Here is a 144179-nt window from a genome sequence, read left to right as displayed (position 1 = left end):
AGTGACATATTCATAGGACATTCTTAAATTAACAAAAGAAAGTGTGTGGGAAAATAATATCCAATAAGGATATATAACTTGGCTGAAGATAAATATTAATCCCATCTTATCTCCATATAAAAACTTGTCTGGTCAGCAAGGTGAAATGTGGTAACTTGTATGGCCAATGACCATCTCCCATGTCCAAAGCACTGACTCCTTTTGGATAGTATGTCATCAGGTGACCAGAAGATCCCTTCTGGACTGGAGTCTTTGATCTTGGACCAATTAAATCTTAAGTACAGTTTCCTTTCTTTTATGGAAGGAGAAAAAAAAAACAGTCTGGTCTCATGATAGTGATCCAGATAGACATTGTTCCTATTATATCCTGTTCCTGTTCCTACTATATCATGCAAATGTCATTATTCCTGACTTCAATTCCAACACTCTAATCACTATGCCATATTGCCCTAAGAAGGAGCTTTTTTTAAAACAAAAGTATTTCCCATGCATAGACAAAACAAGTGTCATAAGTTTGTTGATACTCTGTTTATTAACATCAAAGAGGACATAAAAGAGAGGGACCCATTTGCCAAAGATGACTTCTATTGACATGGAGGATATTCAAAACAAAGTCTAACGCTTGGTGAGATCTAGATACCTATTTGCAGAGGACATGATGCTGACTGTATCACATCCTGAAACATTTCAAAGCCTCCTAAATAAGATACATAATTACTGAAGAGCTCAGCCTAACTATTCACCCTGGAAAAAAAACAGATCAGTGAATAAAACAAAAATCATTTCTTTAGCACCAATATTTTCCTAATGATGAATCTTTTATCAACAATATTTTTTCACCAATAAATCATAAAATTCCACAATCTCCATACAATTAAAATTTCAGGTTACCCAAAGGTAACAATACCAATTAAAAATGAAATAGTGCACTATGACAGATTGTTCAGTGGTACTCACAAATGTGTAAACATCTAGAGGAAGGCTCCCAATACATTAAATAAGCCCTGCAAAGGACTTACAGGAAGGTGGGAATCACACAAGATGACAAGGCATCGATAACGTTGATACCTGCACCACAGAATGGAGTAGTCACTTAATGGAAATCATAAATTAATTTTGACATATTAAATGGACATATTCACAACAACACAGCATAAAATATAATATTGATAGTTTGCTCTCTCTTGAAATTCAACTAAAGAGATTTAGATGCCAAAAGTAGACATTACATAGGATCGTGAAATACGGTGGATGATATGTTAAAGACTCCAGAATCTTAGATAAAAAGCTGGGAAGGAGGGACTTCAAAGGACATCAGGTCCAATCTCTTTATTTTATAGCTGAAAAAAAAACTGAAAAAAATAGGGACAATGAGTAGCTGATCCAAAGTTTCACAGGTGATGGACAGCCTCATCCATTTCACTGACTCTTTGCATAATCCTTTAGACTAAAATTAAAGAGAGGGTCTGATGTTTCTGTCTAAATAACATTTCAAATGGACAAAAATTATTTTTGCAAAAAGTATTTATAAAAATTTTAACTTAATAAATATATTTTTGTTCATTTTGTATGCAAAGAAAATTTCTCCAAAAAATGCCCTCATAAGCACACTCCACCCCAACCTTCCAACAAATATTTTTGGCAAACAGGATTGCATCACAAGCACGAAATTGAAAACAAAAACACAAGATGAAGAGAAAGAAAGGGAGAACTTGGTTCTCATGTGGATCTGTAGGCAAATATGATGCCTTTGCTTAGGCAGCAAAGGTAGTAAGATTCTAAGCCACATGTAAAACTATGAATGAAAACATCATTTGTTTTCCTAATTATAATAATCCAGAGTAATTTGACAGTCATATTTTAAGAGTCAGAAAATCTCTCTCATTAGGCATGAAATGTCTCTTAAAGGGAAATTCAAGCACTTATTCCAAGGTTAGATTCTTTTTTCAAGAAATGAACTTGGTACCCTCTCAAGAGCTGCTATGGACATCACCCTTCATTTTTGTTAAGGAGCTCAGAGCCAACCTAATGGTGCTCCTTACAGTGATTGTTTTTATTTGTATATGGATTTCTCAGAATGCCATGATCACAAAATAGAAACTCATAGAGACTTGTAATTGGAAAAGAAGAAAAAAACAGGATGGGAAAAAATTCCCAAAGATGACTCATCTTCATGAGTTCAAATCCAGTTTCAGACCCTTACTCCCTGTGTGACCCTAAGCAAGCCACTTAACCCTATTTGCCTTAGTTCCTTATCTGTAAAATAAACTGAAGAAGGAAATAGAGAATCACTCTATTGTCTCTGCCAAGAAAATCCCAAATGAGGCAGCAAGAGTCCAAAAGGAAAAAAGCATATGCTTGGATCATCTAAAAACAATTTACACTTACATATCACTTGACAGTTTGAAAAGAATTAACTTTAAGAGATAGCACAGTGCCATGGTTACAGAGCAAGATCCTAAAGTAAGAGAGATCTGAGTTCAAGTTTTTCCTTGAAATACTGGGTCAATGGGCAAATCATTTAACCTCAAGAAAATAACTATATCAATACATTAAGTAAATTTCTATTATAAATCATAGATTAGCTTTGATAATAAAAAGGCTTCCTTAGATTGAAGAAATCATCGATCAACCCCACCACAAATAATCCCCCCCAAAAAAGATATACACTCGGAATGATGTTCAGGCTAGTCAAAAGTTACAGTCATATATCCAGTTAATAATAAAGCTATTTAACACAATACCATTTGTGCCAGATAGATGAATCAGGTGGCAAAATATAAAGTTCTTCCAGAGGTTTATAAGACTTCTGAATTCCATGTATCTATGTATATCTGGTATTAATAGTATTATATTTCAACATGACTTTTCAACTTGGAATCATAGCTAGAAATCATTTAATTTAACCTTCTCGTTGAGTATGCGGCTAGTGACAATGTGTGCAGCATCCAAGAATCAGGTTAAGTGCAGAGAGAGTTCAAAAGATCAGCCTCTAGGTGATACATTTTTCAGCCACTGCAAGAAAAAAGTTGCAATCAGACTAAATGAAAGGTGTGCTCTCACTGTTAGAAACATGGATCTTTCAAAATTTTGGGTGATTTTAATATTTTATTGCAGGGAAATAAGAAGACACAAGTTAAAAATAAAAATATTTCCATTTAATTCAATTTTTAAATATGTGTTTTGATCAAGTTCTAAGCTTACTTTTATTGGAAAAGAATAATATTGTTTGGTATCAATAAGAAGTTGGTGACATAATTGGCAGAGGTTCAGAACATATATTATAAAAGAATAAAGATTTGGTATGCTCTAGAAGGTACTCTTGTATTTTTACATTTATTTATTTTATTTTGTTTTATTTATTTTATGTATATATTTTATATATATATATACATTTATTTTTATTTACATTTATTTAGTTTATATTGTACTTAACATTGTCAATTCCATCTCTGAAAAATTGCTTGGTTGATTTGTACTTGAGTTGTAGATATTGGGGGTATATGAGGGCAGAGAATGGGGCTATCTTTCTGGGTCACATTTCTAAAATGTCTGGGAAAATCTGCTGTTAAGGTTTAAGTCTTTCTTTAGTTACACCTTGAAGAGGTAAAGGCATTTTCCCATCAAAGTAAACGATACATTCCGTATCCAATTACAAGATTGACAGCAACATAGAACAAGAGAAGCCTTTTCAGCCAGAAGACCATATAGGTGACAAAAAAACAACAAGCAAAATGGAAATCAGTATTATCACAACCCTATTTCAAGCGATGTAATGTGAGAAGTTATTAGTGTGTTTTAAAAGATATAGGTTCTTTTCTTGGCTGTGTAGCAAGCTCTAAACCTATTATAGACCCTTTCTTTCTGGCAGACTATGAATCCCAAAGTAGTAGTCACTATCTGAATAATTGCTTTATCATTTATAATCTTATTTCCCTTGATTCCCAAAAGTAATTAATATTTTCTCCTTAATAGTAATAATTGTTTCTTTTTTCATTCATTCATTTATCTTTTGTACTTCCTACCATTTTTTGTTTTCATTCATTCATTCTTTCTTTCTTTCTTTCTTTTTGTCTTTCTCTTTCACTTTTTCTTTCTGGTTTTCTTCAGGTCTTTCTTCTCTTCTCTTTTCTTCTTCTTCTTCTTCTTCTTCTTCTCCTCCTCCTCCTCCTCTCTCTCTCTCTTTCTCTGTCTCTCTATCTCTCTCTCTCTCTCTCTCTCTCTTTGTCTCTCTCTCTCTCTCTTTCTCTCTCTCTCTCTCTCCTCTTAATTCCTTCCTTTCTTTTTTTGTGAGAGTAGAGGAAATTGTCTAGGTCTGAAATTTCATGAGCATCAGGGCGCTCCCAGTGCAGAAATTCCCTCCACTGATACTGATTGGCTGCCTGTAACCTAGAGTACCAGGAAGTTATCTGAGTCATTGAGAGATTGGATAATTTTCCTGTAGTCACATAACTATATGTCAGAGGCAGGACCTGGATCTATAATTTCCTGAATCCAAAACCAGGCCTCTATTCTCATCTTTGCTGCATCTTAATCACAATAAGAATATGCATCTCTTTCCTTTTTGTGTCTTTCAATTTTTAACATACTTTATTGAAGGAGTTCTAAGATCTCACTTTCCATGCTCTTTGTTGCTTCTATTTAATTAACCACAAAAGACAACATCCACTCTTCCCTATGGTCCACTGTGTAGCCCACAGTGGATTCTGGTGTAAGATTAGCATTCACAGTGAAATCCAATTCCATTTCTTGAGTACCATCCAACCAATTAATAAACATTTATTAAGCAACTATTTGTGCAGGTAATGTGTTAAGTGCTAGGAATACAAATAGAGGCAAAATTCAATCCCTGCATTCAATCTAATGGGGGAGAAAAAATATCTTGAAGTTTCATTGCTAAATTTCTTTCTTAAGGACCATGTCTTAAAATAAAATCAATCCAATTCTCACTGGTCACCAGTAGGTCCTAGATCAAGCCCCATTTGTCCTGATTGACTCAGATTGAATAGCAATCATTTCTGCTTTGGCCAGAAATAATTCAGAGTCTTCTCCCCCCAGATTTATTTATTTGCTTATTTAGATTTTTGAGTAGTGACAAGGTGAAAGAGGTGATTCTTTGCTTCAATTGCTACCTAGCCTTAATCACTGAATGTGTAGTCTCAGTCAAACTGAGACCTGTTGAAGGCTTTAGCTTAAAAAAGCTAAGATCTCCCATTGCATCCAAGGCCATCTCCAGACATCCACATCTTCCTCTGGTTACTGGATCCAGACGGCTGTAGAAGGGAAAGTGGGGCAAGTAACTTTATACCACCCTCCCTCACTTAAATCCAATTCACTTGCACACCATGACATCACCTCCCTGATGTCATGTTCCTCTTAGAGAACAAAGGACAAACAACAATCCATTTCTCTAATTCCACAGGTGCACAATGAGACTTAAAATTTAAGTAATATTCTTAATTTCACACCAGATTGTTAATTATCTTAATGGAACCACAACACGGATCTGCTTTCTCCAAATCTACCATCTCTGTCATTGAAAATATACTATTTAATTTCTTTTTTAAAATTGTACTTATTTTATTTTAACTTATGGACCAAAACAAGTATAATAAAAAAAAATTCCACAAGAAATTGTAAATCTAATATGTACAACTTGATATTCCTTTTAAATATATGATAAAGTTATCATGTAACTTTTTTCCCCTTTCCTCCCCTCCCTCTACCCTAGAGAAGGCTATTAGATGCAAATATGTATACATGTAAAAGCATTCTACATATACTTCTATTATTCAGTCCTTTCTTTGGATGCAGATATGGTCTTCCTTCCTCTGTCTTTTGTAGTTAATTTGGGTATTTATAATAGTCAAAATGGCTTATTTTCTCAAAGTTTTGTTTTTAAAAATTGCCTTTAGTGTATACGTTACATTGTTCTCTCGGTACTGCTCATTTTGTTCTTCATTATTTCACACAAGTCTATTTATACTATCCTAAAATCATCAAGCTCTGCATTTTGTTTTCTTTCTCAGTTTTTTTTTCCTTCTTGATCTGATTTTTGTTGTGCAGCAAGATAACTAGGAACACAAAACAAGCTTAATTCCTCTTCAACATAGCAGCCCTTTAAAAACTTGAAGATGGTTATTATGTACTACTTGAATCTTCTCTTCTGCAAGCTAAAGCTCCTTCTTCCAAATGGTCTTACTAAATTTGGATTCAATGCCCTTCATCTCTAAAATGTTTACTCTCAGGTTTCTCAATGTCCTTTCTATGATGTACAGAACTGAATACAATACCCCAGATATAAGACGTAGTGATAACCTTCTTACTCCTGGAATATCTCCTTCTCAGTATAACCCCAAATGATATTTGCCTTTTTGTTTGGCACGTTACAAATTTGTTTAACCATTTGTCATCTGGAATTATGCCTGAAGAATTATAAACCTACTTATATCCTTTGACCCAGCAATATTAGTACTAGATTTTGTGTTCCTAGAAAGCAAAACCAGGAGTCATGGGTAGGAGTTGAAAAGGGACAAATGAGTTGAGCCTAGGATTCACCAGGAGGAAGTCAGACTGGATTACTTTTAGGAAATTACAAAGTGCATTTAATAACACATGAATACTCCCTGAAGGAAAAGGCAATCTTCTGCTGTTATTATACAGCTATAATTTATGAAACATTATAGTCCCTCAAGAATTGAAAATTAATATCCCCCAAAGCCTAATGAAGAGACCCATGGTAGGTGTGAGTGGACTGTAAAATACATTATGAAAAATAAATTACAAAAGAGAAGAGGGATAGAGACTCTACTAATTTGGAATCTGTGAAATTATTCTTGAGTTGAAGTAAAAAAGACTCCAGACCAAACCTTGGGAGGCCTGAGCCTACTTTGTCTTTATTGTTAAAAATTTTTGTAACATTAATCAAATCATTTAACCTCTCTATACTTGGTTGATGAAAATGAGGAAATTGATGTAGATGAGATGAATTCTGAAGTCCCTAGTCATAAGGGAACTTGAGAAAAGGTAGAAAAGAAATAGAATTTGAATAAGAATTACAAACCTCTGAACTTTTTACTTCTATGAGTCTATTATCTACAAAAAACATAAATTTTCTCCTTAAGATTTAAGCAAAATTATGCAAAATCTACTTGCCTACTTAATTGAATGAACTGTTTTTATGCATTGTTAAAGCAAATTAAACAGGACCTACACATCCCTAGAAACAAAGTGCCAGTTACAAATGTACAAATGATTCCACTGGTTGCTTTATTAGCCTTGACATTACTGAATTCAGATACCAATATTATGTTTCTTTACCAATTTTTCAAAAATTCAGATTTTTATCACTTTTAAATGATTTTCCATAATTTTTCTAAACTGATGATTTGCACCATAAGGTCATGTTCAACAAAAGCAAGGAAAAAAGGCAATTTTAGAATTGTGACAGAATAAGCTTGGGGACAGATAGACAACTCAAAGCAGGAAAAAATATTTTCCATTTTGAACAGTTTAAAATATGCGTAGAATAATTCAAGGATGAGAAAAAATATGTGTTTTCAGTTCTCCTTTAAATGACAATCTTTTGAGCAGAATTGTTTTAACAATTACTTTACATTCCAAAGACCAGGCCATTTCTGATTTATTAATAGCAAATACTCCAATGCATGCAACTACAATATGTCTCCTTTCACTTTGGAATGCATACTCAGAAAAACAGGACGGGGTCAGCCTGGAGTTCTGTCTTCTGGCCTTGTTCTGGATTTAACAAGCGTTCATTCTACTTGGAAGGCTCCCTGTTCCTGTGGAAGAATGCCCACTTCCCAGAAGTGGTTGTGAATTTTGAGGTTTCTCTAGACAAGAGGAGGGAGAGGGCAAAGTTTCTGGATTAAGGTGAAATATTACTACTTATGAATTTAAAATTCCTAAGAATTGTAAAATATTATAAATGGAAGTCCACAAAAAGTTGACTCAGTAATATGAAGGTTGCTTTTAATAAATATTTGACTCTTTTAATGTGTATCTTTCCAAAGGGTTGAAGTAAACTAATCCAGATGAAGGGAAACTAGGAAGTGTTTTTTTTAAATATTCAAACCTGAAGAAACCAGAAAAAAAGAAAAGAGAGATAGACAGACAGAGACAGAGAGAGGCAGAGACAACGAGACAGAGAGACAGAGGCTGAGAAAAAAGAGAAACAGAGAGGAGGGAAGAAACAGAGAGACAGAGAGCAAATGAAACAGAGAAACTAAGAGAAAGAAACAGAAAGAGGCTGAGAGAAAGAAAAACACAGAAACAGAGACAGAGACAAAGACGGACAGAGAGAGACAAAGATTGAGAGACAGAGAGACAGAGACAGATAGAGACAGAGAGGCAGAGAGACACAGAAAGAAAGGAGACAGACAGACAAAGAGACAGAAAGAAAGGAGACAGACAGACAAAGAGACAGAGGAGAGAGAGAGAGAGAGAGAGAGAGAGAAATTGAGAGGCTGAGAGTGAAAGAGAAACAGAGACAGAGAGAGACAGAGAAGAGAGGAGAGACAGTGAGACTTTTTAATAAAGTGTCAGGGTCCTTAAAGTCTTCAAATCATCTAGTCTATTTATAATGGACTTAACAAAAATCTCCATTTGTAATGTCCCAACAAATATTCATTCAGCTATCCCTGAAGATCTCAGGGAATGGGGAATTTACTAACTCCCAAGATAGGCCATTCCATTTGGAGTGGCTCTAATTGTTAGGAAAAGGTTCCTTAAATTAAGCTGCAATCTGCTTCTCTGTAAATTACATTCTTTTCTCCTAGATTTGTTCTTTTAGGACAAGCAAAAAAATTAATTTCTGCCATCATCTTTCAAGATCCAATCAGCCTTGTACTCATCTGAAATACATTCTGCCCTCTGCTCTGTAATTAGAAGATAAAATCATGAACTCAACCTCCACTTAGGGAAAGCAAACAAGAGAACTCTCTCCTCCTTATTTCCCACTTGGCTGTACTCATTTGAATTTCTTTAGCTTCTCCACATTATTACCTTTCCCCTTTTAAGTTTTCTTCTGTATATATTGTCTTTCTTTATAAGATTGTAAGTTCCTTGAGGGCAACAATTGTCTTTTTTTTTTCATATTTGTATCCCTAGCACAGTGCCTGGCACATAGGAGGTGCTTACGAAGTATTTATTGATTATTATTTACAACCTTTCCTATATATGAAGACAGCTATCATGTTTACCATAAGTTTATATTAGCTACAGGTCCCCAATCTCTTCCACTGTTACTCATGGCTGTTCCTCTTAATGACATCCCATGCTTCAAGCCTTCATGTCATACTGGTATATGCCTCCAGTTCCCACCCTAATTACCCCTACCTCACAAAATCCCTAATTTTCTTCAAAGCACAGCTGAAATGCCACCTCCCAATGATGCCCTTTCTGATTTTCCTAGTTGTGAAAGTGCTCTCTTTCTGAAATTATTTTTTAAATTAAAGCCTTTTATTTTCAAAATATATACACGGATAATTTTGACATTCACCTCTCTAAAACCCTGTATTCTAATTTTTCCTCTCCCTTACTCCCATCTCTGCCCCCAGTTTGCTAGTGATCCAATATATGTTAAACGTATGCACTTCTATCCATAGTTCCACATTTATCATGCTACACAAGAAAAATCAGATCAAAAAGAAAAAAAATGCAAGCAAACAACAACAAAAAGAGTGAAAATGCTAGGATATGATCCACACTAAGTTCCCACTGTCCTCTCTCTGAGTGCAGATGGCTCTCTTCATCACAGACCATTGGAACTGGTCTGAATCACTCCACTATTGACAAGAGCCAGAATTGGTCATTACATAATCTTGTTGTTGCCTTGTAAAATGATCTCCTGGCTCTGCTCATTTCACTCAGCATCAGTTCATATAAGTCTCTCCAGGCCTTTCTGAAATCATCCTGCTGATCATTTCTTACAGAACAATAATATTCCAGAATATTCATATACCACAATTTATCTAGCCATTCTTCAATTGATGGGCATCCACTCAGTTTCCAGTTTCTTGCCACTACAAAAAGGGCTGCCACAAACATTTTTTGCACATGTGAGACCCTTTCCCTTCTTTAAGATCTCTTTGGGATTCAGACCCAGTAGAGACACTTCTGGATCAAAGAGTATGCACAGTTTGATAACCTTTTGGGCACAGTTCCAAATTGCTCTCTAGAATGGTTGTATGTGTTCACAATTCCACCAACAATGTATTGGTGTCCCTGTTTTCCCACATCCTCTCCAACATTCATCATTATCTTTTCCTGTCATTTTAGTCAATCTAGGAGGTATGTAGTGGTATCTCAGAGTTTTCTTAATTTGCATTTCACTCATCAATAATGATTTAGAACACCTTTTCATATGACTAGAAATGGTTTTAATTTCTTCATCTGAAAATTGCCTGTTCGTATCTTTGACCATTTATCAATTGGAGAATGGCTTAAACTAAAATTGTTTTGCATTACATTTGAATATATTTTCTACTTACGTGCCTGTCTATATGCTATATTCTGCTTCTCACCCACCCCCAATAGAAGGTAAGCCCCCCAAAAAAGAAATGTTGCATTTTTGTCTCTGTATCTCTTATATCCCTTTGCATGGTGCCTTGATAGATTGATCATTAAGTCTGGCAGGAATTTGTGCCTCTTCATTCTCCTCTAGCTGGGCTCCAAACCTGTGATGTCTTTCCTAAAATAGGATGACCAGAACTGAACACAATAATTCAAAAGTAGTCTGCCTGTGAGACTATACAGCAGGATTTAAGTTTTTCCTTCACGTTAAATACTTTGCACATATTCATGTAGCTGAAGATTGTGTTGGTCTTTTTTTGATTGCCATGTTATATCAATGTCTTGTTTGCAATACATTAAAACTCCCAGATAGTTTTCATCAGAACTATTCTTAGGCCAGAGTTCGTAAATTTTAGACTGCAAGGGATTTCAAAGGCCACTTGGTTCAATTCCCTCATTTTACAGGTAAAGAAACTGAGACCACAGGTTGTGACTTATTCAATGGTGACCATAACTCGAGACTGACTTGTCCAAAGGTCAAGCGTAGTAGAGTAGTATAAATGCAAGTGGTAGGTATTGAAACCAGATCCTTTGACTCCAGAGTCACTGTGCCTTTGACTTTGTCTAACCTTACTGATTCTTTAAAGGTAAGTCTTTATATTTGTCCATATATATGATCTGATCTTATTAAATCTGGTCATTTTCTAACTATCAAGAACTCTTTGGATCCTGATGTTATCTGCCATGTTAGTTAATCCTCCCAGCTTAGTATCATCTGGATGTTTAACATCTATGCCTTCCTCCAAGCCATTGCAAAAAATATTAAAGAAATCAGGACAAAGGATAAAACCCTACTTGACACTTCAGTGAATCATTTTCTTTTTAAGTTGACATTAATCCGTTAATCACTTCTTTTTGCATCTCATCGTTCAAACATTTCCCAAATCCATTCTACTATTATTCTTTCTTCATCTCTCAATCTTCTTCAGAGGGATACTGTGAAAAACTTTTAAAATACCTCAGGTGCCCCCTAGCTACAATATTCTTCTCATCTAGTAACCTAATAAAAAAGAATATGATTTTATTTTGGCATGAATCCATTTATCTTCTATTGTTCTCTCATTTGGAGATAACCCCTCCCTTTCACTATCATTTTTCAAGGATCACTGAGAGTTTTTTGGCAATCATATTTGCTGGGATATAGGTTCACATGAGCATAAGCATGAGAACTTGGGTTCATTGATGATCCTTCAGAGTTTTTTTTTCTTAGCTCATTTCTTAGTGATTCTCAGCCAAAACAGAGTCTTTAGATATAGTCCCTACTTTTCTTGTGCATCAGAAAAATGGGTGTTTTCTTAATTGGAATTTTAAGAATATCCTGCCACTCTTCTTGAGCCAATTTCCCCTTTTCTCTGAACTCTCTGAAATATATTTTCCCCAAACCAATGTGTATATCAAAACAGATTTCCTTCCTTATCCATCATGAACTCTGGGATAGTTAGGTCATTTCTTCCCAAGGTTCCTATCATTTCTGCCTTGGCAAACACTTCCTGCTTGTTCATTAGAATCCAGTCCAGAGTACCAGCTCCTCTCATCACTTCTGCCTTCAGCAAAAATGAAATTATCAACAAGACATGTCCCCAAAAATGTGTCTGCTGCTCTGCTTTTAGCAGACAGACATCCAGACAATGTCCTTCATTACCCTTCTGCCCTTTCTAAGTGCCACCTTTGTGTTTTCCACCAAGAACTCATCAATCCATTTCCTCCTTCTAGTTGAGTATTATGTAATGCACTCCCACCATACTATCTCTATTTCTCCCTCCTTTGAATCTTGTCCAAATACTTTGATGATTCCTTCATTTGTTTGGCTTTGTTCTTGAACTGACTCTGTAATGGCTTATAGGGTAGGAGAAAGGAGGTGCTTATAGAAGAAAAGGTGGATCTGGGGCTCAAAAAGAACTGGGTTTAAGAATGAGCTAGACTTGATAATATCTGGGCAAATAGCCAGCTAATAATCAATTGAAGATGAGAGAAGTGACCATAGAGGTAAGCTCTTAGAGGAAACAGGAGGGTGTAAAACCAAGGATAAAAGCAAAAAATCTTGAAAGGGAGAAGGACTGACTCTTCCTCTGAGACAGGAGTGAGTGAAAAACAATATAAAGAGAGTTTGATGTGGAAAAGTAGAGATAAGAGTTCTGAATTAATGATCTCTTTTTTCTGTTAAGGAGAAGATAAAGTTTTCTGCTAAGGGATAGGAGGGGAGAGGTAATAAAAATATATGGCTTAAGGAAAGACAACACAGTTTAAGGGAAAGTTCACTAAATGTGGATCAGATAATTGGGACTCAAATCCTTCATCTTCAAAATAAGGAGATGGGCTAGGTAATCTCCAAGGTCCCTTTCAACTCTTCATTCCATTCTACAGTAGATAAGTCAGGACTCCAGAAATGTCATTTGGGTAAATCATAGAAAAGACTGAACCTGAGATCTCCCAATCAGACATAGAACCCTTTTGGAATGTGATGTTGTGCCTCTAATTTCATCACATCTGTATCATCCGGGAATCTCCACGGAGATCATTAAACTACCATCACCAAGTTTTATTTTGCTTATCCTTCATCTATCAGCTTTATCCCTTGTTCAGAGCTGTCTCAGAAATAGATTCAGAGGTCTGCCCTAAGCGCTATGCAATTGAATTCAATTCAACATTCGTTAAGCACTTACAATGTACTTAGCACTATATTTTGCAAAGAGTTAGAAAGTTTAGGTCAAAGTAACCTGTCTCAGATTTCGTAGAATCTAGAACTAGAAAGATGCTTGGAGATCATCTCTTCCAATATCCTCATTTTCTAGATGAAGAAACTTGAGACACACAGAGGTTAAATGGCTTCTTCCTGAGATGGCAGAACTGAAACTCAATCCCAGATCTTCATTCTCCAAGTTTCAATTAATTTTTTCTTATGTACTCTGTATTAAAAATAAAGTGTATATTAAAAAACCAAAAATACATTTCTCTTTCAGCCAGCCTCCATCCCAATTATTGGTTTCAAAGGAAACATTCATCTACCACCCTCAGACAACTTTAGATTATGACCCATAATCATTGTGCTGAAAGCAAATTGACTTGTCAGAAGACATTAGCCAAACAACAATCTTAAATTTGCCCTCACAAAATCCTCAGGAAAATCTTAGAATAACTAAAGTTAGATTTATTCCTTTAAGCAAGATTTAAATTGTCAGCTTCCCAGCCGCATTTGTTGTTGACATTGTAGTCTTTTTCTCACAGCCTGATTTGACTTCAATGTTTGTCAGAAAGTAACAAGAGCTCAAAGGATTCCTCATTTGTGCTAATGATAGTTTGGGAGTCAGAAGGCATGAGTTTTGTTGATAGTTAGCTAGCTGGATGGATGGAAGATGAGATACCGACAGACAGACAGACAGACACAGAGGCAGAGAGAGACAGAGACAGACTTAGAAGGAGTGAGGGAAAGGGAGAGAAACAAAGAGAGAGGCAAGAAGAGAAGGGGGAGGAAAAGAGAGAGTGAGAGACAGAGAGAAACAGAGAAAGAACATAGATCTCTCTATAAATAGATAGACAGACAGACAGATGGCCAGAAAGGATAGATAGATAGGTAGATAGATGGACAGAGAGATAGACAGATAGGTGGACAGAAAGGATAGTTAGGTAAGTAGATAGATAAGATTGATAGATTTATTAAGTGATTATCATATGCCAGATACTGGGTTATCCATCATCTAAGGACAAGCTAGTGAGACAGTCCCTGAACTCAAGAAACCTACATTCTAATGGGAAGGAACATCATTAATGGGAGAGGAGGGAATAGCAAGGGAGAAGATGAATGTGCATCATTATATAGGGAGTAGAGGTCTGAACTCCTGACCAAAAAAAAAAAAGGCAGAAAGCTTAGAGCCAGGGCAGAAGACAAGATTACTCAGGGAGCAAGATGAAGTGATATCCAGAAAGCAGGCGTGACAAAGACCAGCTTTCTTAGGGTTATCACAGCATTTTAGAATGGGAAGCAACCTCAGAGTTCCAGGCTAGAGTTAAACAAAAATTCTCTCTAGAACACATTGGAAAGGTCAAGCAGTCTTCCTTGAAGACCTCCAGATTTGCCTCTTTGCCAGTTCCACACATTACTCCCCAGAGCCAAGAAGAATAAATCTACCCACTTTCCCCTCTAATAGCCTTTCAAATATCTCAAGCCATTTATCATATTCTCCTCCCCCCCAATCCCTGTGCTACCCATTCCTGTTTCCTTCACTTTGTCTTCATGTGGCATAAATCGAAGCTTTTCATCATCCTGGTTGTTCTTCTCTGAAATCTTCAGTTTATTAATGCTCTTGCTAAAAAAGAACCATATCCTTCAGATGTGTCCATTCCAATAAGATGTTCACTCCCTTTTTCCTGGAAACTGTGCCTCTGTTCAGGCAGCCTAGCATTGCCCTAGCTGCCAACTGTCACGTGTTTGGCTCGTATCAGCCTTGTAGTTCATTAAAATATTTTTTAGACAAATTGCTTGTGACCTTTGACAAATCATTCTACCCCTTTAAACATCAATTTCTTCATCTGTAGAATAGAGACGTTAGAGTAGCCAAGGGCCTGCAAACTACAGCCTGCAGACCAAATCAGGTCCAGTTGTCTATTTCTGTAAGGTCCTGCAGCTAAGAATGAGTTTTACACTTTTTATAGGAAAGTCTGAAGACCGTGGGTCAGATTTGTCTGTGGGCTGTAGTTTGCTGATGTCTAGACTAATGGATCTTTAAGGTCCTTCCCAGTTCTGACATCTTATAATGGCACTTTCCAAAGTTTTGCTGAGAAGTTGTAGTAAAATAATATTTCTCACAATTTCAACAAGAACTCTATGAAAGATTTACATGGACTGATGTTGCATGAAGAAAACAGAACCAGGAGAACATTGTCCATGGTAAGAGCAACATTGGGCAATGATCAACTTTGATAGAGTATTCTCATCAGCAATGCAATGATCTAAGACAATTCCAAAAGATTCATAATAGAAAATGCTACATCCACATCCACAGAAAGACCTATGGAGACTGAATGCTGAGCAAAGCATACTATTTTCACTTTGGGGTTGTTTTTTCTTCCTCGTGGTTTTGCCCATTTGTTCTGATTCTTCTTTCACAATATGATTAATGTGAAAATAGGTTTAATATTATTGTACGCCTATATCAGATTGACTGTCATTTTGGGGAGGGAGAAAAAATGGAAATCAAAATCCTATAAAAGTAAATGTCAAAAACTAATAAAAATTATTTTATATTATAAATATAATTATATAAATTATAGATACACAATATAATAGCATTTCCTAAATGAATTTTTTTTATTAAGCCTAGATCATTTAATTAATAGAGATAATGACTGGGACTTGTGATTTCATTGATGCAAGGAATTTCCAAGTTTAAAAAATCTCTTTTACCAATATAAATTAACACCTTTTTCTGCAACTTATAGCTTTAAAAACTGCCTACAGCCCTTGGGGGTTAAGTACATTGGTCATACACACCATATGTTCCAGAAGTCTAAGACTTCCCACCTTCGAGACTGGCTCTCTACCCACTACACCAATTTTTTTTTAATTTCCTTTTGCCTTTGAGTTTACTATTTCATGCATTCAATGGAAGGAGCATTGCTAGCAGTAAAAAAGACCACACTACTTCCCTTTTGATCTGGACTTGTATTTTCATTAATAGAGAAACTCCTGGGGAAGGGTTAGACAGTCAATATGTGTCAGAGGTCCGTGCTTTATCCACAATCCTATGGTGCTTTTCTGTTAGAAAGGAATTATAGCTTGTCCCATGACATGAACACACACATAAGCAGAATGAATAGAACCAGTTCATATCAAAGAATCTTCTTTTTCTTTCCCTCTGTTAAAGTCACAAATAGTTTCCTCACAAATTAGTCCCAACAAACTTTTATTGCTTCCTGACCCAGTGCACCCAGATGCTAAGAACATTCTCTAGGAGGAGAGTGATAAGAAAAAAATCCTGTATCACTCCAAAAGGACCACTGCCAAGAACATTGTATTGTATTTCTGTGTGAAGTAAATGTTCCTTCTAATTTGATAAAAACTTGAATAATAGTGACTTGCAGGACTTGTCTGTTCCTGAATATTTAAACACTTAAAATATAAAAATTGGAGCATATCCCAGGACCTTCTTGGCTTTGAAAAGTTTTGAGGTCCTACCCCCTCCTCCTCAGGGCCTGTTAAACCATTTTGCCCCTTCCAATGGTTCAATGCAGTGGAACTTTCATTTTATTTGATGATGAGTAATAAGCACAAGTTGAACTTTCAGGATTGACTTAGGATACAAAAACTCCCTAGATTGAAGGACCCTCCATTTCAACTTTTGGCTACAGGTGATAATGCCTTGGAAAGGTTCCTCCCTGAAAAGATACCAGCTTTCTCTGAAACAAGAAGCTAAAAACAAAAACTGGACATCATTGGATATTCCTCTGCAGTAAATGCCAAATAAAACTTTCATGCAAATTAAATAATGTCATACATCTTGATTATTCTGTCCTTCAACATTCTCTTATTTCAGTCAGACCATTTTCACTTACAGAAGTCTCTGAGTTTTAGAGAAGGCTAGCTAGTCTGTTGAAGGAAAGAGAGAATGAAACAAGCATTAATTAAGTATCCCCTATGTGCTAGACACATGATAAGTGCTTGACAACTGTACTCTGATCATCAAAATAAACTCCAAAGGTACAGGCTATTACTATTCCCATCCTACAGTTGAGGAAACTAAATCAGACAGAAGTTAAGTGATTTGCCTAGAGTTACTCAGCTGGTAAGCATCCAAGGCTATATTTGAACTCAGGTGTGGACTCCAGATCCTATTCTCCATCCCCTACACAACTTAGCTATCCTATTCTTACCTCAGAAGTATACACTATGAGGACTCTACTCCTTTATCCAGCCAGTGGGATGCAGTGCATGGATGGAAAGTCTCAAAATCTTTCTCCAATTAGAAATGTTTTTATTTCATTCCCTGCTCTGATATTTTTATTATAAATTAATTAAAATTAAAATATATAATAATAAATAAAAAGGGAGTTTTTAAAGTATTAGTCAATTAGAAGATAGTATGTTTTTTTACTACCCAATGCTGCAGTTTGTATTCAAACCATAAATACCTGTCACAAAGACATTTATAGGAGCTGAAACTCCTCTTCCCCCTACTCAGTTGCATATTTTTTTTATTTTTAAATTTTTATTATAGCTTTTTATTGACAGAACATATGCCTGGGTAATTTATCCTTTGCATTACTTCTGTTCTGATTTTTCCCCTCCCTTCCTCTACCCCCTCCCCTAAATGGCAAGTAGACTTATACATCTTAATTATGTTATAGTATATGCTAGATACAATATATGTTTGCAAGAACCGAACAGTTCTCTTGTTTCACAGGAAGAATTGGATTCACAAGGTAAAAATAACATAGGAAGAAAAACAAAAATGCAAACAGTTTACACTCATTTCCCAGTGTTCCTTCTCTGGGTGTAGCTGATTCTGTCCATCCTTGATCAATTGGAACTGAATAGATCTTCTCTTTGTCAAAGAAATCCACTTCCATCAGAATACATCCTCATACAGTATTGTTGTTGAAGTATATAATGATCTCCTGGTTCTGCTCATTTCACTCAGCATCAGTTCGTGTAAGTCTCGCCAGTCCTCTCTGTATTCATCCTGCTGGTCATTTCTTACAGAACAATAATATTACATAACTTTCATATACCACAATTTACCCAGCCATTCTCCAATTGTTGGGCAAACATTCATTTTCCAGTTTCTAGCCACTACAAACAGGGCTGCCACAAACATTCTGGCACATACAGGTCCCTTTCCCTTCTTTAGTATTTCTTTGGGATATAAGCCCAATAGAAACACTGCTGGATCAAAGGGTATACACAGTTTGATCACTTTTTGGGCATAATTCCAGATTGTTCTCCAGAATGGTTGGGTTCGTTCACAACTCCACCAACAATGCATCCAGTGTCCCAGTTTTTCCACATTCCCTCCAACATTCATCATTATTTTTTCCTGTCACCTTAGCCAATCTGACAGCTGTGTAGTGATATCTCAGAGTTGTCTTAATTTGCATTTCTCTGATCAATAGTGATTTGGAACACTCTTTCATATGAGTGGAAATAGTTTCAGTTTCTTCATCTGAAACTTGTCTGTTCATATCCTTTGACCATTTATCGATTGGAGAATGGCTTGATTTCTTATAAATTAGAGTCAATTCTCTATGTATTTTGGAAGTGAGGCCTTTATCAGAACCTTTATCAACTGCATATTTAACTTGACATGCCTCAGTTCCTAAGTTCATTTGCTTTTTAGACACTTCTCCTAAAAGTCCTGATTTGATTTACATTGGCAATGAATAAATATAGAAACGTGAAAAACAGTTAGGAATCCCATCTCCCCTACTTCATCAGATAAATTCATTTATCCATTTAGCATAGTGCATATGCAAGAACAAGGTATGAGTTGGTTAATAAGAAGGGTGAAATGTTATTTTTTATTAAAAAAAAAAAAAGAACTGTTTCATATCCCATCCGAACAAATGTCAGCTGATAACATGAGAATGGGGCTTTTATGGGAATACAAAGAACATTCTGTATCTGTCTTTTCCCACCCACATGAAGAAATTATCAGGTCAAAAAGCTGATGACATCAGAGTTGAGGAGCATTTTAATCCCAGCTGGAGGCAGCCTTCCTATCTGGTCTCAAACCCTTTGCCTTTGGGGTCTTCCTGTGACAAATTATGGAAAAGGTCACCTCTGTATGTGGCCAAAATAATAATATTTCTAATGTTAATGTTTTTATATGCTTCTTATCTTTGTATTTGAGATAGAAACAGTTCTAGGATGCACTGTTATTGTTCATTTATGTTTAATGTCGGACAAACTTTTGAGCAGATGAGCAAAGTAACTTTTTAAAATGGGAATGACAGTGTTAGAATGCAAGTTTATTTTCTGTAGTCTTCTTGAAAGCATCTTTGGGATGACTCCAATAGGCGATAGGACAAGAGGATCAGCACTTCTTCCTGTTCCCATATGATTTGATTTTTTCCCATTAGGTCTCTATATTTGGAAAACTTCATCCCGGAGAGCTTGGATATTATAAGTATTTTATATAGCAATATCTATTTAAGGTTCTGTTCAATCTTGGTGGCTCAATGTTACATCTAAATAATCATGGGTGATTGTTATGTCTATAATTATGCTCCAGTTCTACTATCATTTATTTTCAAGGATATTGGGGGAGATTCTATCTGTAATATAGGAATTTTCTGCCTGTTAATTTATGAAGAAGAATGAGTTTGGGATGCATAATTCTGGATGATTTTTGTCTTTCTAGGTATTCAGCAAATGCTAATTGTTGAGCTTCAAAGTGATGTTATAGTTTCTACCATTTATTTTTGTTGATCTATAAATGCAGAGATAGTTAAGTGGATAGAATCAGGACTTGAATTCAAATTCCCTTCAGACTCTTACTAGTTGTGTGACATAGGAATAATCACTTAAAACTAGCTGTAAATTGGAAATAACCCAGCACCTATCTTCTAGAGCTGTTGTGAGGATCCAATGAAATGATATTTCTAAAATGCTAAGCATAATCCCTGGCACATATTAAGAATAATATAGAGGCAGCTAGATGGCACAGTGGATAGAGCACCGGCCCTGAAGTCAGAAGACCTGTGTTCAAATCCAGCCACAGACTGTGTGACCCTGGGCAAGTCACTTAACCCCCCAATTGCCTCAGGAAAAAAAATAACATAAATGTTAGCTATTATTAAATCAGGGACATTTGAGGATGAATTTTCTGCAGTTTCTGGTTAACAATAAATGTTCGTGTGTTGTTATTAGGAATCTGTCTGTGTCTATAAACAAATCTGTTTGATTCAGCTACTTATTTGACACATTTTTCCTGACATATTGTTGGATGAGTTCCTGTGAATGTCCCAGAAAACACTTTGGTTTCCATTTCTAAAACTTAACTGTTTCATAGGCTCCATCTTGTGGTAAATCAATATGACTTACATTTTATAAGTAGACAGCTATTATCAGCCTTTATCATTGTTCTGTAAAGTGATACCTATCTATTTGGAAAGCATTTCTATAAAATTTTAAACTGACATATAACCTGAGGATATCTCTCAATGCTCTTCCTCATTTTTGATGAACAAATGTTTGTCTTTCTATAGCCATCTTAGGTAGTTAGGAGTTCTCTATTTTTATCTAAACTTTGTTTGAATACTTTCAGATTTTTCTTTTTTTTTTTTTCTCTCCCTCCACTCCTGGGGGTGAAGGGGAAAATTTGTAACAAGTATGTATCATCAAGAAAAACAAATTTTCATGTTGAATATCTTATTGGATGTTCTCTAAATCTGTTATTTTTAATGTTATTATTCCAGTGGACATTAAGACTCATATTAAAAACATGTTCTATTGGCTTCAAGATGCTAATGAGTCTCTTGATATAAACAGCCATAATCATGTGCTTAATAACTTTGTGATCAGTATGATCACATCTGGAGAAGATCAAGATATTTGTAAATATAACTTTTATCTATTGATTCTATTTGACCTCATGATTCAAGTTCAATGTCTTGAATTTCTATTCTTCCATAACTGACTACATAGGCTGAGTGTTTTACAATCATTTATTAAAATTACTATCTTGGTCTCATCTTTTTGTTATTGTTGTTGGGGTTCACATAGAATGGACCTGAAACAAGTTGCCATTTTGCTCTTTTTCTTTTGTGTTTAATATTTTACATACTATTGCACGATGGATTAAATTTAGTTGAATAAAAGTATCAGGAAAAATATCATTATTGGCTTATGATATTTTCTGAAATTAGCATAACAACAAATGTATCTTAGACTGTTCTCCCATGATTTTGCTCTCCTCTGATGGATCTCTATATTTTGAAAGCTATTTGTTCCATATAGTTGGAAACTGAATATTTGACTCTGTCATCCATCATCATCGTCATCATCAGCATCATCATCCTCATCAGCTTTCTCTAGTGCTCTATTCTTCCCATATTGACCCCTCTAGCAACACAGATCATCAAATGCTCTACAACTTAAAGTCTTAGAAAGTTGTTTCAGTAACAATTATTATTATAACTATGATTTTCTACTATCCAGTGACTCTGATCTCCTTACTGTTCCTTGCATAAGACACATCATTTCCACACTGTGGGTATTTTCATTGGCTGTTCTCCTATACTTGGAACACTCTGCCTCTTGGTTTCCTTGGTTTCTTCAAGTCCCAGCTAACATCTGTCCTTGTATAGAAACCTTTTCAAATCCCCCATAATTTTAGTGACTTCCCTCTGTTGATTATTTCCAATTTATGTTGATAGCATTGGTTTGTCATAGTTCTTTTCATGGTATTTCCCCCTTAAACTGTAAGATCCTTGAACTCAGAAACTATCTTTTGCCTTTTTTTTAAGCATTGTGTGTATGATCTTGGAAAAATTATTTAACCAATTCTGGGTCTTAATATTTTCTCCTGTAAAATGAGGGGATTAATTAGCTGGTATTTGAGGTCTCTTCTACGATACTATCCTCATTTTTTAAAAAACTGCCACTTGGGTATACGAGTGGAAAAAGATTGAAAATAAAAAGAGGAATAAAAGCAAAGAGAGTCCACAAAAGTAATGTCACTTTAAATTCTGGGACCCCAAAAGAAATTTTGACAAAAGTCTTCTTTTCTGAAAGAACATATCCTAGAGAAGGAAATTACGTTATTTATAACAGTATCTTTTCCATTCTGGCCTCTAAAAAGTTCCCATTTTAATATACCAGTTATTCCCTTTTTCAACCTTATCTAAATTAAGGGTTACAAAATCATAAATTTGAAATTTGAAAGAGATAATAGATGATCTAGACCAACCCCTTCATTTTAAAGATAAGAAAAGTGAAGCTTAGAGAAATTAAATTATTTCTTCATGGTCACATACATAGTATGTAGAAAAGTCTAGACCTAACTCTTATCCTTTATCTTCAGACTCAAAAAAAAAGGAAAAGAAAGGAGGAGACATTACTAAAAACCCTCTCCAGACTTCTTTTTTTCTTCTCTGTCCCAAAAAGTGGAAATAAGGGTAAGGAAGGGAATGAAGGGATGAACTAAGGCAATATCAGAATTCAGTCTGGGAGAGGGTGCTTTGTCAAAGAAAAAATCCACCTAAACTTTATGCAAGGATTTGTTGTCCCTGATTCTCACAGCAAAGTAGGACTTTTCACTAAATCAGATTTCGAAAGTACTTTTGAAGATCACCAAAAAGCATTTTTCTTCTTTTGGGTCAACCTGTTTTTATGTAGAGATGCCTGATTCTATCTTTCTTTTTTCTACAATAAAAATCTATTTGTTTATTTTTAATCTACAAATTATTTTTTCCTCAATTACATGTAAAAACAATGTTTAAGATTTATTTTTTAAAAAAGCTTAGAGTTCCTTTATGCTCAAAGGGCGATCAACCTGCACTTATACCTTTTGACCCAACAAAACCATTACTAGGTCTATATCCCAGAGATCATAAAAAGGGGAAAAGACCTGAACATGCAAAAATATTTTTATCAACCCTTTTCATGATAGCAAAATATTAGGAAAATGGCTAAACAAGCAGGTATATGAATATAATGGAATGCTATTCTGCAATAAGAAATGACATGCCGGCAGATTGTAAAAACTGAAAAGACTTGCACAAATTGATGGAAAGTGAAATAAATGAGCAGAACCAGGAAAACACTGTACTATCAGCAATGTTGTGTGATTATCAGCGATTACTGACTCAACTCTTCTCAGTGACTCTTCTCAAAGAACTCACTAAAAAAAAATTCTAGCCACATCAAAGAACTGATGGACTCTGAATACAAATTGAAGCATATTTTCCCACTTTATTCTTTCTTGTTTTTTATCTGTATCTTCTTTCACAATTCTGATTAATATGGAAATGTTTTACCTGATAGCAAATGTATAAAGTAGATTTAAATGTCTACTATCTTCAGAAAAGAAGAGGGAAGGGATGAGGAGGAGGAATTTTGAAACTCAAAATCTTGTAAAATGAATGTTAAAATTTTTCTTGATATGTTACGGGGAGAAAAAAATGCTAATAATAACTTACTTAGAAAAAAAGTGTAATCCTATGAGAGGTAGGAGTGAGTTGGGGAGGAAGAATGAACTTTTAATGGAGTAGAGGACTTCCAGGCAATCCTGATAGAAAGATCAGAATTGCAGACATCTTGAAGTGCAAATATAGTAGTCACACGAAGTGTAAAAAGGTAAAACATAGCAAACAATTATAAGGGATTAAATAAGGATAAACTGCTTACATTCTAATATAGAGAGATGATATATGTGTTCCCTCAGAACCATAACGTCACCAGGGATCATAGGGAATCTAATCAAAGGACTAACCAAACTAAATTGTTCATTTGTGTTTTGATGATCAAAAAAAAAAAAAATAGAATGGGAGAGAGAAAAAGAGGGAAAGAAGAAAAAGGAAGGATAAGGAAAATTATCTTACATAATAGGGGTAAAAAAGTAGAAATTTAATCAACAAGGAGGGTTAGAAAAATGGGTAACACTTGAATCTCACTCTCATCTGAACTAAAGAAAGAATGCATGCATACATACATATATAAACATATACACACAAAATTGCATAAAAAGATACATTTCACTCAGCAGGGAAATGAAAGGAAAGGAAGAGGAAAAAGTAGGGAGGTAAGGGATTCAATAGGGATTCAGTCCTAAGCCAAAATAAATTCAAAATAAAATGTACAAACATATTTTCAGCAGCTGTTTTTGTGGTATCAAAGAACTAGAAACTGAGAGGATGTCTATCATTTGGGGAATGGCTGAACAAATGGTATATAAATTTGATGGAATATTACTATGGTATCAGAAATTACTACAGGGACAGTTTCAGAATAATCTGGAAAGACTTTTATGATCTGATGCAGAATAAAGTGAGCAAAACTAAGAAAATAATTCACCCAATACCAACAATCTTATAAAGACAAACAACTTTAAAAGATTTAGGAATAACCAGTCATAATTTTGAAGACCCTTGATGAAGCCCATCTCCTGAGAGAGAAATGATGTTCTCAGTGCAGATTGAGACAATTTTCGAAGATGATCAGTGTGGGGATTTGTTTTGTTTGACATATGTACATGGTACACATGTTTGTAACAGGGGTTTTGTTTTTCTTTCTTTTTCAGTTGTGGGGCATGTAAAATGGAAGGAAGATGAATTTTTTTGTTGATTGAAAAAATAATATTCAATTTTAAGAAATATTCTAGTGAAGGAGATTTTACAGCCAACCCAGATGCTACATTGAGCGCTGAGAAGACAGATATGAATGGAATCCAAAGAGGAAGTAAGTTTAGGGAACTGTGTTTCCTTAAGGGATCTCCCCAGTTCTTTGTTGTAAATTTCCAAGTGGATTCTGGATATCTTAATGGAAAGGTTGTGGAAGGAATTCAGCTGTGGGTTGACCTCTCTGAGGTCTTTTTTAATGATAATATTCCACTCTAAATATTTGCCAACTTGTGTTCAAAATATCATTAAGTAGGGGGGTTGATTTTTGATGACAGTTTGCTTAATTTTTTTTTCTTTATAGAATGCAAAGATAACCTAACAGAAAATTCATAATTCTGAAATCCTCTCCGAATAGAAAGTAACTTCTCTCGTTTCCCACTCTGCTTCATTCATTTTGCTTTTTTTAAGCTTCTCTACCATACCCCCCAAAACCTTATTATTGGGAAAACCCATCATCCTGAAAGATCCAATCAGAATTAATACTCAAGTCTTCAGCAGTACCCTCTACTCATCAAATTGGACACAAGAGATGTGAACTCCTCAGCCTTCATTAAGTAAGAAAGCACATCTATTTCTCACCCAGATGCACTCATTTTGCATTTCTTTAATTTTTCTACCATGACCTTGTGCTGGGTATTTTCCCCACTTTTTTTTCAGCCTTTTTTTTTTTTTTGTATGTTGCTTTCACCCATAAAATCATCAGCATCTTGAGGGTTCAAATTATCTTTTTCATACTTTTTTCCCCTCATCACTATGCTAAAACAACAAAGCACTTAATAAATCTTTATTGACTAAAAGTAACCTGAGAAAAGAAGCCTAGCATTGAAGATTAGAAATAGAAAATCAAGAAAGATCCAGGTTGTTCCTCCAGAATCATTCTGATCTCTCACAATGAGTATTTATATTTTCAAGTGACTTATTTTTTAGGTGAAAAGGAAGAATAACAGTGATTTATAAAGTTAACAAAGTTCTTCAGTTTTCTGAATGAACTTCTCTGTTGCAGAACTTTTGACTGTTTGACAAATATTCTGCAGGAAGCTGCATAAAAATTCATGGCAGGAAAAAAAGTGTTTCTTGATATCCACTCAGGTCCTGAAAAGTGTGGAGCTGGCAAGCTTCCCCAGAACTCAAAAGGTTATTAATACAAACTTACACTAAGTCAATCATTTGCTTCCAAATATTATAAACCTACATTTTTTCACTTGAGCTTGAACTAAATTTGGAGACTCAGACTACAGAAATTCAAAAGAAGGCTCACATAGGAAACAAAAGACCTACTAAGGATATTTTATAAATAAATATTGGGAAATGCCCAAGGAAACTATTAGTTTAGGATAAAAAAAAAGATTATGTTAAGCATTTAGCTCATTTTATTATATCCGAAATGTCATTATGTCTTGAATTCTAATATTTACAAAGTATCTGTGCATTGAATTATAGAAAGGGGATATTTTGAGGAACAAATTTATTGAGGGAAGGAAACATTTCATTTTGATTTTTCTTTATCTTCAATACTTAGTCCAGTGCCTTGCACATAGGTGGCAGATAAAGCTTGATTACTGCTTATTAAAATGCATAGTAAAATTTTAAAGCTTCCCAGTCATAAATCTTTCACTGATATAGTGTGCCATCTCTAGCTGCAGAACACTTTGCAAGGGACCCTGTGGTATAAAAGAAAAGAACCTAACTGAATGGATGTCCATTCCTAGAGGGGGCTGGGATGCAATAGCCAAAGCATCCTAGTTGCATCCGGAGGTTACTCTCTGAGCTGCCAAGCCAAAAAATCTTCAGGCACTACTATTTAACTCAACCTGTCATAGCATATTTTTTTGCTATCACAAAGGAGTTCAGTGTGTTCATTCCCCCAAGATTGGATGTTAGAGTCACTGTACTACTTCCCCTGTCTTTCTCCTTCCCATCAGTCCTGAAGGTCAAGTGCTATATTTATGTCAAAAATCCAGGAGGGAAGCAAGAGGACACAGGAAACAGATATTGGTGATCCAGAAGCAAAAACAGGAAGAGTAAGAGGAGCCTCCAGGACTGAATGTGCAATAGACAAACTCAGCAGGTATAGAAAAGAAAGAAGGAAAGAAAACATACATCTAACCCCTCTGACAGAGCCACATTGTAATCCCTGGGAAGCAGCAATTGCTCAGTAATAGTTCTGTCACTATTCTCTTTCCAAAAAAAGAGCCAGCCATTCCACTAGGAGCTCCGGGTCGGGAACCCCTGAGCCATCAAATTATTTTTCTACACAGGTGTCACCGCATTTTTGCTTGCCTGGTGTGCTCCCAGATGTTCCCTTTTGGCTCGGGAACCAATTCCTTTCCCTCCACAGAGATTTCCATTTTGATTCAGGCTTTCAAGTTGTGCCTCCTATCTATCTCCCCCCTGCGTAGCCTCCTTGTTTGTTGTCTTCCATTTCAGTAGCAAGATCCTTGGCCAAGAGAAGCACCCAAGAGGTGCCAATGAAAACAGTATGGTTTGAGTAACCCAATTTTCTGCATCTCTCCCTCAGCTTGCAGCCAGCAAAAAAAGGATTGGCTAATTCCCACTGCTCCGCCCTTGACAATGATATCTGATATGTGGATCCTGATAGGGATGTCATGTCATGGATCGTGTGCTAAGGCAGAGGAAGACTTTTAAACTACATGTGCTTGTTGCTTCATCTTGTTTTCCTTTCCATTGCTTTTTCCAGCTTTTACCCCCTCAGTTCATCCATTCTAGAAAGTATTTCTGATTTGGGGGGAGGGAGGGATTTACAGGAGGAAAAGCATTGGGTTTAGAATCTGAGGAGGAAATGGGTTTGAATTTTAACTGTGGTTGCTAACAGTTGTGTGACTTTGGACAAGTCAACACATATCTCTAAGTTTCAGTTTCCTCATCTGTGCAATTAAGATCATTGGACCAAATGGCCTCTGAGGTCGCTTCTCTGGCTCTAAATCTGATGCTGTGATTTTATAGGATCCTCAAGTTCTGTGAAATAAATGTGATGTGGAGAATATAAAAAGTCTTAGGATTTGAGGTCAAATCCAAGCCCTCATACTTACAGAAGAATGACATTGAGTGAATCCCTTTGGTCTTCAATTTTTTCCTCTGAGGTCCCTTCCAGCTCTAAATCTATGATCTGTAATTGTAACTTTGGGGAAAAGTGAATCTTTCAATGACCTCAATAAACTGGGTCTCTAAAACTCATTTTCCGGATTTCAAACCCAACCTCAGACATTTCCTAGCTGTTTGACTCTGGGTAAGTCACTTCACCCTATTTACTGCAGCTTCTTCATCTGTAAAATGAGTGGGAGAAAGAAATGGCAAACAGCTCCAGTAGAGTTGCCAAAATCAAAAATAATCTAATGGGATCATGAGGAGTTGGACATAACTGAAATGAATGAACAAGAAGAAACTGCTGATGGAATCAATAAAACCTCAGCTAAATTGAATAAACACTAATCAGTGTACAAACACAATGTCCTAAACTAATAGGCCTTTACATGCATGGAATATAAGAAGGGCCATGGACATTACTCTGTAACACTCACCCCCTCTTAGATAAACCCATGGTAACAAAGTCACCCTCAGAGCCAAAGACTCCATCGCAGTAACTAATTCCACAACTGGGATCAGAAAAAGAACCCTTGTATCTGATGATTCATGGCATGCCCTGCCAGTAGAACAGAGAAGAACAGCCTTGCAAATATTGTCTAAAGTGTCAAGACATGTTCTACTGCCCTGGTGCAGGACAGCCTGGGTTTGAAGTGAATCCAGAAAAATTTTCGTTGGCTCCTCCACTTCACTGTAATTACACTGGTGGCATTTTTAGTATTTTGAATTACAGATGGCTTAAGAAAAAGTTCTCGCTATTTGTCCTTCAGCTACAGTGAGTTCCAGATGTGCCTTGTCAACAGAAAGATTTAGGGAAGGGGAAATCATAGGACTTGGACTCAAGGGCAGGATCTAAAAGCTTTATTTGGACTAATTTAAGGGTCACATAATACATGGCCTTGGAAAGAGTCTTTCTTTAATCCTGTGACCAAGAATTGATAGTCACACCATCTTGATAAATGCCAGGATACAGGTACTTTCTTCTAAGTGGTACCCATGTGACACATGTCTATGGGTAAGTAATGGGACAACTGGGAGAGGCCCTAAAATTCCACGTTTCTATTACGGATTCTATTAATACCAATCCTTACCTTCCCTAAGGCTCTCCTTTCCTTTAGGAGAAAGAAGCTAGATTTGTGGTGTCCCCTTTATAATATATTCTAGTTCCAAATAACAATATGGAATCATTCCACTTTGTTGTGATTTCCCCTCCTTGGGAAAGGGAAAGAAGCAAACATTTCTATAGTGTCTTGCCAGACATTGGTGCTACGTGCTTTACAAACATGATCTGGATTCGATTTTCCCAACCAACCTGGGAGGTAGGTGCTCTTGTTATTCCCATTTTATAATTGAAAAAATGGAAGCAGAAATTAAATGACCCTGGGCCCAGTGCTCTATTTATTTCCTACTGCCTTTACACCTTTACACCTATTGGCTTCTTTGTGAGGTTAAGGTCTGTGAACTACATAGAAAAGGTTGCCATCATCTCTCCACTACTAATTAAGCAGCAAATGAAAAACATTATCACCTGCTCCAGATCATCACATTTTCCCTTTCTTCCTTTGCACTAAAAGCAAATGTCTCTAGTGTCAAGTCATTAAGCATCTATTCCATACCAAGCTGCTCTGCTAAGGACTAGAGATGCAAAGAAAGGTAAAAAAAATAGCCCCTACTCTCAAAGAATTTACTATCTAATGGAGAAGACAATAGCCAAACAGCTATAAACAAACAAGATAAGAGATATACAAGATAAAATGGAAATTATCTCAGAGAGAAGGCTCTAGAATTAGGGAGAGCTGGGAAAGTTTTCTTATGTAGAGAAGCTAGGTGCTGGGGCCTCTGTAGAGAAGCTAGGTGCTGGGGCCTCTGCTCTGTATCTGTCTTTGAAGGTCTATGGCAGCCTGTGCTGCCCTCATTTCCCTGATGGTTGTATCTGACCTCCAGCGGAATCTTCCATCTTTATATAACTTGCCCTTGAATCCCAGCTGTACCAAACGGGAGAGCTTTGAGGGCTTCAACCAAGTGGAGTCATTGACCTTGTCTCTTTATTCTTTTACCTCATTATATTGGTTCGCCCAACTGAGCTTATCTGCTTTCCTTCATCCAGCTCTTGGCAAAACTGTTATTGTTCACTTTCTCTATTTTTCTACTCTTCAGACTGCTTTTATAAGGGAAACTCTACCTAGCTCTGTTTTTCACTGGTTCGTGGGGGACAGAGAAGAATGTTAGTCCTGGTGCTGGGCATCTCTTAACTTTGCCACTAGCTATGTAACTTTGGATAATTCATTTAATTTCTCTGAGTATAGATTTCTTCACATAGAGCATTGAAATATTACCAGCCCTGCCTCTCCCCCCTCCCATGGGATTGTTGGAAGGAAGGAAGGAAAAGAAGAAGAAGAAAGAAAGGAAAAGAAGAAGGAGGAGGAAGGAGGAGGAGGAGGAGGAGGGAGAAAGAGGAGGAGAAGAAAGAGGAGGGAGGAGGAAGAGAAGAAGAAAGAAGAAAGAGGAGGAGAATAAAGAAGGAGGAGGAGGAGGAGGAGGAGAAGAAGAAGAGGAAGAAGAAGGAGGAGGAGGAGGAGAACAAGATAAGAAGAACAAGAAGAAGAAGAACAAGAAGGAGAAGAAGAGGAAGAAGAAGAAGAGGAGGAGGAGAGATTAATATCTATAGATATCTGTACAACAGAGTTGCAAAAATCAAAAGAAGTTTAGATATCACTATCTTTAGATATCTACATTAATGATATATAATATAGATATATCTACATCATAATATATTATATAATAGTGTCTATAGATCTCATTATACAGATATAGTACATGTATATATCATAACACATATATCTATATAACGAGATCTAGGGATAGTATTATCAATCTATATCTACGCTGAAGTGTTTTGAAAGATATAAAGTTGTATATAAATGTAAGAGATTTTAATTTTTGCCAATATTATTATCCCAAGCTTCTTTTTCTTCCCCCAAACACCACTTTTCTTTCTATCACATGCCAGAATATCTCCCTTTCCTCAATAACATGATGGATGATGTGAAGACATCTATTGTTTCCTCAGTTCTCATTCCATTCCTGTCTCCTCATATCCCTAGCCTCTGTCTCAAAGATGCTTTTAGAAGCCAGCTTTTCTTGGGTATTTGGGACCCTGTTATGGTTCAATACTAGACATATAAGATGGTAAGACTGTCTAATGGAAAGAATGCTGGTTTGGGATCAGAGCAGCAAGGTTCAGGTACAAGCCCAGACACTTTTTAGCTGTATATTCTTGAGCAAGTTGCTACTGTTTCCTAACTGCAAAACGAAATTGGATTATAAAAGGGCTTCTTAACTTAAGATTTACTGACCTTCAAAGAATCTGTGGTTAAATTTCAGAAAGTCTATGAACTTGAATGACAGCCTTATTTTCATTCAAATTTAACTAAAATTTGTTATTTCTGTCAGTTATATGCTCTCAGTATAATTAACATATAACTGTGCATAAAAACACATCCCAGAAATTTGAGTGTTGTCCATCAATCATCTTCATCAGTGTTTTCTGTAATTTATTTTTTGACCCATCATCAGCTAAGATTTCATTTTTAAGTATTTGAATCTGGGTCTTTTCTTTGTGATCTCTGAAATAATTACTATTCCTATAGCCTTTGTATATAAAGTATGTGTTTACTATTTCTGACTCCTTTTTTTTCATTATCTCAATGCCTTATTGAAATAGTCATTTTTTATAAAAAGTTCCATATGGTGCTGAGAATTCTTCGATTATAAATGTAAGTAACAAGATACCACAGTATTAGCAATTTCTGTGACTTTTTGAGCAATAAAAATCACACTTTCATATCTCAGTACAATGTGTCAAAAAAAATCTCAAAAGAATCATTTACAGATATCACTACTTCAAAATTACTGTGACTACTAGAGGTCTACTTCCAGAATACAGTCTTTCTGTCTACAGACTATATTTCACTTTCACTGGTTTCCTTTGTAACCATGTGTATTTTATTTTATATACTTAAAAACAGTATTCCGAGTAAAGGTCCATAAGGTCTTTTCAGAAAGGCCTTTGAAACTAAAAGTCTAACAACCTCTGAGATAGATAATAAAGTCCCTTCCAACTCTAAATTTATAAAGCAGCTGCCACTCAGGAAAATAAATGCAATTGAAATGCAGATATTCATTCAGAACCAAATATATCATACCCTGTCCAGAAATCTGACTATAAAGTCCAATGTTCCAACTGAGCCTTATCTCACAGTCTGGAGAACATGCCTTTGGGCAGCAAAAGCTCATTTTTCCAAAGCATAGATACAGCTTTGTCTGTATTGTGTATTTTAGCTGCAATGCCTGCTCTATAATTTGTATCTGAGGATGAAACTAATTCCAAGACTTCTGATTGGGAAGCACCTAGATGAGTGTCTGAGAGAAAGAATTCCCAAAGGAACAATTCCACTTTAGATGGAAGAATCTCTTTTCCTTATCAATGAAAGGCTTACATAAAACAGATCCAGCCTCTGGAGTCAACTGCTATTCATGGTAAGCCTAGAAGAGAAGGGATATGAAGTTAATGAAAAACAAATGTCAGCTTTGGCCATAGATAAGGTTGACGTAAGGCATTTTTTGCCCCCTCTTCAGTGCTAATAAAAAAAAAGTTGTTAGAGCAAGATAGAGCTTAAAGAATATGAAATGTTTCTTAACCATTTGGGTTCCCTAGCTGAGCTTTTAATTGGGCATATGTAACATATGGCATTGACATTAACACAGTATTTAATATGTCACTTTCAAATTAATGGATATAGTTCATAAAAACCTATTGGCTCAAGAAGAAAACCCTTAGATTTTTTGAACAGTTAAGACTTTTTCCTAATTGCTTATACAATAAATGTTGTTCTTTTTTTCTTTTGTCTAGAGTTGTGAATTTATGGATCATATAAGATCATTTATATAAAGAATGTTGCAGAATTAAATATACTATATAGATTCAAATTATTATTATAATCCACTACAACACTGGGAACTCCTGACCTGAAAACTCTCTTCACCCATGCAGAACTGCAGCTTGCCTCCGGAGGGCCCTAAATTTTTAAATGACTTTACTTCTGGGAAAATTGCTAATGGCATCTATATCCAAGGTAATCCTTGAACCCAAGTATTCTTGACTTAAAAGCAGACCTTCTATTGACCATGCTATTTTCTCTTTTTGAAAATATGTTAGAAATCACTTCATCTAATATTTCCTCACTTGAAAGATGAAATTGAGATGCAGAATAATTTCAGAAAGCTAATTAGGGTATTATAATGGGTGGTTCCCCCAAAAAGCAAGAAAGAGAAATTGAGTCTTATATGCTTGTGAGGAGAAAGTTATATTGAAACATTACCATGAAATGGTGATAATCTGTGCACTAAAAGATGCAAATAGGCATGGCTGAGGAAGAAAAAAAAAAGAGATAGTTGATGGTTTTAAATTTTGAAAGCCATATTGAAATGTCATAAAGTTTAAATTATCTCAGCAACAACAATAACAAATTGGTTCCCAAAATAGTCTAGCTAGTGTCTGGCCATCTTTAAAAAAAAAAAACTCTTCCTGACTCCATAACTGAGTCTCTTGAAGTAAGCGGCACGTAACTTGAGGTTGAAGGGAAGTTTCACTGCTTTTGTGAAATAGAGATAGAAAGAAGCTTCCAATCAAGAGCTTGTGCAAAGATATGGAAACAGGAGATGGAAAATCATACAGGGGAAAAACAAATAGTTCACATCAGATAATTACTAATTTGCCCCTTGGAGACTTAGAAAAACTGAAGGTCAGAAAAGAGCAAAAATGGAAATATAAACACTGAGGCCAGATGCAAAGGAAACATTCCATACTTTAGACAGTATTGGGGCTTAAATAGCGCAATTGCATATAAAAAGGACAGAGAAGCAATGGATAAAGACTTCATTAATAACATTTATCCCTAGTTTCCCATCTGCATAAGACCCCAGTAGGATTTTTAGAAGTATAACCATGTATTGGTGGGAATATACTTTGGTTTTTTGTCACGCCTTTGCTAAAGAACAGCCTGTTAGCTGATTGTTAAGAAAAAACACACCAGTGGGGGCTTGAATGTTAGTATTAAAAGGATAACTATCCAAGGGCTTATTCTAGAAATAGAGATTCAATGACTCAAAACATTTGGATTCTTAATGTGCTAATATTCCTCCATGTAATCTTCAACAAATCACTCTCTCCAGGGACATCAGATTCCTCCTTTGTGAAATGAGGTTGAGTTAGAAGATAATAACAATAGCTGGCATTTACATAATATTTCAATATTTGCAAAGCACTATATGAGATCACTGAAACCCCATATAAAGGTAGATACTTATATCCTCATTTTAAGTGAAACTCAAAAGAGATGGGACTTGAATCTAAGGCTCATTTGATTCCAGTTCCCTCTTACCACTATATCACTGCCTCTCAAGGTCCAGTCTGACCATTTGCTTATTCTGTCGACTACCTCATATTCTAGTCTATGTTATTTCAGATAGCTCTCTCTGAACACTGCACGAAATGTGGCCAGATGAATGTTGCTCTGAAAATATCAGTTTTGACATCTTCTGACTTATACATCTTCCCTCAAAAAATACTTTTCCAACAGTCCCAGCCAGAGTAACCCATTGAGAAAAGGTATAGCACGACCTTGGTGGATGCATTACACAGCTTGTGTTTCATTTCAACTATCTCTTTGTTTCCTGTGAACATCATTTGATCGATTGCTGCTGTCAGAAGACCCCCTTGGTTTCCAGTAAAAAGTGGAGATTGCACGGCCGACATCCCAGATGTCCAATGGCTTGGCCTATGTGGCATCTGTGAAAACATTAGTGGTGTGTTTCTGTTTTCCAACTTCATGTGAGAAAAATCTAGACTGGAAGTTTTCCTTTCCAGCATGAAGTTTGTTCTCTGTCAACTTTCAAATATCTAGGTTAAAAAATAAAACCTTAAAAGATTTGGAGCAAATATCGCCAAATGTTACAATTATCATTTGAGTTACTGAAGCTTTGTCAGATAGGACTAATTATCTGAAGATCTTAAAATAGTTTTAAAATGTTACCTTGTCCATAAAGGGAGTCTTCCATGAGGGAACAACTGCTGGGCTTGAAATCAGCAAGATCTGGATTCACAAACTGCCTCTGACGTTACTAACAGCGTGATCCTGGGCAAGTCAACCATCTGAATGCCCTTGCAAAGATCTTGCTCTTGGTAGGATTTCTTAACCTGGAGTTTGCAAACTTATTTGTATTTCTATAATGACATCCCAGTATAATCACTTTTCTCTGTTAATCCCAAGTATTTTATTTTGTACACTTAAAAAAAGCACTATTCTGAGAAGGTTCACCCAAGTGTCCATTATAGTATAGCTTCTTAAACTGTGGGTTGTAACTCTATGTGGCTGTCACAAAATGATGATTTATTAGCAGTGAATGTTTTTATTTGTATACCTATTTTCTATACCTGTATCCTAGGGTAGCATATAAATTTCTCTGCAAAAAAAAGGGGGTCATGAATAGAAAAAGTTTAAAAAACTCTGCATTACAAAAATAAGGTTCAGAACCTCTGCTTGTTTACCAAGTAAGAGATAAGTTGCTATGGGCATATTGAAAAGTATTCCTATCATGTGACTCCCCAATATTTGTGAGAATTTGATTCAGTAAAATTGGCTGAAAGTCACCCAAACTTGCATATAATTGGCTTTTTAAAAAATAGAAACCTAAAGTCTACAGAACAGGTAAAGATCTGATGTTTGGTATTCAAAAATTACCTACTTAGAGAAAAGAAAAAATTACAGAAATCTTAAAATGTTGGATAATGTTAATAAGAGTCTTTGAGTAACCTTAAACTGAGTAGCTCAATAGCCATATAGTAGAATATTTAAAAAATATAGTAGGCACTCAAACATTTGCTTGAATGAGTGAATGAATGAAATCTCATACTGTGTCAAAGACCTATTAGATGCAGAGCACTTGGGGTTTAATTTCTACCCTTTGGAGTGGGTTTCTAGCTGTGTTTTGATGATTATTTCCCATTAATTTGGTTCTTCAATTCCACTTGATGCTATTTCTCCATTCCAAGATTTCTTCCTACAGCTAAAATAGACTGAGTGTCCAGATTCAGCCTCACATGTGCCTGGGTTGACACTGGGAACTCCTACTAGCTCAATGTGTCTCTCCCCAGGATTTGTCGCCTGGAAGGAGATCCAGCTTCTTCATGTCAGATAGTTAACTTGATATCTGGTTGACCCTGATCTAGGGACTGGCTAACTGGTGTCTCTCAGAGCAGCTCTGGAAATAGATGGGCCCAATGAGTATGAAAAGACCAGATGTGCTGGGGCTACCCCAGCTAAAATACAAGCTCTATTCACAGGAGAAAAACCCTTAGTTCCTAAGGTTCTAACACTTGGGTTCAAATTCTGCCTTTTAACTTTATTAGCCGTGTGATTTTGAGCAAATCGCTGGGTCTCAGTTTTCTCATCTGTAACAAGAAAGTGGACAAGATGGTCATTTAAGATTCCTTCCAGTGAGTAGAACCAAGAGATTGTTGTACCCAGAAACAAGAAGATGGATGGCCAGTTCTGAAAGACATGGCTCTTTCCAACATTGAGGTAATTCAGGCCAATTCCAATAGATTTGTGATGGAGAGAGCCATTTGCATCCAGAGAGAGGACTATGGGGACTGAATGTGGATCACAATATAGTATTTTCATCTTTTTGATGTTGTTTGCTTGCATTTGGTTTTCTTCCTTGCTTTTTTTCCTATTTGAATTAATTTTTCTTGTGCAGCATGGTAATTGTGGAAATATGTATTGAAGATTTGTACATGTTTAATGTATATTAAATTACTAAGGGAGGAGGTGGAGGAAAGGAGGGAGAAAAAATTTATAGAACACAAGGATTTTATAAGGGTGAATGTTGAAAACTATCTTTACATATATAATACATATACATAAAAAGCTAAAAAAAATTAAAAAAATAAAGCCAGAATAAAAAAAGATTCCTTTCAGTCCCTGCTCTATGATGCTAAAATCTCCCCAAAATGCCTTTGAGTCATATTCACAGACTGAGAGGGAAGAGCAGAGAAGACGACGGATTCCCCCAAAGTCAGAGATGAATCTGTTCTGAGTATAGAGTCCTGTGCTACTACAAAGTCCTTGCCTATTCTCTAATTTACAAATCAGTGTTATAAAAATGTGAATGGAAAAAAGCCATGGGTTTGTAATCAGAAAACATGGATTTAAATCCTCTTTCTTCTACTCACTCCCTGTGTGGTTTTGGGCAAATAATTTTCCCTTCTTCCACCTTGCTTTCCTCATCTGTGAATAAGAATAGATGATCTGTTCCCTTCCTATTCTCAATGCTCTGTGACCTCTTAGTAGAGTGCTCATCCACTGTGACTCAATCATACTCCTCAGGGAAGACAGTGCTGCAATAGTAGAAATCAAAGACCAATGATTTCCATTCCATCAGAAAAGTGAGAAACAGGGAACTATCCCCACTTTTTTATCTTCTATTACACCAAGTTAGCCCAGAAAATCATGCAAACAAAGCAACTCAATTCAAATGGAATCATAGGATAAGGAAAAATACAACTCTTTTGACTTCTTATAAATTATTTGCTAAATTGGGTTTTTCCCTACATTGACAAAGTGCTGAAAGTGATCTTAGCATGTTCCAAATTCAAAGTCCTGGGTCAAAAACCAGTCATCCTGCACTAGTTATAGTTCAGCAGCTATTTTGTATGGTGGTGGCTCCAGTCCTAACCAATTCTTTGTGACTTAATTTTGGGTTAACTTGGCAAGGATGCTAGAGTGGTTGGCCAGACCATTTCTTTCTCCAGCTCATTTTACAGATGAGGAAACTGAGGTAATCAGATTTGCCCAGCATCACACAGCTAGTAAGTGTCTGAGGGCAGATTTGAACTTAGGAAGATGAAACTTCAGGCTAGATCCTAACCACTGTACTACCTAGCTGTCCCTCAGCAGCTGTATCTACCTATTCTGACTGATTACTCTTGGTAACTATGTGCTAAGCTCAGCTGTCCAAGCTAGCATGAGAATGCTATCAGCACCCTCTAAATTTCAGCATCCTGAAACAGAGACCTGGTCTTCTCTCCCTAGTTAAAAGTCTGACTGTGAAGTCAGTGGAAGGGGGCCCACCCAGGTATTGCAAACAGTCTTCAATTTATGTGTACACCAAGTTTTGCTATTTGATCTTAAAATTTGATCTTAGTTCCAAAAAAGCAGAATGTCTGATTTAGAAAAATGAACAAATAAACATATCTTCTGTAGACTAAATAATGTCTCTCATATATGGAAATTAAGTTACTCAAATATATGTAGTGCTGGGATTAGTAAAATATAAATTCATTCTAAAATGCCTATGATTTCAAAATAGCATTCACCATCACATATTTATCATGCAGCCCTAATAATATATGTAGGAGTCTGAAACTTTATTTTACTTTAAAAAAGGTATCCTCATATTTGAAAAGGTTGGAGGGTAGAAGCAGGTTTTCTGGGAAATAACAGAGGTGTTTTTAAAAGAGTTCATTAAGAGAACATTTTAAAAAAGAAAAAAGGGGAGAAGGAGGAAGGGAGAATAAGAGAAAAGAAGGGAGAGAGGGAGAGAGGGAGAGAGGGAGGAGGGAGGAAGGAAGTGAGAGGGAGGGAGGAAGGGAGAGAAGAGGAGGCGGAAGGAGGGAGGGAAAGAGAGAGAGGAGAAGGCAAAGGAGAGAGGAAGAGAAGGAGAGAGAGGGGGGAGGGAAGGAGGAAAGAAAAGAGAATGAGGAAGGGAAAGGTAAGGAAGGGAGAGAGGGAAGAAGACAGAGAGAGAGGGAGGAAGGGAGGAAGGGAGGAAGGGAGGAAGGGAGGAAGGGAGGAAAGAAGGAAGGAAGGGAAAAGGGAGGAAGGAAAGGAGGGAGGGAAAAGGGAAGAAGGAAGGGAGGAAGGGAGGGAAGAAAGAGGGAGAAAAGAAGGAAGGGAGGAAGGAAGGAAGGGAAGGAAGGGTAGGAGGAAAGAAAGGAAGGAAGGAAGAAAGAAACTATTACTCCCAGGATCTCTTACTGTCACACTCTCTGCATGGATGGCTTCCTTCCCGTAACACCAGACTAATACAACAGCAAACCCAGATTAATAAAGTGTTAGCTGACGCCACACTTAACAACTAAATGCCCAGTGTTCTCGAGACCATTCAGTCACACATAATTCAAGCAGCAAACATAAGGTGGAGGGAAGTCCTCACTAGCAGACACGGTGATCTGTTCCCCTAATAGAACATTCTACCTCGTGTCCAGGGGCTTCCTCAGGCGGCCCCTCATGCCTTGGATGCACCCTTCCACCTCCCACCCCCTAGAATCTCTGGCTCCCTGCAAGGTTCAAGCTCAGCACCATCTCATATTGGAGGTTTTCCCAAGAACAGAGTAATTCTTCTCTCCCTTTTACTGCGTAGATGTTTATCAGTGCACATGCTGTATCCCTCCCACCTTCTTAAGGAAAGTAACTGGTTTCTTTTTTCTGCATCCCTAGTAGAGTGTGACAGGGAAATGACACAATGGATAGAACGCTGGACCTGTGAGACAGGAAGACCAGAGTTCAAATGTAGCCTCAGACACTTACTGGCTGTGTGACCCTGGGTATTTAATACTGCTTGCCTCTGTTTCCCTATCTATAAAATGAGAAAGAAATAACAACTCCAGTATCTTTGCCAAGAAAACCCCGAGTGGAAAAGTGACTGGACAACAATTAACAAAGTATCTTGCACGTAGAAAATGCTTAATACAGGTCCATTGAATTAAATTGAATTAGTGCTATCAGATACTGCATGATTTTGCAGCATACAATTATTTCATGACTAATTATTGCATGATCATTATATTAGAATATGATCTAACCTATTCCTGGCATTTCTAAACCTGTGCAATACTGAATCCCATTATATTTATGCAATAAATAAATTATTGTCACTATATTAATGCATTGGGTAGTTACATATTAATTATTAATAGATTCTATTTATTATATTTAGTATTTCTTGGTAGTTCTCAAGAAAAAACCTCAGCATCCTGTATACCTTGAGAATAAATAACAACTAATCAATCATATTTGGTATTTCTGATATTTTAAAGAACTTATGTTTCCTGGCACTGAGTTATACTGTTTGAGCATATAAAAACCTTTCCAAATTTGAGGAAGACCCCAGTATCAGTTTGGTACTTGACCTTCCCCCACCCTAACCCACAACTACTCACAGGTATTTTTTCTTATGGATCCATTTAATTTGAATTCTTGGGAAGGACTTGACTTGCTAACTGGAAAGAGATCCTACTTAGAGGAACAACTGAAGTAAATCCAACCCCGGGGACCCTTGTGACTTAGAGGCCCAGTGCAGCCAAGCTTTCTGCCAATCTTGGCCAGTGCAGGTGTAGCTCAGCCCCACAGGAGCAGCCGGAGACTCCTAACAAGAAGGTGGGGGAAGGCCAAAACGTTAAACCACGAGATCCCAGATGGGAAATTAACTGGGTCAAAGTAAGCAAAGCAGACCTCCCCACTCCCAATCAAAGGAAAACCATTCCTGGAAAGTCATCTGGATATATCCTTAAACATTGACCCAGAGAAAAAAATAGCAACACTCTTGGACCTTATCCCCCCCCAAATCCATCGAGATTGGAGGATCATTACTGAGAAGATAGAGCAGAGAGAATTGAAACACCATGCTATAATGGGAAGGGTTTGAGACCTGGCTTCTTCATTTACTTGTCTCTTGTATAACTTTATGCAAATAAATAATTTATTGCAACAAATATGCATTAAGTACCTACTACTCTGTACAAAATACTGCACTGGACACTTTGGAAAAATTTTAAAAATTAGCTAAGAAATGACTCTCACAGTCTGATCACAAAGAAGTTCCTTGACCTTTTTTTGTTGTTTGTGTCATAGGCTTTTTGAGTAAACTAGTGAAATCTATGAGTCTCTTCTTGGAACAATGTTTTAAATTCATAAAATAAAATACATAAGGGAGTAAAGGGAGTCAGTTGTGCTAATGTACATTTATCAAAATGTTATTTTTTAAAGATCTATCTAATGAATAGATACATATTTTCCAGAAGCTTACGGAACAAATGGGGACAACAAATACAAGATCCTCTTACTCCTAATCCAGAATATGTTTCCCTATGTCAGACTATCTACAAAATATCAAAAACATGAAAAAAACTGAAAGTAGCTTACCTGAATTATTCATTTTCTAGTTGGTCACATTAGGATCATATAAAGAGTCATGTGTTTTATATAGTGTTAGATTGCCATTTGAAGTTAAATTATCAGTTAATTTTTTAATAAAATAACTGAACTAATCTTTGTTCATTTGAGCATCGTGAAAGCTGTTTTTCAACTTCAATATTTCAACACTCCAAAAGATCTGTTAATTCAGACTTTTCTTCTATTGACAGAGATCCTGATCTTGCCCATTGGCCAAACTTTTTTAATGTTGTCACCAGATAATTGTGGCTAAATGATTTTCCCAGGATTAAACAGTTAGTAAATATCAAATGTCTGAGGCTGGATTTGATTCTCAAGTACTCCTGACTCCAGAGCAGTGCTGTATCCACTATAGCACCACCTAGCTGCTTTTCAAACTTTTGTTTAATAATAAGTCTCTTCACACTTAACTAGTACATCAGCAGCAGGTACAGAGGCCATTACCAAGCCCATATTGGATGCCATCCCAGCTTGTTAGAACCTGGAAGGATTGGGATTTTGTTAGTCTTGGCCAGGAACCAAAATGTTACTTTCTTCAGAATGTTAGAGTTGGAAGAGGTCAGGAACATTCTCCTAGTTTTGTTAGGTGAGGAAACTAAGGTTCCTCACCCTCTATGCACCTTGTCCTGAGCCCAAGTTGTGGGACTTGCCCCAGAGGTATAAACGTTTCTAGTTATGGCTTTATCCTGGCATAATGGATATTGTCTATCCAATCATATTTTTAAGCTATATACTTCACCTTGCCTCTCCAATAGCAATTACTATAAAATGATCCTATCCCCTTTCTCCCAATTCCCTGGCCTTCCTTTCTTGATTTCTTTCATTTAAAGTTCTACAGATCAATACTATTTCACAAAATAAATGTGTTTTCCAAAAGGGGAAACTTGAAAACAAATTTCTGCATGTAGAATCCTTTTCTTCAGAGGAATTCAGTATAAAAATAACAAATTCCTGCTCCTCTGCCTCAAGGTTCTGTCATATAACAGAATACAGTCATCCTGAAGCATGTTTTCGTGTCTTTTAAATCATATCTTTAAAGAACTAATATTTCCCCTAATAAAAGTCCCAAATTTTGACAATTTGTGAAAATACACAATTGCTTTTTCTTTAAGTTTCAAAGGAAAAACAAGGATGGTTTGACTACAAGAAACAATGGAATGAAAAATCACCTATTCTGACTGCCTTCTAGCCCCCCAAATCAAGTATTCTTCAGAAGGGTAACATCCTAGACTGGAACCAGTTTGTACCCAATTGTTAAATTTTCACATCTAGGAAAGAGGCAAATGCTACAAATTTGATTTAGTTTTATTTTCAAATGTCTTAACTCAAAAAAGTGATGGAAAAATTTTTTATTTAGATTAAACAGGCCTACAAGCATATTATTGTATACATTTTATTTTAATTATATTTATCATGTTTTCCAGTTCTTTGTCAAGATTCCTGACTGTTAAAGGTTCTGGGCCAAAGAAATGAGATGTAGAATTATAGCCAAGTCAATGACTCAAAATACTACAAAATTATACAAAATACAAATGGGAGAGTTCATGTAATGGAGGGCCAACAGCTAGCTGCAAGTAAATAATAAGGAGCAGACTCACTTGCTGAAACCCAAGGCCAATGGAGCCAGAAATAGACTTAAAGTAATTTGAATCCATTCCATGGTTTACAAAATCTGTGCACTTATTTTCAGTGTAACAACTACACATCAATTTGCAGGCTTTTCAGAATGTAGTCAGAGCTGGAAGGGAACATGCAAGTTGTTGATACACATTGGTTCAGTTGATCCTCCCAGCAACCCTATGAGGTAGGCAGGGACCCAGACACAGTGAAGTCAAATGATTAAATAATGGAAGCTGGAACTGTCCTTTCCATTGTACAACACTGTCTCCTCCCTAGCATATGATGACCTTGGATACTCTGAAAGCATATATACAGTTAGGTCTCACAGGGCATCCCTAGCTGAATGAAAGATCCCAGTGTAATGGATCCTCAATCAATAATTATTCATTGATTAACCAAAGTATACTGACTATTATTCTTGGCCTAGGGCAAGATGGCCTACTAATTTAAAAATTAATAAGAAACAAAATAAAAACTAAAGCTAAAAACTTTCTGTCAGAGAATCACATGAATCCATCTTCCTTTAACATTTTCATAGAATCACAAAACATTTAGAGAGAAAGGAACTCAGTGGCCATATAGTACAGCTCATACTGACAAGCAGTCAGTCAATCTCTGCTCCAAGATCTCCACTGAAGGACAAACCATCCCTGTCATGAGTGGCTGCCCCACCTATGAACCTATTGATCATCATCACTGAAAGCTACCCTGTTGTCCTAGACAACATTGGAATGATATACAAACTTTGCTCTTTTGGCATCAAATGTATCTTCCACCATCTGGCTTCAACCTAACTCTCTAGTTTCATTTCCCATTTTCTCCCTGATCATATTATAGATGGCACAATGGATAGAATCCTGAGCCTGGAAACAGGAACACCTAAGTTTGAATCCATCCTAAGATGCTTACTACTTGTGTAAAATGGGTATAATAATAGTGCTTATATCTCCTAGGGTTATAAAATGAGTAATATTCACAAATATTACAAATGTAGCATTTGTAAAATGTTTTGCAAACTTTCTATAAAGCTCTACACAAGTTTATTTAAGATTTATATAAATGCTAGCTATTTTAGCTAGCAGTCAAATTGAACCCCTCTCAGTTCTTCATGCTACGTCAAGGAATGACGTAGACAAGTCATATCATACAATTGTCACAGCAACCTTTATGAATTTGCAAAATTAGTCCTCCATTTTAAGGGTTCACTCATTTTTTATTTCTGCTAGGCAGAATCCTTTTCTTCCTTCAAGTTCAAGGTAGATGACACTTTTCCTGGGAATCTTTCCCTAATCCAGCCAGCTGAAAGTTTTTTCTCTCTCTAAAAGTATTCCAGAGAACTTTGGTACTCCAGCTTGCTCCCAAGCATGACCTACCTTGTCTGAGTATATGTTGCTTTCCCAGAAGAAATATAAGATCCTTGAGAGCTGAGAGTACTGTATTCCTTTTTCTGGATCCTCAGTGCCCAGGGCAAGGGCTTGCCCGTCTGTCAATGGCTCTGTGATGTCATCAATTTGGGGATTTTTCTCTAGTAATATAGCTTCCCATCCAGCTATGTCTACCCATCGCACAGGACTCTTACCCATGTCCTTTTATGAATTCATCATAAGGGGTGCACCCAACTTCCTACATGACCTTCTTTGTATTTTTTTGACATCACAAAGATATCAATGGATAATTGTCTACCATTATCCTTCCCTTTGTTCATGTGACCAGACCATTTGTCTTCTTTTATAGTAAAAATATAAATACTAATACAATTCCCTTCTTGCAGCTGCAGAGTGTAATAAAGAGAGGACTGAAGTCATTGATTCAGGAACTTAGAGCTTATCTGGTTCAGCCTCCTCACCAAGCAATTGGAGAGAAGGATCTAAGAAGGTAAGATCAAGATCTTATTATTTGTTGTCTTGGGCGGAGAAGTAAGGGATGGAGGGAGAGAAATTTGGAACACAAAGTCATACAAAAATGAATGTAAAACTATCTTTACATATATTTGGGAAAATATAATGCTAGTGAGTAAAAATAAATCTGAAAAAAGATCTAAGTAGGAGTCCTGCCTCAGAAACTTACTAGTAGTATAACTCTGGGCTTCTCTTACCCTCCATTGCTTCTCTGTACAATGGGAATAATAATAATACCTTTATCACAGAGTTTTTTGTGAGCATCAAATGTTATAATATATGTAAAGTTTTTGAAGTGCTATAGAAATTACTATTATACATACATATGCATGTATATATATATTTTGCATATATATGTATGCACACATATTTATATATATATTTATATATACACAGTATTTTTGTTGTTCAGTTGTGTCTGACTCTTTGTGACCCTCATTTAGGGTTTTCTTAGCAGAGATACTGAATGATTTTCTATCTCCTTCCTCAGCTCATTGTACAGATAAGAAAACTGAAGCAAACAGAATAAAGTGACTTATCCAGAGTCACATAGCTATTAAGTGTCTGAGGTTGGATTTGAACTCAAGATGAGCCTTTCTGATTCAGGTATTCTACCCACTATGGTGCCACCTACCTGTATATACCGAAAACTATTAATTATTTTCTTATGTACTTGTTGGTCATTGGATGAGGCTCTCATATTTATAATACAAGTTATTACAGTACAAAGTTGATATTTATATTCACTTTATGTATAAATATATGTGACATGTATAAATATTTTATATAATATATAAAAATATATAATATTTTACACTTTAAATCCAGGATTCTTAATACCCTCTTTACCCTTTTCTACCCTCATCCATACTCATTGCAGAAGCAGGAGGTCACATGGGACTGAGAAAATTCTTGTATTTATTACCCCTGCTTCATGAATTTGTTGTTCAGTCATCTCCAACTCTTTGTGATCCCTTTGGGGGCTAATTGTGATGCTCTTTGCAGGTTTCTTGGCAAAGATATTAGACTGATTTGCTATTTCCTTCTCCAGCTCATTTTATAGATGAGGAAACTGAGGCAAATAGGCTTAAGGAACTTGCCCAGAGTCACACAGCTGGGAAGTGTCAGAGGCCAGATGTGAACTCATGAAGATGAGTGCTCCTGATTCCAGGCCTGGTGTTCTATCCACTGCACCACATAGCTGCCTTGTTTCATGGATTGCCACAGTCAGATGATTCATCATTAAACAATCAATAAATCACCACTGTTGATGAGCTTCTCTGTGCTTCGCTAGACTGGTCCACAGAAAGCAGACTCATTCTATTCCTGACACCATATCTGGTGCCCTTCTCAAATCATAGGACCTCCACGTTTATCCTTCACTGACCTAGTCTTTAAGAACTATGTGGCAGAAGCTTTACATATGTTTGCCAAATTGAATTTATTTTCCCCAAAGTATATGGGAAGATTTGGTGAGTAGAGATTGGAGTGGTATGAGTGGAATCCATTCTGAAAAAGTCCCTTCAACCATGATCAAATAACACATCTTCAGCTGACTGTTTTTATAGACTGGATGTCACTAGGCCATCAGAACAAGACTTATCTTTCGCTACCTGCCTATGTCCAAGATCTCTTGGGAGGTTATTCTTCATTCACGAAAGAGATGCTTTGGCGAAGAGGTAAAAGCACTTGTCGGTGGGGGTTCAAGAACATGATTTGCCACTTACTAGAACCATCGACTGTTTCACAAAAATCAGTTTGTCCTTCCGAGCCTTAGTTTCTTCACCTGCAAAATATGAACATAATAATATATGCACTATTGACCTCACAGTCTAGAAATATGAGGAAAGTGTTTTTAAGTACTATATAATGTTGTTATTATTATTTCAAATAATAATAACCATTCTTCTGCATACTTCTACAGGGCATAAGCTACTCTGCTAATTAGCAGCTGCTTCATTGATTTCTGGAAGCCAGAATCCACATAGATATAGGATCCCAGCATTGGCCTTAAGCTTGGGTCCTCTATGTGACTTTTATTCAGAGGCTTCACTCTAAAAATCCTAGAAGAATGACTGGAGAATAAAAGGAAATCCAAAACCGAATCCTCTATATCTTGGCAAATACTTCGCCAATCAAACCTAAAATTAAGGCTAAATTTTTAAGAAAGTAAAGATTTAAGGCTAAATATTAAAAAAAAAAAAAGTAAGTCCTCTAGCTTTCCCAATTATGAGTCAAGTGTTCAAATAAATTATGGACTCCTTATCCCATGGTACTTTGCACATGAGCCTAAAAATTATGCATGGAATTAAGACAACTCTGAGATACCACTACACACTTGTCAGATTGGCTAGAATGACAAGGAAAGATGATGCGGAATGTTGGAGGGGATGTGGGAAGGCTGAGACAGACTCTGATACATTGTTGGTGGAATTATAAATACATCCAGCCATTCTGGAGAGCGATTTGCAACTATGCTCAAAAAGTTATCAAACTCTGCATACACTTTGATCCAGCAGTGTTTCTACTGGGCTTATACCCCAAAGAGATTTTAAAGAAGGGAAATGGACCTGTATGTGCAAGAATGTTTGTGGCAGCCCTGTTTGTAGTGATCAGAAACTGGAAACTGAACGGATGCCCATCAGTTGGAGAATGGCTGGGTAAATTGTGGTATATGAATGTTATGGAATATCATTGTTCTGTAAGAAATGACCAGCAGGATGATTTCAGAAAGGCCTGGAGAGACTTGCTCCAGGAACTGATGCTGAATGAAATGAGCAGGACCAGGAGATCATTATATACTTAACAACAATACTATATGATGATCAATTCTGATGGATGTGGCCCTCTTCAACAATGAAATGAACCAAATAAGTTCCAATTGTTCAGTAATGAATAGAACCAGCTACACCCAGCAAAAGAACTCTGGAAAATGAGGGTGAACTACTACATAGCATTCCCAATCTATTTTTTTCTACCTGCATTTTTTATTTCCTTCTCAGGTTAATTGTACATTATTTCAAAGTCCGATTCTTCTTGTACAGCAAAAAAACTGTATGGCCATGTATACATATATTGCATGTAACATATACTTTAACATATTTAACATGTATTGGTCTACCTGCCATCTGGGAGAGGGGCTGAGGGAAAGGAGGGGAAAAATTGGAAAAGATTTTGTAATTGTTAATGCTGAAAAATTATCCATGCATATAACTTATAAATAAAAAGCTATAATAAAAAAAAGAATCATGCAGAGAGATCCCTGGGTCTGCGATATAAACATAGCACAGCCAAAACAGTGTTTGTTTAATTTATAGAGAACTTCAGAGTTTTAACAGTCTTAAAGTCACAGTGTAATCACTCTTGCTGTGGATTTAATTATGTGTTAACATTCCCTCCATCCCCTTGCCTCTCTCCCCAAAAAGATATTAAATTGGTTTGCCTGCTTTTGAGTTTCAATTACATTAGCTTAAAGAGCTTTCCTTTCTGCTGAGTTTCACAGAAGGGATTTGGAAACACTGTAAAGCAGTCGCCACCGAGTTTTATAATACAGACGTGGGCTCGCCAGGTCCCATATTAAATTTTGAAGCCAACTAGAGATTTAGCACTCTGCTCTCCTTTCTACTATATTTAAATGACAGACACGCCAACATAGACCTACAAGGTGATTATTTTGGCCAAATGCTGTTCACCTCCTCTTTGAAATAAATAGGAGATAAAACTATCTATGAAGGGCAGAAATCTGTTCCCATATCAATTCAGTGCCAGATCCAAGTTGAGTCTGGAAAGGAAGGATGATATGATTGGTCTTGGGCATTTTTTTTTTAAATGGAGATTATGGGAATAACCAACTACTCCAAGAAAGAGGCCTTGGTGAGAAAGCCAGAGAGAAATGAACATTGCAGAGTAAAGAGGCCCCAGGGGCAAAGTGAACTCTGAGGGTGAAAAGGCTACTGATGGGACAAAATAGAACAAGTCCAGAGATTTAGGAACAGAGCCTTGAGGAGAGAGGATAGCAGCCAGGGTCTCTTTCTGGTTAGAGAACCAGGGGATATTTGGTGTATGTCAGGAAAAGGGTCATGTTCTTCTAAAGCAACGAGAGCTAGATATGAAAAGAAAGCTAAGAACAGATCAAGTAGAATAGCAACTGAGGGACTGATAAGGAAAATGCTGAAAAATTTTGAGAACAGGAGGCTTCTTACAGCAGGGTGGTAATACTGATAATAATCACAATTATAATCATCAGTATAATGGGAAGTGAATAGATGGAGAGCTGAGTCAGGAAGACCTGGATCCAGGGGTATTCAGCTTTAGAGAGTTTTTATTTTTAAGTGTTCAGTAGGAGTTCAGAAACCAACAAAACATTATAAATTCAGGATTTGGTTTATGTTTATTAATTGCCTAGACCAAAAAAAGAATGGAGAAAATATTTTTTTTAAATATAGGTTAACCATAAAAGAGTCCAATGTATACAACTCATCCCCTTAGGGATCCAGTTGTTAAACCCTTTATGAACACATCACTGCCTGAATTCAAGATAAGTCCTAACTCTGATGTATACTTATAGTGTGAACCAAAACAAGAACCTAATTTGTCAGTGTCCCAGGTCATTCTCTAAAATTGTAGGTTGGAGAGAAAGTGTATACCTGCATGAGTGAAGGAGTTCCCTACATGATAACAATCATCAATCTGGTTTAAAAAGTAACTGGATTTTATAGAGGGCTTTAAGTTTTTTGAAATACTTAATTAGCAAATATTTATCAAGTACCTACTATGTGCCAGGTACTTTAGTAGGTGTATATATAATACATATATATGTATGTATCATCATCAAAATAAAGTGAATAAACACAACTATATACAACACAGTTTGGAGAGAAGATACTATTAGTTGGTGAAATCAAGAGATGCTTGATGCTTCATGAAGAAGATGGTATTTGAGCTGCATCTCAATGGAAGAGGACTTCGTGAAGCAGAGGTAATGGGGGCAGTGCCCTACAGATATGTGGAATGGTCAATGTAAAGACACAGAGAGGGAAGATGGACTGTCATGGGAGAGGAAGAGAGAGGAGACTAATTTAGCTGAATCACAGAGTATGGGAAGGAAAGTAATATCCAACAAGGCTAGAAAATTGGGTTGGGAACATTGTGTAGAGATTTAAAAGCTAATCAGATACATTGTTGGTGGAACTGTGAACGGATTCAACCATTCTGGAGAGCAGTTTGGAACTATGTTCAGAAAGTTATCAAACACTGTGCATATCCTTTGACCCAGCAGTGTTACTACTGGGCTTACATTGCAAAGAAATCTTAAAGAAAGGAAAGGGACCTGTATGTGCAAGAATGTTTGTGGCAGCCCTTTTTGCAGTGGCCAGAAACAAGAAACTGAGTGGATGCCCATCAATTGGAGAATGGCTGAATAAATTGTGGTATATGAATATTCTGGAATATTATTGTTCTGTAAGAAATGATCAGCAGGATGATTTCAGAAAGGCTTGGCGAAGCTTACATGAACTGATGCTGAGTGAAATGAGCAGAATAAGATCATCATTATACACAGCAACAACAAGATTATACAACGATCAACTCTGAGGGACATGGCTCTCTTCAACAATGAGATGATTCAAAGCAATTCTAATTGTTCAGTAATGAAGAGAATCATCTATACCCAGAGAGAGGACTATGGGAACTGAGTGTGGACCACACAACATAGCATTTTCACTCTTTCTGTTGTTGTTTATTTGCATTTTTTGTTTTCCTTCTCAGGGTTTTTTCTTTCTTTCTTTCTATATCCAATTTTTCTTGTGCAGCAAGATAACTATATAACTATGTATACATATATTGGGTTTAACATATATTTTAACATATTTAACATGTATTTTGCCATCTGGGGGAGGGGGTGAGAGGAAGGAAGGGAAAATTTGGAACAGAAAGTTTTGCAAGGGTCAATGTTGAAAAATTACCCATGCATATGTTTTGTAAATAAAAATCTATAATAAAAAAGCTAATCAGACAACTTTATAGTTTATCCTAAATGGATAAAAAACCTCTAGAGTTAATGAAGGAGAGGAAACCTGATCAGATTTGTGTTTAAGGAAAATCCTTTGGCAGTGATCTGGAGGATAGACTGGCACAGGGAGAAATTTGAAGCAAAAATTCTACTTAAAAATTATTGCAGTGGTCCAAGCCAGAGGTGATGGGGGCCCAAGCTAAAGCAACAACTATCGGAATAGAGAGAAGGAAGCAGGTTTGAGAAATGTTGTAGAGGGAGAAACAGCAAGGTTTGGCAACTTGTGAGGCATGAGGGAAAATGAAAAGAAAGAAGACATAATGAACTTAGGAGAGTAGAAGGATGGTGATTCTTCAAACAGAAAAAAAGGAAAGTTTAAAAGGGAGGAAAGTTTAAAGAGAAAGACAATGAATTCAGTTTTGAGTATATTGAATTTAAGATATATACAAGACATCGTTTTAAATATCTAATAGGCAACTGATCTGAAAGTTTAGGAAAAAGACTGGGAACTAGATATATAGATCTGGGAGTCAACTGCCTTGAAATGGTAGTGGAAATTACAAAAACTGATAAGGTTACAAGGAAGAATAGAAGAGAGCCCAGGACAGAGCTATGGGGGAAGCTGTGCTAGTGATGATGAAGAGGCTGAGGAGGAGGCGTCACATAGATAGATGGAAGGAAAACCAGAAATGAAGTCAAGAAAAGCCAAAAAGGAAAGTATCCAAGCCACTTTATCAGTGCCACATGAAGCAGACACGTTGAGAAAGATACAAAGTGAGAGGAAAAGCTGACCAATTTGTCAACTGAGAAAGCAACAGTATCTTTTGTAATCTGGAAACCAGATTACAAAGAGAGAAGATAAAATGTTGTCTATGTTGCAGGAGGAGGATTTAGGAGGAAAGAGGACACATGGTTGTCTTTAAGGTTGAAAGACTGTCACATGTGGAATTAATCAATCAATCATCCAGGAAAGAGGCGTACCCTGAAAACTCAGAGAATCCAGAGAATTTAAGAAAAGATGTTCAGCAGTTTTTAACGTGACAGAAAGGTTGACCAGAATTAGGCTGCCCTCAGAACAACGCTGTGAGGTAAGTACTATTATTATCCCCATTTTACAGATAAGGAAACTCAAATTCAGGAGGTTAAGCAGCACAACTATTAAGTAAGTATTTAAGGATACTTCCCTTCCTGGGTTCTCAGTAATACTTCTGGGCAAGGAGATGAGGAACCAAAAAAAAAAAAAAAAGGCATACATGACAAAGCTTGAGGCTTAAATATTAATTCCTCGACTTTATTTTTTTCCAAGTTTTTCCAACACCAGGCTTTGCCATTCATCCTGCAACTGCATCAACTTATATGGGTTGAGCCCTGCTTTTACAATGTAAAACTTACAATGTAAGTGCCTTGAGGGGCTCAATATGAGCTTTTGCATTTGTATCTATAGTTCTTAATTTTGCATTTGTGTCTACAGCTCTTAGTACAATGCTTAGTACATAATAAGCTTGTAATAAATGCTTTTAAAATTATTCATGAGAAAGACTTCAGATGTTTACTGCTAGAAGCAAAGCAATATGTGATCCCCCAATAACGTCATACTCAGGATTAAGACACTTAGTGGGAATTATTTCCCAACAGGTAATGATAAGCAATCAATCAAAGCATTTGTAATATTATAAAAATGATCTGCCTGCAGTCCTTTTCTCTTTTTCCCACTCAGACCTCAGACAATCTATTTCCAAAAAAAAAAAAAAGTTGGTTATAAAAACAAGGGAAGAAACCAAGTGAGAATAACTTTGAAAAGATAATTTGTGTAGCACCAAAACCCATACAAAAATGTGTGGTTAGTGGTGTTTGATCTTCTTAAATGAAAAAAATAGGGTGTTTTCAAAGTGTCACATAAAAAATGAAGAAATTATCACATCCCGTTTACAGCATAGTGACATCTGTAGATCCAGCTGAACAACATTAGCCTGTGGACTGCCACATCATTACGAGCAGATGTTGTCTTCAAAGAAGTGAGACAAAGGAGGGTGTAGGGGATGGGGTGGAGATTTCTAAATATAATTTAAATATCTATCTCATTGCCCAACTGGCCAGTCCTGAGATCTAAATCGTTATCTCAACTATAGTTCTTCTTGACTGCCCTGACAATCCTAGTAAGTTTCAAACAATCATGACCCTTCATTCATCCCCCTCCTCAAACCCAATGGCCTTTGGCAAGAAATCAGTGGAAAGGCAAAAAACTCTGAATTTCCTCTTTCTCCACTCTTTGAATGATGTTTGCTGTTTGTTTACATTATTTTTTTGGCACAATGACCTGCTTTCCCAGAAAAGCCTTCACGGTGTAGTGAAGCCTTCAGTTGGGTTATCTCTGGGAAATCAACCAGAGAAAGTCAAAAGCAACCTGGGTGATTATTTCTTGAAGACATGCTAGGAAAGGCTTCAATTCTTTTTCTTTGTTCTGCTTTAGAATGGGAAAGGAAGGTTAGGGTTAGAGGTTTCTGTCGCTGTCTCTGGGTGTGTGTTTCTGTCTGTGTCTGTATTTGTCTCTGTCTCTATCTCATTCTCACTGTCTTTGTCTCTCTTCCTCTCTTTCTTTGCTTCACTCCCTCCCTCTTTCTTCCCCCTCCTCCTCTTCTCCCACTTCCAGTCCCTAACCTCATTTGTATTTTCATTTTGTCTTTGATTAAAAGAGGGAACAGTAGTTCAAATAACTTCTCTGATGGACTGAATTTTGCCAGATCCACTTGGTAGAATGGAAAGTTAATAGGGGCAGAGAATGTTTTTCTCTTTGCAAGGCAAGTAGTAGGAACTTAATAAATCATGGTTGGATTGTATTGAATTGAAGTGACCTGAAGTGAATAGCATCACAAAAGGCAAGTCTCTAGGCTTATTCCCCCCAACTGTTTTCAAATGATGTATCTTTTTTTTTTTTTTAAAGGCTTTGTTGTTTTCCCCAGATGCTATGCAAAATTCCCTGGTTTTATTTTGGAAATCAATACCTTCCAAGCTTCTCTAGTTTATATAATACAGTCATTTTAATTGGTCACCAGATCTCAAGTGAGAGAAAGATACACGAGTTAAAATATATTTACGCCACTGCAAATAAATGTTAAGAAATTAACCGCAACTTCAAGGATACTCATCCATGTCTTGGAAAAACAACCAGCAGAACCAGGGCAAACAGGAAGCCAAGAACAGCTCCTTCTCTGCAAGACTTCAACCTTCATCTGCCTGACTAATGCACGAAGTCTGTTTTACTTAGCAGTGTTGATGCCCCCATTGCTTTCATCTGTGGAGTGCCCCATCTGTATCATATGCATGAACTAAAATGTAAAATTAAAATTCTGCTGGGGGAACCCAAGTCAATTTTTTCAAAGCATTGGTGGGGATTTTTGTTTAATTCAATGCGAAGACTCTTTTATTTTGGTCTTATTTATGGTGAATTCAGTTCCTTGACTGAACTGGAAAACATTTTACTCTATAAAAACGTGCTGTAGTCAACTTCTAATTATTCCACCTTCTGTCAGCAATGAGGAAAACAGCTTCTAGACACTGCTGTTTTTCAGTTAAAAAAACAATAAAATGGAGCATTCAGCAGAAAGGACTCCTATTTGAGAAGACATAGTGATAACTGAAGTGAGATGTCTACAGGTTGAGTTAGGATTTTTCTTCCATACCTGTGATTTCAATGGCATGGAAAATTCTTCCCTCTACCAGAGCAGATCAGCAGATCCTGACAACACATGGGCCTAGAGCAGTGGTTCTCAAACCTTTGTTCTCAGTATCTTCATCTTGTTAAAAAACTATCGAGGATCTATTCAGAGTTTTTGTTCACATTGGGTTATATTTATAGCTGTTTACTATATTAGAAATAAAAATAAATTTGAATTTGTAGACCCTCTGAAAGGGTTTCAGAGACCCCAAACAATTCTTTGGACTCCACTTTGAGGACCACTGGCCTAGAGCATCACTGAGAGGCTAAAAGTCACTCTTCCAAGGTCACTTAAACTAACTCTAGAGTCTATTTACAATACCACATTGCCTCTCACAAGCCCAAGATAGTTACCAAAAATGCTTTTTAAAAGACAAAGATGGTATAAAGCAAACATTCTGTTTAAAAAAAGAAGAAGAAGAAGAAGAAGAAGATGGTAGAAGCCCCTGGAAGCCCAGTAAAAGGCAAGGAATTGCTTCAACATGATTTGATTTCTCTCTGTAGATCAACCAGAGGACAGCATTTATCTGTGAAATAAGAAAAGAGTTTTGGTTCTCTTCTACATGTTCCCAATTGAGTAATTCCCATCAGCTTTTAAGAAGTTTTGTTATTGTTATTATGATTAATAATAATAGCTAGCATTTATATAACATCTTAAATCTTGTAAAATGCTTTTGTGTTGTTCAGTAATGTCCAATTCTTTATGACTCCATTTGGGGTTTTCTTAGCAGATATTAGAGGGGTTCGCCATTTCCTTCTGCTTCCCATTTTTTACAGATGAGGAAAGTGAACCAAATGAGATTAAGAGATTTGTCCAGAATCACATAGTTAGTAATTATCTGAAGCTAGATTTGAACTCAAGATGAGTCTTCTTGACTTCAGCCCCAATTCTCTGTGTACTATGGCATCACCTAGCTCTACATTTGCTGCATAAAGCTGCAAAGTGCTTTCCATATTATATGTGAAGTAGGTGATGTTATTATGCCCATTTTACAGATGGGGAAACTGAGGGTGACATCTAGGATCATACTCCTAGTAAGTGTCTGAGGCAAGAGCTAAACTCGGGCATCTTGATTCCAAGTCTAACCATCTTTCTGCTGCATCTCCCAACTGGGACTGTAAGGGTGTCCATTGACTCCATGGAACATACTTTCCACCTACTATCACAATGCAAATTTTAGATAAAAATCTCTGCTTTGCTAAAACTTACAGTTTAATTCAGAGATATGTCATGAATCCATTTAATGAGGGAATTGAAGAAGTTTAAAACAAGATCATTATTGAGATCCCAAATGTAATTATAGATGGGGAAGAAGACAATAAATAACATCTTGAATCTGTGTCAGGTTTTGTTAGTTGGTGGTTGTTTTTTTTGTCCATAGAGTTACAAATACTTCCACAATGGACATCTTACTCATTCTCACATAGTAAGAATGGGCTAATGTTAACATTAATCTCAAAAACTACAATTTATTGGCAGCCATTGATATGTAATAAATGCATAAATATGAGAGGAAGAATTGATATAACTGATGTTCTGATAGAATTCCACCTGGGAGATTTTGTTTCTTGCCTTTCCAAATCCCTTCTTTTTCATTTGTTTGGGAACCTGAAATTATCTGATCATGAGTGAAACCAAACAACTGAAGTCTTTGAAATTCTTGGGTTTGTTGTTGTTTTGTTTTGTTTTATAGAATCCTCTAAAATTAGTCATCAGGATCCCATCATCCCTATCAGGACTTAAAAAGGCTTTTTAACCCTAGGTCAGGAAGGTAGGTGGTGCAGTGAATGGGGCACTAGGTCTGGGGTCAAGAATATCTGAGTTTAAATTTGACCTCAGACATTTACTAGTAGCTTTGTGTTCCTGGGCAAAATCACTTAACCCTTATTTGCCTCAGTTCCCTATCTGTAAAATAGGGGGAAACTGGAGAAGGAAATCATAAACCACCCAATATCTTTGCTAAGAAAACTCCCAAACAACATCTATGAGGTCATGAAGAGATGGAAACAACTGAAGAACTTGAAAAAAACAAGTGTAAAGGATCTGACTTTCTGAAACAAATGACACTTAAGTTTCCGAGTCATAGGTTAAAAGAAATATAGTAAAAAAAAAAATTACATATATATATGTATGTATGTATATGTGTATATATGTATATATACATGCACACACACACATATACAAACTTTTTCTTATGGGGAAGAATAGCACTTCAGCTGAAGTTCTCAGATGAATTAGAAATCATTAATTGATTAATCAATCAAGCCTTTATTGCATCCCTTTCCATGAAGGGATGCACTGTGATACATACTGGGAATAAAAATACAGAGAATAAAACAATCCCTACTCCTGAGGAGCTTACACTCTAATGGGAAAGACAGCATATACATATATATATATATATATATATATATATATATATATATATATATATAGAGAGAGAGAGAGAGAGAGAGAGAGAGAGAGATGGATAGATATAGATATATCGCAGCATGGGCAGGATAAATAAGAAGAGAAAACAATACAAGGTAATTTTCCACAGAGAAATAAAGGAGCACACTAGTACATGGGATCAGGGAAGGCTTCATGTAGGAGTTGATGCTTGAACTTAAAACCTAAAGGAAATGGGATTCTGAGAGGAAGAGATGAGGAGAGAACATTTCAGGCATGGGGGAAGCCAATGCAAGAGCATGGGGACCAGAAATGAAATGTTGTATATGAGGAACAGCAACAGGGATAGTCTGTTGGGACCACAGAGTGTGGGAAGGAAAGTAATTTCTAAAAAGTTGGGAAACAGAATATGAGAAGTCATGGCCTAGACCTCCCTAGAGAGGATAAGGACTCTGCCTTCACCAGACTGGCCTCCTCAAGTCAGGGGTGATGTGGGGCTGGCCAGCACTCAGCCTTTTGGTGCACATACAGCCTTGTCTTTGGGTTTCCAGGACCTCTAGTATTTGGGATCCTTGCCTGAAAGGATGAAAAGTTGTTATATTTTTTTAAATATATATTCCAGGGAACTCATAAGGAGACAAGGAAGGATTGAGCCAATAAAGTTAATCCTGAGTATCTTCTTAGAAGGGGGGGGGGAAGAATAACTGGTGCAAAACTAAAAAGTTTCTAGCTCATTTTCCCAGATTGTGGGTATTGGGGTGTATTTTCTTTAAAGATTTCCAGTAAGATTACACAAGGCTTGTCCAAAGAAGAAAACAGAAGCTCAGTCATGTGGTATAAGCCACTTTGAGGGGAGGGATGGTATGAATATTTTCCCTTCCAATATCCTCAAGTTTTCTGGAATAGGATCAAGTACAGTATACAGTTAATGTTTTTCTCCATTAAAGCTCCTATTATTTTTATTTCCAATTAGCTACATATATGAGTAATATTTGGATGAACCAGAGCCTTGGAAATTGTGGTAAATGGAGTCATAGTTTCTCTAGAGTTACTGAGCAACAAAAATGCTGTTCTTGGTAACCTAAAGCTAAAGTTGTTGACATCTGCTTTTGGAGCATGGGATGGGCTTAATGTTTCCTTAATATGTTTCCCACAAAGTAATTGTGGACTATCTGAGTGTCACCACTAAACACCACCTCTCACACTTCCCTGTGATACAGAAAGTGACCCCTGAATTCTCAGGGGCCATGTCAATGGACCACAATTCCTGTCAGGTTCTGTCATGTTAGAAAAGTTTTGATAAGCAAAACCAGAAGAATAATCCATATGTTAACATTATTTTTTAAATGAGTCATTCTGAGCACCTTAGAGATTCTGATTAATTAAATGATTAATCATGATCCCACAGAACTTATAAGGAAGAATGTTACCCACTGATGCCAGAGAGAAGATAGACCAATAAGAAATAAGAACCAATAAAAAAGGCATTTTTCAATGCGACCAATGTGAGAATTTGTTATGCTTGACTGGGCTTATGAGATGTGGAGTTTCTTTTTTTCTTTTTCTTTACTTCTACCTTTTTTAAGTGGATAGGAGAAGTAGGTAAGGAAAAACTTATTATTTTTATAATAATAAAAAAATTAAAAGCCTTTGAGTATGAGCCTGCTAAAAGATTGTGTATGTCATATAAGGACCAGACTACCTAAATTTGGAAGGGGTTATCATGGGGCTGACCACAGAAAAATAAAATTTTCAACCATAGCAATTCCTGCAGACTATCTACTAGGTCATGGAGGGGGTTTGGTAGAGACAGTACCCACCAATTAAATTACATGTTCTTGTGTTTTCTTGTGCACATATTGAAAAAGTGTTGGTGTGAGTGGCTTGGGTTTATTTTTCCTCTTAACTTGGTTCAGATAAAATTCCACATGCATTCAATTAATCAAGGCAATTCCCTCATTTCTTCAATGAGCCATGATCAATAAGGCTTTTTTGGGATTTTGATTATACCTTTCTGTGGAGGGTGTAGGTACAATCCCAATCCTTGGGGCCTAGGGGAAGATGAGTTTCACTGATGGCAGCCGAATTTGTTGGCTTCATCCCTTGTGGCTCAAATACTTGTGGGAGGAACCACCTATAAAAGGGATATACAATGAGTTACTCCTCCCACAAAAAAAAATCAAGTAAGCAATCAACAAATATTTATTAAGTGTATCAGATTAAAAACTGGGAATACAAAGACAAAAATTAAATTTTCTTTGCCTTCAAGGAACTTCCAGTCTAATGGAAGAGACAAGGGTCAAAGTTTGTGGCATCAATGAAATCCATTCTACAAGAGGTACCGTTCATAGGAAGGTACAAGCAAAATCCCAAACAAGCCTCATCTCCCTGAAGTTTCTCAAGTTGGTCACAAAACTCCCTTTATCGGTTATCCATATAACCTAGACTCAACTCAGACTGTTCAAGATTAAGTCTGTTATTCCCTTTCAGTTCAATGAAGTAAAAAATAGAAAGGTCAAAGTACCTATTCAGAATTAATTCTAAGGATCAGAAAATTCCATATTGTGTCTAACCTTGATCTCTAGCACTGCAGTTTGGAGGCATTTCCTTTAAGAGGGGGCAACTCTCTGGAAATAGATTTTAGCATTTGGCGATACTAGGACATGTGGGTGATAAAAGAAGCCTTGCAGCTTCTCTGTCTTGGTTGCAGGGCTAGAGAAATCTAGAGAAGTTCTAGACAAGCACCTCTCCCCAAGATACCAAGCACCTTGCCGGGTCATTCTGCACCCTCACTGGAGGGTACAGAGTACTATACATGTGAGTAATAATACAGATTATCTGGAGGGTACGGATTACTATACATGTGAATAATAATACAGATTATCTGGAGGGTACAGATTACTATACATATGAGTAATAATACAGATTATCTGGAGGGTACAGAGTATTATACATATGAATAATAATACAAATTATCTGGAGGGTACAGAGTACTATACATATGAATAATAATACAAATTATCTGGAGGATACAGAGTACTATACATATGAATAATAATACAAATTATCTGGAGAGTACAGAGTACTATATATATGAATAATAATACAAATTATCTGGAGGGTACAGAGTACTATACATATGAATAATAATACAAATTATCTGGAGGGTACAGAGTACTATACATATGAATAATAATACAAATTATCTGGAGGGTACAGATTACTATATTCATGAGTAATAATACAGATTATCACAGGGAAAAAACATGTAAGCTAGAAATCAAATGAAAATAGAATGAAATTTTAAAAGTATAAACACAGCTAGGTGGCACAGTGTATAGAGCATTGGGCCGGGAGTCAGGAAAATTCATCTTTCTGATTTCAAATCCGGCCTCAGATGCTTCTTAGCTGTGTGATCCTGAACAAGTCACTTAAATCTGTTTGCCTCAGTTTCCTCATCTGTAAAATGAGTTAGAGAAGGAAATGGCAAACTAAACATCAGTATCTCTGCCAAGAAAACCCCAAAGGGGTCACAAAGATTTGGGACAAGCCCCAACAACAGCAAAAGGTGAAGGAGCCCTGTTACTTCCATAAAAAGATAGAGGTTCTGTCTGTCTGACTCCATGATGAGACTACAGGGATCGTACCACCCAATCTTATGTTTGGGGATATGTCGGTGCCAAATGACTCATACAATGCCATTTGACGACCCAACTATGTCCTCCTAAGTTCTTCTGCATAGATGAGAATCTGTCTGGCCTAAAGACCACCAGAGAAGAGGATTCTACAGCTTTGTTCCAGAATTATTTCTAATGATCAGAAAAGTCTTTATTATCTCTAGCCTTGGCCTCTGAACTACAGTTTGAAGGCATTCCCTTCACGTGTATAATCAGTGAGAATGAAAGGCAGCTAGCCAACTCTTACCCTGTGGTCTTCACAAGCTTTAAACTCATTTACTTCCAATCACTGTGGATGTTGATCCAAAAAGCACTAATCAGCTTTGGCCCTGGTTACCATGGAGATGATTTTTCTCCCAGTGAACTTTCACAGCAGTTGAGATCAACCAAGGCCCTCCTGCTAGAACATCCTAAGTGAATATCAGGGGACCGGACCTGGCTACCCATCTGCTCATACTTGTACTTCTCTCTGCAAAGAAGAAATATGTAAGCAGGTGTTTGCTTGGCCCACAGGAGTGCTATTGGGGATATACCAAGATGACATAAATGTGCATTTTTCCAGCAGCCTCTGTATTGGGAGTAATTAATAAATCAAAGAATTCATGAGGTGATTCTATGAACTGAGCTGAGAAAAAATGGAGCCCAGGCAAAGAAATGGGGAGAGATTCCATGTGGGGGACACCTAATGCTAGCAATTCCTTGCCCTTGGAAAAGAGTTTTCATCTACGGGATGAACCAAAAGTCTTAATGTAGCCTTAATAGTCTAAATTATGTTATATATATTTTTCTATAGTGTATCTTTTCATTTGAACCTCATAACAATGGCTGGTTGCTCTATAGACAAGATGCTCAATAAATACTTGATTGAATAAAAATGGATGATAAGTTGGGTACTTAATATTATTGTCACTTTACAGAAGAAGAATGAGGGCCACAGCAATTAAACAGCTCTTGCCCAAGGTCACACAGCTAGTTAGCAGAAGAATCCAGGACTTCAAACTCCCAGCCCAATGCTTTTTCAACCACCCCAGTCGGTGAAATAGGAGACAATCATTCTATGTCAGAGAGAAACCTAACTCTCCCCTACCTCACCCAGGTAGCATTATATTGCAGACTGAAATCTACCATGGCCTCCAAAGTCCAGGTGAGACTTCTTACTCCAACCCTCTCGGTTCCTGGGGGACAAAGGTCCTGGGAACACAAGACCTAAGAAGGTTACACAATCCAGGCACCTTGCCATCAAGTGTTCTTCCCATGCTTACAAATGTCAGCTGTTCCTTACTGGTGTCCACAAACCAACACCATTTCTCTTTATTTTTGTCAAGGTCACTTTCCCAAATGTCTTACCTCCCAAGAGGAGCTTCAAGTGTAGTGATTTGGAACTGATTTACAATAAAGTCAAGTCTTGAAAAATCACATAACTGAGACCTAACTCATTATAATCTCTCACTTTTTCCCCCTATCAACTTTTCTGGCAACTCAAGGAAGCCACAAATATAGATGTAAAATCAAAATCCCAGAATGTTAGCTCTGGAGGGAAAATTGGGGATCAAATAATAAATATATGGCAGGCACTGAACTCTGCTTCCGAATCTGATACTCTTTTCCCGCCATCATGTTTGCTTCCCCACACAATACGTTTTCTTACCAATCTAACCTTCAAGAATGTGCTTATCAAACGTCTAAGCAACTTCCAGGGACTAGAAAGAACCACGAGACTCAATGTACCTTTCCTGAGGTCCAAAGGCCTGAGCTGGGCTCCCATCACCTGGAAATGGAGAAACAGAGCTGAAATTACATTTCAGAACTGGGCTCTCCCAAAGCCTCCAGCTGCTCAGCTCCAAGTTTCTTACATTCCATTGCCTGCTTAGTAGCCTGTCAACTCTAGTTTCATGTCAGACTGAATCTGGTCTTGATTAGTGCCGTGGGCTCAGGAAGGCCAGCTTGGAGTCAGTGATGCTTTTCCTGGTTAATGAGCCTCTCTGGCTCCTCCCAGAAAACCCTATAAACTTGTCTGCCCCTCACTCCAGTCAGGCTCCAAATGAAACAAAAGCCATACACTGCCTGTGTTTATAGATTTCACTTAATTGAGTTTTTAATTATTAAAAGTGAGACCAGTCGGGAAGGGATTTAGCGAATCAAGAATTAGAATAACACATCATTGAAAGGGGAAATTTCTCCAAAGACTCCCAAAGCCAATTAGTGTGTTTTGGAGGTGAGGGTGGGGGTCAAATCAAGCCTGAGGGAAGCGTCTTTGCTCTTGGTCTAGATTTTAATAAGGGACTGAGGGGGCTGAGGCTCCATAAGTTTTCCCAGCAGTTGAAGGGAAAGGATAAGGAACACTGGTCTATAGCAAAGCAATTCCATTAGGACTAGAGAGAACCGACGAGCTGCCCTTTGCAGGCAGAGTAAGGACCACAAACATGGAAGTCCAAACCACAGCCTTTCTCTCCACCAAATTCCAGATTGGATCAGAAATGACATAAACTGCTTCTAGAGATCCATGGTAAGCGATCTTTTCAAGGACAATCCTGTTAAAGGGGGTATATGACTTAATTGATTGCAGCCTCCCACCCCCCAAAAGTCTCTCCTATCTTGTAAATCATAGCTATTTGGTTGTACATGACAATGTTTCTTATTGACTGTTGAAGCAATTACTGCCCAACACTCCTCATTTTAAAAATGGCTGCCATCTTTCTATCTCTTCAGGGGTACCCTTTGCCTAGATGTCATATTTGGAACTAGACTTCTATCACTATTTGGAAGGTATTCCCTCCAGAAAAAAAGAACCACCCATGGGTTTTAACTCACAAGGTAGTACATGAGAGATATAATGGTAATATATATATATATATATATATATATATATATATATATATATATATTACCATTATATCTCTCATGTACTACCTTGTGATATATATATATATATATATATATATATATATATATATATATATATATATATAGTTACAGACAATGGTGTTGCCTATGATGGTGAAGTTTCTCAATATGGCCCTAAGCTCAAATCCACAGCTCAAGCAAGAGCTAGTTTACAAGTCAGAAATCACTACAGAAGGAAATAGCATTAAAAGTGAGATTCATAATTAGTAGTCATAACAAAGAGAAAAAAAAGAGAACTGGAAAAACTTTCTGGTTGGGGGGGAGCAAAATAGGGGTCCCCAATCACATACAGGGTATAGAGGTCTGGCTTTAGAATCAATAGGAACTCGATGCTGTGTTCAAAACTCAACTCTGGCATATTCTAGCTGTGGGAACCTTGGCAAATTATTGAGTCCCTTGGTGCCCCCAGGCAAGCCCTTAAATCTATAAGTTGAGGTAGTTATTGATGTCTATTATAGAGGAAATTTCCTCACTGGGAGTTCCCTAAAAACAAAGACACCATAAGTCTAAAACATTTTTACATGTGAAGTCCCACACTTGAGAGTTCAAGAAATTAATCACAAAAGTGTAGGACGGAGGAGACACGGCTGCACCAGTTTGTATGAATAAGAGCTGAAGATTTTAATGAACTGCGAACTCTATATGAGTCAACAGTATGACAGAGTAGTCACAAAAAATAAGTTGTATTAGGCTTTCTTAATGGGAAAATAATATTCAAAATGAGAGAGGTATCCTAGTCAGAGCACAGCTAGAATATGTAGTTAGAGGAACATCATTTTAAGAAGGCTAATGACAAAATGAATCATGTCCAGAGGGATGTGACCAGGTCACAAGAAGCCTGGCTACCTTATAACACAAGAATCGTTTGAAGGAACTAGTTATGCAAAAGGAAGAAAAAGAGAGAGAGGAGGAAGGAAGGAAGAAAGGAAGGAAGGAAGGAAGGGAAGGCGGGAAGAAGGAAGGGAAGGCGGGAGGAAAGGAAGGGAAGGCGGGAGGAAAGGGAGAGGAATGGAGGAAGGAAAGGGATGGAGGGAAGGAAAGGGATGGAGGGAGGGAAAGGACAGAGGGAGGGAAAGGACAGAGGGAGGGAGAGGGAAAAGGAGAGGAGAGGGAAAAGTAGAGAGAGAGGAGGGAAAAGGAGAGAGAGGGGGGGAGGGAAAAGGAGAGGGGGGGAGGGAAAAGGAGAGAGAGAGAGGAGGGAAAAGGAGAGAGAGAGAGGGAAGGAGAGGGAGAGGGAGAAGGAAAGGGAGAGGAAAGGAGAGGAAGAGAGAGGAAGAAGAAGAGGGAGAAGGGACAGAGAGGGAGAGGGAGAGGAAGAAAGGAAGGGAGGGAGAGGGAGAGGAAGAAAGGAAGGGGGAGAGGAGAGGAAGAAAGGAAGGGAAGGAGAGGGAGAGGGAGAGGAAGAAAGGAAGGGAAGGAGAGGGAAGGGAGAAAGGAAGGGAAGGAGAGGGAAGGGAGAAAGGAAGGGAGGGAGAAGGAGAGGAAGAAAGGAAGGGAGGGAGAAGGAGAGGAAGAAAGGAAGGGAAGGAGAGGGAGAGGGAAAAAGGAAGGGAAGGAGAGGGAAGGGAGAAAGGAAGGGAAGGAGATGGGAAGGGAGAAAGGAAGGGAAGGAGAGGGAGAGGGAGAGGGAGAAAGGAAGGAAGGAGAGGGAGAGGGAGAGGGAGAAAGGAAGGGAAGGAGAGGGAGAGGGAGAAAGGAAGGGAAGGAGAGGAGAGGGAGAGGGAGAAAGGAAGGGAAGGAGAGAGAGAGAAGGAAGGGAAGGAGTGAGGGAGGGAGAGAGAAGGGAGAGAGAGGGAGAGGAGAGGAGAAAGGAAGGAAGGAAGGGGAGGGCGAGAGAGAGAAAGGGAGGGAGAGAGAAAGGAGAGAAGAAAGGAAGGAAGAAAGGAGGAAAGGAAGGAAGGGAGGAAGAAAGGGAGAGAAGAAAGGGAGGGAAAGAAGAGGAAGGGAAGAGAGAGAAGGGAGAGAGAAAAGAGGGAAAAGAGAAAGGGGAAGGAAAAAGGATGAAGAGGAAAGAGTGAAAGGAGAAAGGAGGAAAGGGAGAGAGGGAAGGAAGAAAGGGAGGGAGGAAGGAAGAAAGGGAGAGAGGAAAGAGAGGAAGAGAAGGGAGGAAAAGAAATAGGAAAGGAAGAGAGGGAAGGGGGGAGGGAGGGAGGATGGGAAGAAGGCTGAGGGGAAAGGGAGGGAGGGAGGCGGGAAAGGGGAAGGAGGGAGGGAGGCGGGAAAGGGAGGGAGGGAGGCGGGAAAGGGAGGGAGGAAGGGAGGAAGAAAAGAAGAAAGGAAGGAAGGAAATAAGGAAGAGAGAGAAAAAGGGAAGGGAGGGAGGGAGAGAAAAAGGGAAGGGAGGAAGGGAAAGAAAAAGGGAAGGGAGGAAGGGAGGGAGGGAACAAAGGGAGAGAAGGGAGGGAGAAGAGAAGAGGGGAAGGAAAAGAAGAAGGGAGGGAAGGAAAAGAGGAAGGGAAGAAAGGGAGAGAAGGAAGGGAGAAAAGAGGGAAGGCAGGAAGGGAGGGAGGAAAGAGGAAGGGAGGGAGGAGAGAGAGAGGGAAGGGAAGAAAGGGAAGGAGGAAGGAGGAAAGGGAGAGAGGAAGAGAGGAAGAGAAGGGAGGAAAAGAAATAGGAAAGGAAGAGAGGGAAGGGGGGAGGGAGGGAGGATGGGAAGAAGGCTAAGGGGAAAGGGAGGGAGGGAGGGAGGAAGGGAGGAAGGGAGGGAGGAGAGAGAGAGGGAAGGGAGAAAGAGAGGGGAGGAAGAGAAGTAGGAAAGGAAGAGGGGAAGGAAGGGGGGAAGGAAGAGGGGGAAGGAAGAGGGGGAAGGATGAGAGGGAAGGATGAGAGGGAAGGGAGGGAGGGAAGGAAGGAAGGAACATTAATTAAGTGTTTTTTATATGTTAGTCATTTTTCTAAGTCCTAGGGAAACACATGTAAGCAAGCAAGACAGCTGGATGAAGCTTAAATTATAATGGGGAAAGACACCAAGAGGACCTGGAAACGGGAGAGCAGAAAAGGGAAGGAGGGGATCCCCAAGTGAGCTGATAAGAAAATGTGGAGACCTGGGCCCTACAAGATAAGTCCAAAGCTCACCTATCAGAGCCAGCGACCCAGGGGTGGATTTCAAGTTTCCAATGAGGTGGAGATGGTCAAAAAAGGTCTTTAAGTATTTGAATGGTTGTCATGTTGAAAAAGCATTAGGCTTGTTCGGTCTGCAAGAGAAAACTAAAAGCAATATAACAATTACAGAAGGGTGAATTTCAGTTTAAAATGTAAAGAAAAATTTCCTAACAATTAAAGCTGTCTCTTAGGGTAGAATGAACTCCCTAGGTTTGTAATGAATTATCCCTAATTGAAGAGGAGGCCACCTGAGATTTTATGGAAGGGATTTAGGATTTCCCTAAAAAGAAAATCCTGAGACATTTCACTGAGGCAGGAAACAGTCACCCTGTGATTTGGTGACCATTTTTTGTCTTCTACCTCCTCTTTGAGTTTGGGACATGAAAGAACAAGTGTGACTTTTGAAACTAAAGGGCCTAGGTTCCAGTCCCATCTCCTCCACTTAACAGCTGTATAACTAGGAATATTAGTCAACATCTCTGCTTTTTCATATCGAACATGGGGGTCATAATATCTACTCGGCCTGCCTCACAGTCCAGTTAAAATGTTTGAAAAGTATTTTATAAACTTTAAAGCACTATATAAATGTTATCTGTTACAATTATCAAAAACTTCTGGGGGCCTTAATTTTCCCATGCCTAAAATGGACATTATAATGCTGTTCTAATGACTTACTTCATGTGTGTTTTTACTTTGTAACATGGAAAGCATTAAGGGCAGGGCCAAGGGTCCCCCAGAGTGGAGAAACCTGACTTTCAGAGGTGAAGAAGACATGGTCATCGATTTCCAATACGTGTCCAGTGTGTCCCAAGTACAAAATGGCTCTAAAACTTTTGTACACGGGCAGAAAAGTTCCTGATCAGGTACGAGTCCCACAATCTCTGTATTTCTCTCCCTCTAGGAAGGACGTCCACCTCACACACAACACCCACACTCGGTGCTCAGTTTTGTACATGATACAGTACTAGATCCTGCAATTTTAAATGTTATATATTTATGGCCTAATGTTAACAATGGGGTGACTCAGGTCCTGGTGCTACTCTGAGAGACCATCCTTTTTCCTTCATGGGGCATCAGTGATTTCCCCCAAAGCTCTGGTAGCTCTAGGAACTAGCCACAGCTCAGACGACCCATCACGCACAGGGTGCTTTCTCATTTCTTTCTCTCAGGATTTTGGGCAAACACATTCATTTGAAAGAGGATTGCCCCCAGCTTAGTGTGGTACATCGCTGCCATGTCAGCGCCGTTGGGCAGAGCAAATGAGTAGTTTTGAACATCTGCGGGAGGCAGCGCCTGTGATTTAACAGGCTTCTTCTGGAGGTCAACTGGGCAATAAGAGGGAGGCAAATTTCCTCTCTGCAAACGCCCTGTCTTGTCCTGAGCAGCATCTCCAAAACAGCTTCATTAACTCTCTCCTGTGCATTGCAGATAGACATGTGCAGGCTGCCTTAAAGTCTTAGGGAGAAGCAAAGGCTGCCAGTTTCATTATGTACAGCCCACTCCTGAAGAAAAACTTGGGAAAGCATTTTATTTATAGATTTTTTTTCTCTTTCTTTCATCCCTTCTCTATCTCCTTTCCCCATCTCTGAGATGGAAAGAACAAGGCTGCCACTTTGATTCCAACCATCCTCCCAACAAATGAAATTTGAAGTTAAATCTGGCATTGAAGTCAAAATCATTTGGCCATGACATTGCATGGGCTTGCCGAGGAGAAGGTTCTGATGTCAGGTGGGATTATGACTTGAAATGAGGAATAGACAGCATGAGCAGGGAGAATTCTCCTAAAACCAAGGTCCTTTCTCTTCTCCCCATTAGGGTTTCTAATAATAGAAAGCAGGGGGAGAATAATACTGGAAACTCAAATCATAGGCAAGAATGACATCCAGAGGCAAGGAGAATAATGATGGTGACAATACAAAGATTGTGGAGACAGACTGACTGCTACGTAACCTAAATGCATCATTTTGCCTAATTTGCTTACTTTTCAGAATGCACCCATAAGCCCAGATGATGGTTCACAATTTAATTTCTTTTCTTGCATGTCAAAAATAATTATTATTTTAGGCCAGAGACGAGGAGAAAAACCCTTTATGTTCATTTCAAGAATTTTAGGACCCTAATATCTTTAGGAGAAACTAGTTAATTTCCTTTTTTTCCATGTCAAAAAAATAATAATGATTTTTAGGTGGGGAACAAGGAGAAGAAGAATCCTTTTTGTTCATTTCAAGAATTTTAGGACCACAACTTTAGGAGAAACTAGCTAATTGCTTGATTATAGTTTATTTACAGTCCTTGGAGAGAGGTTTGTTCCTGGAGAGAAAACTGGAGAATAAGAGAGTGGGATGGGCAGGCAGGATTGTTTCCAAACGTAATATTTTTGTATGATTTCTATAAAGGATTCATTGTTCCTTGGGCCCAGAAAATACTCATTTGTCACTGTATATTTAGCCGACCTTTGCATCATGAGCAGGTTAACTCTTCACAAGGTACAGACTCATTTCCATACAAGAATTCACAAAAAAGTACCACCAGTAGGAAGAGAATTAAGCCAGATGAGACGCGACCTTAAGAAAGCCCTGGCTGGCGGAGAGTGAGGGCAGCTGGGAGCTGGATGCTTTGTAGCCACCAGGGGTGCGTTCCAGACCAGTACACTTTGATAGGAAAGAAAACAGCTTAATTGTTGCAAGGTCCTAAGAGCAAAGCTTCAGAGATGGAAGGGACCTTAATGATTATCTAGACAGGATTCAAATGTACTTGACATTTTCCTTTGAAAAATAAATTAGAGGAGCCAGCTAGGTGGTAGAGAGCTCTGAGTCTGGAGTCAGGAGTACCTGAGTTCAAATCTAGCCTCAGACATTTAGCAGCTGTGTGATGCTGGGCAAAGCATTTCGCCCTGCTTGCCTCAGTCTCCCCATCTGTAAAATGAGCCAGAGAAGGAAACGGTAAATGGCTCCAGTATTTCTGCCAAGAAAACCCTAAACGGGCTCGCAAAAAGTCAGACATGACTGAAATGATTGAAAAACAACAAGATAACATAAAAATGAATGGTGGTCCTGACAATAATAGCCAGCATTTATTTAATAGTACAGGGAAGAGCACTGGACCTTGACCTGAAATCTAATGTGGTCTTGGAGAATAAGCCACTTAATCTCAGTATGCCTTAGTTTCTTCATCTATAAAATGGGAATAATAATAGCACCTAATCTCATAAGGATTTTGTGATGATAAAATGAGGTAGTATTTGTAAAGCACTTAGCAAACTTTAAATGATAAATTTAATTAAATATTGATAGTTTAATATATGCTATTATTGTTGTCACCAACAGAGAGTAGTTAGATGGCACAATAAATAAGAGTGTCAGCCCTGGAGGCAGCAGGATCTGAATCCAAATCCAGGCTCCAACTTTTACTGTGTGACTTGGGGCAAGTGATTCCTTTCCCAGAAGATGAAGAAAACCTTCAAGAAATTTTTCTTGAGGAGCTTGTATTCAGATTTATACTTGGGGCCATTGGCTAAATATTTCTTTCAATTGATTGACCAATTCTACCCAATGTTGCCCTTTATTTCTATTTATAAGTATACACTAAAGCATAAAAATAAGAACATAAGGCAAGAGAAGAAGTCTGCTGTAAATGATCTTTCAAGAAATAATTTACTATAAATTTCTATGAAGGAAGATGACCAGCTTTTAAAAGGTAAGTCTGGCAACCTACTATAAATTTCCCTGATTTGTAATAAGATACAAAAAATATCAAAAAGTCGACCCAGAGAGATCAAAAAGAATTTGTATATTTGTTAGGATAAGTGTCCTAGATAAAAATGACAATGAATAAAAGATAGTGAAAAGATACGCACATTAATAGATTGCTGGTGGAATTAATCTAACCATTCTGGAAAGCCATTTGAAATTGTACTCAAAAAGTAATGAAAATATCCATATTCTTTAAGAGATCACACTACTTGAAATGGACATCAAAGGATATCAAAGCTAGAAAGGTCCATTATTAAATTATTGAATATAGAGAATCTTGGAAAGACTTTTATGACCTAATGTAAAGTGAAATAAATAGAACTAGGAAAATAATATTCAGAATGAATGGAAAGAAAAAATGCATGATACTTATACAAATTTTAAAGTGCTCACTATTATAATAAACTTATCCCCAAAGAGGAGAGAGCACACTTCCTGCTCTTTTTTTTGTAGAGAGAGAAAACTATGGATGCGACACATCGCACATACTACGAGTGCCTATTGATAACACAGCCAGATTAGTTTTTCTGAATTGCTTTCCCCTCCCCCAATTTTTTATTCTTTGTTATCAATGATGGCTCACTAACTAGGAAACAGAGGTCAGCATATATTGGAAGGTGAAAATGATGCAAAAACAGAAGGCATCAATAAAAGCTCAAAATGATTTAACTGATGATGAGCTGTTGTTAATGTCAGTTCCCTAACTGCTACCTCCTCATTGAGTGAGTTCTGTGACCATTTGGTTAGTCAGTGGAGTAACTCTGAGAGATATTCATTCTATTAGAATCCTAGGATATCAGAGATGGAAACTGCTATTTTTGTATTATTTCATTTTCCATGCAAGAAATAATTCCTCATATTTCTTTGGCATTGCATCTCATGGTCAATCCCAATACTTTAAGGATAGAGTTCTCTGTTACTTTCAGTACAAGCTTATAAAGCACCAAAAATATTTACTAAAAAAAAATTTCAAATTTACTGGAAAAAAGTTTCAATCACAGCTGTGGGCTCTCGTGATGGGTTTAAGTCATATTGTTCAGTCGTTTTTAGTCATGTTTGACTCTTAATGACCACATTCAGGTTTTAATAGTAGAGACCTAGAGAGATTTGCCATTTCCTTCTCCTGCTTATTTTACAGATAAGGAAACTGAAGCAAACAGAGAGTTAAGGGATACAATAAGTGTCTGAAGTTAGATTTGAATTCAGGAAAATGAGTCTTCCTGATTCCAGTCCCAGCACTCTAACTATGTGTCACCTAGCTGCATATTAAAGGTAAATAATAGGTCCTTGGCTTAGAAGTAACTCCTAACTTCCCTAATGTGGATTAAGTACATAAATTCATTAGTAATAATAGAAAGCAGTTTAAACACTTCCGGTTTATATCTGTACCCTTCACATTTCATTCCTGAGTCATCTTTTAAGACTCTCATTTTATATGGGATCATCAAACTCACAATTAAGCTAATACTCCAGGAATTTATTTTCTGTTTTGAATTTTAATTAAATTTTTTCTTTTTATTTCTTAAGCAGCAGTGCCATCTTCTGGAAAAATATAAACATGACATTTGGTGACAAGAGAATCTTGCACACCAAAGTTAATGAGTTTTGTTATTGTCTCTAAAACTAGACACAGGTGGACACTACATAATATACATTGTTTTTTGTATTTTCCTTTTTCTTTGTAACAATCTCCCAAGTCTAAAGTATCCAGCCCACATTGACAAGCTAAGAAAAATCATAGAGACTCAATCTATAGTTTTGTTACAATGTAACATTGTAAAGCATTTAGCAAAGTGCCTGGCATGTAGTAGTAAATTTTATAAATGCCTTCTCCTTTCCCCATAATATAAAAAAAATTGCTAGTAATTTTTTGGGGGAAACACAGACTTAAAACTGTCTATGTACTATTCATGTAATCAGTAATTCAACTATAAGATTAAAAGAGTTACCAAAGATACCAAGAAGTTAATGGACTCTTAATCATATGGTCAAAACACATTAAAAGTAAAATTTAAATCCAGATCTTTCTAACTTCAAGGTCAAACGCTTTCTCCATTGGACTCAAATATAACATCCAAACCAAAAAAAAACTCTTGTTAAAAAAAAAAGCTACTCTGTAACTTTTCTTCTGTTCTGTTCTATTTCTCTTGATTTTCAGTGATATGCTTAATCATATAGCCTATTATTACATACTTGCTGTACTTATATGTATGTGATTCTCTCATTCTATTATATTCTTAGAAGTATCAGAGCTGTAAAAATCTTCATATTTCAAGTTTCTGTGGCAAATTGTGAAATATTCCCAAAGCACAGATTAAATTAACTTTCCAAAATTTTCCATTATGGATATATGAGTGATGGCAGAACAAGTCTTATGGATGATTTCTCTGCAATGAAGCGTAACCATTTGGACCAAAATGATTGTTTGTAGAGTATATATAGATATAAAATATCTATATTTTATACACATGATAAATGGATTCATGGGGACAATTTAGTATGCTGTAATAATCATGCCCCAACTATATATCTATTCAGAGATACTGAATCAAAGAATGAATTTTGTCTTATCAAAACTTTGGTCCTTCTCCTAGAAGCTAGCTTCATAGTCTTTTGGGGGAGGTGTGTGAAAAATGTTTTTGATACTTTCATTTATTTAGCTAAATTGGGGTTAAGTAACTTGCCCAGAGTCACACAGCTAGGAAGTATTAATTGTCTGAGGCCAGATCTCAGGTTCTCCTGACTTCAGGGCTGGTGCTCTATCCATTGCACCAACTAGATGCCCCTTTGATATTTTCATTTATATCTCTCCTTCCAAACTAGTCATCCTTTGTAATGAAGGAGAGACAGACAGACAGACAGACAAATAGAGGGACAGACAGATAAAGAGAGACAGAGATAGAGAGACAAAGACAGATAAACACAGAAACAGAGACAGACCCAGAAACAAAGACAGAGAACACAGAAACAGATCCAGAGAGACACAGAAACAGAGAAGAGAAAGTACTTCTGAAGTTAACATCTCTATGTAGTCTGAATAGAATATGTATGGTTCCACACTCAGTCTTACACCTATGAATATAGGTGTATGAAGATGGAATCTCCTAGTTCTTTTTTCAGAGTCAGAGTTGGTACTTATAACTATAAAGCTTTGAAGTAAAAAAAATTGTTTTTTCCATTTACACTCTTGTAATCATTATATATATGTATAATTTTCTTGGTTCTGTTCTTCACTCTGTGTTAGTTCACATCAATCTTCCCACATTTCTTTGTATTTTATATTCATTCATTTATTCAGTTCAATAATAATCTAATTATATTCATGTACCACAATTTGTACGGTCATTACACAATACACAATTACACAATAGGTATCTACTTTGTTTCCAAATCTTTGCTACTTAAAAAAAAAAGCCATAGTAAATAATTCAGTGTATCTGGGACTTTTTTTTTAGCCTTCTAGGAGTATATGCCTAGCCATGGGATCTCTGGGCCAAAGGTTTGGGTCACTTCTTAGTAGAATTCCAAGAATCTCCAGAATTGGCTCAATTCATAGCTTCAAAAACAGAATATTAACATGCCTTTCCATATCCACCTCCAACATTATTTCCACCTTTTGTTGTCTTTGCTAAGTATGGGATGAAACAAAAGAATTGTCGATTTGCATTTCTCTGATTTGAAAGAAACTTGCACTTGGTTAATAGTTTGCAATTTTTGACAGATTTTTTTAAAATCCCCTTGCCAAGAAATAGCTTTCGAAGAATAGCTCTTGATCTTTTATATTTGTATTATGTCTTGAATTTTACTGCTGGAGATAATGGAAGATGCAATGAACCGAGTTAAGTTTTTGCTAGACTATCATTCAGTGATTAACAATATAATAGTCTTTCATAGTAATCCTGCTTATCGTAAATTGTAGTTATAGATCCCTTTCTTCACACTTAAGAGTAAAGGTGCTCACAATTCAGGACCCTCATGAAACTCATTTTCCAGTGAAATAAACAGCAACTTCAGATCTACTTCTGAAAAATGGAATAAGAGAGTGCAGCATAGAGAGGGGAGGGAATGAAAGGCCTTCTTATCTCATTGTGAAATTGTTCTATGATTATCTTCCAAGCTGTCCACAGAATGAATACAAACCTCATAGATTCTTGTGTACCACTTCTCTCTTATAGAACTCAGAAGAAATATATAATTCCAAACAAACAAACAAAAAACAGATGCATTGTTTGCTCTATGGTTTTAATATGCAAAGTCAAGGATTTAAAAGCAAACTAAAAACATTTACAGACATAAAATTTCTTTTAAATCCCGTAATTTGTAATCAAAAGCAGTTGGTTTAGGCAATCCAATATGTTTATTGATGCAAAGCTGGGCCCTGGGCCTTAGAAACGCCATTCTCTAAGAACAAAGTTACCTAGAAAGTATGAAGAGAAAGGACAAGACTTTTACACCAACTGACTGGTAAATGTGTGTGTGTGTGGCAGACAAAACTGGGACTTAAGTATCTTTGGTGCCCTGGCCTCCCTGCTCCCCTTTATCCACTCTACTCCCAACCCTCACCCCTTTGGGAGCTCTTTTCAAATCCAGTTGTCAAAATTTACTCTAAGTAAATTGTCTGAAACTCATTCACACAAAAGTATGAGTGATAACTTGAAAGTCAATATTGCTGAAAAGCAATAAAATTCTAAAAGGATCAAATCTTATACTAAAAGAATATAGCTTTGAGGACTAGGGAAGATTCCAGGAATTAGCTCACAGTTCTTCTTGGATACCCTAAAAGTCTGACCTCCCCCCCCTCTACCTACTCCCCAATTAATCATCTACTGTGTCAAGATGACCACTTGTTGGTCCTTAAAGAAAGATTGGATTGACTTCTGAGGTACTTTTTGAGGTACTTGTTGATTCAATTCAATATAAAGGGGCATTTATTGAGTGCCTACCATGTGCAAGGTACTATTGTAGGTACTAGGGATAATTTTTGTTTGTATTTATATTTTTAATGTATTTACATACATATAATATGTGTATATATACATATATATTTATATGTTTGTATTTCTTTAATACTTGCCCTCAAGGAACTTATATTCTACAGGCAAAAACTACATCCAAGCAAACGAGTAAATGCAAGATAATTTGAGGAAGGAGAGAATATTAAAAATTAAGGAATCAGAAAATTTTCCCATAGGAAGTAGCATATGAGCTAAGTATTCTAAAAGTCACCAGGAAAGAGGGAGTGCATTCAGGTATGAGAGACAGCCTAGGTGGACGTGGAAGGTCAAATCTGAGGAATAACAAGTCGGCTTTGGAATCTAAGACTGATGGTGTTTATGTAAGGGGGCATTCTAAAAAGCCTTTGTCCTCCCTTGTTCCAATTATGTTTCATTCTACAAAGTGAACACAAATTCTCTTTCAGTGATGTTACAGTATATGGTCTTCTGTTCTGAAAGCATCATTTCCTATATATCCACATTCTCTTAAATATTTCTTTCATATTGAAGGCTGAATACTAGTAGTTTGAGATGATTTTTTAAAAAATCTGGATCTGGAATCAGGAAATCCTATTTTTTAAATAAGTGTCTCACTCTTTCCAAATCTGTTTCCTGATTTATGAAATGAGAACAATATTAACTGTAATAGTAACCTCACAAGTAACATCGGGTTATTGTGCCAATAAGATGTGATAATGAATGTAAAGCACTATGTAAATATTGGCTGCTGTGGTTATAGAAGTACTTCCTTAATGGCTATTTTCTGATATGTGATATTTGTTTGCTAAATTTAGGAAATCCTCTTCCAGATGGTTCAAAGTGAATGTTGTGATATCAAATCTGGATCCACTGACCATATCAAACTCTGACTAAATCCATTGTTCATTTAATGGAGTTAAATCTTAAACTGTGAGAGCATAATATGCCATCTTTCAAAGATACCTTGAGCCCATCCTGTAAATACAATGATGGAAGAGTACTACACAGCTGAAAATGTGTCCTCCACTATTCCCCTCATTTTCCATTCCTCTTTCAATGTGTAAAATGCATTGTAGGTGAGTCACAAAATAATAGTCCAGCCTCAGATACCCATCCCTCATATGCCTGGTATCCTCCACCACAAATTGATCCCCAAGTATCAGAATTCAGAGATGAGAGTTATACTTGCTACTAGTTACGATCAGATTATAAGGCACACTCAACCAATAAACAATATTTCTAAAATTTACTTCATGTCACACTTCTTGTTCCAGAATTATTGACTAATCATGACTAATACTGTATTGGAACAGCAGAAACCCCAATGACCATATTCACTGGCTGCTCACAATATAGAAAGGCATAGTAATAGGTACAGTGCTTTGTCACATTGTTTTATGACAAAGGTGATATTTGTATTAGCATTCAGTGGGCAACTCAGAGCCAATTTGTTTTTATCATTTTTCTTAAATGTTAAATAAACCCTTATGAGATAAACAGTTATTCTGCTTCATTTTCAAGGTCCACTCATCACAAGAGGATAATTTAGTCCTTTGATATTTGAAGGCCATATACCAACATCAATTTAGAAACCTTGTAATGCAGCATCACTGAAGACGAGGAATACCCAATTTGTCATGGAAAAACTCATAAACATTTGCTCCTTATTAGTATTTATGAATCAAAATGATATCTGCTAACAAATGCTCTCTCCTCTCTGCCCCACAGGCAAAAAGCCATTGCTTAAAGTAGATATGATGGTCAGAGGATTTTCCTGTTACTTAGGGAAATAGAAAGTAGAATGTACATTTAGAAAAACTATAGCACTGATTTTCTGTGGAATTCAGGTTGTCTGTTATCTTTAATGCTTATGAATCTTATTTCAAGCCTTTTTTACACTAAAGAATAGAGATCCTCATTCAAGAGTAGGTGAGGTAATGAACAACAAAATTTGGGGAGAGGCAGAGACTTTTTATAAATTTCTAATAATTTGAGGGTTGTCTTTGGCCCTTGCATATAATATACATATGTCTTTTGATTAACATCTTTATTCTTTCAAAAGATTGATAAAAGTAACCTCTTTTGTAGTTATATTGCTCTGACTTCATCTTTTACAAAATCTGTTCCTCTTATTATTAAAAAAAAAATCCTAAAAAGTAGAACTGATATTTACCAACATAAATAAGACTATAAATGCAAATTTCAAAAAATAATACTTTAAAATGTCAGGATTGAGAACTCTTTATTTAATGATGGATAAACTAATACAATTTTGCAAGCAATCAAGGAATTATGAAAATCTCTAGCCTATATATGATGGATAACACATTGAGTTGTGTGAAACAACCTTCACAGCAAAGCAATCATTCCCAGATAGCAATAGCAATGATTTCTATCTGTTCCAATAAAATCAACAATCCCACGTGTTAAGTTTCTTTAACACCGAGTCTGACACAGATAGATTACTAGAAAGAATCACAGAATCCCAGGAAAGGTCTTTCAAATTCTGGAAAAGTAGATCTTTAAGTGTATAAAGAATTCCTATTTAGCTTGTTTCTTAGATGGATCTATCATAGATTTTCTATTAATCTCTTACTCAATCATATTTCCCAAAAGAGAGATGAGTGCTTTTTCTTCACTCTATAACCCTGACACTTCTCATGATTTCCAAAGTTGTAACTTCAACTTGAGAACTGATTAATATTCATTTGCCCTTCTGTCCATGACTTTTCCCCCCACATCAGAGAAGATAGCATGCCATTAGGGATAGTTTTGTTTTGCTTTTTTTTATCTTAATGAAATGAGTAATAGTTTAAAATTCTTAATATGTTGAACATATAAAGTAGGTTCAATACCAATCACATTTTTATTGGATCCCAGGCACACAATGCAAAATTTGACTGTTAAAAATACATAATATTTAGTGTTTTCATTTGAACATTTATTTGGTTTATAATATAAACTCAACATTTAGGTGAAGCCTCCAGATGATTTCCACTACAATACTCAGGCTCATTAATGTTTAAAATCAAACTAGATATGCCAGAGCTTAATAGTTTGATATGTGAAGAAATAGGAAAAGATTTAGGGAAAGAACTTCACAAGAAAGAAGCACAATTTGTTTGAATTGACTATCCTAGAATATTGCCAATGATGCAGAAACAATAAGAAAAAAGCCTTTCTTTTTCAGTGTTCCTAAGCCCAAGACCAATCTAGCTGAGGATATCTGCCTATTTTAGTTATGGGGAATCTCTCAGAGTTCTTTTGGAAAACTTTGATTTGCCAATTGAAATATAATACAGTTCAACAGGACGGAAGACTTATGGAAGCACTAAACTATCAAGGTGGAGTGAAATGCATATGAACTGAAATGGGCATAGCTCTTCCCTAACCAGGTTAATAAAAAAAGTTTCTGTCTTTTTCATGCAGTGAGATCTCAGATAAATGATTAGAATCAAAATTATAGAATGTGAGAACTAGAAGTGACCAGTCTAGCTTTTTCATTTTTATAGATGGGTAAAGTGAGGCCCCAAAGAATGTTCTAGAAGACTTTGCTCCATGAGGTTAGAGCCTGGAACAAGTCGGGTCTCTCTTAACAGTAATAGTCCTTGATGATTTGCCAAAAGTTATAAAAGTCAGCAGCTGAGCAGAACCCAATCCTCCTGACTCTGAACTCAATCTTCTTCCCCCTATAGTATGCTATTTCACAGCTATGGTAAAATACAAGCACTAAGAAGAAGAAGAACAAAATCAACTTGGCACTTGAAGGAACTAGCAAATAAGTAGAACTTGGAGCAGAGAAGAATCTTGCTCTCCTGTTCACTATCATTTGCTCAGCTGGCAAGATTTCTCAAAAGGAATTTTCTTCATCATTTAAAGTACCAGGTATATTTTTTTAAAGGCTTAATAAATCCATTTCTTGAGCTTTTGCAACAAAAGTCCATGTTCTTCTGTAAAAGCCCATTTGCCCAAATAGTCAAATACTGCTTATGCTCAAGGATGATTCTAGAGGTAAAGAAGGTAAAGAATAAAATCAATTCCCAAGAAAGCAACTGTCTATTAACCTGAATTTTTTTAAAATTATTTTATTTATTCAGCAAATAAAGAAAAAGCTGGCCAGGAAAGAAGAAAACAATCACACCAGATTTTTAGGAGCTGGGGGTGGGTGATTTCATTAAAATAAAATTGGGTTTTATGTGCCTTAAATGTTAATGAATACACATCAAGTATGTCAAACTTCAGATATGCATGTATCGTCAAAATAATACAAAAAAGCCAAGGAATACAAAAAGATAAAGTACTAATGAGAACTAATTAACAGATTTCCCCCTCACTAACAGTTTTAATAAGCAAAGTAATTCCTCACATGACCTAATAGTGTCATATTTTCAGTAGAAGACACAGAGGAGCAAGTAATGATGTTCCCTTAGTTAAAACCCTTTTTATATTTTAAAACAAAATAATTAACTTTAGGCATAGAATGGAAGTTTTCATAGCTTATGGTAAATGCTATCTCCCCAAAAGTAAAACAAAACCCCAAAGCACCCCAGAGCACCATATGACAATATTGTTTTAAAATTAAAATTAGTCTGATCCACGTTATGTTTATGACTGGACTATAAAATTAATGTCCTTTGTTGTATTTTTGTTTGGCATTGACTGAACATTGGTTGATTAAGACGATTTTAACCTTTGTTTCTAGAGTTTGCTAAAATTACAATATGGCACATTTGAGGAGAGTCCCTGAAACTGTGGAATAAGCCTTGCATGAATGAATATGATCACAAACACCTATGAATTTTTGAATTACTTTCTAAAAAAATTTTTGATTTTCTAAAAAATATATATATAAAGCAATATATCTAAAGTTATCAAAACACACTAAAACCAAAAAAAAAAATTAACTCTCCCTTCGATTGATACAGAATTATCATTCACATTATCTTAAATGAGGTTTGAAGAACTCTTAAAGTAGATGGAAGCACCACTGAAGTTGATTTGTCCAGATGTGCAGGAGCAAAGAAATACTTCCAGTCAACTTAAAACCCTAGTGGAGAAAAACGCATATGGTCAGAGTTGTCCCTTCCTTCTCCTTTCTTTTAGCAAGGCTTGAAAGGAAAGAAGGGAAGGCTAGCTTTGTAGCAATACAACTTTTCATCTTCTCCCAGAGTAGTGGCCAGATTATTTTTACTGAAGACTCTTCATTTCTTAGAGAACTTATGCAGCTCTAAGGGATGAGCAGGATCGTCTGCTTCTGTGTCAATAGCAAATGGTCAAGAGTAGAAGATGTGGGAATAATAATGTTATTAATATAACTAGAAAGTTACATTACGATATACAAAGTCTACAAAGTGTTTTCACCTACATATCTCAGGTGACCCCCAATATTGAGCTCCAAGAGCTTACTTGACATGCCCTAAGTTCCACAGCTAATAAGGAAGTCAGTGGTGGAGCAAGGACTGGAATCCAAGTTTTCTGAGTTCTGCCTCTTAAGAGACTGCCTATGTCAACCAGGATCATTAGTGTCACTGAGAAATACAACTGGGCTGTGCTGTCCACCAAAGAAGACACATTTTGAGGCTGACAAAACTATGAAGAGTTTGAAGAACTTATCTGATCTAAACTAATCTCCACTTACTTGTATTTATATTTCTTGGTGGAGAAGGGCTCCGACTTCTTGATACCTACAAAAAAAGAAGCACAAAAGATCAGATAAATGGGGCTTAAACTTATATAACACCGTTGTTGTTATTTTTCCTGAAAGCAAATAATGGTTCCAAAATACTTTGGAATTATTATGAATTATTATTCTGTTATATTATTTATTTTGTTGTCATATCTTATTATATATAAAGTAGTATTCGGAATCATTTTTTGTTCTAAAGTTTTTTTACTAGTTGTAGCTCTTTTAGATTCTATGGGATATAATAATAATAATTTTTTTAATTGGAGAGTTAATGTTAGTTTGTCTTGAGCTAAGGTAACTTAAACTAAGGTATCCTGCCCACAGGATAGAGCAATGGAGAGAGAGACAGATCAAAGCCTACTTCAGATACTTACTAGGTTTTATGACCCTGACCCAAGTCCTTTCTCTGTGCCTCAGTTTCCTCATCTGTAAAATGAGGTAATAATAGCACTTACTCTCCTCATGGGGTTGTTATGAAGATCATAACAAGAAGTGCTTTGCAAACCTTATAACACTACAAAAATATTAGCTATTATTAAATTGCTTTATTATCTACTAAAAAGATGTGTTTTTTAAAAGTATAGAATTAAGCTATTTAGATAAAATTTTTCCAGCTTCAAATAAAGAACAGCCTGGAATGAGGGCCCAAGAAAACCCAAGATTATTTAATATCTATTTTATGTATGATTTTCATTCGAAGATTAGAAGAACAGACTTTAAAACCTAATGGGGAGGAAGAGTAAATGTAATTCTTTCCAGCTTATAAACTATTCTCTATAGAACAATAAACAACAGTGGTCTTGTTGATGATACCACAATCTCCCAAGATACCTAGGAGTAAAACTTTCAAAGTCTCCTCTGATTTTACCCTTCTCCTCCCTCAATCCCCACATGTGATCAAATGTGAAGCCATATCAATGCTTTCTCAACGATATCTAGCTCCTCTTCTTAGTTATACTACCACGCTCCAAATTCACCTTTAAAACTTCCCACTTGGACTATTTCAATAACTTCCTAACTGGTCTCCTTTCCATCTCTCCTTCCAATCTATCCCTAACATAACTACCAAAATAATCTTATTGTGCAGATTGGAGAAGTCATTCTCCTGACCCAAAACTTTCATGTATTGCTCCTCATTGCCTAGTAAATTCAATCCATACTCCTATGGCACCCACTTCAGGTTCTGATCTGGACCTCCACAATGTGCCTCTAATCTGCCTTTCCAACCTTCTTTCCTTCTATTGTCCTTAGCACATGCTATGTTCCACAAATTCGTCTTGCCCTTTCCTATTTCTCATCTGGAACATGATCCCTCTCATTTCCACTTTCTCCTTGCAAGACCCAGTTCAAATGCGACCTCCTCTGTGAAGCCTTGCTTAAAGGCTCACAGCTGAAAGTGATCTCTCTCCTATTTATCAAAGCATTTGTGATAGACTTTTCCTTTGCTCTGCTCCTTTTTCTACTTTAAATGATGCATGTGTATGTCTTTTCCCTCATTTGCCTTGTATACACAGTAGATGCCTAATGTTTGCTGAACTGACTTTGTTGAATGCCATCCCCCATCCAGACAACCTCAAGGGTTATCTAGGGCAACACCTTCAATTTACAGAGGAGGAAAGTAAAGCTCCCTGAAGGTAGATGATGCAGATAGTATCAAAAGCAGAACTTGGACGTTGATCCTTGGAATCCAGAGCCAGAATTTCCTGTCTTAACAAATCATCCTTCTGCTCATAAACACCATATTGCTCCAAATGTAGGTTTTTTCCTATAATATATTCTGCAACCCTAACATGAGAATCTTTTGAAAATATAGCGTGTGCAGATATATAGACATATAAATACACATAGAGGCTTAAGACTGAAAACTATCCAAAAATTATTATATAAAAGTTTATTTCAAGGTGAAATGTATTATTTTTGTATTTCTTTCAATTCAAATAAAATGTTTTATTAATTTTTTACCATTTTATTTTGGTCTTTGTCATGAAGAGTATAGTAATGATAAAAAAGGAAGAAAATAAGGAGTGAGATTATAAACACAGATTTTCTACAGACCAGACATGGAGAAAGTTTAGCCTATGGTCAGACAGATATAGCTATTATTCTATAGAGTAGCTATTGATTGTCCTTTAGGAGATTGTTAAAGAAGTGGAAGCTATTGATTCTTCAAGACAATTTTTTTTCATAGAACAAGGTGATTAGAGTGATAAATACCCCGCTTTTACCGGAGCTACCATGGTGATGGACAGGGCTTAGACTTCTACTCCGACTTCGGTTGACATTTCTCACAGATGACCACTGCAACAAAGGACAAAAATGGAAAAAGTCACATGGTTGTGAAAAAGTAAGACCATAACTTAATGCTACGGAAGGGAATAGCTTTGTTAACTAATTGTTATTGCTCTTACTTATGACCCTAGTCTTTTACTTCTGATTATCAATATAATTTCTACCATTTTTGTTTCCTATCACTAGCAAATATTTTATTTAATAACAAGTTGTAGTATTTCTCTGGTAAAACCCTGAGTTTTTCTGGCAAAATCCTATTACAATGTCTAAGGGACATTCACTTTTTTATGCCAGTAGAATTTTGTTAAAATGAATTACTAGAAATTACATTCACCTCTATAAAATAATACATGGGAACATGACTAATTAATAAATAAAAAAGAAATACTTTTGAAAATAAAGGGAGGTAGTGATATCTTCATCCCATTAACCCCATATTCCTCAAAGTTTCACATCTTTGTCTTTATGTCATTTTTTTAGGAATTTAAAGGTTTGCAAATTGTAATCCTTGATGCGGAAAAGGTAGGTTTTAAAACTTATTGCTACTATTTGAAGATGAGGTCCATCAAATATTTTTCTAATTCATTCTGCAAACAGATGCTTTCTTAAAAAGGCAGGAATTGGAAAGAACATTTGTTGTATTGAATCTTCTAGTATATAAAGTTTATTGTAACCAGTTCAACAAACTAGATTTCTATTTCTATTTCACTAAAACATGGAAATGGTTTTGCCATCTAGGTCCCTTTACCATAATAATATCAACATAATGGGATTTTACCCATAATGTGCTTTATAAATCCCCTTTTAATTCATTAATTATGCAATAAACTTGTTGGGTTTAATTATCCGCGTGATATCCAGAAATACTTCTAAGTCATTCCTCTCCCCATTCTCCAGTTCACAAGAAACAGAATCAAAGGCTCTCCTGTTTGCCTCTGTGCTCTTAGGTAGTGTTTGGGAGAACTTACTCTCCACCACAAAACTGACAATGCTTTCCAGGAAACATGGTGATAAGCTATCTGATGGATATTATTCACAATCACCAATGAAACCCACCAATGTTCTCCCAACAAAACTCTACTTTGGTAAACGAGCATGGAAGTCATGCACAGAATAGAATATCTGTGCACAGGAGGCAATGAAACTGTGAGTTATATTAGCTTCTATCCTCATACCATCACCTTTTCCCTAAAAAGGAGGGAGGGACAGATGATCAGGTTCATGATTTCTTGGAATTAAGTGATATAAAGATTTGGACAAAATCCTTAAATTAATTGATAATTTAAAAATGAATAGGACTATACAGGGGCTCCATTATGGCAGAGGTCAAATGATTTTGCCTGATATTCCTGAGACAGTAAAGATAAATATTACTTCTCCCATTTATGGATGGAGGAAGTTATTGCCCAGGAAAAAGTGGTGAATTGGTGGTAGAGCCAAAGAACAGACTTAGTTGTCTTCTAGCCTATCCCTTGGACTATTCACTTCCTCCCCTTTTTGTGAAACCTTTTCAAATTTTTATGAAATTCTTTGTGGAACCAATGGAACATAATTCCTCTGGATACAAAAAGTGTCAGGAATCTGTGAGGCAAACAGATTTGATGAATTTCGATTCCACAATGACACCGTACAAAAGCCCCTCTCTTGGTGACAGCTTCTCCTTTCATAATGACAATTTCATTCTCCATCAGAGCAGGCCACACATGATAGAAGACCAAGGGGGCTGTGAAATCAGAGTCACAGCTGCGACGATACCTATTTTAAACACAGATGAGAATTTTGTCATAGTGAAGAAAGATAAGCTGAGAATAACTCGAAACTGGAATGAATCCAGTTACATCTGGACCGCCTCCAGTTACATCTAATTCTAATTTCACTTACAATATTAGTATATTGATTCTATGTTATATAAAATACATTATATTAATTATATTAACAATCTAGATAAAGAAAATATGAATAAGTCTTTTATTGCCAGGCCTAGATGTGAAATATTATGTACTGTTGAGTATTAACTGGAATGATAGAATGAGCAGGATGATAAGCAATCTCTAAAAGTATATCCATTGAGAAATAGTTCAAATAAATGGGTATGTTTATCTTGAAGAAGAGAACAAAGCAATAGATATGGACTTATCATACAGAAGAACTTTCTAATGAACAGATATGTCTAACAGTGTCATAGTCTAAGTGTCAGGGAGCTTTATTTCACGGGATGTATTTAATCAAAAGCCACTAAGTCTCTGTCAGGAATCCCATCTTGGAAGAAATGTTGTATTACATGGCCTCTGAGATTGTTTTGTAATTTGAATATTCCATAATTTTATGATTCTAGAAAGTTTGTGGATGAGTCTGGATGGTAAATTCCCCAAAGGAGAGCTTTATACAAAAAGAATGGAGAAAAATGCATTTTAAGATGAAGAAGATTGCATTGTTTTGCCTTGAAAAATAAATAAAAGAAAAATTATCTGAAACCCAGGTGATTGAAGACTAGGAATAGCAAAGGCAGCAACTAGGAAAAAGGTATAATAGAATAATGAAATCATCTTTACTATAAATTAATATTCACCATAGAAAAGTACTTCTCTCTTTGCATGAGCTTTGATCATGTGTGGCTAGAGAAGCCATTTGCTAAGGGTTAGAAAAACTCTAAAAACTTAACAAAGAGCTAGAACTGTGGTTCTCATTTCTTATTTGGTAACAACTTAGAGGAATCACATTTATCTGGAGAGAAAATATTATTTTAAATGTTTAACTGAGATTTTAAAATATTCAAGACAAAATTAGCTTTAACTTGTACTTATTTGATCTCCCTATGCAACAAGAGAACTGTTTGGTTCTGCAAACATATATTGTATCTAGGATATACTGCAACATATCCAACATATAAAGGACTGCTTGCCATCTAGGGGAGGGGGTGGAGGGAGGGAGGGAAAAAAAAATCGGAACAGAAACGAGTGTCAATATAAAGTAATTATTAAATAAAAATTAAAAAAAAACTTGTACTTATTTGAAAGAAAAGTCCTATCACAGGGAACTTTTAGGGAGGGAAATTCAAATATCAAAGTAAAATAGGTAATGATAATTTTGGAAAAGTTGAAGATTATTGTTCTAGATGATACAGTAAATGTTCAATATATAATTATGCATTTATAAAACATCTTTCAACATACTTCACTCAGGTACCCATTAATCCATACTATCTCCCAATATGTTATAGTTATACACCATAACATTTCTATTCCATTTAATAGAGGAGATAACTCTATTTAAAGTGAAATGGCTTATAATAATACTATCATATTTATTGCTGTAATAATAGTAAGGAGTCAGATCAAGTCTAGGAATCAAAGCTATGTCTTTGGACTCCCTTCATCAATGGTCCTTATCCAAAACATTTTCCCCAAAGTTGGAAGAGCACCATATTGGCTCAAAAGCTATGCTCTAATTAACTGATGAGTTATTTTTTAGATTTCTTAGTTTCTATTTCTGCACTCAAGTTTTCTTACTTGCAATCATTAAAAATCTCTCCATCAGCACCAAATGCAATATCTAGAGGAGGATCCAAAGTCTGCATTGCAAATGCAATACAGCATATCTCCTTGATGAAGCTGTTGATAACGATAAAATCAACTTCAGGTGGAAAAGAAATCTTGGGGTTCACGTTCATGGCACGAATCACATCCTGAAAATAAAAAGACCTTATTTTCATTATTCACTTGTGAGAAGAAATTATGACCTCTTAAGGCTTTTACATAGGTGAGCCATAATGAAGAGAAAGAGAAAATGAATTTAGAAAAAGAATGGAAATTGTACCTTAACCACTACCTACTAGCAGGGAACAAAGAAAGAAAGACAATGATAGGCCTAGATCATGCAATACCAAATAAAGAATACAGATGAGAAGCTTTTTTTCTCATCATTATGTATATTTTGCCATTCCAAACAAGTGCTAGATTTGCAGATACTGGAAGTCTTGTTCATAACTTATCTTAAGAATATGAACTATGGTCAATTTAGCCTTCTAAAAGTTCTAAAAGAAGCAGAAGTCAACAAATGCCCAGCAAACCTATAATTATACATATATGTGTATGTATATATGTATGCATTATATATAATACATGCATGCATTATATATAATACATGCTATAAGTATAACAAACAAATAAACACAATAAAAATATTTACTTCTTCTTTCCTAAAACAGAGGTATGTTTTAAAAATAAGATAAAATTAAGATTATATAGATTATATTCTAGCCAATGACATAATTAATAGTAAATTCATAATGTTAAAAATTCCAGCACTTACGTTAACACTGCATTGAACATCATATAAATCAAGATGGCAAATTACATAATCCATGACAGCATCCTCAAGCTCTTCTGACCCAATATGAGTTGGTGATAAAGTCTTCCTCACACGTATTTTGAAGTGTCTGAATGCCATTTTAGCTACATGGAAAGATTCCTACATATTTAAAAAAAAGCCATATATTTCTTTTAATGAAGGGAATGCCAAACCTTAATTAAAACAAAATATTTTTTAAACTTCTTGTTGACCTAAACAACTCAAGTTGTTAAAAAAAAAAGTTTTGGGATGGGAAGAAATTTCAGGGATTTCACCAAAGCCTCTATCCCTGAATCAAAAAGTACACAGTAAGAGACTATATATTCAGTGGATTTCAAAGCAGTTGACAGTAATTTAAAGCTATATTGTAATATGGTACATAGGAAGAGAAAAATAAATCATCTCAGTAGCTAAAATATTAGCTATTATTATTGTGAACCCAAAAAAGTATCATACTATTAATAAAGATTAGGAAATCATATCATTCTACTATTAATTGGGTATCTTTGGTCAAAATCATTTTTCCTCATTTATATAATGTATGGATTGATTGGAATAGATAATGTCAGGTTACGTAAAGAATGAAAATTCTATAGAATTATACATACAAAAACATAAGGAAGGAGTGGAGAAGGGAGGAAAGGAGGGGAAAGGGGGGGAAGAGGGAGAGAAAGAAAGAGGGACAGAAGGAAAAAAGGAGAGAAAGGGAAAAGGGAAGGAGGGGGGAAGGAAGAAAGGAGGCAAAGAGGAAAGGGAAAGAGGAAGAGAAGAGGGAGGGAGGAATGAAAGAAGGAACAAAAGAATGAAGGAAGAAATTGCAGCTTATACATACCCATAATAATTCTCTCTTCATTGCTCTTTGTTTCACCTAAAAGGGGAAAGAGGGAGGAAGGGAAAGAAAAAAAGAAGGAGAAAGAGAGGGAGGGAGAGAAGGAAGGAAGGAGGAGAAGGAAGGAAGAGGAGAAGGAAGGAAGGAAGAGGAGAAGGAAGGAAGAGAGGAATAGAGGGAAGGAAGGAAGGGAGAGAAGAGAGAAAGGGAGGGAAGAAGGAAGGAAGAGAGGGAAGGGAAAGGAAAGGAAAGGAAAAAGAAAGGAAGGGAAGGGAAGGGAAAAAAGAAGGGAGGGAGGGAGCAAAGAAGGAAGGAAAGAGGGGAAGAAAATGAAGAAGGGGGTGGGGAGGAGAGAAGGAATTTCTTTGATAATTTAATGATCTACTATTATCCTTTCCAAATACTGTTAAGTTAATACACCAAACTATATACAACTGTCAGCAAAAATTATGTATCCCAGTAATTTCATGCCCTACCACTGTGGCAATATAGATGATCCTCTGCACTGTCTCCATCTTGTCAATGAACCTCTTGAGCAAGGTCTGGGCCTCCAGGCGGCCTTGAGCATAAGCATCGCTGAACCGGGCCAGGAGATTAGCTTTTCGAGAGACAGAGCTCAGCCGGCTGACCAGAGGTGAACAGGGCACCAGCTCTTTATGCAGCTCTTTCTGCATGTCTTTATGCAGCTCTTTCTGCATCTCTTTCTGCATGGGACTGCAAGATCTGCTGTGCTGGGACACAGGGCTAGGAGACCGGCTCCTGGAAAGTCTGTCAGAGAAGAAATGTTAAAAGCTTGGAGAGCTCAAGGTCCAGCACCCTGTATCTGCACCCCGCTCCCTCCCCTGGCTCACAGACTCATAGCTTCAATCCGTCTCATCCAGAATCCTTGTTCTGGTCTTTCCCAGGGAGGGTGGGCTTGGTGTCTTTGACTTTAAATCTCTGCTCTCTACTCTGTACCCCACTACCCTCTGGACTTTAAATTGTGAATAAGGTCATAGTCCCAGTGCAATCAGAATCTGCCTTATGTGGCCACATGCAATTTAATAAGGACCTAGCATCTGAAAAAAAACCATTTGAGCCAAAAGAGTAATTTTACTTGTTTACAACTCCCAGCATTAGAACTCCTGTAGGTCAAGAGTATGTTTCCACATTACCCCTATTTAAAATATTCTGTAATGGCTCTGAAAATGCTATTTCACTATCAGCATCATATCCTGCCATAATGAAGTCTATCAGTCTGCCTGGCTTGGAAGAAGTGGAACCAGAAACGGGAGCATGAGGAAGAAATGGTATGGAAAATCTAATAATAGGAGACAAAGAAATCAAAGAGGCACCAGAATAGGGATAAGAGTGAGGTTCAAAATAAACCAGGAAAAAGGATAAAGGCCCTAAGTGCCTAGGGTCAGGAGAAGAATGGAAGCTTGTCAAAAAATAAAAATAGTCCAGAGACAAATCTATCTTGCTTAGATCTTAAAATGTTCTATTCATTTGACTGTACCTGAATTCAATACAACAACATTTCTTAGATGCTTATTTCAAAGCACTGAAGAAATAAGAAGATAAAAAAGAATTAGTCCTTGCCCTTAGCAAGGGAATGTGGTGGTAGAAGGAACACTAGACTCTCAGTTAGAAGATCTGGTTTCAGTCCCAATGACTGTAAGAAAGTCATTTACTTTCTGAGCCCACTTTCCTTATATGTAAAATGGGGATAATAATATCTGTATTCTGCATCTTCACAGGGTTGTTGTAGGGGAAAAGAGTTTTGTGAACCTTAAAGCACTATGTAAATGAGAATTATTATTATCCTTATTAGAGGACATAAGACAAGTAAAATTATTATAACATAAAATAAAATGAGTGCATTAAAGAAATAGAAAATGAGGTACTATGAGAGTTCTGTGGGGTGAGGAGCTCAATACTTGTTTGGGAGAGACTGGGGCAGCCTTTGTGGATAGGTGCAGTACCTAAGCTACATCTTGAAGAGTAAGGAAAATTTCAATAGGAGAAAATGTAGTAGAAGAAATGGAGAGGGAAAGGAAGAGATTTCAAGGCAGGGAAAAGGTATGAAACATGAAGTATAGGAAAACCTGAGATAATGCTCATGATTCAGTAAGTACTATGCTTGTCTGGACGTTGTCTGGAGTATGGAGATATGAATTGAAATCCTATTTGATTCAGCTACTAAGACTGGTTGGTGACAGATAATCAAGGGCTTTGAATGCTAGGCCAAGGAGTTAATAATTTTGCTTAAATCTTTAACACAAAGACAGAATTAGAAATTGTTGAGATCTAGAAGGGATAGGGTCCTATTAGAAGTATGGCCAAAAGGTCATCCCTTCTATAGAGTGGGATCTTAAGCCCACAGACAGTTTCCCAAAAGCCCTTGGAAATGGGAACCATTAAACAAAGACCTACTTGGCAGTATGAGTTCAGGCTGTCTGACTTCAAATGACAAGTTTTCCCAAAGTAGCTTCAATGTCAGCATAAAATTCCCATGGCAGCTCTTATCTTCTTCACTAATGCCTTTGTGAATAACTTCCTAGGCTTCCTAAACATATCAAATCTATTTGCCCAAGTAGAAAGAAACTCCTCTGCGCAATTTCTGTCTTTACATTCTTCCACTTGCCATGAGCCTCCCTAACATCCTTTGCTTTGTGGTTCCAGCAACATCTAGGATTTAGGCAAGCTACTGTAAGAATATCACACTAATCTTGGTGCTCCTCTATCTTTTAGGTAGGATAGGATATAGGTAGTAAGATATAAACAAAGACAGTCTATTATTCGTAGTTGTTTGGCTTGCCTAATAATATAATATTATAAAGACATAATTTTGTTTATGCTTTTACCTAAAAGCCATGGAAATCACCATTTTTTTTCCTTTAGCATCAATTCAAATAAAATATAACAAAAAGATTTTCCCTGATATCATGATATTACCAAATTACAGAGTGCTTTAAATTTATAAATTATTTTCCTTCCAACAATCCTGTGAGGTAGAGAGTATTATTATCCCCATTTAATATAATCTAAGGCTCAGAGAGATTGTGACTTGTATAAGGTTCACATTGCAAATAAATGGAAGAACAAGAAATCATACCTAAGTCTTGAATTTAGTACCTATCATATTTCCATGTTGTCTCTCCAACATTAAAATCTCATTTTAAAATATCTTCTACAATGGGAGAATTTAGAAGCATATGTCAGCCTAGATTACAGACCTGCTCTGGAGAACAGATTTTTCTGCAGACAGGACAGCGATCTCGTCCTTCAGAGTCCGAAGTTGTCGTTCATAGTCAGTTAGCATATCCAAGCTGCGTTGGCGAGACTCCTCCTGGGCTTGAAGAGACTTGAGTCTTAACCACAAAGAAAAGAAAATCAGTGAGCAATAAGCAATAGCACACATGCTTAAACAGCAGCAGCAGCAGCAGCAGCAGCAGCAGCTTCACTTAACAGACTTCTATTGAATAATAACATGTATATGAAGATATAGATGAGCTTTCCAAATTTAAGTACAAAGAAACCCAAGAGTCAGAATACTATTCCATCTCTATAATTAAGGATGAATAGATTTTTTTTCTACAGAGGATACTCACCTATGGGGTTAGTGTCATATCACAATGGTGTCAGTCCTTATAGAAGTCCTTATAAAGAACATTGTGTTGTTTTGTTATTTAGCTATAGTTTATACCAGCCTTCACTGAACAACCACTATGAAAGAGTTTGGCCTCCAAAAAATTATTATGTTTATTAAATTCAGCGAAAGGGAAGTTGAGGAAAAGAAGTGCATGATTTTACTCCTGAATGAATTTTAATCTTATATCTGTTAGTCATGAAGTAACATTTATTGAAATCTTATAATTTTTCAACTGTGTTCTTCTATGTATCTAGAATACATACCTTGAACCTTCAAAAGAACCCATTTTAAAACAATAACTGCCACAATTCAAGAATAGCAATACAAAAAACACACACACACACATCAAGGGGTGGGAATTATCAAGACTTCATTGCATAGGCATTACAATCAGAAAAGTCACATTAGACAATGTATGAGACAACAATTAAAGAAGCTTCCCTGTGGTGGAGAAGGAGATCAAAATTGTCTAAGATGAAAGATGAAAAAGAGTTTAAAATTTGTACCACTGGAGGGAATTTCCATATCATCATTCTCTGCACCAGTGAAATAATTTATTTAAATTTTTTTTAATTTAATTACTTATTGATGGCTAATGTAATACCCTCAAAGCTAAGGAACAGGAGAAATGTTGCTTGATATATAAGCCTCCTAAACTATGGCTTTGATTAAATAATTATCACTTTTTTAAAGGTTACTACTCATCTTTCATTTGCTTAGTAAGACTGACCATTATGCCACATGATGAGAGAATAATGAAAAACAGGAATAAATACTACAAGAATTGCCAAGTCAAAGATTAAGAAATAGGGAACCACTAAATACAACTGAGGCAGATTTTCTTACTGCTTCCTTAAATGAATTATTTCATCCTCTGCAGCCAAAAGGGCTGTAGCTGATCTGGTCTTGGTGTCTTCAAGATCCATCTCTGTTTCTGTCAGACTGTAAGAGAAATCAGTAACTAAGGACAGATTTTCAAAATTAATAGACCTTCCAAATTAAGCACAAGTTCTTCCAGAAAATTCACTGAATTAGAAAACAAAAAGACCCAGTTGTAAATAGATATCCATATTCATAGTAAAAATATCCAAGTAAGTTTCTGTGCAAAACACATACTAACATTCTTTGTGAACAAAAGTAACTACACTAGAAAATATCCGAGTTTCCATTTCCCCAAAAAATACTGATGGCGGGAAGCCTATAAGAAGGATGTAGCAATAACCCTAAAAACAACTGGCCTTGGGAGGAATATTGTTAGAAATGATATATTTCTTTCTCTTGCCTATCTGACCACCCCAGCTTACTCTATATAAACAGGATGCTAAGGCCACAAATATTGTCAGCTGTCTGAAAACAGCCTCTTGGGTCAGTGATAATAAAATTTCTGAAACTAATGAGCAACAGTAATGAGGTGCTTAAAGTTAACACAGACACAGAACACTTAACCTAATGACATTTCAGGCCTAAAAACACATCTCCAAAAGGTTCCCATAACCTTTCCAAAGAATTATGGGTATCTGTGCATAAAGTCAGAATCAGAGCACTCCTCACCTCCACCTCTAAATCATAAAATTAGTACCTTAGTAACATGAAGCATCTAGCTTCTCTAACTTTTCCCTATAAATTTATCTTTCTGCTGCTGGTTCTTTACTAACTTCTTTAGGAATTTATCACTCTAACTGGCAATGCAATTATTATAAACTTTACCCCTTGACCTGGAGATAGGTCCAAGCCCGCAAATTCTTTTGAAATAATACCTCACAACACCACTCTAGAAACCCAACATTTTGGGGTTCCCCTTGAGCCCCAACATTACTATATAATAATTAGTACTGAGGAAAGAATATGATACACACAGTAAAGATTACATATGGCCAATTCTTCTACTCTGTTCATTTTCTGACCAACAGCTTTGTTTCTAACTTTAAAATATTCATCATAGGGCAATTTATTAATGCCTAGGACTTTTCTAGTATGGCAATCCTGCTCTGCTTCCCTCATGTCCGCTATAACTTCCCCAGTCTGCCTAAACATTCAAACTACCTATTTATTGTTGGTCTCCAATAATGGCCTCTGTCTTATGGTAGATGTTGCTTCTCCCACTGACATTATCTCCAGTTCCCTTTCCATTCTGTTATGTATCTAGTCCACTATGTTTTGTGAGAAAACTTTATTCAGTTGCGAGAATTGTGAAAGGACTTTGCTGAGTTATTTGAACCTAGCCCTGTGTGACTGGAAAGCTGGACTGCCTTTATGTACTGCTTAGAATTAAGCAGTCCTTAATTAAGTCCCTAGGTTATGCTGATCAGAAATCCCGTCAGATCTGAAGATTGATGCAGAGTTTTCTCACAATTGTACATTTAAGTACATGCCATATGTTATATCTGAAAAGTGACTCCATTCTAATAAATCAGTTATTGTTTTATGTTAAATTAATTAAATTATAGATACTTTGGAGGAATGGGACACCTTTTCTGATTCTAGGGAATTTTATCTGTTCACTCTCCCCCTATACCAACTTGGAAAGACCCTCCTCTTTCTTCCGATTAGAAATCAGATTACCTAATTTTGTATCCTGGTTTGTTTTTTCTTCTAATTGGTTAGTCTTATTCGATTGTTTTTAATATATAAAAATCTGTATCTCTCTGTCTTAAGGGTCCAGTGCCAAAGCTGAGAAGATGACTGATCCCAATTTATTATGTAATTGGCATGCATTGCTTAATGCTTAGAACTTTTGATTCTTCAGTCATTTCATCTTTTACCTGGCACAGTGATAGATATATCAAAGGGTTTTGAGAATTTTTAGAGTCAGGTGGCATAAGAAAAGTGACCAGCATTGGCCAAGGGTAGCAAAGTCATACTCTTAGGATTCTTGGTCTCTCTTGCTTCAACCCGTTTCTCTACTCTCCACTTTGGAATGCCTGAAGTAAATTCTCCTTAAAAAATTATTTCAATTGAGTCTGCTCTTGAGGATGAGAGACTGTCTCTCCTCTTCATCAACACCTCATGCTGATATCAGATCTAGTGATCAGAGTCAACTTGCAGAGATACTTTGCAACACAGGTGGACCAATCTTTTAAGGGAGAAGTTATTTTTTGTAAAATTCTTCTAAAATTTGGTTTTTCAAATAATATTCTAATATATGTTTTTAAAATCTTTATCAGAGTACCATGTCCTCTTTTATCACAAATTATAACTGGTTTAAAAGTATTTCATGTTCTTATCATCATAAATAAGAGATTCTATAGCAGAAAGGAAGCCTTATACATATTTTATTATAATTTTTATATATTTCATATATATGTCTCCTCATTCCCATTAAATTATAAACTCTTTAAGGCTAAGATCTATCTGTTATTTCCTTTTCATCTTTCTATAGTACTTTATTTACAAGTATTTAATAAATTTTGGTTGATGCTATCTAGTAATTTTTCTTACATGATTTTTTTAAAACCATATGCTTTTTAAAATTTTTACTTTTTTCAGGGACTTGATATCAATTATTGTTCTCAAATTGGCCAAAGCGGCTAGAAAAATACATCATGATGTCTTACCTTTCTGTCATCTTTTCAATTCCTTCTTGCTCTCTCACCCCTACCCTTCAGTTATGTTTGTAATTTTTCATTCCTAACTGCTTTTGAATCTCAAAAGATAGTCTTTATTCCACCCCATTTTAACCAGAGATGGCTAAAAATCCTGTGGAAAATAGTATTCCAGATAGAGAATAAATATTCCTTATAGGTGTCCTATATAGCATTTGGGATCATCACATTTTAAGAAACATTGGGTAAGTCTAAACCTCAAAGTCATTATCTCTCAAACACCTTAATCTTATTATTTATCTACAAAGTTCCAGGACACATATAATTTATGGATCAAAATGTCCATTTTAAGGTTAAAAGCAAAATTTTTAATGTAATTGAATGAAAAAATATTTTCTCTTAGAAAAAGACAATGCATTTTCCTCTTACTCTTGTTGAACCATGCTGAGTTGAACACGAGTTGAATTCAATTCCGAATCTAATTGTTGTATCTCCCGCTCCCGAGAAGCAGAAAGTTCTCGTAGCTGTCTGTCCTTTTCAAGTGACTCCTTCAATGAAAAATAAATCCAAAAACTGTTGGAAACTCTGTAAATATCTTCAGAAAATCATACATAAAGCAATATTTTTATGTCTATACCATTTAGAAAAATAAAAAGTACCAAAGTTTTACTTTCCAACACTCAAAAACATAGCTAAAATCATCATTATCATTACCATTATCACAGTTCCCTTTTATAATATGCTTTGAGAAGTTTACAAATATCTTCTTCATTCAATCCTATAAAGTAGGTAAGGAAACAGAATCAGAGAAATTAAGAGGTTTGTCCACTGGTTAAATAATAGGTGGTCAGAGTCAGGATTCAAAACCAGATTTCCAAATACTAATTACAGTCCTCTTGTCCACAGTGACAACCACACTGCCTCTCTCCTTGTCAGCCTGTTCTATAATTGCAAAAACTTGCATTATATCTTACTATTATATTAACAGTAAAGTATTAAATACAATGGAACTGCTTTCCTGAGTCAGTGAAAGGAAAATGCCTTTATATACTGGGGAATCTTCAATAAATTTTCTTTTTCTTTCTCAAAAGTGCAAAGCGTTGGACTTGGCTCTTTTCAACAATGAGGTGATTCAAGGCAATTCCAATAGACTTGTAATGGAAAGTGCCATGAAAGAGAACTATGGAAATCGAATGTGGATTCAAAGCATAATATGTTCACCTTTTTATTGTTGTTGCTATTGTTTGTTTGCTTTGCTTTTCTCCCCTTTCTCATGCTTTCCCTCCCCCTTTTGACCTGATTTTTCTTGTGCAGCATGATGAGAATGGGAATATGTTTAGAAGAATTGGACATGTTTAACCTATATCAGATTACTTGCAATTTTGCAAAAGTGAATGTTGAAAACTTTACCTTTGCAAGTATTTGGAAAAATAAAATACTATTTTTAAAAAAGAATAAATGTAAAATACTATTTTTAAAAAAGAATAAATGTACAAAGTCTTCTTCATTCACCCTACTGTTAGCCTCTGAAATTCTATAACACATTTGGTATTTAGTGTATGAGACTTTGTAGAAATATTTGTATATATCACGTTGGTCAAATAGATTATAACTCACCTGAGAATGAAGACTATACAATCAATTCAATAAATATTTACTAAGTACTTACTACACATGATGGCTAGCATTGTGCTGACCTTTGACAGAACCTATCAGAACATTTCACTAAAAATAAGTACACTCGATAAATTTCTGAAAATGGCAAAAAATTTGGAATAAGTACACTCAATAAATTTCTGAAAATGGCAAAAAATTGGGAGTCATTTAAAATTTTACTACTACCTGCAAAAGATTTATATTGTTTTCGATGGGTTTTGCTATAGATGAATTGGAGAAACAAGTCCCTAGCCAGGGCAGAAGTCGAGATTTGATTGTTTCCACACCAGCATAATGTCCACCTAGAAGAATAAACAAGTCAAAACATAAGAGACAACAGCCATGGACATGCATTTTCATCTAATGTTTGGAAATTATGGAAGAGAAGAAAAGAGAGTAGATGTATGCTATATATGTACATGATAGAACTTTTGCTCACCTTCTTGTGCTGTTAGACTGAGGATTGTAAAGAGCTGCCCCTGTATTCTGGAATTCATTTCAATTATTTCACAGCAACAATTCAAGTTTTGATCACATGAGTTCATCTGCAAAGCCAAGCATCAAGGATAAGTATAGTTCTCCACTTTAAAAATCATTTCAGGTCAGATAAAAATCTCATTTTACACAACAGATGTGTTTCTGAAAAAGTTGCACACCAAATAAATGTATATAAATGGAATCCTATTTAAGTGCTTTCAAGAGTAGCTTCTTATATACTGGAACCTTACAGAAAACCCTTTTGCAAAGTGGAATATTCTTTCACAAATACAATCAATCTTCAAATTATGTTTTGCTAGTTCACATTTTTTCATTTGCTGCCAGTATAAACTTGGACATACTTTTACCTTCACCAATAACAATAGCAATAGATTGCTCTTCTTTAAGAGATTTGTGAAATTAGTAAAACGACTAACTATGATTTCAGAGGACCAATTATAAAGCATATTATTTCTCCCTTAACAGAGACATGATGGACAGAGCAAATTGAGATATATTTCTGGACATAGATCACAAGCAAATTTGTCTTATGACATCCTTAAATCAGGAGTTTCATACATGGACACAGATCCTTTGTGCATTTTTGCACACTCAAAATGGAATAGAATAAAAAGTTGGAAAAAGAGGGTTGATCAGAAATGATAGTGATAAGAAGTAAGAAGAATAAAGAAGCAGATTAGAGAAACAACAAGGAAAAAGCAATAAGGAAAGATATAGGTTTGTATTTTATTTTAAGATCACACTAAAATCTAAAAATCGCTGGAAAAGGAAAAGGAAAAGAATTAAAATCACAGAAATCATTAGGAACTCTGGGGAAAAGCTATAAGCAAAAATGATGGTATTACACACAAAGTATGGATAATACAATAGTATTCCATCTTCAGAAAAATAAAGGTAATCCAAGGGACAATGGAGAAGTACATGGCAAGTATGAGTAGGTAACAATACTTTACAACAAGTTATATAGAAGTCATATGTCTCATCAGACATAGGAATAAAGGAGAAAAAAAAAAGCCAATCACACAGCAAAGCACAACCAGTGGATATCCTAGCACGTCGACTGTCATCCACAAATGTGAAGAGAAGAGTAATGAGGAAAGCCAGGAGCATGTTCCTGGTTTAGGGGAGAACTTGAATCAAATAGTACTGTGTAGACAGGGAAGGGTAGACTACAATTTACATTTGGAGGGAGGACCCCACTTCACTGAGCTTATATAGATCTATTATCATATGGAAGCATTGGAGCTGCAAAAGTTATATCAGCATCTCTTAGCAATTAGCTAATTAGCAATGCCAACATTATATTAGCATGTCATAGATTTGTGAAGAAGATAAAACAAAAAAAATTCCTTGATCAACTTGAGGAAATTACAAGGATTATTTGCTTAGGACTCTGAGAATATATTCCTGTAGAAGTTAGGATTCCTATTAACAACCTCATTGAGTGAATGGAAGGGACATCTACTTGAAATACCCATTAATATCTAATAAAGGATTAATGATTACGTCTTACTTTCTGGAATAATGTCTCCTCCATGGGCCAAAGCTCTCCAGGAACTCAAACTTATTCAGAAAATCATTCCTGCTTTATCCAGGAAGCCGGGTTTAAGGGACATCCACTACTTAACTATATACTATCAATTTCCTAAGTCATCATATGTTTGAAAGCACATACAGCAACAAGGCTTCACTGTTACTGCAATTCCCATTGCCTCTCAATGTCTGGCACTTGGGTCAGAAACTTGTGATATAGGAACTCATACTGCTCTACCATTGGCCTAGCTCTTCCTAGATGTAGTCCACAGGACTAAGATGGGAAATGGTCAGTCAATCCTGGCATAGGGAGGGACTTGCCACTGCCCCAAATGTGCCTATTTTCCAAGTCTATTCTTAGGTCTCAGTTCTCTCTGGATTGTACAGTAACAGTGGGGTAGGGGGAAAGTAAAAAGCTTGACAATGCAATGAAACTTCTTTTTAAAGTGCAGCAACAAAGAGAGTGGTACAATCCACAACAGCCTGAATGAATCAAACAATTCCCAGAGACTGTGACTCATACAGAGAGATTCAATCCAAAATCCCCCCCAAAATAACTCTGATGTTCTATGATGCTGTAATTCTAAAATTAATTAGCCTAACAGCCACCAGAAATTGATGAAAATTAAAATTAAAAAATACGAGAGGCAATACAGATATCAGTTGAAATTCATTTCCCCCCTCAGGAGAACAGGTTTCAAAGGATTTAGAGAAAGAATAGGTAGGATCTCAAAGAATACAATTCTACAGATAAGGCCAGCCTAGGAGCACATAACTTTCTCAGGAACTAAATCCTGGAAAGATAGAGACAATTGTGGGGAAGAAAAAAGAGAATCTTCCTTAAGAGTTTTGTGTAGACCTTAGATTCCAAAAATACAAAAGGTGTAAGAGTAAGGCGGGGAGCGGGGAATGGAGTAAAGAAAATGCAAGCAATTGGAGGATGAAACAAAAACAAGTAAGAAAAAAGAATGAACCCAGAGGGAAAAAAATGACCAGTTTGGCCAAATGAAAGGCATTGTGGTACAGGGGGAAGATAACTGTCCTCAAGCCAAAAGAGATGGATTCAAGTCCTTCTGACACATATTGGCTGTGTGACTGGACAAGTCATTTAACTCCTAAGTGCTATAGACAATTTCCCAAGACTATAATTTCCAGAGATGATACCAACATATATTGGTAAAGGAAGTTTTCTTGTTTTTTTCCTGTTATCAATGAAATTCACAGGTTTAGGTCAGTAAATCTATTCTTGGGGAAATAGGAGAATCAGAGAAAAGGATTCCTTCATTTGAAGACATTTCTAGTAAACAAGTAAAGACAGACATACTAGCATCTCCTGATCCTGAAGCACTATATGCCTATCCCACCTATTCCCAAACCCCCACTCAAGCCCAGTCTTCCTGAAATCAGATGTTCTTCATAATCTCTCCCCAGATCAGTTCTGAGTACAGGTGGGTATAACCACTGAGATCAAGCCTCTCCTGATTGTAGTTATTGTATTATATTTTGTATTTATTGAAAATTTTAAGATGAATATACAGGACACAAAAGAAGTACAAAGACATAAAATAAGTGGGAGGAAATATTAAGAACATATAGTTCCAAAGCATTATGGGATCTCAGCTCATCTGTAATCTTACAATTATACATTATATTTAGTCTTATGACTATCAAGATTTCTCATTAAGATGAGAAATCTTATAAATATTTAAAGACTAAGATAATTTTCAGGTAGCTTGGATTTCATGTAGTACAAAAATGTTCCAGCATGAACTGATGGCATCAAAACCTACAATGCAAAATTGTGAGATAACAGAACACATAGGTTTTTCTCCCTCATATGCTTCCTTGTCAGTTTTTTCAATTATACTATTCTTCAAAAAATCATTTTATTTCCTTTATCTCTCAAGTGAGATTTCTTCTATGTAGTAGCTTGTAATCACCTGTTTTCTTAAATTCTAAAAATGAATTTAACCCTTTGCAATATTAATTTTTACTCATACCAATAAATTGCTCTTCAATGAAAGTCATCAATGTCCTCTTAATTATCAAATATAAAAGTCTTTTCTGGATCACCTTTTGCCCTGGCCATGCTGTAATAATTAATATTTAATTATACTGATCCTTCTCCTCTTCCTTATTGTATATCAAGACACTATGTTATCCTAATTTTCCTACTTATTTCTGTTTCCTTGACTGATCTCTGCTTCTTATCATTATTCAAAATCAATCAATGCACATTTATTGATATTTATTTATATGCCAAGCACTGTGCTAAGCACTGGAGATACAAAGAGAGTCAAAATCCCTGCCATCAAGGAGTTTACAATCCAATGGAGGAAACAGTATGCAAATAAATATATAGAAAGCAAACCATATACAGGACAAATAATATATAATTAATTGAGGGGAGTCACTAAAATTAAGGAGATTTGCAAAAGATTGGGTTTTAGTTGAGGTTTAAAGGAAGCCACATTGAGAAATCTCTACTATATTGCAAGGCCCTATGGGCACTTGGCAGACAAAGATTTTTAAATGGCACCATTACCTTCTCCTAAGGTGGGTAGCAGAAATGTTCAGTCTGAAGAGAGAGAAGATTCCAAATGGCAGAAATAAGAAGAGAATGTTTTTTTTTTTGTTGTTGTTTTTTGTTTGTTTGTTTTTTTTTCCCACTAATCAGGAATAACTTGCAAAAAGTGCATGTAAATGGCAGGTGCTGGTTAAGAGTTCAAAGAAAACTGACACATAGTCTAGTTTGACTAGAATAAGTTAAGTGAAATTAAAACTAGAAAGATAGGCTACAGACAGATTGTAAATAACCTTATAAGTTAAGCTAAGGAATTTATCATTTATCCTAAAGATAGGTAATAGGGAACTTCTGACAATTTTGAGCAGGGAAATGACATGATTATTTGTGCTTTAGGAAGATTATTTTGGCAAGTGCATTAATGATGTAGATATGAATAGAGATAATATGAACAAATAGTATTCAAAAGAAGCATTACAAATGCAAAGCATTTATTTCACCTGAACAAATGTTCCACATCATTAGTAATGCAAACCAAATAATGCAAATCAAAACAACCCTCAAGTTCCACCTTGCAAATTGGCAACAATGACCAAAAAATGGCAAGTCAATTTTGAAGAAGTTGTAAAATTATAAACATACTAACATATTGTTGTTAGAGCTGTGAAATGGTTACAATCATATTAGAAAGCAATTTGGGAATTATTCAATTAAAGAGACTACGATGTCCAAACTCTTGTTTTTCCCCTGAATCTAATTTTATTTTTCTATCTTTAAAAATCATTTTTATTTTTATTTTGTTTCAAATTCTCTCCTTTTAAGCCCTCTCTCACTCATTGAGAAGGCAAGAATTACAATTCCTACGAAGTCATCCAAAATACATTTTCACATTAATTATGTTCCCAAAAGAGAGAGAAGAAAAAGAACATGGTAAAATCTGCATTCTGAGTCCATCGGTTTCTTATGTGATAAGACTAACTTTTCAATGAGTCTTGAAATTATGGTGATCATTGTATTGATCAGAGTTACTAAATCTTTCACAGTTGATTATACTGTAATAGTGAATTTTACAAATGTTGTAAAAATATTGTTGTCTTGGTTCTGCTCACCCTCACTTTGTACCAATTCTAAAAGTCCTCTAGATTTTCTTGAAACCATCCCCTTCATCATTTCTTATGCACAAGAGAATTCCATCATATTTCATAACTTGTTCTAGCCATTCCCCAATTAACAGGTATTCCTTCAGTTTCTGGTGAAGAGTAGCTGTAAATATTTTTGCATATGTGGGTCTTTATCAGTTTTCTTTTATCTCTTTGGTGCATAGATTTAGTCGTGGTATTGCTGGGTCAAGGGATATGCATATCTCCCCCAGCATGTATCATTTTCTTTTTCTTGCTTCTTGGTCAATCTAATTTGAGTATTAAGTGGTACCTCAGAGATGACTTAATTTTCATTTCTCTAATTATTAATTATTTAGAGCATTTTTTCATACAACTATTCACAGCTTTGATTTCTTCCTCTGAAAACTGCCTATTCATATTATTTAACAATTGGGAAATTGTTCTTATTCTTGTAAATCTGACTCAGTTTCCTATAAACTTGAGAAGTGAGACTTTTATCAGAAAAATTTGCTATTAAAAAAAAGTTTCTTACTTTTCTTCTAATTTTAGCTGCATTGGTTTTGTTTGTATATTATGCCCTCTGAACCAAAGACTCTATATTGAGCTTTTATGCCAAATAAACTATTGATGAGAAGAAACAACCATCATACACCAAAATATTTACAGTAGCACTTTTTGTGATAGCAAAGAATTGAAAACAAAATTGGTGCTCATTGATTGGGGAATGGCTAACCAAATTGTAATACATGAATGTAATGTAATATTACTTATGCTATTAAAAAATGATAAATGTAATGAATACACAGAAGTATGAAAAGGTCCACATAAATTGATACAAGTAAGTAAGCTGGGCCAAGAAAACAATATACATAGTAACTATAACAACATAAATAGAAAGAAAAGAAACACATAAAAGTCAAAAGTGAATGTAGCAAAATTCTAAAGATCAAATATGACTCAAATCAAGAGATATGGGGACATCCTCAACTTAACCCTTCATGGAGGTGGAAAGTGTTGCACATTGTACGTTTTCAGAATTTTTTCAATGCATTTGTTTAGTTGTGATTTTTTTGATTTTTTTTTAATCTTTAAAAAAATATTATTTGTTATGTGGGATAGTTGTGCTGGAGGGATATTTTATATATCCCTTGAGGAGGGGTATTATAATGTTTGGGCTAGCTTTCTGGAGGACCTTGGGATCACCCCAAGTCCTTGGTCTTAGTGGAGAAGTGATGAAGGCAGGACAGCCATCACGAGGCTGGTCAAGGATGGAATGTCTCATTTCCAATGCTTCTTAGCCCTTATTGTAATTAAGTCATTACATCATACTGATTATGTATGAACTAGAGAACCACTGCATCCCCATGCTAAGTACTAAGTAAATGTATACTAGAAAACAATCATCTCATCAATTCCACTGAGTTAACACCTTGTTTTAAGTATCCTTGTTTCAAGTATACTTCTCCAAAGTTCCAGCCCTTTACAGGGTACAATATTGGAGAAAAGTACAATTTTGTAAAATAAGACAATAAAAACTGATTTCTAAAAAGCAACTGGAAGTTGTTAATAGTTCAGATGAAAGGACCCAAACAAAGGTAGTGGCAACATAAGTGAAAAGAAGCGCAAGAGAGATGCTGTGACTTTAGAAGAGATCTGGGAATGAGACAAAGGGAAGATTAAAAAATTACACAACAAAACATGATTGCTTAAGATGGTGGTGCCATTAACTAAAATAGGAAACCTGGAAGGAGGAGAAAATTAAGGGTGAAGATCAAATCCAATCTAGAGCTAGAAAGAACTTTATTAGCCAGTCCATCAAAAAGCATTTACTGACTTTATGTCAGTAAATGCTGGAGATTAGATAGAAAGGGGGAAACAATCCCTGATTTCAAAGAAATCACATTCTAATTGAGGAGGTGAATATGTAAATAACTAGGTACATATGAGTGATACAATGTAGTCAGTCAAAAAGTATTTACTTACTTTGTGTCAGTAAGTGCTGGAGATTAGATAGAAAGGGGAAAGTATATTCTAATCATATTCTAATTGGGGAGGTAAAAAGGTAAATAACTAGATACATATGGATGATACAATGTAGTCAGTCAAAAAATATTTGCTTACTTTGTGTCAATAAGTGCTGGAGATTACACAGAAAGAAGTTTTCTTAGCAAAGATACTGGAGCCACCTTTTGTCAGAACTCTCCACTATGACCTATCCATTTTGGGTAATCCTGCATGGCACAGTTCATAGTATTTTGAGCTACACAAGAGCCTCCTCCATGACAAGAAGTGATTCTGTGCTTAATAGATATGTGTTGATTGATTGAAGATAATCTCAGAAGAGAAGGCAACTAGCAGCTGGGGAACCAGGAAAAGACATATGAAGAAGGTAAAGTTTGAGTTTTTTCTTGAAGGAAGCCAGGTGGTGAGAGTGAGGAACTAGAGCAGTACAGATAGGGAGGGAACAAGAGCTAGAGATTGAATATCTTATTACAAGGGCAATGAAATTGGATCAGAATTCATAAAGAGTGGTGAAATGAAAAGAAGGAAGTGGCCCAGTGAGGAAGAGCTTTTAAATACCAAATAGGAAAATTTTATATTTGATGAAGGTAATAGTTCTACTTGAGTTTATCTTCCTCTACAAGATCCTTCACTCTAGTCTTAGATGGAGTAGTGGCCCTTCTCTTTGCCAAAACTAACCTCTCAAAATGTATGCTTGTTCCTATCCCATTGGTCTTCACCAACAGATTCTTATCTTTTTCTGTCTAACAGATCCTTCCTTGTTGCCTTGAATCTGTCTTTTCCATTCTTAAAAAAAAAGCTCCTTTCCTTCTTAAAGTTCTTAGATATTTCCTCCACTTCCTTTTTTCTCACTCTCTAAATTCTTTGCAATATGATTTCTGTCTGAATTATTCTGTTCTAATCATTGCCTCTCCAAAATTACCAGTGATCTCTTAATTGTACCATCCAGTGGCCTTTACTCAATCCTCATCATTTTTGACCTAAAGCATTTTATGCTGTTAGTTATTTTTTCTTCCTAGAGTTCTCTTCCCTCCCTAGGTTTCAGAGATTGATCTCTCCTAGTTCTCTCTTGTCTGTCTGACCACTGTCTGATTGTCTCCTCCAATCACTTTTATTTGTTCTTCATTCATGTCCAGTAATGGAAGGTGAATAAGCATTTGTTACTATATGCCAAGCACTGTACCTAAGTTTTACAAATATTACCTTATATTTCATGATAAAAATTACCCTTAGAGATGGGGGCTATTAATATTCCCATTTTACAGTTGAGAAAACTAAGGCAGAAAGAAGTTGTGACTTGACTAGAACTGCAGTTAGTATCTGAGACCCAGGATTTTATCCACTTTACCACTAAGTGGATTGCCAAGATTCTGCCCTGTTCCCTTTTCTACAGGCCCTTTATATTATCTTGGTGATATCATTAATCAATATTTAGTAAGCACTTATTATATTCTAGACACACTAGGGATACAAAAAAGGGGTCCTTCTCTCCCCCCCCCACCTTCCCCAGGAGCTCAGCAAGATTCAGTTTTCATTTCTATGCTAATGATTTCCAGATAGATAGATAGATAGATAACGTAGATATAGACGTGGAGCTATAGAAATATCTGCAGTCTGTTCTCCTTCAGCTCACTTTACCAGTTGCCTTGGAAATCTTATCCTGGATGTCTCTCATAAACATCTCAAAACTTATGTTCAAAACAGAAATAATTACCCAACCCCTCCGAGTTTTTCTCTTTTTCAAACATCCCTATTACTGCCAGTCGTGCCACCATCTTCCCCCTCACTCAGGCTTTCTTTCAATGTTGGTATTCTTACCATAGCAGCCACCTCACTGGTTTCAGTTGTTCCTAAAGGATCTCTCCATTCCAAACTCAGATGTTCCTAAGATATCTTTCCTCTCATTCTCATTAAATTCATATTATCCATGCCAATTCATCCTAAATCTGGTCATTTCTACTTTTTTAGTATCTTCCTTCTCTGTTTCTTCTGTCTATTCAGTTATCTTCACTTATGGCCTGTATTATTGAAAAATAGCTTTCCAATTGATTTCCCTGGCTCAAATCTTTCTACTGCAATGTATCCTCATTCAGCTGTCAAAGTGCTGTTTTACTAAAGCATAGGTCTACTCTTGTCACATCTCTATTTAATATATTCCAATTCAACCTTCTCAAATCACAGGCCTCAGAAACTGAAGTCTAGATAGATAAAATGCCTTGCCCATCATCTTCCTATGTGTAACTAAATAGTAGAGATGGAAGTAGAGTAAAATCCTTGGACTCCCAAACTCCATCACTATTTCCACTATTCCCAAATAAATCTAATTTTCTTCCACTTTCTCTTTAATTATGCCACTACTTTAAATTTTATCCATCAACACTATTAAAAAACAACTCTGGTCTCCCAAAATGGATTCCTGTCCTATAACATAGTGACTTTACTACCAATATCACATTCTCACCAAACAACAAATCTTTAAAAGAAAAAAAAAAAGGATAAAAAAGTACTGATCTCAGGCATAGGGAAATGACCACCTTAAATCTTAAGGAATATTGGCAACTAAGTAAAATTCACTATTTAGTCTTCACCATTGTCATCATGATCTATAATTAATTTAATTGGCTGTTTGTAAATTTGTTGGTATATTGCTTTCCTACACAATAATGAAATTTACATTAACAAATTTTGCTCTTGATAAAAATTAGAGAAATCATATTTTTGAAAAACAATATCATGTAAGGAAAATAAACCAACACTTTTATTTTGAAACTATGACTTTATTAATCATGATAAAGTTGCTGAAGTATATATATGTACATAAAAACACTAACTAGATATCAAAAACAGATTAACTAAAAAAAAGCAGTATGTTTGGACATAACTATAGCAACCATTGTGTCCTCCTGTACTTTAAGAATCTGGCACCTTGTAGTGTTTAGTCCATAACTACTCAACAAAAAATATAAAACAAACATAGATTATATCTCTGTAAGAAGATCTCTTCATTTCTTTTGAATTGACAAACATCGAATGCACAACTTTAAATCATTACAGCAAAAGTGTATTACAAAATAGAAAACTGCCCCATAAAATAACCAAGAGTCTCAGTTCTTAATCTGTTTTTTACTTTAAAGAAAGATAACCAGGAACTGACTAGAAAGTTAATTATGTGACTCTTAGCCTACCATAGAAAAGTATCTTAGAAACTCTGCCTCCCCAAATCTGATCCTCAGTGTGGGCTAATAAAGTTTCAAGAAATACTCAAATTTGAACTTTCTAGAGGGCAAATGCAGAATAATCCCAGCCCTGTGACTAAAATCCATTCATCTGTATACTTTATCTTTCTTAGGTCCTCTTCAAACAGCAGCATTAATTTGTGAATTATCTTAATATACATAAGATATAAATACCCAGAATTAATTGGCAACAATAAGTAAAACCTAGGTGGATTTGCCTAGCTTGTAGTGTGAATAAAAAGAAAACTCTAAATCATATGGTTCTTCAATCATTAAATCAGATTTGAAAGATGAAATCTTTGCAGCCCACAAAGAAGACAGCTGGTCTTCAAACTTGATGTAAATAAATCCACAGTAATTAGCACTGTGACTTACATATAAGAAGTGGTCAAATAAAATTTGAACAAATGAAACTTTTGATGTTATGAAATATTAAGACTCATTAATAGAAGACAAATCTCCTCAAGTGCTGATTGAAATAGAAAGGAAACCATTTCCAAGATATAAAAATCCCTAAATTTCAAATGAAATAAGAAATTTGAAGTCATAAGAAATAATCCAACCATATCCTGAGTCAGATAGGCTACTTAAAGGATCCCATTAAGTTTTCAGTGCTTAAAAAAAAAAGTCTCTCTAACATTTAAATTTATTTTATAATTTATTTGAAGTCTTTTATCAACTTTTGTGTAAATGGATCAAAACATTATAGTCTTTTTGTGAATCAATTAACAAACGAATATGTTGTCAAAAAAACAGAATATGGAAAATATAAACAAAGCAATTTGAAATACAAATTATGGGCAAAAGAAAGTTGGAAATAGGCCACAAAATATAGGTTTATGTTATGGTGGGTTTTGAATACCAAACTAAGGAGAGTAAACTTCTTTCAGAAAGAATTAGCTCACAACATTCCTTATCCTAGAATGCCCCCCTTGACCCTCATTTCTGTTGAAATCCTATCTACCTCCTGATTCTTTTCATTATCCTTTACTGATTCCCCGGATTTATGGTTTTCCTTCCGTGGAATTATTATCACATGTATAGTAAGGAAGAAAAGACTTTTATTCAGTGCCTACTATATTGTAGGCATTGTGCTGAATGCTTTCACAAATACCTCATTTAATCCTCAGAACAATACTGGGGTGTGTTATCTCCAGTTTATATAGTTGAGAAAACTGAGGCAGACAGTTTAATTGACTTGCCTAAGGTTATACAGCTAGAAAATTGTCCAAAACTGGATTTGAACTTACCTCTTTCTTACTCCAAATGTCTCATCTGTCTATTGTGCCACTAGTATCTCTTTTTACAACTGCCATGTTCTATTGCATAATATGGAAACTTGTATATATTTTATTTCTCCCATATTAGATTTTTTAACTCCTTCAAAAACAGGGACTGTCTTTTTTAATGTTCCTCAACATATAAACACAAAATTGATGCCATATTCATTGAACAATGGCTACTTTCCATTGTTATCAAGGTCTTTGGGGGAGAATGGCTGACAAAAGGAACTATAGAGAAGGAAGGGATGTGAGGATAAGGAGGAAAAAAGAAAGGGAGGTGGAAAGAACACAGCGCTCCTAAATAGATTGGGGTCGACTCAGAAGGAAGACATTTTTCAGGCAGAGATATTTTTCCTGCAAAGAATCTCAGCAGACAACAGAGACTGGGGAAAGAGAATAGGATTAAAGAAGCTATGTAGCAATATTTTGTAGATCTATCAGACTTAGAATTTACACTTGATTGGGTAAGCCTGATTTTTAAAATGGTGCATGATAATGTTCACATAAATGCATAAGGCACGGGACTTCTAGGGAGCGCCACAGTGCCCAGAGGGCAGCATCTTCTCAAGTTCGAGTCTGGCCTCAGATACATACTGGCTGGGTGACCCTGAACAAGTCATTTCATTCTGCTTGCCTCAATTTCTGCATCCATAAATAATCTGGAGAAGGAAATGGCCAACTGTTCCAGTGCCTTTGTGAAGAAAGGAGAGTAGGACACAACGGAACATCATATTCTCTTTCCATTGTGGGAATAAGCTAGGTAATGAATTAAGATTTTTTTTTTTTTACTACAAATTACACACAAACAGTCTTTGATTCATTACTGGGTTTTCCTTGTGAACAGAGTCAGCTAGCTAGCACAGTGAATAAAAAGACCTGTAGTCAGGAAGATCTGACCTGTGTGCAAGACACTTAAACTTTTTGCCTCAGTTTCCTCCCTTGGAAAATAGGAAGAAGAATAGCACTTACTTGGCAGAGTTGTGATAAGGATCAAATGAGATATTTATAAAGTGCTCGGAATATAGTAGGCCATATTTAAATGTATTTCATTTCTTTGTAGATTGATGTGGAAATGAAAACTACAGTAACTTCATTAGGTAGTTCCTTCCTGGTTCTAGGATGGGGAAGAAAAATTGGCAATCAGATGAGTATAAAATAATAATAGGGGGACAGCCAGCTGGTATAGTGGATAGAGCACCAGCCCTGAAGTCAGGAGGACCTGAATTCAGATCTGGTCTCAGACACTTAACACTTACTAGTTCTGTGACCCTGGGCAAGCCAAGTGTCTTAGGAAAATAATAATAATAGGGTCTTGAGGCTACCCCACAGCCTCTGGGAGATTGGTGAAAAATGAGAGGATAAAAAATCCTGCTGTGTGATTAAAGAAAAAGGCTGCGTTTGAGTATTATTTAACTTTTAGATTCGATTGTGTCTGATGAACTTCAAAGAAAGCTTCGGTCACAGCCTACTGTAGGCCAGACAGGACGAGTCAATTGCCTTCCATTCCGGTCGTTATGGCAACCAGCGTCCTTGGTTACCGATTTCCCAGGAAATCCCACGGTTTCCTCAGTTATTTACACTGAAAGAACCCTTTGATTCTGGGCTCCGCTGGGACATGAGCACCTCGCACTGCCCCAAGGCTGGTAAAGGAAGACTAGAAGTAGGGAGAGTTACGGGTCTGCTGTGAGATGGACGCGCCCTGCCCTATTTACAGAGACTCTCAGAACCGCACGCGATCCTCGTGAAGCTACTGAGCGCCCCGAGATAACGCCAGCTCAAGGAATGGAAAAGACAGTGGAGACGAAGTCAGAAGACCGCCCTGGGTTTGAGTCCTAACGGAGCACATTTTAACGACGAGGAAACAGGCCCAGAAGACGAATCATACAGTAGGTGCCCAAAGGCATACAGGGAGCCAGCCTCGCAGGCGGAATTTGAACCCAAGCCCTCTGACCCCAAGCCTCCAGCACCCTCTTTTCCGTAGGACCCTCGGGCCGTGCCCCCCGCGCTCTTTTCCCGTCCGTAAGACGGAGGGAGGGGCCGGAGGGTACGGTTCCCGGAGAAGAGGTCCCCGACAGTCCGGAAACGCACGTTCGTAGCCCTTCAAGGAGGGCAGGCAATGTGGATTTCCTCCAAGCCCGGGAAAGTCTGTGCGCCCACGGCTGAACCCTGCGGCTCCGGACGCGGCTCGGACCCTAGCCACTCACATAGTAATCCTTGTACCAGTTCTCCAATTTGTCTTGCAAGGTCCGACAGCTTTCGTTGTTAACTAATCTTCTCAGGCTGTCCGCCATGGCTATTCCCCGGTTTTTACAGGGGTGTGGTGAGGTCACTTCGAGGAAGGCGGAAGGCAGGAAGGATGTTTTCTCCTTAAATGGGGGAGGAGGACCCTTAGAAGCCGAAAGGCGCCTCCATTCTGTGCGCCGGGGTCCTCAGCACCTGCAAGCGCCCGACGCCAAGGAGTGGGGAAAGGGTAGAGGGGAGGGGAGGGGAGATGTTCCGCGGCCCTCCGGAGCCTGCATGCGCAGCCCCTTAGGGTGCCCCTCCTGCCGCTGCCCGGACCACTGGTGCATATTTATACCCAGGCGATTATTAAACAAACTTTGACGTTTGCTTTGCTCGGCTGTCAAGGACGCCGGCGCGAAAGGGAGGGCAGCTCTCAGTTGTAGCAACGCTTGCTCCGCCTTCCCTCCCTTCCCCTCTCCCCCGATCCCTCCCCTCCCCCCTCCCCTCGGCGCCTCGGCCACTTTTGGATTCCTAGTGTAGAAGCCAGGAGGGGAAACTGTTCTGAAGGCTCCTATGATGCCGCTGCTGTCATGGCTGCTATTAATGCTGTTGGTGCTGCTCCTGGTGCTGCTGCTTTCCGAAGGGGAAAGGGCGGAGCCGAGAGGACAAGAATACTGACACTGGTTCCGAATGTCCATGGCAACTCACCTCGAAGCCCGGATCCGGGAGAACCTGGTGCCGAAGGGCATGACTTGAGTCTTGCTGCAAAGGAGGATCGCCTATACTTTACTAGAGCCACTAAAAGCTGAAGCACTGGAACAGAAGCCCAAGTCAGAAACTTTCAAGCCGAACTTTCCTCCATCCTAAATCCAGACTCTCCTCCCCTATTTCAGGTCCTGGGTATTGGAAGAATACACCATGGCCTTTACTAAGCACCAGAGATGCAAGTTATATTTTGCAGCCTAGTCATTGGTTCAGCTCTTAAGATGCATCTGAAAGCCACCATATTAGGACTCCTTGTTCATCCCCTCACACCTCTGCTTTAGGAGGAAAACTTCCTTAAAGGGTAAGGGGGATATGGAGAACCACAGAGACAGGGCTTTAAGGAGGAAAGAAAACGTTTTAAGTTGCTGGCTTAATACTAAAAATGCTACCCTAGGACATACTGGGAGATACTTCTCCCAGAAGTACTTCTCTCCCCAGAAGGTACTTCTTATCTGAAAAAGTTTTTAAATCTGAGAAACCCTAACATGAAAACTTTGGCATGAAATTAAAGGTATTACTTTAAAATTTAATTCAAATCCCTGTTGAGATGTCCCTCTCTGTCAGCAAATCCTCCCTCCAACTTAAACCAATAGAATGAGCAAGACTGTCAGTATTAGTGGACTATGATCTAAGAATTACCTCCCTGACTGATTTAGGCAAAGTTCCTGTGACACAGGAAACCATCATTGATCAAAAAGTTTTCTCTTGCCTTGTTTTTTTGGGTGCAGATGGATGGCTTCGGGGTTTCCAAGATAAGCCCACATGAAGAATAACTTCTCAGGTTTGGACAAGATTTTACTAGTATCAAAATTATCAAATAATACCTCATTAATTCAGAATTTACTTAATTCAAAAGCTGTAATTTAAGACAGGCTTTGCCATCATTTGTTTAAAAAGAATTTCCAAACAATAATGCAGCAATTGTTTTAAGAAAAAACCCTCAGCTCTTTAGATGGCATAACATTCTTATCTGGTTGTTAAGCCTGTTCCCTTGCTGTGTTAGTTAGTCTATTAATTTTGTTACTTTATGTATTTGAAAGTATTAAAAATCACTTATTGTCAAATATCTTATAATTCTGAATCTTCACTATTTTAGGCCCCTACAAAGTTTATTTGAACTGGTGAGGTTCTACTGTAAGCAAACCCAAAGTAAATTTCTAAGTTCCTCTCTCTGATCTTTTTTGGTACAACACAAAGAACAGAATTATGTCTATATAAAATACACACACACACACACACACACACACACACACACATATGCTGGGTTTCATACTACTTACTAGTTTTAATAAAAATATACTTTTTGTAGAAGTAGAATGAAAGAAATTAAAATTAGAAAGGACCATAGAACTTTTTTTAAAAGGAGAGCAAATAAGAATATAAATTTGGTTTAAAAAAGTTTTATTTCCCATGCAACCAAAATTGACTTATTTGCAGAAAAAATTGTAATTGTACAAATAGCACTTCTCCAAAAAAATTGTTTGAATTTTTAAAAAATATGCTTTCCTCCATTCCATTGTTTCACAATCTTGAAATCCTCATAAATATCAAAGTGAAATGTCTAATACTATGATAAAGCTGAATGTCCTCTTTATTAAACTATTTCTCAGTCAAAATCTTAACATCCTCAGAGAAATAGTGAACTAAATTTCACTGCATTTGCTTCATGATAAAAATTCAAAAATATGCTTTTTCTAATATTAATGTCTGAGCATTTATTACCTGTAGTCCTCAGCATATCCCTGTCAAAACAATTCAAGGGCATTCTGAAGAACTCTGGGATCTACTGCATGACACAGGAGACACTGGCAAAAAATAGAATGGCATGCTCACATCAAAGAAGGCACTACACTCTATGAGGGAATTAGATTTGCAGTAACTCAAAAGAAATGGGAGATGCACAAAGAAAGAGACACCTTCATGTGGACTATTTGTGCCCAATTTGAAGTAGAGCCTTTCGAGCTCATATTGGTCTAATCAGCCACAGTAAGCCACACCATACCTTGATTCCAACATAAAAATACCATTTTGGATGGTCTTTGAGAAAAACTCAGTATATGCTATCTTGTACTTTTAATTGTCTTTTTATTTCTATTTTCTTCTCAATAAGAGAACTTCTTCTGGGCAGGGTTCATGTTCTATATCTAAATCATTTGGAATAGAGGATAAATGCTTTCTCAACACAAATGAAATACTCAGTATAAGTTCTGTTTAGATAATTTTGCTCCAATTCAGTAGTTTAAAAAAATCAGATATTTGTGTCTTGGTGGGAAGGTTCAATTCCATTTTGAAATACATTGTGATTATTTGGGTGGAGAAAGAAGAGACTAAGCAATTCAACAAATTATTACTCATCTTAGCTTCTGGATTGAATAAAAAAATATACCTATTCCAATTCAAGATTGACAATTCAGTTACTGTGAAGTCCTAGTTATAATGTTATCAGCCGGTTGTATTTTCTAATTAAAAATAACATAGAAGAAGAGTACATATTCTGAACACCAATTATTCTATGTTCTTTAATGGGAAATTAATATTCCAAACTTTGTATAAACAAGAAGATACTTCCCAAACTATTGTAAACCCATCCAATAACAAAACTCAAGATCCAGAAATAGCTAAATACTTAAAACATGTAAAATCCAAACATATCCTTATACTTCTTGCTGAATCAGGATGAACAATATCCACATATCTAAAGATAGCTTGTATGCCAATAGTGATGAATCCAAGCAAAGTTTAAACTTGAGTATGAATATAACCAAGACTTTTGGAATCCACATTTTTTTTTTTTTAGCTATTCTAAAGCTTTTTTAACTGAATGTAATTTGACCAGTTTTTCATGTCCTGCTTTAGAAGTGAGCTTAGTCAAATCACATTTCTTACTGATCTCTCAGAAAATGTATTTATTTAGACATACACACATGTGTGTGACTCACAAGTTACATATAAAGTTGAAAGTTAAAATGAAGAAATCATTTCAAATAAAGAAAATATAGTATACACCAGAGGTGTCAAATACATTATCAAGAACCAATTTAAAATGTAATTGGGAAATAATTAACAAAATAAAATACAATAAAACATAATGTCAATATGAGGTTTCTAAATCAGTACGCTACACCCAGGGATTTTTATGTGTAATTTGGTTGCCCCATTTCTATTTGACACCACTGGTCTACACAAGAAGAGAAAGAAAGAATATGATTGACAGATTTCATTTCTATTTGACACTAGTGGTATACATGACCAAGGAGAGAATGAAAAGAATATGATTGGCTATCTTACCTCTGATGTCATAATCCTGGTAGAAAAGAAGTTAGAAAGAAAAGATGGCATTCAGTTTTTTTGATTTTCCAATGTCATAATCCCAACATCTAGCAGTGAACCTTTTTTTTTTCCCCTTGTAGGACAATTTAACAGCATTAGTGTACCATTTCAGCACATATAAAGATATAATTACAGTGGCTCATGTTACTTTTAAAAAAAAAGATCCAGTCTATAACCTTTAAGTGCCAAAATTGCATGGCACACTGGACAGAGTACTGACCTTTAGGACTCAGGAGACCTGGGTTCTAGTCTTGGCACTACTATGTTATTCTGTGATTTGGAATAAGTTATCATCTCTGTAGACCTTAATTTCCTTATCTGTAAAATGAAGGAGTTAGTTTAAATGATAAAGTCCTTTCTAGTTCTGATATTTTACAATTCTGTAATAAGACCCCTGTTGCCCAAGAGTATTTTCATCATCTCATCTGAAAATCCCACCTTAAAGTAACAGTTAACAAGCAAAGAGCTCTGGAATTGAGAAGTCAAGGAAGCAGGAATGGAGATCAGGATAACAAATTGTCAGAAGCAAGTCAATTCTTAAGAAGCTAGCATTTCAAAACTGAGACTGAGTCTGGTATCTGGAGGATTCGGGACAAGACAAAGATCTGAAAACTATGAAATCAAAGTAGAAATGGAAAGAAGCAAACTGGCCTCAAACTAGTCAAAGAAAATGAAATCAGAAATCAAGAATAACCCTCATCTTAGGGGAAAAGACACACTTAGCTGTATATTACACTGTCCTCGTGGCTAGTGCAAAGATTTAGAATAGCCGAGTCTACCCAGACAATTGCACCATATTTGTTATTACCCATCTCGCTTTTTAAAAGAGGGCCAATGGATGATAATAGTGTAGTTGGAAGAGGTTTGGTTTGGGTTTTTTTCCCCTCAATTGAGAGAGAAATTGAGATATCAAAGATGTTAGGTGACTTCAAGGTCAGACACTTGGGTATCAGCAGATCCAGGATTCAAACTTCAACTTCAAAGTTGATCTTGAAATAGATTACTTTTTCAAGCTTATTCTTTCTAAATCCGCCTCACAGGATGGATCTCTGGGGGAGAGAGGGAGGATATATTCAAATGGAAGCAAAGGATATATAAAAGGTATCAATATTTTAGGAGCCATTTGGGAGCCTGATAATGTAGGAGAATGAATATATTCAGAAGCAAAGGGGATATAAAACCAGAAGGTATCAATGTGTTTTAAGAGCCATGGGGGACCGATAAGGGTAGGAGGAGGAATATATTTGGAAACAAAGGATAAGACATAAAAGCAAAAGGTATTTTTTTTTAGGAGCCACGGGGCTGATATGGAGTAGGGAGAGAGGTTTATATTCGGAAGCAAAGGAGATAAAAAAGCAAAAGTTATCTTTTAGGAGCCATAGGGGAATGATAGGGAAGATAGATTGGATTTGAATGTTCGTGTATGATCCACATCGCGTTACTGTCTGGAAGGAAAGGGAAGGAAAGAGAAAAATTTTGAATTCAAAATCTAACAAAACGAATGCTAGAAACTATCTTGACTCGTAATTGAGGAGGGCGCCGGAGGGGGCGGGGGAAGGGGGAGGAAATTGGCCCGGGTTCTTATCTAATCAGGTCTTCCCCGGGTTCAGCATCCTCAAGGTTAACAGTGGGGACGGGAGGCTGCGTTAGGGGGGTCTCGCTCACCCCACCACCCCGCCTTGAGGTGGTCCTCACTGACTGGGAAGGCTTCCTCCTCATAATCCCCCCCTCTCCCCGCCATAACCCGCCCACAGGACCCCGTCTTCACGGCGGTTGTCCCGAAGGCTTCGGGCCGGTCCACCACCCAAGCCACCCGGGATGTGAAGGGCAACGGGGACGGCCGAGGTTGTCTTCCCCACCTCAGGCAAGGACCGAACTGTGGGCCATGGTGGGACGGGTTTCTCCACACACTGTGCGTGCAAGCCGCCACAATCCCCGCGCCGCAAAGGGTGGTCTTCGCGCACGCGCAGCTCGCGCTCTCGCGGCCAGAGCGCAGGCGCGGGCACGGGAACGCGGGCGCAGGCGCAGGGGCGCGAGGTGGGGGGCGGCGGGGGCTGAGGGCGCTGCCTCGGGCAGCCTGGGGTGCCGGAGCGGGAACATGGCTGCGACGGCGACAGCTGCTGCGGTAACCGAGCAGGTCAGTCCTGTGAGCTAAGGGTGTGTGGAGGCGGCCTTCCCCAGATCGGAAGGGGGCCGGGGGCGCGATTTCATTCTCCCCGAAGTAAAGCGGTCGGGAAGCCACTCTTGCCCCTCCCCCCACCTGCCGCGCGCCCTCCCCTTCGGGGTCTGGGGCAAAACCTGCCTTGAGCCCTCAGGGGACCCGCTGTCACCCAGCGGGGCCCGGGGCTTCCCGAAGAGAGGGAGGGGCCGAGCCGGCCCCGGGGTCTCGACTGCGGCTGGGAGGAGAGAGCAGCTTGCTAGGGAGAAGCTTGTAAATAGTACTCGCACCCTGGAGGCGCCTTCGCGAGACCCACCCCGTGCTTGTCATCCTCGGCTAGCCAGCAGCTGTTCCTGGGCTATCCCTGGCTGCGCATCCCGGTCTCCACCCTTCAGGCCCCTGAGGCTCAATCCCGGGCCGTAACGGGATCCTCCTGGGCCAGAAATAGAGGTACCCGGAGCTCCCAACGTGTGGCTTAAAGCCTTTAAATCCTCTCGGGAAGATGTTTGACTATATTGGTACATGTATTACTAACCTATACCTTCCTGCGTGGGCCTGCAAAAATCTGCAAAGGGACTTAGAGGCTCCCCACTCTTTTTGTAAACCTCTCCCCTTTTTTCCTTTTTTAAAAAAACCTCCCGCCCTTTTTTCTTTAAAAAAAAAGAAAAAAGAAAAAGAAAAGAAAACATGAAATGTGATTAGTTCAGAAAAATGTAATTTTTGTATTGTTGAAAAATGCAGAAATTCTGATTAATCCCAGTTCATATAAAAGTCGCACTAATTTTTCCTCTGTTCCTTTAAAAAAAAAAAACATGAAATGTGATTAGTTCAGAAAAATGTAATTTTTGTATTGTTGAAAAATGCAGAAATTCTGATCAATCCCAGTTCATATAAAAGTCGCACTAATTTTTCCTCTGTTCCTTTAAAAAAAAAGAAAGAAAACATGAAACGTGATTAATTCAGGAAAATGTAATTTTTGTATTGTTGAAAAATGCAGAAATTCTGATCAATCCCAGTTCATATAAAAGTCGCACTAATTTTTCCTCTGTTCCTTTAAAAAAAAAGAAAGAAAACATGAAACGTGATTAATTCAGGAAAATGTAATTTTTGTATTGTTGAAAAATGCAGAAATTCTGATTAATCCCAGTTCATATAAAAGTCGCACTAATTTTTCCTCTGTTCCTTTAAAAAAAAAGAAAACATGAAATGTGATTAGTTCAGAAAAATGTAATTTTTGTATTGTTGAAAAATGCAGAAATTCTGATTAATCCCAGTTCATATAAAAGTCGCACTAATTTTTCCTCTGTTCCTTTAAAAAAAAGAAAGAAAACATGAAACGTGATTAATTCAGAAAAATGTAATTTCTGTATTGTTGAAAAATGCAGAAATTCTGATTAATCCCAGTTCATATAAAAGTCACACTAATTTTTCCTCTGTTCTTTAAAAAAAAGAAAACATGAAATGTGATTAGTTCAGAAAAATGTAATTTTTGTATTGTTGAAAAATGCAGAAATTCTGATTAATCCCAGTTCATATAAAAGTCGCACTAATTTTTCCTCTGTTCCTTTAAAAAAAAGAAAGAAAACATGAAACGTGATTAATTCAGAAAAATGTAATTTCTGTATTGTTGAAAAATGCAGAAATTCTGATTAATCCCAGTTCATATAAAAGTCACACTAATTTTTCCTCTGTTCCTAAAGAACTTTAAGTATTTCTACACTATTTCACTTGATCTCATGAGCTCCCATGGATTCAATTATTTCTAAGCAGATGTTTCTTAAGCTTGTTTGGCAAGGCCCAACTTCTATGCTAACCTGCTGTTTCATACCTTTTTCAGCTGTTTTTTATACATCCCATAGTGGATGTCCCATAGACATCGTTTTGTTTTCTGGTAAATTAATTTTTAATACACAATATTTTATGAATCGTATTGGGGGAGAAAAATCAGAGCAAGAGGGGAAAACCATGGGAGAGATTAAAAAGTGAACATAGCATGTGTTGATTTGCATTCAGTCTCCTTAGTTCTTTTTCTGGATGCATTTGGCATTTTCCGTCCAAAGTTTATTGGGATTGCTTTGGATCTCTGAATCACCGAGAAAAACCAAGTCTTTCATAGTTATTTTCTTAAAGTTATATTAAGCTCAAGTCCATACTTGAAATCGTTATCTTTTCCTTCAAATCTTCCTCTCTTCCTAACTTCCTTATTACTGTTGATACCATTGTCTTCCTAGGCACTCAAACTAAACCTAGTGGTCTTCTTTAATTCATCATTCTCCTCACCTCCCCTTACCCAATTTTTTGATGAATTCTGTTGATTCTATCTAAAGAATATCTCTTGTATATGCCCCCTTCTCTCCTCCAACATTCTGGTGCAAGCAAGGGCTTGCTTGGAACACTTACTGGGGTCTCCCTGCTTCAAGTTTCCTCACTAGGGCTCATTCTTCTCTTGGTTCTCACCCGCTTAATCAGTAAACTCTAGTGGTTCCCTATTATTTCTTCCAGGCTCAAATGTAAAATCTTTGTGTTCAAAGTCTTTCATACTCTTACTGCTTCCTGTCTTTCCCGGTTTCTTGTACCTTACTCCCCTTCATGTATTCTGTGATCCAGTGATAATTAGCTTCCTTATTCTTCCTTAAATATGCTTCTTCAGCCTTGGACTCCAAGCTTTTTGTATGTTTGTTTAACACATCTAGAACTCTTCTTTCTCATCTCCATCCCATGGCTTTCTTCAAGTCTCATCTTGAAGCCTTTTGTTTTTACTTTAGTTTTTCTTAGCTATCCTTCCCTACCACAGTCAGTCCAGAAACATTTAAGCCTCCAATTTGTGAAAGATACTGTGCTAAGTACTGGGGATACAAAAAAAAAAAAAAAAAAAATGGAAAGAAAAAATAACCTGTGTCCTCAAGGTACAGTCTAGTGAAGATGATCTAAACTATTTGCAGACATGATAGATAAAGGATAAATTATAGAGATTATTACCTCAAAGGAAGATTAAATTATAAGATTAAGGAGGACTGGGGAAGGTTTTGTGCAAAATTAAGACTTTCGGTGAAATTTGAAGGAAGCCAAGAGGTTAAGCTGAGAAGGGACAAAGTCCCAGGCATGGGAAAATAGACCTCAGAATCCAGGGGTGAAGTATCATATTCATGTAAGAACAAGGATAGCATATAAAAAAGTCTGAAAATGAAGAGTTCAGGTTATGAAGGATTTTAAAGACAAAGGATTATATATTTGATCCTAGAAATAGTAGGGAGCCAGAAGAATTTGTGGAAGGGAGGGTGACTGCTGAGTGGAGAAAATTCTTAGGGAAGGAGACCAACCAGCAGGCTGTTGCAAGAGTTCAAGTTTGAGGTGATGAGGACTTGCCCAGGATAGTGGTTGTGTCCCAGAAAGAAGGGGTATTTACAGAACATGCTTTGAAGATAGAATGAACAGAGTGCTGGTAATCTCAGTAGTAGTAATATGTTAGGTCTGAGGGAAAAGCTAATAAGTTCAGTTCTGGATTGAACAGAGTTTAAGATGCCCATGGGATATCCATTCAAGCTGTCCAAAAGGCAGTTAAGAGATGGGAAACTGGAGATCAGCAGAGATTGGAATTAGATAAAAAGATCTGAGAATCATCTGTAGAGAGATGATAATTGAATCCATGGGAATTCATGAGATGAACAAGTAAAATAGTATAGAGAACAGGACTGATTCTTGGGAGAAGCATAGTAAGCTAAATAGATACCCAATGAAATGTGAACTATGTAACCAAAAAAATAAAAACTTAAGCTAATTGATGAAATGACAGTATCTGATCACATTATATATTGTCTACACTTGGAGTCCCCCTCCCTAAAAAGAGGGAGATTCATTCTATCATCTGTTCGATGGGGCCAAGATGATGATTACAGTCATTTGCCTTTGTTTTAGTGTTCTTTAATTCGTTTAGGTGTTTTTAATTTAATTTAGTTGTTTTATATGTGGTATTCCAATTCTGTCTTTTACAATTTACAACAATTCATAGAAATCTTTTTATATATTCCTGAATTCCTCATATTTGCTATTTCATTATATTCACATACCATAATTTATTTAATCTATTTAATTAAAGAGCACCCACTTTTTTGCTACCTCAAAAAACATTCGGTGGCATATTTTTGCCTGTTTTCCTGTTTGATTTTTTTTCTCTGAGGCAATTGGGGGTAAGTGACTTGCCCATGGTCACACAGCTAGGAAGTGTTAATTGTCTGAGGCCAGATTTGAACTCAGGTCCTCCTGACTTCAGAGCTAGTGCTCTATCTACTGCACCATCTAGCTGCCCCTTCCTGTTTGAGCTTAAATCTTCATGCTGATTTTCTCTCAGACATGAAAGAGTGTATTATAAAACATCACGTCCCCTTTGAGTATCCTTCAGTCTTTTGGTTTTGGCTGGATCCCACTTCTTGCTCCACTCCGCTTCTTTCTCAACATAAGCTGACCTTTTCCTGAGCTGCCCCAATCTCTTGAGTCCTAAAGAACAGCAAGTCTGACTTGGCTCCCTCAGTTTGCTTCCTGGTTTCTTTATTACTCTTTCCCCTCAGACTGGGAAGCCTGGATTTCATTTGAATATGCAGCTTCTCTTGTTGTTGGTTCTGTCACCAACTCGAAATCACTGTCAGTCATTTAACATCAGTATCCATGTGAGTGGCATTGTGAGAATGGGCTCCTTAGAAGGGCTTCTGTGGTGGTCTTGGGCCCCTGAATTCTCAGAGAAAAGGCAGTAAGCTTAAAGAGCCGTGGGAAAGGGCTTGCAAAGCCAACGCTTTAACTTGAACTTGAAGGGCCAGGAAGTGGAGATAAGAAGACAGAGAAAATGCTTAGAGTTCAGAAGTGAAGTATCATGTTCAAGGAAAAACAAGGATCCAGAGCACATGGAGGAGAGTAATGTGTGAAAAGCCTAGAAAAGAAGAGGCCTCGTTTCAAAGAACTTTAAAAGGGAGAATTTTGTGTTTCAATTCAACAAGTGTCCATCCTTACCTACAGTAAGCCAGGCACTGTATGCTGTGTTGGGAATACAAATAGAAACATGAAAACAGGGTGAGCCCTTGAAGAGGTTACATTCTGCAAGAATCTGATAACACTTAGATACATATTTTGCCTCTGACACTTAATTAGCCTTATTACTTTGGACAAGTTACTTCACTCCAGATCTTTCAAGCAATTACTTTAGGGTTTAATTATGATAAGTTTTTCTCACACCAATCTTTTTATTTATAAAAGATGAATGTACCGTATGGGCACATAAAGACAAAGCCTTTAAATGAGAGTGAGGGAAAGAAGAATGAACTTAAAAAAAAAAAAAAAAAAACTAAGATAAACATTAGAATTTGGTCAGTAAGCTTTTAAAATTGCCATTAGCCTTTTTTTTTCCTTCCAGAATTCATTTGTTTTGGGCTTTAGCTTTTTGGACATTATTTTCAGACCACTTTTATTCATCCTTGGTTATATGTTTCTAATTTCATTGTTAATACACGTCTTTTAAAAATCTGAGCTTCCTAGAGAGCTTCTTGTGTGGCTACGCTGGAATACTTCTTCATCATTCAATTAATTTTAACTTCTTCATTGAGTTAATTTGTTAATTTAAAGGCTCCCTCAACAAATTTTCTTCCAATCTACTATAGGTGATTGTAGCTGCTTCTTATAAATATTCAAGATCTCAAGGCCCAAATTCAATTGTAGGTTAAAAGAAATGGAATGAACTTGGACCAGAACCAATAACAGTAATAAAATAATAATACCCATTAGTGAACAACCCTCGGTACAGCCACATACACAGTACAGTCTCAGTCACATTTAGCATTACCCTTAGTAGGGCTCCACTGAAAATACCTTATCAGCTCCCTTTATCTATTTCCATAGCCATGCTGTCTGTCCAGCAGATCCTAATAGATATCACTGATTGCAGTTTCATTTTGCTGTGCTTTCTCATTTTCCTCAGCTCTCTGTTCACTTTCTAGGATTCTCACCATCAGGTAGTACTCATTTATTTTTCTAGAAGACCAGATTTATAATGCAATTCATAGGCTAGAACACTCCTGAGTTTCTGTCTTTCCCAAATGTTTTTATAGCCCAACGGTGCCTTCAAACCAGATTGCCTGCTTTCTTGCACCTTATTTTTTACATTGGTTCCACAGCCTCAGACTTTGTTCTTTACAGGTAAAACTTCTTCCAGTTCCAGCTCAATTATCTTATTGTCACATCTTTTCTGGTGCTAAAAGAAAATGCCTCCTATTTGTATACTTCTTGGGCTGAGTTTAGGAGCTCAGGGAGTACCCCCCACTCACTTTTTCAACCCTTTTTCCTCTTCTAGGACAATTATTCCAGTTACCTAGGGCTGCTTCCCAAAACATCTTAGAAGAATAAGAGAGAAGAGCTGTAATTTCATCCCAGATTTGCCTATTCATGTACTAGAAAGAGGAATACTTGTAGTTCCTATAGGAATTTTCCTGTTATTGTCCAAGATACCACCCTCCTTCCAGTCACTTAGGTTCACAACCTCTGTCATCCTCAACTCCTCACTCCCATCCCATGCATCCAATCATTTGCCAAATTTTCTACCTCAATATTTCTATGTTCACAACATCCCTCTAGTAAGTCCCCTTCTACTCATACAAAACCACTACTCTGCTTAGGCTCTTAGCACTTCTCCCCAAACTCCCTAGGTCAGATCTCTTCCCTGTCTGAGTTCATCCCTCATACAAATATCAAAAAAAGTTGATCTAAAACACAGATGTGACCATATAACCCTTTTCTCCCCACACTCAGTATAAACTCTTATAATCCCTGTTGCCTCTAGGATCAATTATAAACTCCAGTGCTTGGTATTTAATTCCTTTACAACCTGGCCCCTTCTACCTCCTGTTTTCTCATACATAATCTGTTCCATGCACTTCCCCCCAAATACCACTCACTCTTGGGACTTAACTCAAATCCCAGAGTGCCCTATGGTCACTTAAAGCTTTTCTATCAGCTCACAGTTCTCTGCAGTTCAATGAGAGAGTAGGTTTTATCTACAATATTGTTTGCCCCCGGACATTTTAACCTGTCTCCCGTACTAAACTACATAGGCATAGAATAGCCAATAAGAATACGGAGGCAGAATAGAGCAAATTCTGGAGATGAACCTTTACTCTATATTACCTAATATAATAAAGTGGCTAATTCTTGTAGATGCAAGCTATGCAAATCTACTTTTTCATTGCTAGTGTAATTCCAATTAGTAGTTCAACTTTCATTACTTTGAGCACAAATCTGTATGCTTATTAACTTGGTGGTGTTTTGCATTGCCTAGCAAAGTTCCAATGGTCCTGTAAAGAAGTCTATGCGGGAGAAGGCTGTTGAGAGAAGAAATGTTAATAAAGAGCATAACAGTAACTTTAAAGCTGGATATATTCCAATTGATGAGGATCGACTCCATAAAACTGGCCTGAGGGGAAGAAAAGGCAATTTAGCCATCTGTGTGATCGTTCTCCTTTTTATCTTGGCTGTTATCAATTTAATTGTGAGTAAAACATATAGAATGTTTAATGTTTTCCTTATATTTTCCATTATCAGCATATAAAGCATTCATTTGTTCATCTGGTTTAGGATGACCTGAATAGTTTCTCATAAGATAGTTAAGGTTGAAGGAGGTTGGGTGACATGCCCTATCATAAGGCTAGTAAGTTGTGTCAGATAAGTGGATTTGAACTTAGGTCTTAGTATCATAGAGTCAGAAATAGAAAGGATTTCATGAGGTTATTTAGCCCATTTTAAAGATAAGGAAACTAAATTCAAAAGAGGTTGAAAGTCTTTTAGATAGGAAGCAAAGCTGAGTTTTAGTCTGAGGTCCTCTAATTCCAAATTGAATCCATTTCCTTTTACTCTGGTTCCTGGTACAATATTCTTTCCACACCATCTTGTGTCAATTCTGTAATAAATATTCCTTGGGAAATTATTTAGTAAGAAGAGATTAAATATAATGAAACATTATTATACCATATGAAACAATGAATATGAACAATTCAAAAAAATTAGGAATATTTGTAAGAACTTATGGGGAAAGAAGAGAGAACCACCAAGAGCCCAGTATACACATTGACCACTGTAATAAACAATATAAACAAAAACAAATAAATATAAAAAGGCAGCTGAACTAACTTTAAAAACAATGACCAGTATTGGCTGCAAAAGACAAATAATGAAATGTATCTTCCTCTCCAGAGAGAGATGAAAAACTACTGATACAAAATGCTGTATCTATTGTCATATGTTATTTTTACATATTATATCCCTTACCTTTTTTTTAGTGTTAATGAATACTTTTTTCCTTTCCTAGTTCATTTAATATGTGTACTGATTTCTTTGCTTCTTAATAATACTTCATATTTTTTCCAAATTTATTTCTGTTATTTAAATGACATTAAAAAAAAAAAAAGTCTTATAAACCATATGCCATTTCTATGATTATAGCATTTGTACCATTTCTTTTAGGAAGTATTTTTTTTCCTGAGGCAGTTGGGGATTAAGTAACTTGTCCAGGATCATATAGTTAGGAAGTACTAAGAGTTTGAGGCCAGGTTTGAATTCAGATCCTCCTGACTTCAGGGCTGGTGCTCTATCCACTGAACCAACGAGCTGCCCCTATTATTTCTTCTTAGGGGAAGATTTTTAGGATTTTTTTCTTAGTTAAGTCTGATGTTATACTAAATGTAATGTTGAGTTTATCTTACTTTTTTAGATAACACTTGTTATCTGGGCTGTGATCCGAATTGGACCCAATGGTTGTGACAGTATGGAATTCCATGAGAGTGGTTTGCTGCGATTTAAACAAGTATCTGATATGGGAGTTATACACCCTCTTTATAAGAGCACAGTAGGAGGCAGACGTAATGAAAATTTGGTTATCACTGGCAATAACCAACCAGTAAGTTATCACATCAATTAAAGCAAAAGTGGGAAATGGGATATTAGAGCTAAGTTATTTATGAAAAAATGCATGCTCATTTTGATTACTAAACAGGGTGTGAGCATTAAGCCATTTCAACTCTTATGATCTGTGGAGGGGTGGGGTTATGAATAGTGTTGGAAGCCAAAAATTTTCTCTATAGGAAAACTATAAACATATTCATTTTTACCAGAAAGACTAATCCTTAACAAAGAAACATGATGTTTTCTTTAAATTCCATAATTTATTTTCTAACATTATTTAATGATTGTTTTTTTATATGGGGAGTTTCACTTTCAAAAATTATTAAGAGTATACATTGTACTCATTCTCTACTTCAGGTAAAGGTGACTTCTTATGTACTTTTCTGGTCCAGAAAACTTCCATTTTGAACATAATGTGTTATCTCACAGTTTCCTTTACAAAGCTTACAAGTACTGTTAGGTGCCCCTACAAATATCTCTCCCCAGTCCTAATGCTGAAGAACTATGTTATGTGTCTCATGTTAAGAGTAGCCAATGCTGCTCCCTTCCCCATAGTGCAAGTATACAAGATATCCATTAGTAGCATATAGTGCAAAGTGAGAGCTGCAAAGACTCTCTTTAGTCTACTAGGCATGTTTTAGAATATAATTCCATGGGTTTTGTGTTTATGATATGTGTTGAAATTATATTCACCATAAAGTATGTTTCTAAAGATTGTTTTTCAGCAAGGAACAACGAAACTCAGTGTAGAAAAGAACAAAACTTCTATTACAAGTGACATTGGCATGCAGTTTTTTGACCCAAGGACTCAAAATATTTTATTCAGTACAGACTATGAAACCCACGAATTTCATTTGCCAAGTGGAGTAAAGAGTTTGAATGTACAGAAAGCATCTACTGAAAGGGTACGGATTTTAATTTTCCTTTTTATATGAATAACAGTGGTGAAATTATTATCCAATTCTTTAAATGGAAGTATGGTTTTTATGTAATTTAGCATTGTACAAGGAAACCTAGTTTAATAGAGAGAGAATACTGGGTTATATTTCCTGTGGTAAATTACTTAATCTCTTTGTCTCTCAGTTATCTCATTTTCAAAATAGACAATTCATGATATATCTATCTTACAAAATGCCCAGGGATATTTTTTCTCTTGAAATAATTTATATGTCACAAACAGTGTAGCTCTTGATAGTAATAATTCTTACATAGATTATAAACTATATTTTAATACATTTGGGGGGGGGTGTTTTTATTTTGTTTATTTTTTACAGATTACCAGTAATGCTACAAGTGATTTAAATATAAAGGTTGATGGGCGTGCCATTGTCCGTGGGAATGAAGGTGTATTCATTATGGGCAAAACCATTGAATTTCATGTGGGTGGCAATGTGGAATTAAAAGCTGTAAGTATATATTAAAAGAACTTAAAATTATTTCAGCATGAGAATTAAAAATAGAAAACTTCATTTTTTTTTTGCTATTGTTAAATTTCCAACTTTTAAGGAATCAAAAATAATTTGAAATTACTTATTCACATATACAGTCATAAATTCCACAGCATAAGAAAATAAATAACAGGTTCATAAAATATGTTTCTAGTTACACTTCCATTATCAGGATGAATGGTTTCGTAAAAGATACCTACCTTGATCAAATACAGCTATAGGAAATTAGAAATAATGTTTCACACATTGTTTACCAACACTTGCACATGCTCATATTTCTCACCAGAACACATTTATTCACTGGTTCATTCAACTCTTAGGATTCCTAGTTTCCTTGCACACGTGCTACCTTCTACCTGAGTCTTTTGGTGTTTTCCTCCATTACTGATGCTTTTCTCTCACCCCCACATTGTTTTGTATAGACTTAGACCTGCACAGGTTGTTTTCCCCCAGTAGAATACAGGAAGTGTTTCATCTTTGTCTTTGTATCCTAAGTACTTTGCACAGGATCTCATAGAGAGTAAACAATAAATGTTTGCTCAATTCTTGATTGAGCCAGCCTTCATTAAGCTTGTCTAGGGATTGTGCTGGGGAGGACACGTGAAAGTCTCTCCCCTCGAGAGATTTACATTCTACTGATATGGGGAAAGCCCCACTAATAACTGGCACAAAGTAAAAAGGAAGCAATTTCATGGGAGGAGAATACCAAGAATTAGGGAGATCAGGAAAGACCTTATATAGGAGGTAGACTTGAGCTAAGTAAGCCTTGTGGGAGATTCAAGTGGAGGTGAGAAGACTTTATATTCTAGGATAAAGAGAAAACTGGTACAAAGATTTGGAGATAAGAAATAAGGGTATCTTATAAATAGCAAGTAGGTGGGTTTGGCTGAAACATAAAATGTGTAAAAGGAATAATATCAATCAATACATTTTCCTTAAACATCTACTTCTATGCTAGATACTGAGGGTGCAAAGGCAATGAATGAAACAATCCCTTTTTACAAGGGGCTTAAATTTCAGAAACACAAAGGAATAAATTTAAAGAGAATCAATATAAGGTGTCCCAGAAGTTTGGGTGCATTTATAAGTTTAAGATTGTGCCCATTCACAGTTCCTCTAATAGTGCATCATTGTGTCTATTTTCCTACATCTCTCAACACTTATCTTTTTTCCTTTTTTGTTATCTTTGCCAATTTGATTATTATGAAATGGAATCTCATAATTATTTTAATTTGCATTAAAATGTAAAATGCATGTAAAATGGGAATAGTTTTATCTAGTTTAGAATTGTATAAGGATGAGATGTATTAAGAAAAGTACTAGGTTATATATTCTTTGGCAAGGATTGAATCTTTTTTTAGCTCTGTTTCTTCATCTGCATTATAAAATTCCCTGTAAGTTTTAAGAAGTTAAAATTGTATTAAGAATTTTATGACACCCTGCACAAAATAGTTCAAAACAAGTTGGTTTGAGAGAGGGTAAGGGCACTGGTAGTTGTAGGAATTAGAAAAGACCTCAGTAGAAAGCAGTGTATAATGTTATCATATAAATTGATCTCCTAGTTCTTCTTATTTCATTCTTCATCAATTTGTGGAAGTCCTCAAACTTGTTAGTTTTTATAATATTGATGTTATAATATAAATTGTTCTGGTTCTGCAACTTTTACTGTACCTCAGTTCATTTGAGTCTTTCCATGTCTCTGAAATCATCTTATTTCTTCATTTCTTATTACACAGTATGCCATCACATTCATATACAACCCCTTATTCAACCATTCCTCAATTGTTGGGCATCTTTTTAGTTTTCATTTTTTGATACCACTAAAAGAGTTACTATCAATATTTTTGTAAATATAGGACTTCCCCCTATTCTTTAAAATCACTTTTGGATGATAGACCTTATAGAAGTATAGAGTGTGTCCTGATGAGTAACTTTTTTTGTTTATAATTCTAAATTGATTTCTAGAATGATTGTGCCCATTCACAGTTCCTCTAATAGTGCATCATTGTGTCTATTTTCCTACATCTCGCAACACTTACCTTTTTTCCTTTTTTGTTATCTTTGCCAATTTGATTATTATGAAATGGAATCTCATAATTATTTTAATTTGCATTTTGTAATTAGTGATGATATCTAGCATTTAATAACAAACTGGAATGTAATAATTAATAATAATAATAAATGGAAAATGAAATGAGCAGAACCAAGAGAATAATTTATTCAGCTATGCTGTCATTACAAAAAATGCTCTCAAAACTAGGTTCAGGGACCTAATCATGATTCTAAAGGATCAGTGATGAAATATACTATCTGATGGAGGTGACAGTTAAGGGGCACAAAGGGGCCCATTTTTGTATTAGTCAGTGAGGAGATTTGCCTGACTATGTACATTTGTTGCAGGAATTTGTTTTTCTTTTTTTCAGTAGAGGGGAAGCGAGTAGTTTGGTTAATTGGTTAATTCTTTTTTTTTTTTTTTTAATTTTAAATCCAGATGAGGTCACTTTGTAGATTAACAAGAGGTTTTTCATGGAGTGGCTTCAATCTACAGGTGTTTGTGATGTAAAAATAAAAGACCAAGTGATGCTGGGGCTATGTCTTAGAAGGAAGAAAGCAGGAATTCTGTGAGATGGAGGGGAGCACGAACTCAGCTCAGGCAGGGGGACCGCCAGGTCAGTGAAGATAAGAAAGATGGAGGGTTGTATGTGAGTGATTGGGAGAGGAGGGCAAGAGGAGCACATGCCCATAAGGACAGGGCCTCATGCGAGGGGCTGCAAGTTAACTGGAGAGGGCTTGTAGGAAGAGCCGCTGGTCCCTTCTGTGCCTGAGGAAGGGCAACACAAGGGAGGATATGCTGAGAGTTGGAACAAGGAGACTCCTTGGAGGCTGTTGTAACTGCAGAGAACAGCCTCTGGGGTTGTAGAAGAATGGAGCAGGCCAGGAATTCCTTCTCCACAGTGTGTCTTTAAATACATAGAATTAACTGGGCTTATACATAACCCAAAGAGATACTAAAGAAGGGAAAGGGACCTGTATGTGCCAAAATGTTTGTGGCAGCCCTGTTTGTAGTGGCTAGAAGCTGGAAAATGAATGGATGTCCATCAATTGGAGAATGGTTGAGTAAATTGTGGTATATGAATGTTATGGAATATTATTGTTCTGTAAGAAATGACCAGCAGGATGAATACAGAGAGGACTGGCGAGACTTACATGAACTGATGCTTAGTGAAATAAGCAGAACCAGGAGATCATTATACCTCAACAACGATACTGTTTGAGGATATATTCTGATGGAAGTGGATCTCTTCGATAAAGAGAGTTAATTCAGATCAAAGATGGACAGAAGCAGCTACACCCAAAGAAAGAACACTGGGAAATGAACATAAACTGCTTGCATTTTTGTTTTTCTTCCCGGGTTATTTCTACCTTCTGAATTCAATTCTCCCTGTGCAACAAGAAAACTGTTCGGTTCCGCACACATATATTGTATCTAGGATATACTGTAACCTATTCAACATGTAAAGGACTGCTTGCCATCTAGGGGAGGGGGTGGAGGGAAGGAGGGAGGGGAAAAATCAGAACAGAAGTGAATGCAAGAGATAATGCAGTAAAAAAAATTACCCTGGCATGGGTTCTATCAATAAAAAGTTATTTCAATAAATAAATAAATGCATAGAATTACAATGGAAACTAATTCTACTGAAACTATTATCAAACTATTAAAAAGAAAACCCAAAACATTAAAAATAAACAAATTCTTGGACCTCAGATCAAACTCCTGATTTAAGTAGAAATAAATAAAAATTCCGAACTTCAGGTCTGGGTAGAGAGAGGGGATTAGAGCCAGGGGAAGGGGTGGAAAACTTTGGCAGCTAATTGGGGATAAATAAAGGAGAGAGAAGTTAAGGACAAGACCAAGGTTCATACCTGTAAGACTCGAAGGATCACAGTATTTACCTTTAACAGAAAGTGGAAAATTTATAAAAGGAGAATTTTGGAGGAAAGAGTTCTGTTTTGGACTGTTGTCTTTAAGGTGCCATACACCTGGAAAGGTGAGCTAAAGCCAAGGTGAAAGTTCCTACTGAACTTGACTTGGAAATGCCTAATAGGCAAGTGGTTAGTCATCTGCTTAGAGACTGTAGTGGAACTCATGGCTTCTGATTAGATCATCAAGAGAAAGGATTTAGAGAGGAAAGGAGAGGACCCAGGATGGAACTGGGAACAAACACAGATAGGAACCAGATATACAGACTGCTGAGGAATGGCCAGAGACGTAGATAGAAAATCAAGAGAGCACTGCCACAGAAACCCAGAGAAGAGAGGTCTCCAGGTGAAGCTAGAGGGGTCATGTGATAGAAGTCCAGAGGGATGAAGACTAAGGGAAAACCTTTGGATTTAACAGTTGAGAGAGAGTAGTTTCAGGTTGTTTAAGTTCTGACAAATTTGGTTTTGGAAGTGTAATCAATCTGACAGTTAAATGCATTTGCTAATTATTCTTGCCTGTGGTATATTTTAGCCACCTTCAATAATCATTCATTGTATCATTCACATACTTATTGAGAACCTTCTTTGTCTTGGTTCATTAAAGTTATTTTTCAAAAAAAAAAAAAAATCAAGCAACAAATTCTACATCAAAAGGCAAGGAACTACAAATAACTCTTAATGGTCTACATAATTAGATAATGTATTTTTTAAAGGACTGTTTAAAGGATTGTTTGAATGAGATGTTATTTTTCCTAAGTAATTTTTAAAGTATGCATGGTATATGTCTCATGTTATCGATTATCTTGGTGTATAGAGGAATGACTGAAAACATGAATCTGCTTAGGAGTTAGGTAGTAGTAGTGAATACTTCGTTGAGCAGCCATTGCATTAATTACATTATTGATGATTAGGTGCAGTAATGTTTTTGAATATATGTATCACGTGTATTGTGCGTGTGAAGCAGTAAAGTCATATCAGTCTTGAAATTAAAAAAAATTTAAAAAGAACAATGTTTTAGCTAAAGGAAAGAATGGCAGGTACTTCCTTGGGCAAAAAAGGATCAGCTCATGATGACATAGAGCTGAAAGGTAATCCAAATATCATTTAGTCTAATCCTTTCATTTGGCAGATGGGAAAACTCAGTCTCAACAAAGTTAAGCAACTTGTCCACAATGATCCATGAAGGATCTGGGGCAGAATTTGAGTTCTGAGCTTTGACTGCTGAGCCAGTACCTGTTCTATTCTACTATATTGATGGCTGAAGTTTTTCTGTTGTCCACAAAAGAAAATAAAGAAGGATAATTTTATGGGACATTTGGTCATCTTGTAATATTCATACATTTGCAAAAACAGCACTGTGGAAAATAATTGCAGAATATTCGCCAGCATCTACTATAAAGGATGAAGAGGTAGATTAATCTCTGCAAAGAACTCTATAGGATTTGTTTGGATCTTTCCAATTAAGTTGACATCTACTCTGATATTTGATGAGAGAAATAATGGTTTCTTTTTTATATTAATAATTATTAAATTAGGATCAGGATTTTTTCAGAAACCTGTAGGTTCTTCAATGTCTGAAGGACAATGTAATGAAAAGATTGTCCAGATCCCTGGGATACATGCCAGTAATTTCATTTGGAAGTTTAACCAATGTAAAATAGTCATCATAACAAGGAAGCAAAAAGGTCATCTTACAATATTGCTGTTACTGTGGGCCGTGTTCTCCTGGTTTGCTCACTTCATGGGTTTTTCTGAAATTAATCTCCTTGTCATTTCTTATAGCACAATAGTATTCCATTACATTCAAATACCACAACTTGTTCAGTCAGAGCACCTTGGCAAATACTTGTCTTAACCTGTCAAGAAAATGAGGCATCCAAGAGCAATGCCAATTTAGAATGTGAACACATTTGTAAAATCTTTTAGAAGACAATGGTTGAAAATCATAAGTAGTATTGACTCATAGCCCAGTTTCTGGCATATAGTAAGTGCTTAGTAAATGGCTTAATCTATAGCAAAGATAAGTAGGAGAGTAAAACAGATTTAAAGAAATCTTGGTAAGAAGATAAGGGGAAAACAAAGACATGACTTAGACCTAAGGCTTAAGCAAATTAGGAAAGTAAGGAATAGTGTCAGATTGACAGAGATGGGAAAAATTTATGACCAAATGAAATAGGAAGCATTTATTATATTAAATTTAAAAGGTTTTGCACAAACAAAACCAGTGCAACCAAGATTAGAAGCTGTGGGGGAGTTTTTATAGCAAATATATCTGACAAAGGCCTCATTTCTCAAATATAGAGAGAACTGAGGCATATTTGTAAAACTATAAGTCATCCAGGTCGCAGATGTTGTCTCCTGGAAAGATTAGTTGTCCAGTGTTCCATTCTGTTCCTGACTCCTTAAACATCTCTGAGCGCCCCAGCCTCTCCATTTTTGAAAATGGAAATAACAGCTTTGCTAATTTTAGCTTTGATGTATATTGGCCCTTTTCCAGATGATAACCATAGATGTAAAAGCACATACTTTCACTTAGGGGAATAACAATGAATAACTTGAAATTCATAAGATACTGGTTAGAGAACATAAAAGTTTTAAGAGATTGAACTGACCACTAGGTGGCAGAATCAGCATGAAGTTTGAAAGTCACTGTTGCCTCACTTGTTCTAAGATTAACTAAAGAAATCTGATTGTGAAGCCCCAATAACATACATTTAAAAAACCATTATTCAATGGCTTTCCTTTGGAGAACCAGCCCTAGAATGAGGATACTATTCTAAGAATGGCTACTTCAGCCTGAAAGACAGAATTTCCCAATGCAACTCTGGAGGCCAGAAATGGGAGAACAGTTACCAGTCTCTTTTTAGTAAAGGGAGTTTCATAACTGAGAGTTCTCTAAATCAATAAAATCACATTTGGGCCAACATGTGTATACATTTAATTGCCGAGAGCAGGAAGAAATGCATGACTTCTATGTTTCTTGAATGTGTTTTCTTGCTAATATTTTGAAGCGTGGATATTTCTTTTTTGTTTAAATACAAGAAGGAATTTATCAAATATTTATCTTAGACTTACTTTACAAGATTTATTTTAATGCCACAAAAGAAAATTCTCTCTTTTCTGATGAAAATTCTCCAGTCACAAGAATAGTACTAAGAAAGGGTCAAAAGCTCAAATGAGTACCTCTTTCAGGTCCAAAATATTAATTGTGGCCAAAATTACATATGTGATAAAACAGAATGAATGAGACATAGGACTGTTATACACTTTTAAAAGAGTTGTAGCAGAATCTTTCTGAAACTCTGTTGTAAAAAATTAACGTTATTCTTAGTTTTTTTAACAAGTTATATCCAAAATAATTTTGTTTAACATATGTTATGTCTTCATATTCACATCATAATGTAATATTCCAGTGTGGTCCCACTAAAAAAATCATCTTAAAATACATGCATCAGAAGGTTTGGGGAGCAATGGGTTGGGAAAAGATTTGGTCTGTACCAAAATTTGTTTGGAATGTTGATATTTAAAGTTATAAAACTGATGTGAATCCTATATGTAATGATGACAAAACTATAGAAATTAAATCATTCTTTTGACTGAGAAGAAAAACCTGTTTCCTCATGTTATTAATCAAAATCATTGCACTAGTTTGTAGTCTGTAGCATAATGGTATTATGGCTGAGAGGCAGCATATTATGTTCTTTGCCCAGAACCACAAAGACCAGAGTTCCAATGTAGCCTCTATACATCCTGGTCTTGTGTCTCTGGAAGTCACTTATACCCTCTTGGAGTTCTAGGTGCTGAGCTGCATTGTAGAAAAGATTTTCCTTAAGCAGGGAGTTCCCTGTACTAGTGAAGTCAGAGGTCCATTCCTTTCTTGTATGGTGATTCGGTATGCATGAGACCTTAGAAGTGACAACGAACTGCATTTCATCTTTTAATAATACTCAGTAGATGTCTGCTTGCTTTATAAGTCTATCACGGTCAGGAAAATTCCAGGGCAGCACTAATTTAATGGTTGAAAAACAAAATGTATGCCAGGTTAACTATTGCATATCAAACTTAAAGTTAGGATAGAAGACTTCTAATTGAATTTGAACTCATTTGTCCCCTTTTTTGTTATTGTTGTAGTAAACTGCATTTATTAACTATTGTTCTCACTACTGCTGTTGGTAATAAATGAACCATATTCTTATTCATCCTAGGAACACAGCATCATCCTAAATGGATCTGTGATGGTCAGCACTTCTCGCCTACCAAGTTCTTCTTTTGGAGATCAGTTAAATAATGGTGACTGGGTGCGCTACAAGCTCTGCATGTGTGCAGACGGAACTCTGTTCAAAGTACAAGTGACAGGCCAAAATATGGGCTGCCAGATCTCAGACAACCCTTGTGGAAACACACATTAGATGAGCTGGAGAGAGAGAGAGAGAAAGTCATCAGTGTGTTTATACTTGTCTTTACTTTTTTTTTTAAAGTGCATGCATGCAAGCCATTGTTTTTACAGAGTTTATGATAATGCATTGTAGTTATCTTAACGGCCTAGCATTAATAGATCTGTTAAATAATCTCTAAATTTAAAATATTCTGAATGAAAATAGCCAGAACCTTAAAATTTTCCATTTAATTACACCATGCTGAGCATCAGACAAATCTATTTTTAAAATATTATGAGAAATGAATAAAATCAAAATGAAACATTTCAAGAAATGTTTTTTAAACATCATTTCTTGTCCACAGAACAAAGGGCTGGTTTAGCTGTTAGACTCATTATAAGTAAGTTTTTGATAATTATGAGGACTGACCACTCATTAAATTATTAAAAAGTTATATAATCTGTATATAAATATATTTTTAAATCTGGAAAAATTAAAATTTTACTAATAGACTATATGTGATTTGGGCTTCTAAGAATAATGACTTTGAAATTTCATACTGAATTAGTCATGGGGCAGAGTCTCTCCCAACATGCCAGTGAGATCAAAGGAATTTTAAATACATGTGATAAAGTAATAAGAAAACAAAAACCTAGTTAGGAGTCCTGAAGAAAATATTTTGTGATGCCATATTTTTACTTAAAGTACTGTTGAGTATAACTATACTATGACATAATACTAATAAGCATTCAGTGTTTGGTTCTGGTAGTACTGCATGAATAATATAAGTAAACATTTTGATATCTAATCTGAAGCTCTAAGAAGATGACAAAGATGGTACTTGGTCTTCAAAAGACCAATTCAAACTAACCTTTAAGATTTTGTGTGTGTGATTTTTAAGAAAACAAAAGTTATTTGCCTAAAGAGAACAGAAGAGAGTAAATAAATTTCAAGTCAGTCAAGAAAACTTGATTTTTCATTACCAGATTTAAAAATCAGAATTTTAAAAAAGGCTGGTTCCAAAGCATTGCACTAAAATAAGCCCTATACTGTTGTTTTCCATACGAGAGAATAACACAAATAATTTCAGATTAGCAAAATAAGATTACAGTCCCCATTCTCAACATCCTCTTCTACTCCCCCTTCTACCAACAATTTAATTGTTTTTAACACATTTCTTATTTGTACTGTTTATTTTATTTATATATATAGGCCAAACGAGCCCCTTTAAGGGGCCTTTAAAGGGAATTATTGGCCTGTTAAATAGTCGTCAGTAATGAACCACAGGCTCCACCTGCTTCTTTTTTATCCAGGAAGCTTAAGTAAATTTAAGCTTACATTTGCATAATGTTTTAATCTAGCAAATTTTTTTTAATGATTTCTAATACTGTGTAGACAAGGAAGTCTAAAAAATCCAATATTTGATAGTGTTACTATTGTCAGTGTAAATAATTTTAAAACAAAGTACATATCAAAACCTAAACATTAGCTTGGGTTCATTAAATGTAATTGAAGTAACCATTGTTTCCTTTCCTAATCCTGAAAGTTTGCACTTTAAATATGTAAAACTGAATTGTGACCTCTGTTTATTAATGCAGCTATTTTGCTGGGACTGTCTTTCCATATATACTCCACTTGGAAATCTCATTAAATTCAAATTCCCCCAACTGTTCTTTTTAGTTAGTTAAGTGCTTTGTTTAGATTGATTTAAATAAGTATCTTATCTAAACTGTATGAGTTTATTGCACTAGAGTGTTATTAAGTAATCACATGACCTGTTGTAATTCTTTTTGAAATTGTGACATTTGTTTTTTGGTTTATATACATATGTGTATCTGTACATGTATGTGTGTATACATGCTCACCCCCCTTCCAAGTGCTTTGATTAGATAGCATCCTTTGGGGCGGTTTACAGAAGTGCATCAAAGGAGAGAATTCTAAAGTGGCGGTCCCTACTTTTTGCTGCAGAGCATCTGTGTAAACCACAAAAAAAGCTAAAGGGGATCAGGGCACATGCATAGAGCTTTGATTACATAGAAGTTGGGCGTTACTCTCTCTTACCACCAGATGGTGCTTGACTGTGTTCCTGAAACCAGGTTCGTGCCATCATAGAGTTAGGGGTGGAAGGGACTCCCAGAAAGGAATCCCCTCCCAGGCCCTTGCTGAGCTTGAAGAGCTCCAGAGAAGGGGAATCACCTACCTCCAGAGGCAGCCCATTTTACTTGAGGACGGCTTTCCTCACTAGGACATTTCCCTTAGAGTTAGTCTAGAACTTCCTCTTCCAGAACCAGTCAAGTTCTGAAACCCAGGACTGGCTCCAGCACTTTTTAGAAAAAGCAATCAGTTGTAGAAAGACCGAGTTGTACTGGAAAGAGCCCTGGATTGGGAGCCAGAATCTGGCTTTAAATCCCAGGTCTCCCCTCGGACACGCCCCTCTGAGCCTCATTATAAAATGAGGGATTTGCTCCAGATAGCAGTTAAGAACCTTTCTCTCTAAATCTGTGGTACTATGGAAAACATGAACTTCCTGTGTATAATTTGCTGGTCTACACATTTTAAAATATGTATTTGTATTATTTAATTACAGTTTGTGTAATGATAGTAATTATTGTTGCCCATTGGTAATTAAATTAATTTTTAGGAGGTGAGAGTTCAGTGGTGCTAAATATGACACTAAAGAGACCATTGTACCTTTGAAATGCTGATAATTTGTAATCTGTTTCAGAGATGTTGGTGTTTACCAATTCTGCCATACAAAAAAAAATTAGATAAATCTGTTCCGTATTGCTAACTTTAGTTGATGTAACATGTTAATGACCTCTGTTTACAATAAAGATGATATAAATAAATTTCTGCTAATTTGTTAAGAGTTATATGTTTAAATCACATCAGAGTGAATACAGTTGGGATAACTAGGTGCTGCAGTGGATTAAGCACCAACCCTGAAGTCAGAAGGACCTGAGCTCCAATCCAGCTTCAGACACTTAACACTTCCTGGCTGTGTGACCCTGGGCAAGTCACTTAACCCCAATTGCCTCAGCAAAAAAAAAAAAAACATAATTAAATACATTTGATAATGTAACATCATTATTGCTGTTGCATTTGCCTTTAAGCTTATTATTAATAATTTGGTATCTCCTGCGTCCTCCGACCTTGGTAAGCATGGGTTGGCTGGTTGTTTGTTCTCCTAGAACCCAGAGGAAAAGTGGCTGGTTCTCGAGCCTGAGGCAGATGTGGCAGTACAAACTGCTACAGAAGGACCAAGGAGACTCCTGGAAGGCTTCAGGATCAACTGAAGATCTGTCTCTCAGTTCCTTTTCACTCCTTGGAAATTTACGTTGTCTTGGAAGCAATATTAATTTCCTAAATTATGTTAAAAGAACGTTCCTATTATCAACAAAACCCTTCCACCTACAGGGCTGTGGTTCCATGAATACCACCTGCTTTTCCCTTCTAACTTTTCTATTTCTCCTTTGCTGGCATGAATCCTTTTTTTCTTTGCCCAGAGTGATTTTTTTTTTTCTTTTTCTCTTACCTCTCACTTTAAGGCTTCTCAGAACATCAGAAATCTGGCAGTCATATAGCTGTCGTAGGGCTGCTAAGCCAGCTTCAGCATCAGGTCTCATGTTGATTGGAATAAGGAACATTTTACAAAGGAAGAAGACTGATTTTGTCCTCAGAGAAGAACAAGCAGAAAGGACACCCAGCACTTCGAATGTGGCTAGTCCGTATGTCACGGAAGCTAGCAGCTGACCACTCCTGGGGCACCCGCTGAAAGGCCAGCCTGTGGCCCTGGGACCGGCAGCCAGAAGTTGGGGCCACAGTCAGGAAAGCCGGAGCTGAAGGCAGTCACATGAGGACAGTACTGTTCCATCACAATAATGCACATCTATTGATCTATTAAGATTATTTTCAAAGGTCACCTAATAAGGACAAAAAAAGGTAAAAAGATTTTTCCCATGTTAGCAGGAAATTTTAAAATCTCCTTTCAAAATAATCATTTTTCACCATGTATTTCTCTTCAAACAATTGCAGTCTGTCTTTTCCCAAGTTCTTCCCTACCCTCACAACATTACTTGGATGCCATATCTGTGCTCTATCCCATCCCATCCCCCCAACACAAAGATCTCTCCCTCTCAAATTACTCCTAGTGCTTTACTTGGTCTTTCCTTTACACTTATCTCACTAGCCCTTGTATCATATTTATTTCTATGCTTGTCTTTCTCCACTTTAGATTCTCCTGAGAGCAGAGTATATTTCCCTTTTATTCTTGTGTTCCTCTTAGCTACTAAAGTGCCTTGCACATAGTTGTCACTTAATATTAAATAAATAAATGATGCCTTTTACTGGTCTAACAGCAAATAACATTCATATTATTCTCTGTCACTACCAATTAGCTTAATAAACATATATTTAATTGTTATAGTTCTAAATAAGATCAATATTTTACAAACTTGAAATTGTGTAAACCAAAAATGTTATAAATCACCACCATGTTCTTCCAGTATATTTGTAACAAAACTCTCTAACCACATCCAATAAATGCTCCAGATTTAAATAACAGAAGTAAATTTTGATGTGAGGTATTTTTATTTATGCAAATATTGGGATTTTTTTTGAGGAGGGAGGAGGGTATTTTGAAGTTTTGTAGGAAGAGTTCTTCACCTACAATTAAACCTCAAAGGGTTCTGTGAACAGATTTGTGGGAGCCCATGAATTTCAATGGGGGGAAAATTACATTTCATTTTTACTAAACTTTTAACTGAAATTCAGCATTTCTTCCAAATAGTTAAAAACATTTCTAAGAAGACAGTTGTATATGAATAAAAGCTTAGAGTTAGGCAGTGAATCCAGTACAACAAACTATTACTCTTGATTCAAATTCTTCGAGGCATTTCTCATAACCCTTTTGGATCTTCTATCTAGAGTCAATCTCCTCCGTTCATTTTATTTTGCTTTGCACAATGTAGTTTTCAGTCTTTGGCTCATATCACCCTTCTCTGGACCCACTTGTCAGTTTTCTTCTATAAAAGGGATACCCAAAGCCAAAGTAATATTACTTCAATTATAAGGAGGTAGCAGCATTATTAGTGCCTTTGAGGGTTCAACCCAAAGTTGAGTTCAAATTCTGCTGCAGACAAAAGTAGCTGTAGGACCCCTTTTGAATCTTAACCTCCTCGATTGTAAAATCAACAAATCAGTCAATAAATATAATTAATCACCTATTATGTGCTAAGCATTGCCTTACTAGAAATACTGTGTCTCAGAGAATTATTGTAAAGCCCAAAAGAGGCAATGGATCATCAACTTTGCTAACCATAAAGTGCTACTTGCATGTATCACTAATAGTGTGATATGAGTGCAGCCTAATAGAGCTACTTCTAGGCTTTTGTTTGTCCCATTGTTGACTCCTAAGCATTTCAGCTAAAATGCCGGTTTTTTCATATGCTACATCACATCCCCAGTACATTAATTGTGCCATTTTTGTCTCCTATATCAACATTCAGCCTTCTTAAATTTCACTTTTCTTAGATTCAGCAGCTCATTCTGGCCTGACAGGACCTTTCCATGTCTTGATTCTTTCTGTCTAGGTTAGCCATCTTTTCCTCACAGGGAGCTTCCTATTGTCTGCCAGTTTCACAAACCTGTTTTCATCCAAGACATTGATGACTCTGTAGAATGACATATCCACAAAGGGATTTGTATTATGACAACTCCACAAATAAGAAGGTGGGAGTCATCAATGATCTTCTGAACTGCTCACCCTCCCTTGGATAGTTGTACTTGTTTCCCAATATCACACCTAAATTTGTCTTTGTGTGATTCCTGCCTGTTGTTCCTGGATCTTGCTTATAGAACCAAACAGGACAAATCTTATCTTTCTTCTATATCACGATTCTTCAAAAACTTTGAACCCACTTAGGACATCCTTCTTTTCCACGTTAAATTCTTACAACCCATCCTCATTGGTAATTGACTCAAGACTTTTCACCAACTTGTTTGAATTCTTCAAGACATTCTCCAGTTTATCAATGTTCTTCCTATAATGTGTCACCCAGAACTGAACATAGAGAAAACAGCTACAAAAGTGAAGTAATCTCTACTCTTGGAGAGCTTTCAATCTGCCAGAATACAAGTCCATAGATAAGTTAACACAATATAAGATATGGGCAAAATAAATAATGCAAATTGATTGTGGGCACTAGCAACTTGTGGTGGTGGAAAAGGTCTCCTGAAGATGGTGGCTCTTAAGCTGAGCCTTGAAGGAAGACAAAAGCTTCAAGGGTTGCAGATAAAAAAGGAGAATATTTTAGATTCAGGCAAAGCAAACAGGGAATATCATTTATGAGGAATAGGAAAAGGGCCAATTTGGCCTGAATTTAGAATGTGCAAAGGGGGATATAAACTAGAAAGATAGACTAGATCCAGATTATGAAGGGCTTTAAATGCCAAACAGGAATTTAGATTTGATACTCAAGGCAATGAGGCATCTCTGTAGCTTCTTGAGTGAGATCCTTGGATATTTGCAAAAGAAATCATTTTTAGGGGCAGCTAGGTAGTGCAGTGGATAGAACACTAGCCCTGAAATTAGAAGAACCTGAGTTCAAATGTGATCTCACATTAACACTTAAAGGATTGTAGGATTCTGTTTTCTAATCCTCTCCGTGAATCACTTCCATTTTATGGGAGAGTTCATTCCATTCACATTACAGTTATGATTATTACTTCTGTATTTCCCTCCATGTTATTTTCTCCCCTGTATATGCTTTTTTCCTCTTTTTCCACCCTGACCCTCCTTAGTAATGTTTTGTTTCTAACCCACCTGACCCTCAACCTGCCTTCCCTTCTATCACCCCTCCCTCTTTCACTTTCCCCTTTCTCCTAATGTTTTTGCCTTCCCTTTTTTCCAGCTCTTCCTTTTTCTTTCCTCTGTCTCCTCCTGCTTCTTTATAGGGTAATTTAAATTTCTATATTTATTTGAGTGAATATGTTATTCCCTCTTTGAGCTAAAACTGATATTCCTATTCTTGACAGAGATCACAAATACAAAGTACAGAAAAAGACATAAATTTTTGGATGTTGTAATTGTTTGAATTTATTTTTCTTGAGTATGTTTATTTATTACAAGGGGATTTCATTTGTTTGGATTTTTGGAAGCTCAGCCATAAAAGGTCGTCACTGAAACATTTATAAAATGCACAGAATGCAAACAGAAGTAAATACACAAGTAGTATGGAGAATTCATTAGAGACTTTTTCTTTACAGCAAGTGATATAAAAAGAAGATTCAGTTTTCATAAGAATTTTCTTTTTTGTGTTTTGTGTCTAAGCAATTATTCTGGTTTTTAATGTTTTTCAGAAAAAAAAAAACTAATTTTTTTTTTAAAGAGAAGA

The 144179-nt window shown here is 36.5% G+C and overlaps 2 protein-coding genes and 1 long non-coding RNA gene across 17 annotated transcripts; 2 read left to right on the top strand and 1 right to left on the bottom strand.

Moving 5' to 3' along the window:
• Positions 1–46264: 46264 nt before the first annotated feature.
• Positions 46265–112595, bottom strand: SPATA18 (spermatogenesis associated 18). 14 transcript variants are annotated; one of them, XR_007948450.1, is made up of 15 exons: positions 111775–112129; positions 97793–97898; positions 97537–97655; positions 96127–96245; positions 91740–91874; positions 88998–89289; positions 87654–87812; positions 86852–87027; positions 84974–85097; positions 83268–83351; positions 81006–81051; positions 66616–66747; positions 62365–62404; positions 60884–61105; positions 46537–46628 (listed from the first exon to the last, which is right to left on the bottom strand). XR_007948450.1 is itself a non-coding variant. In XM_051966648.1 (13 exons), exons 1-13 carry the CDS (start codon positions 111859–111861, stop codon positions 46546–46548), a joined length of 1623 nt encoding a protein of 540 aa, XP_051822608.1. In that variant the 5' UTR covers positions 111862–112131; the 3' UTR covers positions 46265–46545. The 14 variants fall into 14 exon arrangements, 5 of the variants coding, with proteins under 5 accessions (XP_051822608.1, XP_051822607.1, XP_051822604.1 ...); XR_007948449.1 differs by lacking the exon at positions 46537–46628 and adding an exon at positions 58996–59093; XR_007948447.1 differs by lacking the exon at positions 60884–61105 and having other exon boundaries at positions 46530–46628.
• LOC127541362 (uncharacterized) lies at positions 77598–83351 on the top strand. Its single transcript, XR_007948456.1, has 2 exons — positions 77598–79252; positions 83242–83351. It is a non-coding gene; the product is annotated as an uncharacterized LOC127541362 (long non-coding RNA).
• A 165-nt stretch (positions 112596–112760) lies between the features above and the next one.
• On the top strand, positions 112761–139634 carry SGCB (sarcoglycan beta). Of its 2 annotated transcripts, XM_051966650.1 has the most exons (7): positions 112761–112859; positions 113287–113339; positions 125362–125571; positions 126790–126975; positions 127694–127885; positions 128255–128386; positions 136615–139634. In XM_051966650.1, the coding sequence occupies exons 3-7, from the start codon at positions 125392–125394 to the stop codon at positions 136816–136818; spliced, it is 894 nt and encodes a 297-aa protein (XP_051822610.1). In that variant the 5' UTR covers positions 112761–112859; positions 113287–113339; positions 125362–125391; the 3' UTR covers positions 136819–139634. The 2 variants fall into 2 exon arrangements, with proteins under 2 accessions (XP_051822610.1, XP_051822609.1); XM_051966649.1 differs by lacking the exons at positions 112761–112859; positions 113287–113339 and adding an exon at positions 117936–118025.
• Positions 139635–144179: the final 4545 nt, after the last annotated feature.

This window comes from Antechinus flavipes, chromosome 6 (assembly GCF_016432865.1).
Source record: "Antechinus flavipes isolate AdamAnt ecotype Samford, QLD, Australia chromosome 6, AdamAnt_v2, whole genome shotgun sequence".
Classification (NCBI taxonomy): Eukaryota; Metazoa; Chordata; class Mammalia; order Dasyuromorphia; family Dasyuridae; genus Antechinus; species Antechinus flavipes.
The sequence above is the reverse complement of the archived record's forward strand: the minus strand, read 5'-3'. Positions and strand labels throughout refer to the sequence as shown.

Bases quoted from the DNA above. Each gene is read 5' to 3' on its own strand.
- SPATA18 (XM_051966648.1), bottom strand. From the start codon at position 111,861: ATGGCGGACAGCCTGAGAAGATTAGTTAACAACGAAAGCTGTCGGACC. The intron at 91,875-93,001 runs GTAAGAAAATCT...TTTGTGGTTAAG, and splicing joins ATAATTCATTTAAGGAAGCA to ACTCAAGTCTCTTCAAGCCC. The intron at 46,629-81,005 runs GTAAGTGGAGAT...CATATTTTGCAG, and splicing joins ACCAAGAAATATAAATACAA to GTGAAGAAACTAAGGCTCGG.
- SGCB (XM_051966649.1), top strand. From the start codon at position 117,987: ATGGCTGCGACGGCGACAGCTGCTGCGGTAACCGAGCAG. The intron at 118,026-125,361 runs GTCAGTCCTGTG...TGCATTGCCTAG, and splicing joins CTGCTGCGGTAACCGAGCAG to CAAAGTTCCAATGGTCCTGT. The intron at 127,886-128,254 runs GTACGGATTTTA...TATTTTTTACAG, and splicing joins AGAAAGCATCTACTGAAAGG to ATTACCAGTAATGCTACAAG.